Here is a 142,691-nt window from a genome sequence, read left to right on the forward strand (position 1 = left end):
CCTCTCTGTAAAAAATCAATAAAATATATTTTTAAAAAATTATACACACACACACACACACACACACACACACACACACAGTATAGCACAAGTATCAAACAATCAGAATACACACCTAATCAGTAAGACTTGGAACAGTATGCCCTTAAAACTGTATGCTGGCTTAACTTCAGCCTAAAACGCAGATGAAAACTGAACCAGGAGATTTTTCCAGAATACAGTGCATAGGAACCAAGAAATGAAAAGTACAAGAGACACGGAAGATGGATCCAGAAGGTTAAACATCCACATGATAGCACTTCTTCGTGGATAAAACAAGATAGTGGAAGGGAAGGAATGAAGAAGTCAATGTTATCAGACCTCAGAAAGGACAGCAGCCTTCAGGCCCCTATGCCTCACCACCTGCACAGATGGTTTTACTTTCACAAAGTCCTTTACCTGCATACATTACTGTGAAACTGTGATCGTATCATTTAGAGAAAATCCTGAATGCTTTCAGAGAAAAAAACAAACTGAGTAGCTACAAAGAAATGAGATCAAATCCACAACAATGGATGCTATAAGACAGTCCCTTGAAAATTCTGAGGGAAAATTGTCTCGATCCTAGAATTTTATACCAAGCCTCAGTAGCATTCAGCCTCGGGGGCTAGATGAAACACTTTTGCTTTGCACCTCTAAACTGTTTTTCCCAAACCCCGACAACTGCAAACTTTCTGTGTCTAGATATGTAAACTATTTTTGAAAGAATTATTTGAAGATGTGATATGGCAAAATAAAAATGAGTCAAGAAGGAAGAGAAAATAAAACAAATCTAAGTAAACATTGGTGGAAAAAAAAACCAACAACAGTCCCACTAAATGGCCAGGTGACCTCAACATGTGAGGGACGCAGGTGGAAGAGAAAACTGAATGTATGTTAAGGCTCTTATTTTGTTGGGTAGGGTATGGAGTTAAGAGAAAAAGATATAGATATTTGCTAGTGACATGTTTTTTGAAATATACATTCAAATAATATAACAGGAACAACCGTATGAAACAAACAGAATTACTCAGTAAGTTATACGGAGCACTACATTTCCATTACGGCCAGTTAAGTGGGCCCATCAGAAAATGGTCCTTCTCTACTTAGAATCTTTAATGTCAATTTGAAAAGGGGCTATTGGAAATATTTACTCAACAGTTATTTGGGGGCCAAACTCTGTTTTAAGTATAGTTGCTTTCCTCTTCTTCATCTCCCCAGAAGCAGGAGACACAGAAGAGTGTCCCGTAGACAAGATGGGACGTGAAAACACAAAGCACAATATACAAAACTGCTTGTAACCCAGGACACGGCAGAGCAGTGATTTTCAATCGATGTGCTGCAAGAATTTTTAAAACATGCAATACTTGACCAATCAGTCAGGGGCACTGAGCTCTTTTCCCTTAAATTGTCAGAAGAAAAAAAAATGACAACAGCCAACACAATAGCCATCCGGTGTGAATGAATCAAAATTATACTTATTTTTGTCAGATCGGCAAATATATATATATATATATATATATATTTTGGTGTGCCGCAGAATATTGGTAATTAGTTTATGTGCGCCACGAGATGAAAAGGGTTGAAAATCGCTGTAGAGTATTGGTTATTTATCCCTGTGATCACCTGTCTGACTGGGACCTGTGGCTTGCTGCAGTGCTGAGCCAATGACTTAATTTTGCTAAGCTTCAGTTTCAACAACCATAGACTGGGAATAACAATAGTACCTACCTCATTGGGTGGTTGTGAAGATTGAGATATCCAATGTAAAGCACTCAATTTCTTGTTATTTCAAACAATAATAATGTGTCTTGGGAGCGTATAGATAATTTCCAGTTGTGGAGATTACGGAACACTTCCTTGGAGAGATAATATGTGGACTAGGTTGTGAAGAACAAAGAAAACGTTTAATATGTAGAAATGGGAAAAGAGGTCTATTCAGGCTAACAGCGTTAGCAAATGCATGGAGGCAGGAAACTAAATTGCGTCCGGTTATATAATACAGTAAAGGAAATATTAGCAAATAAAGCTTGAACAGTGGTTTGATTTTATATTTTGGCAAAATAAATGAAAAAATTATGAATCCTGATAGAATTTCTTTGATTTCCTCCTTAATTTTGCTACCCCGTCCCACTGAATAGAACTGAATCGCACAGAAGTTACCCGTTTCACATGTGTTGGTAAGCTAGCCCAAAGCTTATACCCATTTGCTTTGCTCTGGCCTGGTCTCCATTCTAGAGGCTGCAAAAAGCCTTGGTTTCCCAGCCTCCCTCATAGCCAGGAGTGGCCGTGCTTCACAGTCTTACTAACGAACTCTAAGAGGAAATCTGTTTTGTTTTTTAAATATATTTTATTGATTTTTTACAGAGAGGAAGGGAGAGGGATAGAGAGTTAGAAACATCGGTGAGAGAGAAACATTGATCAGCTGCCTCCTGCACACCCCCCACTGGGGATGTGCCGGCAACCAAGGCACATGCCCTTGACCGGAATCGAACCTGGGACCCTTTTGCTTTGTAATGAAAAGGACAAATATCTGGGAGCATTTTTCTCTCTCCACTTCATTCCATGTCTGGAGTGGCAGGAGCCATCTGTGACCATGAAGGTATGAAGCCGAGGACCCTAACCTCCAGACCCTTTATGAAGTGAGAAAACGAATTCCTATCCACTGTTAGCACACCACCTGTTCTTGCAGTCCAAGTCATCCCTAGCGCACACAATGGGGGCTATCTGGCTTTGAGTTTGAAAAACTAAAATAGCACCAGCTTTCTTTTATCATTCTCAAGTCAGTGCCCAGTCCCAATGTGAAACCTAACCTGGGGTTTGGCTGAGGTCAGTCTAGAACTGGCGAAGTCTGGCCATGGGCTGTGACAACGACATAGCAGAGACAGATGAGTTTAGTGTTCAGTGCCACTCTTCATCGATACAGGTTTCTGCGTGTTCTGCTGTCAAAGAGAAAAGGCTTTGACATAAATAATGGCCTATAATATCAGAGTAATTGAATGCAACATCCATAAAGAGGAAATAACGGACTGATGTGGAAATCCAGCATGACATAACTGTTACTTTGCTGCCAAATAGAAGGCAATGTAGTCTAAATTTTCTGCTGTGAGAGAAATGGGAATACAATGATTCCAGGAAACGATACAAGGTAAAGATTTAGCCACATGTATTTTCATATCCTGGTGGTCCTCAAAGTCAAATAGTTTGGATTCAATATAGTCTAGGTCCCAATACAACAAATACATTTCCAGTATTGGTTTGGCAAAAAGATAAAACTCTGAAAAGTTGGAAAATATATATGTAAAGGAAATTACTGAGGAATTAACCACCTCATAGTTTTTGGCAATCTTATTTTGGACCCTGGTAAACCACTACCTATCCCTCAAAGAGTACCTAATTCACCAATCTTTTGGTAACATTCATAGGAAAGAATTTTGGCAATGTTCAAAAATAGAAAATAAAAATCGTAATTCACATTTTCTTGAGCGTTGTTCTCTCTCTAAACTTTGCTCTTAACGTAGAATTGGGGGTTTCCTTCCCTTTTTGGCTCACTGTGTCTTATTGAAAAATCTCTAGAGAGAATGGGCTAAAATGCTGAAAAATGAATTCTATACAAATCTCCCCGCTGGCTTATGGGAGAGGTGGCCACCAGTCTCAAGGGTCCTTGCGTGGCCTTGCTATGTGGGCCTCTCTGGGACACACACGCTAACATTTTCTTTCCCTCCTGCTCATTTTTTCTACCAGCACTGCCTATTTTTGCCTGGTGGCTATCCTCTCCGTTGGAAGGTGGGCTATCGGCTCTTTCATGTACACTACCTGCCTGATTTCCCATAATCCAAGCAGATCAAGTCTCAGTCCTATTCCTGTATTTTCAACCTACTTTCCTCTATTTATTTATGTTAATCATCACCCAAGGATATTTTTTCCCCATTGGTTTGTAGAGAGGACGGGAGGGAGAGGAGAGAGAGAAACATCCATGTGAGAGAGCCATGAATTGGTTGCCCCCTCCCCTCAACGTGCCCCTCCTGGGGCTGGGGAAGGTGCGCCCCTCAGCGAGAGGGCCCGCGCTCTAACCACTTAGACACACTGGTCAGGGCCCTATTTTCCCTTTAGAACATCCTTTTAAATAACGAGTTTTCAATTCTTAAAGATATCTATTCAAACTCACAGAAATGTCAATAAAATCGAATCTTATGGGTGTGACTCTTTTCTAAAACCCATCCACCCATTAATTTTTTCTTTTATTTGCAAGGTCGTTGTATTCTCTCTAGATACTAGTAGAACCTTACTGCCAAACAGAAAGTGGTTAATATATGCAATGAGGCAGAGTTAAAGTCCTACCAATATCACGCAGAATCAGAACCTGAGCGTTTTCTAGAAAAGACCTTAAGGACCATGTTGTACAACCACCTCTCTTTTGTGTGCATGTGACCACCAGGGGTTTGGAACTCAATCCTTTTCAAAAGAGGGTTCCGGGGAAAACTTCAATAAAACAAATCAAAAACAACTACAAAAGAAATGGTAATTCGAGCTAATTCGTTTAAAAACTGTGTTTGCGGGCTGAGGCCGCCAGCTCGGGGACGGGCGAGTCTGCCCTCCGCCCCGCACCTCGGTGAACTGTGTGTACATGTGTTTCATCGCCACAAAGGCGGGAGCCAGCTGTTCCCTCGGAAGGTTACACCTTTGGAAGCCCCGCGAATGGCCTGGAAGGACTACACGGTGAAGAGGGAGAGGATTTAACCGCAGGGAACGGGCGAGTTAGACAGGAACCCGCAAAAGGCTGTTGGAAACGGGTCGCAGCAACGGGCGCGTTTTAACCGCATTTCTACTCCGGCCGCACCTCGCTGGGAAGCTTGAAAAAAATCCGAACCCAGACCTCACAGGAGACCCATTAAAGCAGAATCTGGGGCTGGCACAGTATTTTTTAAACCCCCCCCCCCCCAGCTTAGTCTAACGTGCAGGCGAGGTTGAGATCACCATTTTAAAGTAGGAAGCCAGGTGGAAAAGGTGGGTTTGGAGGGGGAGAGAGTGGCGGGGGCGGGGAGGGGGGGGGACACAGATAAACCGAAAGCCCTCGGGCAGGGCGGCTCCCGCAGGGCAGGGACGAGGACGGGGTGAGCGCCAGCGGGGAGGGCTGAAAGGCTGTTTTTTGTGCTAAAACTGCCTGCATTTGGGGGGTCGTAGTAAGATCAGCAGCCATCCAACTCCATTAGGGTGACATTATCCCGCCAGCGGCCTGGCTTCTGCCTCCAATCATATTTTCTTGCACCTTTTCCCACAGTCATAAAAAAAAAAAAAATGACGGAAACGTTTTCTATCCCACGGAAGGCGCATGAGCGGACCGTGGGAGGCGCAAAGGCCTGAGAAGTCACAAGCCGGGGTCACTTCTTCGCGATTCCAGAAGCGCAACTCACGAAAGCAGGAGGAGCGTGTCCCGGCCGCACTGGGGAAGCTCCCGGGAGCGCGGAGAGTTACCTCGAGGCGAACCGCAGCCTTTTAAAACCTGAGGGCCGCGAGGGCGAGGGCGGGGCAACCGCTGACGTTCACGGTGACGTGCCGGCTCCCCCCTCCACAGCCGCTTCCGGTGGCGCGCGGCCGCGCTTCCGCTTTTCCCGCCCGCGCGCCGGCCCCGCCCCGCTCCCCTAACCCCGCCCCCCTCCTCCCCGCCGCCTGCGTCCTGGCGCCCAACTGCCTGGAGAAAGGCCAGGAACTGTCGGAAGTCCCCCTGCAGGTTCCCCTTCCGGTCTGCTATCGACTTCCGCTTTGGGCCGTCAATATGGTTGCTGCGGCTGCCTGGCGGAGCGGACTCTGATCCGTGGCGGAGGCGCAGCTTCTCTGCGGCAGCCGTCCCGCTTCCCCGCCCTCCCCCCCGCCCCTCGCTGCCGTCCCTGGGGCTGGCGGGCTCCTTGCTTCATGGGGGCGGGCCTCCGCGCCCGGCGCTCGGCTTCCTGTTCGGAGGCGCTCCGGCGGTAGGCGGCTGACTCTGCCCGCGCCCACCTCGGCGCGGTGACCGAGCCCCCCGGGAGGCTCCAGGGCCGCTGCGCCTAGCCCGACCCCGTGCCGCCATGCCCCCTGTGCAGCTGGAGAACCACCAGCTGGTCCCGCCCGGAGGCGGCGGCGGAGGCAGCAGCGGCCCCGCGTCAGCGCCGGCGCCTCCTCCCCCTGGAGCCGCCGTGGCGGCGGCGGCGGCGGCCGCGGCGAGCCCCGGCTACCGGCTGAGCACCCTCATCGAATTTCTGCTGCACCGGGCCTACTCGGAGCTCATGGTGCTGACGGACCTGTAAGTGCCGCGGAACCCATGCCTGCCCCGCCGTTCCCCCTTCCCGCCCAAGCGGCGGAGGGGCTAGCACCGCTGTCTTCCCCTAGAGGCTGCTGTGTTCTCTCTGTGCGGGGCCGCCTAGTCTAGCTGAACTCCCGGGGCGGAGCGGAGGTGGAGGAGAGGAGCTTCGCATTTGGGGGTCTTTCTGGAGAAGCGGCGACCGAGACTCGTTAATTATGCATGTTGCTAGGCTTTCGTTGCAAACCTCACCTTGGGGATTTTTGCTCAGGTTGCCAACGGAACTGGATTGATTCCTTGGCTGGGCGCTTTTGAGCCCAGAGCCCAACATTAGGGTCGAGGAATACATAATCGAGCTTTAAAAAAAAAAATCTCAAAAGATGCGAGATCTGTTGTACAGCATCTTGACGGTACATTTTAGATGTGGGTTGTAATTGCTTCTGACTAAGCTTGAACTCGGGAGCTGGAGTGTGGATCAAATAATACCATAATTTGGATCCCAAGTTTTTTTTCTAGAACATTTGGAATCTTAACGCATTTAGTGTAAGTAAAAGGTTTTTGGTAACTGGTCTGCTGTTACAGTTTCTTGGTGTATGAAGGGAATTTACAAATGAAGTTACCCATGATTAGGGTGTAATCCCTTCAGAGTAGGGTCAGAACACTAATGATTTTCAGTGTGCGGAGAAAAGCCACTATAAAATTTGGCGGAGTGTATACTATTTTGCATGTTTTATTCCAGGTTCAGAAAAAGTTTAGAATTACGAGTTTTTATCTTTTTATCTGTTACAAAACAGATCAGTGTTTTCAATGGAAATAATTAGTATATAGGTATTAGGCTATAAAGTGTCATAGTAACTTGTTACTAGAGACTTAAAATATTTGTTTGCAGATGGCTAAAAGAATTTGAAAAGGTTCCTCTTATTCCTGTAAAACATCATTCTCACATATTGTACTTTATTGAATGGGACAGAAAAAAGTCTACCCCTTTCTAATGAGAAACTTAAGATGTCATGATTAGGGATTATTGTAGTATTTATACTACTTTGCACCATTTATTGTTGGATTTCATAAAAATCCAAGCGTATCCATGAGAAAATTTCATATATGTGAAGGTTATGTGTCCTATGTTTAGCTATGGAGAAGTGTTAAAAACTGCTGCTATGAGTGGTTGTGTAATTTGTTTTCCCATAGGGATTTGTAGAAATTCTTTGAATTATTGTGGTGTTCTTGCTATTTTAGGACTTAGTTATGAAGAGAGGAACATCTGTTTATTGCTGTAGAATAAGTATACCGTTGTAGTCCCATACACTTTATATAATTACTAGAGGCCTGATGCACAACATTCGTGCAAGGGGCTGGGCCCTCGCAGCCCCAGAATCCTCTGGAAGGTCGTGCAACTGTCTGGTCTAATTAGCATATTATGCTTTTATTATTATAGATGATTCCCATACTTCTATCTCTAGCATAGACCTCCAGACTCTATATCCAGATGCCTATGTGTAAAGACTTTAACAGGCATTTAAAGTGTACCAAGTCCAGAACCAAACTCCTGCTTCCATTCAATCTCTCCAAACCTTTCCTTTCTCACTAAATAATATCGCGATTCTTCCTATTGTTGCTTCGGCCAAAAATACGGGAATAATTCCTGGCTCCTCTTTTTTCTAGCCCCACAGTACAGTTCAACAGCAAGCCTGTCATCTTTGACTTCAGAATCTGACCACTTTTCAATATTTCCATCCAGTGTTAGTCCTTCGCCCATGTGACTTCAGTAGTCTGCTAACTGGTATCTCTACTGCTGCCTTTTCCCTCTTCAGTTTTTTCCTCCAAAAAATAACCAGGAGGATCCTTTGAAACCTGCTCACCACCCGCTAGTGGTTCCCCACCTCACTTAGAGTAAACGTTTTTATAGTCACCTATTTATAGGGTGACCATAAAATTGATGGTTGAAATCAGGACGCTTTTGAGCATGAAAGATGGTGCTGTTAGTAGTAATGTCAAAGCAGCAGGCATAAACTGGAACTATCTTGGGTAAACCAGGAATGTGGTCACCTTAGCTTTAAGGCCCTATATCAGGGGTGGGGAACCCTTTTTCTGCCCAGGGCCATTTGGATATTTATAACATCATGTGCAGGCCAAACAAAATTATCAACTTAAAACTTAGCCTGCTATATTTGGTCAGATATTTAATTAACTCACCCCTAATGCCTTGGCAGGGCCAGACCAAACGATTTCGTGGGCCTTATACAGCCCTCTGGCCAGGTGTTCCCCACATTCATTCATTAATGTGCTAAATCAATGAATAATCAGGTAATCCCCTACATTGATCTGTGCCTTCCCTGTTACCTCTCTAACTTCACTGGCCACTACGCTCCTCCCTGCTTATTCTGTTTCAGGTACTCTACCTTCTCGATGTTTTGTGATAGTGCGAGGCGCACTCCCCGCTTAGAACCTTTGCTCTTCTCCCAGAAATCTGTGAGGTTTGCTTTCTCACTTCCTTTAGGTCTTTGTTCAGACTTTCTCTGACTGTCATGGGAAGCTCTGCCTCCTCACTCTGTCCTTCTCTGCTCACTGCTTTGTTTTGTTTCCTCCCCGCCCTGGAAGCTCAGTGAGGATGGATTTTGATTGGATTGCTACTTTCCCCAGGGCCTAGGACAATGCCTGACCTATAGGGGATTGCCTGATTATTCATTGATTTAACACACACATTAGTGAGTGAATTTTAGAATGGTCATTGTAGATCATGGAGAACTTGATGGGAAGATTCGTTGTTGCTCTTGATAGATAAACTTTTTTTCTCTCTTGATTTGTGGTTACCAAAATTAGTTTAGGGACTTACCTTGGAAGTTCCTAAATCATGTATTTTTCCTTGTTCCAGGTAGGAACTGTCAGGGTTAATGTATTAATAATGTAAGACCAGTGTTCTTATAAGAGTCTTATTTCTGCCACATTTGATGCTTGCCTGTGAACTGTCGAATGAAAAAGCAGCCTTAGCATTTAAGGTGATTTGGTTTAGGCCCCAGATTTCTGTTTTTTTCTTTGCTTGTCCACTTCCTCCTTCTGCCACACTCCCCCACCTCCACCCCCACCCCCCAATACCCATGCTCCCATCTTAGAGTTTATACTCTGCCTTGACTTTTTAGAGACTTAGCGTCGACTCTTTTTTAAACCTCTTTAAATTAAAATCAGAAAATGCTAGAATTTCAGTCTTGTAAACGTAACCCACATTTAGGTATAAATAAGTTTCTGTGACTTACCATTTCGAAAAGATTAGCATTTTAAGGCTTTTGCCCCAAATGGTGGATTTGTTATCTGTAAAGGAATTTAAAATAGATGAGGAGGAATTTGGAGGGAGGGGGGATGTAGACAGCAAAGCCTGTCCTTTGTCCCTGAAAGGACACCACCTGTGACAGGGGATGATCCTTTGAGGGACAGGTGGGAGAGCTGGAGCAATGATTGCTGTGCTTTCTACCCCAAAGGCCCTACTCGGTTCTGTCTCTCTGACACGGGTGGTTCCTATTCTCTCCTTCCCTTGAGGACAGGGGACTTCCCAAGAGCTTCCACATGTAGCGGAACTCAACAGCTGCTTTTACTTCCGGTCTTCCAATAAAGCCTGACTTTCTGCTTCAGCCTCTGGTCTGCTTGTTCTTCCAGCACCTGCCTGGTTCCCTTTATTGCTGGGATGATATCTTCAGCTTCCCTCCCACTGTCTACCATAGGGATTGTAGGTGACTATAAGCCAGAGCTTATCTTGATAGTTTTCCCTCGTGGTGGGCTTAGTTTGCCTGTACCTGTGGCCTGTGGGTGGGAGAAGAGGATCGAAGGGTCTTGCTGTATATTCTTCAAGAACGATGAAATGTTAGGGGAGGCTTTAGAGTTCAGGCCGTTGAGTCTTGGACCCTGGGGTGATTCAGGAGGCAGATCAGGACCTTTCCAAAAGCACCTGTGGATGCGAGAGTGCTAACGGTCAGGGGAAATGGGGACATGGGTTGCTGGCTGCCAGTCCTGGAGGACTAGCAAAAAAAGAAATGAGAAAGAACCAAAACCTTACTGGAGCTATTGGAAAGTAATATAAATAATTTACATCTACGCACATGCAGCAGCATCATTACTGTGAAACCCTGGCGGACACTGGCTCTTTTGTGTGCTCAGCTGCCAGCTTTGCCCACCATAACAAACCCGGGAGGACCGCTGCTTGGAAGCGAGGTGCCACTGGATATGGGGAGACTGGCACCTAAGTAGACTCTGCATCTGGGACCATTTTAGCCTTAAAATAATGTTTTCTCTGACTCTCTCTGCTGTAGTGTGCTAATGTAAAGCTGCGGCTTCATAAATGCCCGAGGTTCGTGCAATACCTTTTGAAGCATTTTGAACGGAGAAAAATGCTCCTTTGTTAGTTTTTCCCTTGTAGCGTATTGCTGGAAACTTATAAAAGAGTTGGTAGCCACACAAGCCTGTAGTGGCCGTTTATCTAGTTTTTCTGAAACCTAACGTGTTTAATAGAGTCAAAGTAAAAACTATTATCATGTTTTAATGAAGGTGAGCATATATTTAGTCAATTTCTTTTTTTTTCTTCTTAGACTGCCAAGGAAATCTGATGTGGAAAGGTGAGTATGAAAAAACAACTTAAATCTGTGTCTGTGTTGCTATATCTATGAGTATGTGTGTGTATGTATGTGTATGAGAGTGGGAGTGGGGATGGGGATGGGCATAGTGCTGCAGATCGGAAACCTAGGCCCAGAGAGCCGGGGGTGATTTTTTTCACATCATTTCTTTGTAATTTCTTCATCCCTGACAATTCTTGGTGTGAGACCAGCTCTGGATCTTCGGTTTTAAAAACCGTTTTTAAGTCACTGACCAGGTCAAGTCCCTGCGAAGTTGTAAAACTTAATGGAAGAAGCTAAGGAATAGGCTGGCTTTAAAAGTTGGCTGCTTGCTTACCATTTGCTACAATGATGCAATTAGATATCTTTAGAGACTTGACATTTGCCTACTATTGTTGCTGTTTTAGAGTTGAGAGAATTTTGATTCAGTTGCAGTTTGAGGCTTAAGATACAACTAAACACTATTATGTTTCCATAGGCCAAAGGAGCAAGATAAATTAAGGTTTCAAAGAAATCTTGTGATGGAGATATTATGGCTACAGCATAGGCTGTTTGACTATATTTTTGGCACTTCTTCTGCTCCTTAGTTTTAAGTTTTTTAAATACCAAGTCACTGGAGAGGATTTTAGCCTTTATTAATGATTACACTCTCCCCCTACCCTCAACTGACCTTTCGGATAGAATTAGACATAGATCAAAAAGAGGTGAAAGAAAAAATTGAAGCGTGCCTGTGTTCTGGTTTGGCTGGCCAGTTTCAAAGGAAGGACATGAAAATGCAAGTCGGGGTTTGTGCTGTCCACTCTCGGGTGGAAGGGCTCGGGAGAACCCCTCCCTTGAGACGGCGTGGTGTAAGAAACCCACGTTACAGTAGTCACGAAGGCGGGTGTCCTCCTCCTAGGAGAGGAGCTCATTTGGGAAGCCAAATCACTAACATACCAATATGTTTGTTCTGGAAGAGGAGCGGAGACCCCACGTCCTCTGTAAGCCGGTAGAGTGACCGTCAGTCCGGAGGCTCCTGGCACTGAGGTGGCTGCCAGATCATAATGCACATTTAACGTTTCTGCTGTGTGCCACTCTTGCCTGTGAGGCTTGCTTATTTTCTTGTTTAGGATCCTTCACTGGCAGAAGTCCCAACTGTATTTGTCCCCTTGATTCTTCTCCTTATACTTCCAGTAATATTGCTGGCTGATCCTTAAATAGCCTGTCAGGTTATTTATGGGCTATGTGCGTTTTTTTTTTTTGTGTGTGTGTGTGTGTATGTTTTTTGTGTGTTATTTTTACCATTTTTGTTGATTTCAGAGGGAAAGGGAGAATGAGAGAGAGAAACATCAATGATGAGAAAGAATCATGGATCAGCTGCCTCCTGCACACCCCCTCACGGGGATCAAGCCCGCAACCTGGGCCTGTGCCCTGACTGGGAATTGAACCATGATCCCCTGGTTCACAGGTCAACACTCAACCACTGAGCCACACTGTTCGGGCATATGCGTGCTCTCGGGCATAGGAGCTTGACTCTATAGTCTTCAGTCAGGATTATACTTCAGCAAAAAATTTACTTTGGTGCCTTGTATTGCTGTTGGCGAGATGCAGAGATGTGGATTGGGTCTGCAGGTCATTGAACAGCTGCACTAAGATTGATGGGTCAGAATCCAATTGGAGAGAGCTTAGTGTGCTGTTTGGGTCCTGTCTTTGGTCCTGGCCTGTGGAGGATGTTTTTCAGTGTCGTTAGGTAAACCATGAGAGGTCTGATTATCAGTTCTGTAGACGACATGAAGTTGAGAGGTCTAGCTAACACATCGATTGACAACATAAAGCCTTTAATTAAGCTTTAAAGACTTTATAAGGACATGATAAAAACAGTGATGAATAAGTATTGAGAGAAAAAGGATTGTAGTGGGTGTAGAATAAAAATAGATATGGACAGACCTAGCTTTTACTTTTAGTACTCAACTTACTTTCTTTGCTTGGCTAATTGAATATCTAAGTTTATCATTGAAATTCGTTTGGTACAGAGTTGCATGGCTAAATTCTTTTATTATTTAATTTTTTAAGTTGTGCCCTTGCTTTTGTAGGAATAATACAGTTGCGAGCTCTATTTCAATTCTTTTCTCTTACCAAAAGGTTACTAATGCATAACTCATAATTTCAATTATAAAATTGCTAATTCCTAATTTGGTCCCCTGTGTGACCCAGTTAACGTCTATATAGTAACTTTATATCTGTGAGTTTACTATATTTTAGCAAACAACTTTTATTGCAATATAAAATTAATTTTTAAATGTGATTTATTGCTAAAACATTCTTTTGGATTTATGACAGATACTAAAGCATATGCAGGTGGTATATAAAACATAACAATAATTTATATGTATTTAGATAAATATTTTAAGTGGTTCATTTTGTTGTAATGGTTTTAAACAAAGATTGAGTCATACTTAAGCTCAGATTAAATAAACTGTGAAGTTCTATTTTAAATATGCTGATTTATTAAGAATTGTTTTATTTTTGTAGGAAAATAGAAATAGTACAGTTTGCTAGCCGGACACGTCAACTCTTTGTTCGATTACTAGCTTTAGTAAAATGGGCTAATAATGCTGGCAAAGTGGAAAAATGTGCGGTGAGTTAAACTTTTTATTTTATTTTAGATAAAATAACTTTGTGGAATGTTAATTTACAATAGATTCTAATTTTAGTTTTAACTGACATGTGCTGATTTGTTTTGAGAAACATTACTTATGTGAATAATATTTCTGATGATAATGTATAATATATTTCTGTAGAAGCTTAGTATTTGCTTATGGACAGAAAGAAAACTAGGCAATATCTGGAGACATCATTAAGCTAGAAGATATTAATTAAGAGACTTTAACTAAATGGGGGGAATGGTTAACTTACATTTGTATGGTTCCTTAGTTTGCAGAGTACTCCCTTATATTTTGCCTGTTGATTCTTGACAACCATGTGAGTATGACAGTCAGTATTTCTTGTTTTACAAGTGAGGAAACAATAAGTTTCCTAGAAGTTAAGTGGCTTCTTCAAGGTCACAGAGCTGATAACAGCATATATCTGTTTGTTTATTCAGCTACTCATTCTCCAAACATTTACTGAGCACAGGCTATGGGATATGGTGGATGGAGACTTGAATAAGGAGGCATAACCCCCGCCCTCAAGAAGCTCATAGTATTTTGACTCTTGAATAACACTTTTGAATTCAAAGGACTGACATGTAGTGAAGTGACCAGAGATGCTAAAAATCTGTTGTCTCTTGATATGATGGGGGAATAAAAGTTTGTAGACAAAGTCTTTTGTACACTGTAAAACATCATTGAAAGAATAATGCTTTACATTATTATAAGTGTTATAAATAGGTTTATTCCAAGCTTATTTATCAGAAATTTTACAGTTCATTTCATTGTTTTGGAAATTTGGGCACCAAGTGTAAATAAATCTAGTCTGGCTGAAGTGAAGAAGCATGGTATAGTATTTCTGAAAAACCGAAGGTTTCTTTTCAATAGTTAGTTAATTTGGGGTAATCTTTTCTTAAAGATGTTCAAACTTTCAGTGAAAAGTTAGGTATTACTAAAGTATATCAAATCCAAGTGTTCAATTGTTCAAAATAGTGTTAAATCCTAAATTATACCATGGGTATTTAAGTTACCTGTTTGATACTACTGAGGTGTGCTTCAATAACATATCAAACAAAAACCAAAACTCTTGGTTTTGATATCGAGCCATATTGCATTCAACTTTCACTAATTCATAGTATAGTATTCTGTTATTTTTTTGAATTGGCTATTCAAATAAGTCATTCTGATAAAGTCTCATTGAATTTATGTTGTTTCCATTTTGTGGATGTAGATACAGATGTGTTTATGTCAAAGATAAAGTCCATCAGCTGGAGAATTAGAGGATTATTTGTGTTTTGACACTTCTGTTCTCAACCTAATGATTATTTAGTGTCTTTAAAGGTGCTTCAGATTAATAGTTCATGATCTTTAGCCATGCCAGACATATTACATGTATAGCTGAGTGTATAAATACACAGTTTAGCCTGACTAATGTTTTATCTAAGAAAAAGAGAAATATCTCTTATTCTATTAGAGCTATTTAAAAAAAAACAAAAAACAAAACAAAACAGCTTTATTGAAATGTAGTTTACATATCATACCATCCACCCATTTAAAGTGCACATTCAGTTGCTTTTAGTATATTCACAGGAACGTGCAACCATCACCGCGGTCAATTTTAGAACATTTTCATCACTTCAGAACTTAACCTTTTGCCACTCGGATGTTGAGTGTGACTCGACACGGTTAGCATTAGAATAAAGCAAGCGAGTGCAAAGGGTTAAACCATTGCCCTTTTAGCGGTCATCCCCAAGTACCTGCCCCTAGCCCTCAGCAAGCCATAATCTGCTCTTCTATAGATTTGCCTATTCTGAACACTTCATATAATTGAAATCATCACATGTGGTCTTTTGTGACCGTCTCCTTTTACCAAGCATAATGTTTTCAAGGTTCACTCATATTATAGCATGCAGTAGCACTTCATTGTTTTTGGTAGCTGAATTGGATGGGTTTTGTTTATCCACTCATCAGTTAATGGCCATTTAGGTTATTTCCAGTTTGTGGCTATTACGAATAATGCTGCTATAAACATTCATGTGCAGGTTTCTGTGTGGACACATGTTTTCATTTCTCTGGGGTGTATACCTAGGAGTGGAATTACTAGGTCATATAGTAACTCTGTGTTTAATTATTTGAGGAACTGCCCAACTGTTTCCAAAATGCTTGTCCCACTTTACATTGCTGCCAGCACGGGAGGGGGGTTCCACTCTCCCTGCGGACACTTGTTCTTGTGTGACATTTTGATCCCAGCTGTCCTAGTAGGTGGACGGAGCATCTCATTGTGGTGTTTGTTTGCATTTCTATGATGACTAATGGTTTTGAACATCTTTTCATGTGCTTTTGGCTATTTGTGTATTTTTCTTAGAGAAATGTCTGTTTGGTGCTCAGTTAAATTGTAAAGGAAGATTATTAGCCATATTAACAGCTGGTATGTGAGTACTTAAAAGAAAAAAAAACGAACATGCTGATCATTAGGGACCTACATGGAGTCACTAATAAGTTACTCAGAACTCAAGTTTTTAATCTTTATTTATTTGATTTCTAAGTCAAAGGAGTATAGCTGAGGTTAGTATATTTTGAGTTGAGCAAGGTGGTTTAGAGTGTTTCATTAATTACCATGTTTAAGGTAGAGGGACTTGGGCTGGATAAACTGTGGCACCCCATAGGGTTGATGCATGTCTTCCTGGAGGCAGGTCTTTGCTATTCTTTGGCCTTGGCTTTGGCCTGATAAGCATTTTTAGTGTCCTCAGTAAAGGGAGAATTGGGATGACCTAAATCTGAGTAAAAACCAGTTCAGAAGTTGAGAGAAGGCAAGATTAAAAATGGTTCTGAATATGTTAAAATCAGACACATTCCAGTCCTGCATTAAGTTGGGATGGGAAAGCAGATCTTGCTTGTTAGAGATTCATAAAGATTCATGAACAAGATTAAGGCCTTTTCGTTAACTCCAAGCTTGCTGTGTGCTAGCAATGGCTTCTAATAAAGTAGTCTCGGGGGCATTAATAGAAATCCATTTTACTAGTGTGGGGGCGCAAAAAAATGTTCCTCCCATCTTTCTAAGTTCTTCTGATTAGGCGAATAATCAAATTAACATGAGACATTAATAGGAGAAAATGCCCACATTGATTAATCTGCACCTATGGAGGTTACATAAGACTATGAGACTGGAGGACACTCTGGGCAGAGAGGCTTCTATGCTATTTTGGACTAAGGAGAGGGAGGCAGGGGCCTGGTATTTCAGAGAGAGAAAGCAGGCAATTTACAGGTAGCTGAGAAAGAGCAAACGTGGTAAACATTCTTGCTGGGCCACCCAGAAACAATGGGACGCAGAGGGGAGCCCAACAAACAGGCTTTGCTAGATTCCTCTGTGTCTGCCACGTTGAATTCCATTATGATGCTAAGGTGATGCTCCCTTTCTTGAAACAGGCTTTTCTACCTGAATTCCTTTAGACAGGTCAGGAGGAGGGGCAGAGGTTCTGTCCGAGTCTTGTTTCTTAAAAATAACCACCTTACAATATCCCCAAAGTATATTTTGGGATGGCAAAACTTAGGTCCCTTTCACTAGTCACAGAGGTAGCACTTGTACTGCTGGGCTTTGCTGGCCTAATAAAGAGTTAGAAGAAACATTTTTGGTTCCAGAGTCTCTGATTGACTGACGTTCCTTGGGCAAGTGTCTTAACCTCAGCCTCAGTTTTCTTATCTCTAAGCTGATGGTGATTGTCTGGTTTTGTCTGTTTCCTGGACTTAGAAAATCAGGTAATAAAATGAGTGTGGAAATGCTGAGAAAATGTAGGGCATGATGTGGTATAAATGCTGGATACCATATTTTAAGTTGGCCACTGACACACAAGCATTTGCAGGTAGTGGGACAAGGATGGTGAGTCGGGAATTTGGAGATGTGAAGGCTAATTGAAGTGACGTGGAATGGTTAGCTTGAAAATAGGTTGGACTTCCCCAATTTGAAGGGCATGAGAGACTAAGTATTGTTCCAGAATAGAAGTAGAAGGTAGAAGTTTCAAGGAAGTAGATTTCAGCTTTGTGATGAGCTCTGGAGCTCCGATGCCCTTGTGAAATGCACTGAGGAGGGAACTGCTGGGAAGCATTGGGCATGAAGTTGACCTAGATCTCATAATGAGCAATGTTTATTGAGTGTTTTATATGTTCTAGGCACTGTTCCAAAGGTTTCATATGCATTAACTCTTTTTTTGTTGTTGCTAATCCTCACTGGAGGATATTTTTCCGTTGATCTTTAGAGAGTGGAGGGGAAGGGGAGAGACAGAGAGAGAAACATTGATGTGAGAGAGACACATCGATTGGTTGCCATGACCAGGGCTGGGGATGAAATCTGCAACTGAGGTACGTGCCCTTGACTGGAACTGAACCCGGGACCGTTCAGTGTGTGGACGATACTCTATCTACTGAGCCAAACCGGCTAGGGCTGCATTAACTCTTAATCCTCAGAACAGCCTCGTGAGGTTGGAAATCATCTCCATTTCACAGTTGAAAAAACTGAGGTACGGGGGGATTAACTAACTTCCCCCAAGGTTATAGGGTCAGTTAAGTTACAGAGTTAGCATTGAGACCAAGGTAGTCTGGGTCCAGGAGTCCACACGTCAATGCCAACTGTTAAAAATTTTAACTGAAAGTCTTTTTAAAAGAAAGGGGTTGTCATTTATTAGGCCATTGCTAGAAGAAAAAAAAAGAAAAAAAAATACTGTCTGGGGCAGGGAGTCTAAACCACCAGCAACATGGCTAGGTAGGAAAGACAAACTTGTCCGTCCTCCTGGAGTTTTGCCAGTGGTTGCATACAGCCAGTTGGGGGTGGGGAACATGTAAGCCATTCTGAAAGGCTTTCCATTCGCTGTAGACAAGCGGGGGTGGGGGGGTGGGTGTAGCTAGGGCTAATTCCGTGACTCTGTAAAGCTCATGTGTCAACACGAAGAGGGGGCTCTTGGGGTTCAAGGTGCCTGGCTCTTCTCTCTTTTTAGATAATCTCTGAGACAGCCAGCTGGCAGTTAATTTAATAATTCCAACCTACACTAAGGAGTCTGCGCAGTCTTTAGTCGGTTTTGCGCTGCACCTAACTGATTGACCCCCCTTTCTGTCTCTTCCTTCCACCCTCTGGCCTTCTGTAATTTAATTTAGGACACCTCAGCATTTTCTCCTTGTCACCAACCAACTCCAGAAGTCTGTAAGAGTAGTAAAAAGGATTTTATTCTACTTATGTTTTCTAATGTGATAGTGTGTATCTGGAATGTTAAGGATGAAGAAACGAATTAAATTAATAGAAGGTTCTTGTTTTCAAAAAGATACTGGGGGAAATTATTTTTTAATAATTTCTGTTTTTAATCCTCACCTAAGGATATATTTTGTTTTGTTTTTAATTGATTTGAGAGAGAGAGAGGAAGGGAAGAGAGAGATACATGGATGTGGGAGAGAAACGTCAGTCAGCTGCCTCCCACTGCATCCTGCCCAGGGACCGAACGCACCACCTTTTGGTGCCCTGGACGACGCTCTAACCAACTGAGCCACACCAGCCAGGGCTGGACATGTTTTGAAGAAATATTTTGTAATAGCAAATACCTATATTAATTCCCCTTGAAGTTCACTTTGAAACGAATCAATGATATTTGAAGTGAAAAGTTGCTAGTTTCCAAGGAAGCGTAATTAATACATTTACCCTTTGCTTTAAAGATGATTTCGAGCTTTTTAGACCAACAAGCCATCTTGTTTGTGGACACTGCTGATCGCCTGGCCTCATTAGCTAGAGATGCTCTGGTCCATGCCCGCCTACCTAGTTTTGCCATCCCTTATGCCATTGATGTATTGACTACTGGGTCTTACCCACGGCTGCCAACCTGCATTAGGGTAAGTACATTCTCTCCCATTCTTAAAATCTGAAGGCTTTGGCTTTGGATCTACTATTAAGTAGACCACCAAAAACTTTCATACTTTTACAACAAACATTTATTTGTTTTTTTCCTGTATGACTAAAATTGTGTTTTGTGTAAATAAATTGGGGTCAGAATGTGAGTAGCTATGAAAATGGGTGGATCATTTTTTTTCGGTGAGGGAGAACAGATATGCAGGTGTAACTTACATCTATTTCCCATATGAAAATACTGCATGCTGCTTGCTTTGGGGAAGTGTTTTAAACATTTACTGTGCTGGTTTTTGACTGCCTTGGTAGTATTGGATTTTATACTTCTAAGAAGTGGTGGACATCATCTCGTGGCAGTAAGTTGGTTTCATAAATAGAGCACGAAGAAGATCATGTTGCATGACCATCTTAGCTGAGTGACTGGTGGAATCACGTGGCACTCTAATGCATGAGAATAAAGGTCACTATTATTGGATGTGGAAGGCAGGAATGAGTGTTAAGATTCTCTTGGGTAAAGTAAGAAAATACTACGTTAAGAAGACACAGCTAAACATTATGCCCCTTTGTACATTATTTTAAAATCACTTAAATTTTTTTGAAGGACAAAATTATTCCTCCAGACCCAATTACCAAAACTGAGAAACAAGCCACCCTCCACCAGCTGAACCAGATTCTTAGACACCGGCTTGTAACCACCGACCTTCCTCCTCAGTTAGCAAATCTCACAGTTGGTATGTACCTGACGGGTCTTGTTTTAAGAATTGACTTGTTGGAAATGTGTTTTTTTTTTAAAGCTTTTGGGATTTTATTAAAAGAAATGTCATTATGAGGTTTGGCCCTACAATTCTGGTGGTGTTTGAATCTGTGGCTGGTCAGCCCTGTCATTTCTCTTTTATGACCTGGAAATGCAGTGCTGGTATTTGAAGCTGACGAGCGGGTGAGATCACTGTTGTTCCTTGATGCTGGAAGAGTTGCCTTTGGTTGCTTAATGACCCAGAACCTGGCCACTACTTATGCAGGAACCACTGAATTGTTTGAACATTTACGAAAAAACATTCAATCTATTTAAAATTTCTTATAAGCAAGCCTGAAGGTTCTGGGTTAGCAAAGAGCTGCTTACTTTTCTCTCTCTTTTTTAGCAAAGTAGACTTACTCTTCTTCTTTTAAAAGCAAATGGCCGGGTGAAGTTCCGAGTTGAAGGAGAATTTGAAGCCACCTTGACTGTAATGGGAGATGATCCTGATGTTCCATGGCGTCTTCTCAAGCTAGAAATTCTAGTAGAGGATAAGGAAACAGGAGGTAAATCATAAATATGGATTGAAATCAGAAGTATTGATTTAAATGTTGGAGTTTTTTATATCATTGAAACATTTTGGCAGAATAATAAATACGGTTAGCAATTTATCCTGTAATTTGAAGCAGATTTTATGGTAATCATAATTACCTACTGACCTTAAAGATTTCAGTGTTTAAGTATAATGTTTTCTAGTTTCCATAGATAGTTTCAGTTCTTTTTTAAAAAATTGATTATTAGTTAATATATTTTTCCATGATTGGTACTATGACATGATCTGTACGCTTTTCTGATTAACCACTTTGTTTTCTCCTGTGAATGGAAGATGGACGAGCCTTGGTTCATAGCATGCAAATCAACTTTATCCATCAGCTGGTACAATCTAGGCTCTTTGCTGATGAGAAACCTCTTCAGGACATGTACAATTGCCTGCGTATCCTTCTGGAATTTGAGACACATGTTTATAAGGAATTTGTGTCTCCTTCTCACCTCCACATTTCCATCTGCCCCTCATCTTGAACTGTAGCAGCCTAAACTCTCCCCATCCACTTTTTTGGGTAGAAATGGGGCTGGGGAAACTAGTCAATGTGAAGAATAGTAATCTGAAGTAAACCAAGTTGTAAATTTACTGTTGACTTTGCGGGTAAAATAAAAAAACGATGAATTAGAAGTAGTACTATTTGGAGAAAAAATAGTACTCTTTGGTCTACCCATATTCTCTAAACTACGATGAATTAAGGGGCAACTTAATGGTTTGTTTATATTGGATCAAAATTAAATATACATTTTTTCTAAAACTATGCCACAAATTATGCCACTTTTTAGAATAAGTCATTGGCGAAATATAATTCCAGAAATTTCTTTCAGAACCAGTTCTTAGGAATAGAGCTTTTGTTAAATGAAGTTTGCTTGTACTTCATTGGCTGATGTAGTAATATGTATTATATTTGCTTAACGAGATCCATCAGATTCTTTTTGCTTGTCACTTCAGTTAGAAGTGCTACATTCCCAAACTCTGATGTTAATCCGGGAGCGGTGGGGAGACCTTGTGCAGGTGGAAAGGTATCATCCTGGGAAGTGCCTCTCCCTCTCCGTTTGGAAGTAAGTAAAGTTGGCTCTGGTGGGTTCCAGCTATGACTGTAAATACTTTTCGTTTCTCTTTTTCTCTCATACATCTGATGCACAATATACTGATAGCTGTGTGCCTCTAGCAATGTGATTTTGTATAGTAAGGTCCCAGGGTATCATAGAAACTATAGAGGACATCCATAATTGACAGCTTTCTTAGAACGTGGCATGTTTTGAGTATGTAGGCATCTATCTGTATTAAGACTTACTCTTCTTAAAAAGTTAGATGACTCTGGGCTCATACCAGATTGCTAAAAGACTTAGATTATTGGATATTGTTTGAAAAACAAACCTGCTTGCTTATCAGAGTTTTACATTTTGAATTGCTACTTTTAAAATCTTTTGGGGGGAGGGTTTTGGGAAAAATTAGTATCGAGCTGCTTACAGTCCCAGTTTCCTATTCGAACTTTGCTTGATCCCCATTTTCTGGAAAGGAATCAGAGATGAATAGATACCACTTAGAATACAGGTGGTTCTTTTTTGGGATTTTTTTATTTATTTGTATGCATGTGTTTTATTTTTAAATTCTGTGTCTGGGTGTGTGTTTTTGTTTGTGGGGTTTGTGGTTTTTTTTTTTTTTGGATGTAGTAAATCAAATATTGTGTTTGATTACAGAATAGCTGTCTTCCCAATATTAATGTATTCCCTCCACAAACAGTGAGGGACTGCCATGTTCTGGCCTCTGGCTAAGGCACACAGTGGATTGCCTCTATTTCATTCCAAAAGTTAACAGGCGTTGTTGAAAAAATTGTATATTTTTTCTCTTTAGTCAACAGATTCTTGGGAGAAAAACAGGGACGGCATCTGTTCACAAAGTTACAATTAAAATCGATGAGAATGATGGCTCGAAGCCTTTACAGATTTTTCATGATCCTCCTTTGCCAGCTTCTGATTCCAAATTAGTAGAAAGAGCCATGAAGGTAGATATCTCAATATATTTTAATATTGGTTTAAGTAAATGGATATAATGTAACTTATCATTTATACTTAAACTTTTAGTGTAAATTCTTTAAATTACCTAACGGTTCCTAAAACCCTTTATGGAACTTGTTTTAAATGACTGTTACGCTTCTGCATTTGTTATTTTTTAAAATCTAATATAATAATAAAAAGATGTTCTTTCATATTTGATAATTTTGATCAGATCATCATTTTGTTTTTAAGGTCATTTAATCTATGATAACTGATACATATAGTATCTTGATCTATACTCATCAAAATGATACCTGTAGTCTTTAAGCTACCAGTACCACATGTTTATTTTTTTACTTTAAGTTTGTGCTTAATCGTTATGATTCTAAAAGGAAATATCTTGAAGCACAATAATCTACTCAAGCTTTAAAGTAAAAATGTTTAAATTGCACATGTGATTCTGTTGTTCTTGTCTATGCAGATTGATCACTTATCAATAGAAAAACTCCTGATTGACAGTGTTCGTGCACGAGCGCATCAGAAGCTCCAGGAACTGAAGACCATTCTTAGAGGCTACAATGCCAATGAGAACTGTAGGTTCTTTTAAATAGGCATCTTTGTCTTTCTTTTGTTTAAATTAGTATTCACTTTTGTTTTCTGAAGGGTCTATCTTAATGTGCCCTCTTTCCTGCTATATAGGTGTTGTTGTGAAGGCCGGACATTTTTGCATTTTAACTTGTGATCTACCCAGCTTGTCCTAACTTTTCCCTTATTTTCTTTTTATTTAGCTTGGACTTATTTTTGAAATGCATGCATATTGACCCTCCTTAAAACTTTTTTTCCTATTGGAATGGAAGCTATTTTAACATTTTAATATGAATTTTATTTCTTTTAGGTTTTCTTCTAAGGTTAAAGCAGCTTTGCAAATGTTTATAATATAGTTGTAAAATGTGCCTCTTTGAAGCAGAATGTATGCTTTGTCTTTTAAAACCTTTTTTGAATTGTTAATACGTTAACAGGGTTCAAAATAAGAAGTACAGATAGACACACAGTGAAAAATCTTCCAGTTACCTAGTAGATTCAGAGCTTTGGGGGACAGTCAATCATTTAGAAAGGAAGTACTTTTCGTTCTAGAAATCCAGTTCCACAGTATCATTATGGGCATATTTACTGTCCCCGCCCTCGTTGTTGTTGGCTGTGACTACCTTGTGCCCACAGCGAGCAGCCTTTAAGTGGGATGATGTTGAAGTGCCATATAGATAAGAAGTTCTAATCGCGCTGGTAGCAAAAGTACTGCGTTTCAGGATCACAGAGCCCACCTCAACCCGTTATACTTAAAAAGGCAGCTTCTTAGGTCCAGACTAGTCACACTGGAATGAAACTGCTTTGATGAAGTAGAGAGAAACACTGCCTGAAGAAAAGACAGAAAGTCAGGAAAATGAATTTGTGTTTAGAATACATAATTTCCAAGGAAGGTGAAAAAGAGGATCTAAGACAAGCTAAAAGAGGAAGGGTAGCTTAACTTAAAAATGCAAATGTGAGCCTTAAATAAAGGGTGTGGCAGGCATCTGGCAAATGTAGTTGTTTCATCTACTTTGAGGGGGCATGTCCTTTAACCCCATCAAGGTTTAGCATTAGATTTCTCAGGTTTTAAATTTAAATTAACCTTTTGCACTCAAATGTCGAGTGTGACTCAACACAGTTAGCATCGGTAGCAGGAATCGAGAAAAAAGCAAGTGAGTGCAAAGGGTTAAATTTAATTATAAGATGTAGTGTAAATTGCCCCCCCCATTTTAATCCCTCAAGCAATGTTACTAAATACAGACCTAAAATTTATGATTGGAAAGCATAATTAAAACTCTCATTGGACCCTCTTTTTTTTTTTTAATTGCTTTATTGAGATACTAGTGTGGGGGGGTGTCCCTCAGCACCCTCTCCAATCTGGGACCCCTCAGGGGACATCCCTGTTACAATCTGGGACTGTTGGCTCTTAACTGCTCACCTGCCTGATTGCCCCTAACCACTCTGCCTGCCGGCCTGCTCGCCCCCACTGCCCCCCCCTGCCAGCCTGATCGCCCTAACCACCTCTGCCTCGGCCCCCCCCCCACCATGGCTTTGCTTGGAAGGACATCCGGAAGGTCTCTCGGAAGGTCTCCTGGTCTAATTAGCGTATTACCCTTTTATTAGTATAGATAACTCACATATAATTCACTCATTCAGTGTTTTTTTAATATATTCAAAGAGTTGTGCAACCATTACCACAATCTAATTTTAGAACATTTTTATCATCCCCGAAGGAAACCATGTACTCATTAGCAGTCACTTTCCCATTCACCCCTCCCACCAGCTCCCTGGCAACCACTAATCTATTTCTGTCTATAGAATTGCCTTCCAGGACATTTCAGAGTAATATCATATATATGTACCTATGAATGGAATGGCTGGGTCATATAGTGACTCTATATGTTTTACCTTTTGCCATGTTTAACACCTATTTTTTATTCCACTACTAGCACATGAGGATTCCAGTTTTCTCCACATCCTCACCAACACTTGTTATTGTCTATCTTTGTCTCTAGCCATCCTGGTGGGTGTGAGGTGGTATCTCATAGTGGTTTTGATTTGCATTTTCCTAATGATTGTTGAGCATCTTTTCACTTACCTTTTTTGGAGAAATGTCTATTATACTTAGATCAATTATCTTTTTATTATTACTGAGTTATAACAGTTCTTTATGTAAGTTCCTTTCCATGTATCATGGATTTTTCATTCCATGAGTTGTCTTTTCACTTTCTAAATGGTATCGTTTGTAACACAAGTTTTTAATTTGGACATTGTCCAGTTTGGCTATTTTTTCTTTTTGTTGCATGTGCTTTTGGTGTCAAACCTAAAGAACCCATTACTTAACCCAAGGTCATGAAGATGTACTCTTGAGTTTTCTTCTAAGAGTTTTATAGTTTTAGTTCTTACTTTCAGGTAGGGGTCCAACTGAGTTTTTTGTTTGGGGATATGCCGTTGTCCTAGTAACTGGTTAAAAAGATGATTCCCCCCCCCCCCATTTAATTGTCTGGGCACCCTTGTTGAAGTGCCCCTTTTGTTCTTAATGAAAATTTAAAGTATTTTTGCAATCTTAATTCTTTCTAATTTTTCTTATTTCTAGTTTTTCAAAATAGAGAAATTCTAAAATTTCATTTGTTGGGATTGCAGAAAATAGGGGTTTGTGATCTTGTGGTAGGCTCTGGTTTACTTTAATATCATCTGTAAATAAGGCTTAGTAAGTAAAAAAACTCAATATGATTGCCCAGTGGATGTTTAAATTACTTTGAAAAATAGACTGTAAGCATGTGTTTACATAGGAAGTGCTGTTTGAATAAGTTACGAAGATTTTTCTGTAGCAGCATTTTGTAGCGATGTCACTACTGGAGTCAGTAGCCAGAAGACCTGAGTTCAGCTGCGTGTCTTGAACAATCACGCTCTTTGGGCCCCGTTCTCCTCATTTGTAATTAGAGGATGTCCAGGCTCTTCCGGGGTCTCTAGAACTCTAGCGGAAGTGGGGTTTTCAAGCCCTCGGTGTCTGGGGAGTCCTCAGTGCTAGAGAAAGGTGCTTGGGAAACTGAGCTTTAGAGGGGAGGGAGGTGCTGGGGTGTGGGGGTGGAACTCTGTCCTACTTTAATCAGACAGTCCTGGAAGTGAGAACCGCTATAGGAAAGGGCCTGCTGACCCACCGTCTTAGGACATATGCTTTACCTTGTGTTTGTTGTTGTTGTGTTTTGTTTTTTAAATATATGCTTATTGATTTCAGAGAGGAAGGGAGAGGGAGAGAGATAGAAACATCTATGAGGAGAGAGAATCATGGATCGGCTGCCCCCTGCACGCCCCCCACTAGGGATTGAGCCCGCAACCCGGGCATGTGCCCTTGACCGGAATCGAACCTGGGACCCTTCAGTCCGCAGGCCGATGCTCTATCCACTGAGCCACACCGGCCAGGGCTTTACCTTGTTTTTTAAATTCATGTTCATGCATTTATACTCCTCATGCAGTCTTACTGGATCCCTTCTGTAAAGCATGCTTTAGTCAGATCCTTGACTGGGACCAGGGGCTGTTCCTGGGATCCCTTTCTGCAGCCCCCTTGATCCCCTGGCTTTTCCTCCAGCGCCTCCCTGGCATCATCTGAGGGCGTGAGGAGCTCAGAACGTGGAGCACCTCCAGGGCTGGCTAGGAGAAGGCACGGACAGCAGGCCGCGTGTAGCCAGGTGGCTGTGTGTGCTTTCTTACGGGTGGGAGGTGGGGGCGGGCAACGGCTCCGGGAAAGTAGGCAAGGCTTGGGAGAGAAATCGAATAAAAGGCAGTGCGAAGCATGTGTTCCCGTTCGCAGCATCGCGTGGCTTTTGAAAGCCGGGGTGCTCTCCTTGGGCTGTGCTCTGTCAGCACTGGAATTGGGGTGTCGGGTCAGTTCAGAAGCTGTGAAGCACACAGCCGTTCCTAACTGTGCCCACTTGCTTGTCTTCAGTCTTCACCCTTCATGTTACTGTCTGCTGGTGCAGTCCTCGTGTTGTCCTCAGTGAAGAGAGAGGGAGGAACAAGAGGAAATCTGTGTATGTATCGCTGCTGCAGGCAAAAGTCGTGCCTAGTCCTGTCATCTTGCGCAGCCTTTAATTCCCCCTTCTATATTTTATTCGCAGGTTTCTCCATTTTTGGATAACTTAACACCTGCTGCCTTTCAGTGCTTAGGGCCTTAGCTATTTTATTTTATGGACATTGGTGGTCATAAAATATGTTCAGCGATAGACATCAAAGTATTTTCTATCTGTTGGACTGTGCTGTATATTCTTCTTTGGTCCCCTGTCTTTTCAAGAATACTCAGTTTTTTGTTTTGTTTTTTTAAATATATTTTTATTGATTTTTTACAGAGAGGAAGGGAGAGGGATAGAGAGCTAGAAACATCGATGAGAGAGAAACATCGACCAGTTGCCTCCTGCACACCCCCCACCGGGGATGTGCCCGCAACCAAGGCACATGCCCTTGACCGGAATCGAACCTGGGACCTTTCGGTCCGCAGGCCAACACTCTATCCATTGAGCCAAACCGGTTTCGGCAAGAATACTCAGTTTTTATAATCAGATTGAAGTTATCATTGTTATCCCAGTTGTCAGAGCTAGTTTTACCCCATTGCTACGCTTCAAAAATGTTTTTGCTTTAAGGAAAATATCTCTACCCCATTAGGAATTATAACAGTACAGATAAGTTTTAAAGTCAGCAACCCTGCTTCAAATCTGTAAGTACTTTTTATTTTATGAACAGTCATTTCAGCAGAACATGAACTAATTTGTCACACTGTTCTGAATTATAAAATATGGTACAGAAATTCCTGTAGGTGCCTTTTTGTTCTGTTTTTTATCTGTTTTTAGGTGAGAGTTCTGCCGGATCTGCTGTTAAACATTTGCATACAGAGATGTACAGATACACTTGAAAGCAGCTTGTTTTCATCTGACTATGTCTCTTTCCATTTTTTGCTTTGTTAATTTGTTTGATAATTTGTATAGATAGTACCAAGGGTAACTTCCCTCATTTTAATTATTGCAAATTCACAATAAGATGTTTTGGTTTCTCTTTGATTCGTAAAGGTAACGTACATTGTTAAGCACTTTGTTTTTAAATCACCTTTACAAACTTGTCACTTTTTCCTCCTAAGGACCCCTGGCATGGACAGCAAGATGTTAATGTCCTTGTTTAACAAAATAGCACAGAGAAGCCACACCTGAGGGAAGGCTGGGCCTCCATTTCCCTCTCCTCCCTCTCTGCCTTCCTTCTGTGTTAGCCTTAGAGGAATGCGGCCGCCGGAGGGGCATATTCCTCTCCCAGCTCCCCGTCTGATCTGATCAGTGTGCTCTCAGTCTTTGCTCCTTTCCTGCTCTGTCCTGCCAGCTTGTGGGGTGAAGGGGAAGGTTCCTTAGGCCTGCTGGAAATACCGAGAAAGCCGAGAACAAGTACATTGGCAGCTGTGGGAGTTTGTGTATAGAAGTTGCCTATGTTCTTATTTTATCTGTAACTTGAAAATGAGGTACATAAATAATGAAAAACATTTTCCGGTATAATCAGCAATGTTCAGTAATTCTCACGTGTTGTTTGTTTTTCTAAACACATGGGCCCTAATTGCCAGAAAACCTTCCTTTATGAAGAATGGCATTGAGAATATTTATGCCGTAGATGAAACTTCTTTGATTTACCAAACAACTGATTTGCTTCCCACTATGTAAAAAAGAAAATCCTTAAAACTTAACTTATTGGTCATTACTGAGTGAAAGTAAAACTAGGACCCAGCTCACTAATGGGGTTAAATTTTCCCTGGCTATTTTAATGTTTTTTAAGGCCCTTTGGGACTTCTTTGCTATAATATTTGAGTTGGGCATATTTGTTTCACGCCACGTTGAAGATTACATTCTTCCTTTTGAGCTCCTAATTGCCTTCATATATTCCAATTTTGCAAAAATCATGTTTTTCTTCTAACAGTCAGGATTGTTTAATAGTTGACTTGTTTCTAGTCTCTGAGATACACTTTTTTTTTTTTTAGAAATGCTCAGATAGAAATATAATTTTTAATTCTTAACTGTTCAGCTTCCATAGAGACTGCACTTCCAGCTCTCGTTGTTCCCATCTTGGAGCCCTGTGGTAATTCGGAGTGTCTACACATTTTTGTGGATTTGCATTCTGGAATGTTCCAATTGATGCTTTATGGACTTGGTAAGTTGGTAAATGATATAGTCATTCACTGTAAGGAAAAATACTTTTAACAAAAGCAAAATTAAAAATTCCTGCCACTAGATATTGATAAGAGTGGCATGAGCAGTGTAGAGAGGAGTAGATATGGAAAGAATAACTTGCTGACATCTGTTCCTTGGGGCCCATTTTAGCTCCACTTTGGATTTTCTTGTACCGGAAGTTAAACTTCCCAATATGAAGTACATTCATGTTGCTTCTCTTACGTAAAAGTCATAATGTTGATGGCTGATGTGTTTTAGATGTAACGATTTTAACACTAATAGTTGGGAGACATGAAGATGGCCACAAGGGATTCTCATGTCATTCATGGCTATAAACATCTAAGATAACTTGGGGTACAGGATCCTGGAGGAAAAGGTGTTTTTTTGGCTTAAATACAGTAGAAATTAAAGTTTGATTTCTTACATGTTCTGTTACTGAGTTGGTGTTCTAAAATGGTGAACTAGTAGGAACTTAGTGCTTTTGTATTGCTAATGGAACATTGCTCTTGAGTATATTAGCACCTTTGCCATTTGAAATTAACATTAAGCTACATAGATTGCTGAAAATAAAAGTTTTTCTAGTTATGTTGTATGGCTATAAAGAGATTTTTCTACGAGCTGCTCCTGGAGTACTGGCCACATTACTTTGAATCACATCACATGTGTGATGGCTAAATGATAAGTGACACATTTATGAATTACCTTTTAACTATGGTTCCAAACCAACCAGGCAATTGTTGTTTGTTCTTAAAAAACTTTACTTAACTGTTTTCTTGATTATTAATACAGTACATACTCATCAGTAAAAACCTAAACGTGTGAAAATGAGAGAAGAAGTAAAAAATAGTTTCTCTTGGCAATCACTGTTATTTTAGGATATCTATGCTTATCTTACTCATCTCAGGCTACCATAACAAAGAACCAGAGTGGGCAGCTTAAACAACAGAATGTGTTTTCTCACAGTTCTGGAGGTCAAAAGTCTGAAAGCAGGTGGTCAGGACGGTTGAGTTATGGTCAGGGCTCTCTTCCTGGCTTGCAGGCTCCGGCCTTCTCACTTGTCCTCACGTGGCAGGAAGCGGAGAGAGCAAGCCCTCTGGCCTTTCTTATAAGGGCTTCAATCCCACCATGAAGCCCCGACCTTATCTGGGCCTAGTTATTTCCTGAAGGCCCTGCCTCTACCAGCACGGGCAGGTAGGGGAATACAGTTCAGTCCATAGCAGTGTTTTTGTCTTTTTCTGTATTTTTTTTCTTTAGTTGAAATCATTTTATATTTAGCTTTTTGCTCAACATTCTATTATTAGCATTATCTAGTGTCATTAAAAATTCTAAGTGACATTTAGTAATGCTAATCTTCAGCCAGCAGCTCTTGTTTTTGCTAGAGACCATTTGTGTTTAATAAGTATTATAATGGAATTTTATAGTTTTTATAATTTTTAAGGTTCTTCGTCTAGTAATATTAAGAGCTTTCAATACAGATAAATTAAAAATAACAATTGACTAAGAATTTTGGGAATTAAAATATAGGCAAAGAATTCATGTATTTGTTACTTCTTCTTGTTGCAAGTATACATTTGATATTAATTAGTTGTCTTAACTATAACTCTCCCTAAATGTTAAAGAGGGAAAACAGATTAGGTTAATTTATGCCTAATGATGCATTTAGTTTAGGTTTTTTTCTAACTCAAAAGTAACACTTCTTTCTGCCTAAAACAATAATTTCATTTAAGTTTTGGGCTATCTAGATATTTTGTGTCTTGTACAAGCAATTAATTAATTAAAATGCTTTATTTTCTAGATCAGGCCACTTTGGATGACATGGAGAAGTCTGTGAATGATGATATGAAACGGATTGTTCCTTGGGTTCAACAACTTAAGTAAGCTTAATTATTTAGCTCAATACTAAAAATGAAAACTTTTTAAAAAAATGTATTTTTATTGATTTCAGAGAGGAAGGGAGAGGGAAAGAGAGAGAGAAACATCAATGATGAGAGAGAATCATGGATCGGCTGCCTCCTACACGCCCTACACTGAGAATCGAACCCGAGACCGGGGCACGTGCCCTTGTCCGGAATCAAACCCTGGACCCTTCATTCTGCAGGCTGATGCTACCCACTGAGCCAAACTGGCTAGGGCAAAATGGATACATTTTCTCCATCATTGCTTTTTTAAAAAAAATATTTTTAGCTCTGACTGGTTTGGCTCAGTGGATAGAGTGTCGGCCTGTGGACTGAAGGGTCCCGGGTTCGATTCTGGTCAGGGGCATGTACCTTGGTTGTGGGCACATCTCCAGCAGGGAGTGTGCAGGAGGCAGCTGATCAATGTTTCTCTCTCATCGATGTTTCTAACTCTCTATCCCTCTCCCTTCCTCTCTGTAAAAAATCAATAAAATATATTAAAAAATATTTTTATTGATTTCAGAGAAGAAGGGAGAGGGAGAGAGGGATAGAAATACCAATGATGAGAAGATCACATGGGGATTCTCATGTCATTCATAGATCGGTTGCCTTTTGCATGCCCCTCCACTGGGGATCGAGCCTGCAACCCGGGCCTGTGCCCTGACCGGAAATCTAACCGTGACCTCCTGGTTCCTAGGTGGATGCTCAACCACTGAGCCATGCCGGCCGGGCTCCATTATTGCTCTTGGTCGATCCTTAATGTTTATGACGTGAAGCTTGAACACCTTTTAGTACTTAATGGTCGAATCTAAATTCTCCTGGAATAGGTCCAGGATGGCAGTGCTTCGTATTCAATTCCCCTCTAGAGCAAATGTAGGTATGAAGGGCATGACGTTCAGCTTCCGTTCCTTGCCACTTTTTCTCCTGCACAAGTACGCTGCACCAGGAGTTTTATTGTAGCCGGTGTTCTCTGCGATAGTGCCTTGTTGTTCTTATCCCGGAGAATCTTCAGGGTATGCATCTGCCAGCTGACGCTTTCAAAATAATCATTTCTGCTTCTCTGATACTATCCTTCAACTTGTCTCAAAATCCTTTGAATGCTTCATGCGGTGAAACTAAATAAAATTGAAAATGGAGCGAGAGATAATCCTTGAAGGTTTCATTACCACTCTAGTCCACATAGGTATCATTATAGCAACTCTAACAAACTCTCTTAAAATTAATAAATCAACAAAAATTCCAAGAGAGAAATATAAATGTTAGAGATCAAGGCTAAAGCTGGCAAATGGAGAAGGGGTGGATCTACTGCTTTTGTGATCTTCTAGCCTACCTCTTCCGCTTTGGAAGTTTTAGGTGGTAAAAATTCAAACATTTTTATATCAAGTCATTTTTCTCATTAACAGGACATGATTTTAAATGCCAATCCTCTCTAATAAAATGGTAATATGCAAATTAACCATCACTCCGCTACATAAGCCACGCCCACCAGCCAAGCCATGCCCACCAGCCAATCAGGGCGAGTATGCAAATTAACCCCAATCCAAGATGGCTACAGCCACAGAGAGCAAGGTTTCCCAGGTAACAGAGTAAGCCAAGCTTTCCATAGCCGTTTGCAGGCCTAAGCCTCCACTCAAGCTACAAAGTTTCAATTATAGAAGGTAAACAAATTCAAACAAATGGCGGCAGAATGGAGCTTGAGAGAGCAGGCCAGGGTTGCCGGCGGCAACAGGGGAAGCAAAGCTTTCCGCACACCCTGGCCAGGCTCACCCGCTTAAGGCTACAAAGTTTCAATTGTAGAAGGTGAATTAACTGCCACAGAAATGGCTGCCGGAGCCCCAGGCTTGGCTCCGCTCCAGGCTACAAAGTTTCAATTGTAGAAGGAAAATAAATTCCAGATACCAGGGCCTCCCCTTGGGTTGCCAGGGGGCGTGGCCGGCCTGCAAACCACCACAGGCCCCTTGCTCAGGCCGCCCCACACCCCAAGGGAACCCCCACCCTTATCTGTGACACCCTTCAGGGCAAACCAGCTGGCCCCCACCCGTGCACCAGGCCTCTACCCTATCTAATAAGAGTAATATACAGATTGATCATCACTGCAACACACAATATAGCTGCCCCCATGTGGTCAAAGATCCTGCCCCCATGTGGACACAAGATGGCCACCACAAGATGGCCAGCAGGAGAGGGCAGTTGGGAGGCACCCAGCCTGCAAGGGAGGGCAGTTGTGAGGGACCAGGCCTGCAAGGGAGGGCAGTTGAGAGGGACCAGGCTTGCAAGGAGGGCAGTTGGAGGTGATCAACCCTGCAGGAGAGGGCAGTTAGGGGTGATCAGGCTGGCAGAGGAGGGAAGTTGGGGGCAAACAGGCTGGCAGGGGAGCAGTTAAGCATCAACCAGGATGGCAGCAGAGTGGTTAGGGGGTGATCAGGCTGGCAGGCAGAAGCGGTTAGGGGCAATCAGGAAGGCAGGCAGGCAGGCAAGCAGTTGGGAGCCAGCAGTCCTGGATTGTGAGAGGGATGTCCGACTGCCCGTTTAGGCCTGATCCCACCAGGATTGGGCCTAAACGGGCAGTCGGACATCCCTCCAGGAGTCCCAGATTGGAGAGGGTACAGGCTGGGCTGAGGGACAACCCCCTGCCGTGCACGAATTTCGTGCACCGGGCTTCTAGTAGAGAGATAATATTACATGAACCTTTTTTTTTTTTTTTACATGAGCCTTTTGAATGGCTGTTTAGTTTGTATGTGAAAAATGATAGTCATTACTCTAGGTAACAGTTTCTAAAATTTTTGTGGTTTAGCATCATTTTTTGTACATTTTGGCTAAACAAGCAAGGTTTAAATACTTAAATGCCTCATAATTCACATTTTGCATAACTTAAGGTTATCTGGCAGTTCCAGCCTGCAGAAATATAACTAAAACCAGAAAGCTAAACCCCAAAAGCCTTAAACTCACATAATTATAGGAAAGGTCCCCTGGTCCTGGCCAGGTGCCTTGCTTGGAGCATCATCCTGGTCACCAAAAGATTGCAGGTTTGATTCCGGGTCAGGGTACATACCTAGGTTGTGGGTTCGATCCCTGATTGGGGTGCATACGGGAGGCAACTGATCAATGTCTCTTTTCCTCCCTTCCTCTCTCCCTCTCTCTCTCTTCCTTCTTCCCTTCCTCTCACTAAAATCAATAAAAACAGGCTCAGATGACGATTTTTTTTTTAAATCCTCTGGTTGTCAGTTATTATACTGTTTCTCAAATGATCTTTGATGAATAACCAGTTCGTCACTAATTTATCATGGAACATTAATTTTTTTGAAATAACCATTGAAGTATAATTTGCTTATCATAAAATTCACCCTTTTTAAGTGTGCAATTCAGTGACTTGTAGTAAATTTACTGAGGTTTATAACCATAGCCACAATCCAGTTTTAGAACATTTTTTATCACCTCAAAAAGGTGCTCATTTACAGTTAATTCCCATTCCCAGCCTCAGCCTCAGGCAAGTGTGAGCCTGCTTTTCACTTCTGTAGATTGTCCTTTTCTGGACATTTCATACAAATGCAGTCATAAAGTATGTGATCGTTTATGACTGGCTTCTTTCACTTAGCATAATGTTAATCAGAAAATTCTATGATTTTTATGATGTGGATTACCTTTTTTAAATTAAGGTTTTGGCTTGGACAACAGCGTTGCAAACAATCTATAAAACATCTGCCTACAATAAGCACGGAAACATTGCAGCTGTCCAATTACTCAACTCATCCTATTGGAAAACTTTCTAAGAATAAGCTGTTCATTAAACTTACTCGCCTTCCCCAGTACTACATTGTAAGTATGCAAAGGGGTGATTTGGGTGGTCCAGTTCAGTGCTTCTGTCAGTATCTTGAATGATTTATTTTTTAAGTTCATTTGCAAATGTATTTTATTGGAAAACTGACTTTTGTATAGTGATTCTCAACCCAGGAGGGCAGGAACAATGGTAGGGTTGGGAGAGAGGAAAATTCTAAGAAATTTCATAATGTGCAGGCAGGCTTGGGGAATATAAGATATACCCCCATTTCTCACCCTGGGATCTTTCCTATGGTGAGGCCTAATTTCTGCTTGGAATGAGGCATCATCTTTGAATGAGAAGAAAAAAATTGAACGCAACCACTGTGAGGGTTTGGAGATGTTGTTTGTGTCAGATAAATTTATTTGGTTTTAATCAAATATTGACTTGCATAATGCAGCCTTTTAATATGGGTTGGCTGAAGGAGCTTTATTTTCTAATCTTTAATTGATTGAAGGTATACATATTCACTTTATTGGTTACACGTACCTTTTAGTGCATAGTAAGATTCTTATTGTTGTATATGTCATAGTTCACCCCTTTTATAGCTGAGTAGTAGTCCATGGGATAGGTGGGGCACAGTTAGTTTAACCAGTCTCCAGTAGAAAGAATCTGGGTTGTTTCCAGTTTGGGATAATTATCAGTAAAACTGCTATGAGCATTTGCATATAGGTTTTTTTGTGAACTTAAATTTTTGTTTCATTTGTATAAGTAACTAGGAGTGGGATTATTGGGTCATATGGTAAGTGTTTAGCTTTATAAGAAACTGCCAAACTTTTCCAACATGGCCGGACCATTTTGCATTCTTGCCAGCAACACATGGGAGTTCCCATTGCTCCACACTCTTGCCAGCACTGGATATTGTAATTTTTTAAAAATTAGCCATTCTGATATGTAATGGTATCTTACTGTAGTCTTAATTTGCTCTGCCCTCATGACTGATGATGTTTAATATCTTTTCATATGCTTATTTGCCATCCGTAGATCTTCCTTGGTGAAGTGTCCATTTTACTTTTAATTCTTCCATTGCCTCAGGTATATCAGTGTGATGCTTAGGTGTTGGCCAATTTCCGGAAGAGAGTATTTGGGGAGGGGGAGGAGAGGTAGGATGAGAGATAGGAAAGTGTTGGCCAAGAGCTTTGCCTAAGGGCATTTCTTTCTCTCACTAGAGTATTTAGGAGACTTTTCTGAAATTTCAGGTAGCCCTTGAAAATAGTAAGCTGGTACGGTGAGTAAGAACAAGGTCTCTAGAGCCAAACTTCTGGGATCAAAGTGTGAGTCCGTCGCTTCTTAGCTCTGAGACCTTGGCAAGTAACCTAACTCTAGTGCCTCCGTTTCCTTACCAGGAAAATGAAGATAATTCGACTTCACAGTTACTAGGAGGATTAAATATGTTAGCACCTGTCAAGCAGTTAGGACAGTGCATGGCGCATAGCAAGCTCCCTGTCATCTTGTTGGTGATATCGTTATCATTATCCTCACAGTGACTACATTTCTCTGTTGAAAAGACGGGGTTCATTTTTATATGCTTCCAAGTATGAGAGATAGTTGTCCTTTTTTTCTGCCATAATAGTGGAATTCTTAGCATGTTTTCATGGTTAAAGGAGACAGCAGGGCAAATTGAAATAGGTAACGTTGTAGAAAAATCTAGCAGAGATGCTGGACTTAAGCGTAACTTTTTTCCCCCCAATTTATTTTAAGCTAAGGCAGGAATATCAACATCTAATGAAAATAGTCTAAATGTCCCATTTGCTATAGTTTAAGGTTTTCACTATCGTTGTTGTTCTTTAGTCTGCTCAATTTTTTAGAAAATTATATATTTACTGGGTAGGAATGCTTTTTTTGACATCACGATTAATTTGTCTTGTTTAAAGAAAAAATAGATCATTAGATTTATAATTCTAAGCCCTACTTGATATCAGGGGGAACATATCCAACCCCTGTTATTTTTCTGAGTTTCATTTCTTATGTGGGCCTTTTTAGGTTGTAGAGATGTTGGAGGTTCCCAATAAACCCACACAGCTGTCATACAAGTACTACTTCCTGTCCGTGAGCGCTGGGGAGCGCGAGGACGGCCCTGTCATGGCACTGCTGCTGCAGCAGTTCAAGGACAACATCCAGGAATTGATTTTCCGGACAAAAACCGGGAAACAGCCTAGAACCGGTACCAAGCGCAAGGTATGCTCACATGTGCAAATAAGCACAGAATTTGTGTGCATTAACTTCATTGTAGTCTTCACATGTTTTTAATATGGGAAAGAATTAGGTAGTTTTTAAAAGACGAGGCAGCAATAAGATTTAAGTAATAATTGTCTACATTTTCTTGGAAATGCTTCTCTTTTAATTAATGATTAATTATACACCATTTTCCACAAGAGAACTTGTTAAATACATAATATTTACTGCTAAATTTCTCGTGTTTAGGCCAATATTTGCCCAATAAATATTTGCTGAATGAGTAAGATTTTTACTTAACCTTGAGCTTTATCGTAGTTTAACTGCCTTAACTAATTGTATCACATACACTTTTTTTCTGTTTTTTACTTATATTCTAGTTGTCTGATGATACATGTCCACTAGAACCTAAGAAAACCAAACGATCAGGAGAAATGTGTGCCTTCAATAAAATTCTAGCTCACTTTGTCGCTGTGTGTGATACAAACATGCCATTTGTAGGACTTCGGTTGGAGGTAATTTTGTAACAATTTTGGGTACTCTAAATGAAAGTAATTTTTCAAATGCTTTGCTAAAGCTACATGGATTCCATTAGGAGAATCAGAATGATTGTCAATCTTGTTCATCTTGGGAGGGGGGGGGTTGAAATCATACATGTAAAACAACTTAAATTATTTCATCTCTCTCATCTGGAATTGTGTGCCTTCTGCTCTTTGTGGAAGTGGAAAGCAAATTCTTTTCAGTTTTAAAACAAAAAGGCAGCTTTTGAGAATTAACATCTTGTATACCTCTTCGTAGCAGCATTATTGAACTCTGTTAGACATGGCCAGTGGATAAAGGGGAGGCTTATTTTTGAGTTGATGAAGCTATACATATTGCTTACACAGTAACAAAATTGGGTTCCTTTCTGAGAAGCAGGGCAGAAAGAATCTTAAACTGAATTTACTTTTGTCACATGCAAGAGGCATAGACTTCCGCAGAATTCGTGTTTTTCCAGAATACACAGTTGTGATCATCCAGCAAGACCCCCATGAAAGTAAAAGGGGAGGGAACCGACAGAATCTGCTTTTTATAAAGGGCTTTAGACAAGGATCAGCAACCCTTAAATCCTAGATTATTTCGCTCTAGTTGAAGTTGTACTTTTTGTAAGACTCCTTCCCTCTGGGAATTACTGTGAAGGAAGGAAGAGATCTGGAAATGCGGAAGTGGAGTGTTTCCGTTGTACTGATGGTGCCAGTCTCAGGAAGACTCAGAAAACACTTCCGTGCTTTAGAGCAGGGATTGGCAAGCTTCTTTTGGAAAGGGCCAGATAGTAAATAGCTAGGCGTGTGGGTCATATGGTTCACACCACAGCTACTCAGATCTGTTGTGTAGTGTGAACCAGCCATGGTTGATGCTTTAAAAAATGAGCATGGCTCTCGTCAAGTAACACTTACTTATAAAAACAGGCAGTGGGCTGGATTTGGCCACGAGCTGTTCTGCGCTGACCCCTGCTTTTTAGAGCTTGGGGATCTCAAGGTGGGCACCAGCTGTGACACTGAAGAGCACCAGTAGCCCTGAGAAATGCAAGCCCAGGAACGGGCACCTAAAGTAGACCCCCTGTCCGCGGTGTGGCAGCTGCTAGAGCTGAGAGCTTGAGGAGTATTTGCTGGGAGCTGGCCACAGCTCCTAGACTGTACAGGCCGTGGCCTTTCTCGTTGTGCTGTGTGGCTTGAGCGCAGTAGGAAGGGAGGGGGCATGGTGTCCGGGGGCAAAGTAATGAATTGTTTCCTCTTTTCCTGCCTGGTCCCCCCCCCGCCCCCCCCCCCCCGCTAGAAATCACAGAAATGTGTCTTTGTAGTGCCCACATGGACTAACACCTCTAGACACATGTCCTCTCTGTCCCCTTCTCTTCACTCCCATACCTGTTACACACGTGAGACATGTGAGCTCTTGTCAGCTCATTCAAGCTCTTAAAAACCTTGCCTACTTTTCTTCTCTCAACGAAAAAGACACGTTAAAGACAAAAGCAAGCACATTTTCTGCTTAAAGCAATTTGTACTGAGACGTGAATAACGAAATCTAATCTTACCAGGGCTATTTATTTATGTGATCCATAGAATAAAGGCAACATTTTTTGAGCCCTTCACCCTACGATTCCTTTTGAATCTGAACCCCTACTGCCTATTTGGTCAGGGGTTCTTTTTCTAAACCTTTGCCCTTCCCAGGCCAGAAGCCCAGGGTTCATTCAGGTCCTTAGGGCTGCCTTAAACCCTTTCTGGAGCAAGGTCAACATAAAGAGTCTGCCGTAGAAGACGGACCCTCTGCCAAAGGCAAGCATTCCTTTGGGATCAGGTGGCTTTCTGGCACACCTAATAACCTGGAGTGCCACGGAGGGTCTCAGGCAATCTCCCGCATCATCTCTACACCTCACTTTCTGAGCCTTCCCACTGGGAACTCTTTCCTTCACGGGCTCTACAGGAAATGGTTTGTTAAAAATCAAAATATATTCCAGAAAGGTTCTGAACTAAAAAAATAATTGTTTGTGATTAGAAGTGAGATCTGACCATCATTCAAACAGTGTTTCAAACGAATTACATCGGTAAACCAATCTTACTTTACAATTGAATCATTTGGAGCCACCAGAACAGGTTATGGATTGCTTCTGGTTCGCTACAAAAATGAGATCAGTCTCCCAAATTTTGAAGATTTATCACCCTTGGAGGTGTTTTTTAACCAGAAGCTCTGGGTCATCTTTGCGTTTCACTGGACTTTAGTTCCCAGGAAACCCAATGATGCGGACAGCGCTCGTGCCTCATATGCCGCAGCTTTGAGAAAGAGTGGCCCCGGGAAAGAGGCCGCGAGAAGCAGCGGAGGACTTAGAGAAGGCGGTTTCCCCGGTAACGGTGGTGGGCTCACGTCACTGTGCTTTTCTCCTCCTAGTTGTCCAATCTGGAGATTCCCCATCAAGGAGTGCAAATGGAAGGGGATGGCTTCAGCCATGCGATTCGCTTATTGAAGTAAGTCCCTGTCGTGTGTGTCGCTGGGTGCCACCCATCGCAGCCCCACGGCCAGAGCCGCTCCTGTCCTCTCGGGTCAGCGTCAAGCCGAGTCAGAAGCTGTGGGTGTCGCGGATTTCTGCAGAGAATTGCTAAGATCTGGGGGAGGATTCTCTTTCACCCGCTGAGTGGCAATCTCGCGCCGCTGGGTGTTTTAGGTTTTCTTTCCTCTGCTTTGCTTTTCTTCATTCAGCAGATGTTTCCTGAGTGGGACTCTGTTAGGCTTGCATTCTGATGGAGCCCTTCAGGATGCTGGGGTGGGGGGGGGTCACACAGCAGGGGGATCTGGGCTAGTTCGGAAGTCAGGAAAGCGCCAGTTGTGCTCCGACCTCGGGAGAGGTGAGAATTAGAGGAAGGGGAGCGAGGGGGGAAAGGGGTAACTGCTTTTGCGAAGGCTTGGAGGCAAGAGAGCTCAGCATCCTGGCCCGGGAAGAAGTTCAGCCTGGCAGGAGTGGGGGAGAGGTCAGCAGGGCGGGTGCAGGTCCCGTGGGGTTTTGTAAGTGTCCTTAAGGAATTGAGACTTGATCCTACTGGCAATAGGAAGCCATTTTAAACAGAAACTGACATCATTAAATACCGTAAGTGTTTCTGAATGATGGGTGAGTGTGGTGTTTTCTAAGATGAGGGGCACTGGAGATGTGAGTTTGCGGGGCTTTCCTAAGTTTGAGGTGCCTGGACATCCCTTTGGGCAGGTCGGGATGTCTCAAGCTCAGAAGACAGGTCTGGGCAGCACAGGCAGATGAGTCAGGAGCTCCAGCGGCGCAATCGCTAGCGCGAGGTACTTCTGAGTCATCACCAAGGGGATAGTAAGTGAGCTGGGATCGTAAATTAGATCACCAGGAAAGAGTGCACAGAGGGAGTTGGGCAGAGGGCTGGGCTTGCTTCTAAACATAGAGGGCAAGGGCCAAAGGATGCTTAAAAGGAAAGCTAGTGCATTGTTTGTGCTCCATACGGTGACCAGGAGGGACTTGCAGAGGTAGCATGCCATTTAAGAGATATGTATATATATGTATATATATATTAGAGGCCCAGTGCACAAAATTTGTGCACTCGGGGGGGTCCCTCAGCCTGGCCTGCACCCTCTTGCAGTCTGGCAGTTGGACATCCTTAGTGCTGCTGCAGAGGCAGGAGAGGCTCCCGCCACCGCCGCTGCGCTCCCCCGTGGGAGCGCACTGACCACCAGGGGGCAGCTCCTGCGTTGAGCGTCTGCCCCTTGGTGGTCAGTGCTCGTCATAGCGACTGGTTGTTCCACTGTTCAGTTGATTTGCATATTAGCCTTTTATTATATAGGATATATACTTCTATTGATTCTTTTTTAGAGAGAGGAAGGGAGAGAGAGAGAGAGAAAACGATCAGTTGCCTCCCTTGCATACACAGACGGGAGATCAAACCCACAACCTGGGTATGTGCCCTGACTGGGAATGAACTGGAGACCCCTCGGCGCATGGGACGACACTCAACCAACTGAGCAACACCGGCCAGGGCAAGAGATCAGCCTTTTTCGTGCAGAAAACATTTTCTTTTTTGGCATTTGTATTGTTTCTTAGATGTTTAATAATAGAAATCATATAAGCAGTTTTACTGCTTGAATTCCTGTCTGCGAAGACATGGCAGCTCTGGGATCCGAGCCAGCAGGGCTTTCAGTTTTGTTACGTGGGGTCAGTCTGTTGCCGTGGAAGATGGGAAGGGCTAGCAGGCGGCATACACACCACTGGCGTGTCCTGGCGCTCACTCCAGATACAGCGTTGAAGAACGGGAATAGCTTTCCTTCCTGGCTGTCATAACGCCATCTCTACGAAATGTGCTTTTCCGGAGCGGGAGAGCTGGTCTCACCATGGAAATCAATAGGAAAATGCAGTGCTCTTAATTTAATTGCATTCGGTTTTGAATTACTTCGGCTTCAAATGCAGGGTATTTTTTTTCTTTTCACTCTTCTTGGCAACTGCACATGAGTAGGTGATGTTAACTTTTGTGTTCTGTTTTCTTAGTTATGTTTTTATAATTTGCAAGAGTTTTAAAATACCTTATGCTCAGCATTTTTATGAAAGCAATTTCAGTCCCCTTTTGAGAACTCATAATCCTCCTGCCTAAGAAGGTAGTTTACTTTTATTCTCTCTGTTACATTTATAACTTAAAAGCAAGTAAATATTGTCCAAGTTTCTTGGGGTAAGCCAATTATATTTATGTCACAGATTAAGAAAGTGACAGGGAATATGTTTTCAAGGTTGTATTGTTCCTGAGACCATAAATTGGAAGGAGTCTTATTCTTACTTAGTTCTTACTTGAAAATGTGCTGGCTTCTGTGTGTTCATTTTCTAACCAGATGGCTTTCATGAAATACCTATTTTATGTGAAAGGAAGATAAATGTATTGCATTTACATTTTCAAAATCAAGATTTAAAAATCTATCTGAATTGGTTGCTTTTATAACTCTTATGGGTTAGGGTTATGTTTTGAAGGGTAGGGGCAGGCATATGTGTGCCCGGCTGGAGTGGCTCAGTTGGTTGAGCATCATCCTGTGCACCGAAAGGTTGCCAGTTTGATTCTCAGTCCAGGCATATACCTGGGTTGCGGGTTTGATCCCCAGTTGGGCGCCTACAGAAGGCAGCTAATTGATGTTCCTCCCTCCCTCCCTCCCTCCCTCCCTCCCTCCCTCCCTCCCTCCCTTCCTCTCTTTAAGCATGTCGTTGGGTGAGGATTAAAGAAAAGCATATATGCAATGTATGCGATTCCTATAACAACTACCCCAAATAAAATCTTCCTGGTAGTAATAAAAGGTCCCTAGTATGAAAGATTCACATTTGAAAAACTTAAAAAGCTGTACATTTAAGAAGAGTTGTGATGAATTTTTAATTGAGAAAATTTCAGTACTATGTTAATTTTATGCCACCTTATAGATTTCTTCCCCCTACAGTTTATTTTTTTACCATATGCAATTTCTGTCTCTTGTTTGCTCTCTGGAGTTGTTTATTCCAGGGTCAGTGGTTCTCAACCCCAGGGTACTTTGCCCTCTAGATGTTTGGCAATGTTTGGAGGTATTTTTGGTTATCAGAGGGGATAAGGTGCTCCTGGCATCTGGTAGGGAGAGACCAGGGCTGCATTGGACAGCCCTCCACAACAGAGTCCAGCCCAAAATGTCAATATTGCCAACATTGAAAAACCCTGTTCTAGGTGTTAGTCTGAACAAGAGCCTAAACCAGTGATGGGCAACCTTTTGAGCTTGGTGTGTCAAACTTCGCCAAAAAACTGAGCATAACTCGGGTAGTGTGTCACTTTGAGGAAAAAACATTATTTCGCAAATGTTTCATCCTCAGGAGCAGCAAATGTTTCATCCTGGGCATGCGGCCGCCTTAGCGGCCGCGTGTCATCAGAAATGGCTACGCGTGTCAGTGCTGACACGCATGTCATAGGTTCGCCATCACTGGCCTAAACCAAGATTCCGTTTCCAGTTATAGTTGTTGTTGTTTTCCTTAGTTAGTGATAATCATACCAAATCTGAGAATTGATCCACCTTCCCTATGAGTTACAGGATAATGTAGGTAGGGTTAAAGAATATATTATCTCATTATTTCATCCATTACTGAAAACAGCTAAACTGTATTACCTCTCAGTGTATTCTGACAAATAAGAGAGTCATAAAATTGCGAGAAAATGGATAGGTAGGTGTGGTAAGACAACTAAACTAATACATTCCTCTTGTATATGTGATACATGTGAGTGATAATATGTATGCTAAATGAATTAATACATTTAAAGTTCATCCTAGTGCATGTTACTCTACAGAGGAGGCAAAGGGGATGATAATGAACCTGGAATTCTGTCATGGCGGTCAGTGATGAAGATTTGTTTTACTGCAAGGGGGATTAACACCTATGAATACCTGCTGTATCAGCCACCATAAGCACTTTATATGTTTTAAAATCACTGACCATGAGATAGTTATTTATCTCCATTTTGTAGTTGGAAACTGAAATCCAAGGGTTTAAATGCGGCTGAGTCAGAATTCAAATGCAGGTCCCTGATTCCGTTGTCCTGTACTTTCCACTGTATCATCCTGCCTTCCCAAGTGACTTTACAAGCATTTTGTTCCCCTTAGTTTTTCCTTGAGGATGTTCTAAATAGATTTTGTAGAAAGTCAATACCCTTGATTTTTCATTCTCAAGAACTGTGGTCTTTTCAAATAACAAGATTAAGGATGAAAGCAAACATCACTTTGTTAAAATGAGAGTCCTAACCTGTGTTGAAGTGAATGGAAATGGGTTAAATGCTATTAATTGCCTTGAATTGCTATGAGTTGCCTCCTTCCTTTACAGAAGGTGCCTAGTAGGGACTTTGAACTGAAGCTCTAATGGAAATGCCCTCCTGTCGTTGTAGAGATTGTGCTTTTGTCTTTCTGTGATGGGAATTACTTCACGTGCTCTCTCTCCTCACCAGAATCCCTCCCTGTAAGGGTGTAAGTGAGGAAACCCAGAAGGCACTGGACCGCTCTCTCCTCGATTGCACTTTCCGATTGCAAGGTAGAAATAACCGCACGTGGGTGGCAGAGTTAGTGTTCGCAAATTGTCCGCTTAATGGCACTTCTACCAGGGAACAAGGTGAGATGCTTCACACACTTTGTCTTTGTATATTTCTGGGCCTTTTTTCATACTGATTGCTATTAATTTCTCTCTTAACCCTGTAGGACCATCCCGGCATGTTTATCTAACATATGAAAACCTGTTGTCTGAACCCGTTGGTGGTAGGAAAGTGGTGGAAATGTTCCTTAATGACTGGAATAGCATTGCACGATTATATGAGTGTGTGTTGGAATTTGCACGTTCTCTACCAGGTACGTGTGATAATCTTCCTTCTGGGGGGGGGGGGGGGAAGCATCTCCCCTTTTTTAAACAAGTAAAACATGCACTATTGTTTAAAAAAAAAAAGCAAAAATATATCTAATGAGAAATAAGTTTCTCTTTTAACTTAGGCTTCAGTTTCCTTCCCTCAGAGACAACCACTGTTAATTATGTCTCCAGAAATTTTTACACATGGGTATACCCGTGTATTAGAGGCCCGGTACACACGGGTGGGAGGGATCCCTCAGCCCAGCCTGCACCCTCTTCAATCCGGGACACCTCGGGGGATGTCTGACTGCCAGTTTAGGCCCGATCCCGCAGTCAGACAACCCTCTTGCAATCTGGGACCGCTGGCTCTTAACCGCTCGCCTGCCTGCCAACCTGATCGCCCCTAACCGCTCTCCCCTGCTGGCCTGATTGCTCCTAACCGCCTCTGCCTGCCGGCCTGATCGCCCCTAACTGCTTTCTCCTGCCGGCCTGATCACCCCTAACTACTCTGCCTGCCTGATCACCCCTAACCCCTCTGCCTGCCTGCCTGATCACCCCTAACTGCTCTCTCCTGCCGGCCTGATCGCCCCTAACCACTCTCTCCTACCGGCCTGATCACCCCTAACCACTCTCCCCTGCTAGCCTGATCGCCCCTAAACGCCTCTGCCTCAGCCCCCACCACTGTGGCTTTGTCCGGAAGGATGTCCGGAAGACGTCCTGTCTATCCAGTCTAATTAGCATATTACCCTTTTATTAGTATAGATTATAATAATAGTTAATACTTAGAGAGTTTACTATGTGCCATACAATGTAATAAACAGTTTGCTTATATTAACTTGTCATAATCAATCACTGTATGAGGTGGGTAAGTTAGTCTTCATTTTATAATTGAAAAAAACAAGTCACAGAGACTTAAGAAACTTGTTGATGGTCACATCGCTAGTAAATGGCTGAGCTGGAATTGAAGCCTCTGACCACTATGCTATTGCTTCAGTATATCTCCACCCCTGCCCAGGCCCCCTCGTGTAGAAATGGAAATGGAAGGACGCCTACTTTCTATTTATGCTGTTGCTTTCTTTTTTTACTAAATTACACGTTTTAGAGACTTTTTGATCAAGGAATATAATATTGCCAAAATACCCTCCTTTTCAAATATATATTTTTCATTTTGCATGTGTAATCTTAATCTCCTTTTTGTTTCCTTTCTATTTAGACATACCTGCTCATCTAAATATTTTCTCAGAAGTTCGTGTTTATAATTATCGAAAACTTATCTTGTGTTACGGAACCACCAAAGGAAGCTCAGTAAGTGTCTGAATTAATTAAAACTGAAGTTCCTCTCATCGATCTTGTAAAAAGCAAGAATTCAACAATTATGAAAACTGCCTTGAAATAATTGGGGGCTCAAGTAGAAATTAGGGATAAATGGTAAAATTTAAATACTTGGTTGATATAAATATAGTGTACTATAATGTTTAACTCTTTTAAATTGAAAACAAAAATTATACCCTCTTTGATGGGTATATAATCTTGAGTTTTAGACACGATAATGTACTTTTAGTTTTTGCATTTTGTTCTTAACTGATTTCAAATCTGCTTAGCAATGTGATTACTGTGATGAAGTTCACATATGAGCTTGAACATATGGTATGTCTACTTTTGGTCATGTGATAATGAACATTGTTTGATCTTATCTTGCTTTTTAAGGTATTCCCCATAATTCATAGTTTTTGCTGATGGTTTTTTTCCTACCTCACATGTAAAGCCCTAGAAATTTAGTATGAAAATTCAGCCAGCTGCCTTCTTTCTGCACTCTCCACATCAAGTAATATCAGAAATTACTTGCGTGTTTAAAAATCTGTTAACGAAGGCATCTGTGTTGGGGTGGCTTCCTTTCTCTTTATGACTGTGTGCACCTAGAGGGTGACTCTCCTTCAGCTCAGGGAAAAGTGAACATTAGAAACACCATTGGTCATTTTTAAGTAAGTTTTAAATAAAGTTTAATTAAGTGTTTTCTTTATCACCCTCTCTTTCTGTTTTATTTAGAAGTGGGCCATCTAACATGCTCAGCAAATGCACTAGTCCTTAGTGACAGCACGCCGGGAATTTAGAGAGTCCAGTCTTAGGAGTTGCTTTCAGAAAAGATCTCATTTAGATCTTTGAAATTCTGCCTTACTGTTGAAACGTTTTTTCGACTACTTGAATCTTTTACTCTCTCAGTGTCTGAAATGTGTATTCTCTTTGATTTAGATTAGTATCCAATGGAATTCGATACATCAGAAATTCCACATTTCTTTGGGAACTGTTGGTCCAAACTCAGGTTGCAGTAACTGTCACAATACCATTCTCCATCAGCTTCAAGAAATGTTCAACAAAACACCAAATGTGGTTCAGTTGCTACAGGTAATTGAGTTTATTTTCTCTTTAAAAACAAGATTCGGTTAGTATTAGTGACGCGGGTGGGCGTCCGTGTCTTTCATATCTTGCACTTTTCTTGGAGAATTTTCTCTGATTCAAAGTGGACAGAGCGATCCAGTTTGCATTCGCTTCAAGGAAAAGTTTTCTGGGGTGTGTCAGAAGGACATCGTCTCATTTATGTTGGTTCTCCATTGAAAGTTCTGAGGTTTTGGCCTTGTACAGAAGCTGGCTGCGCTCACTGTGCTTGCTCCTCGTAGGTACTGTTCGATACTCAGGCTCCGTTAAACGCCATCAACAAACTCCCCACTGTGCCGATGTTGGGCTTGACCCAGAGAACCAACACTGCCTACCAGTGCTTCTCCATCCTGCCGCAGTCGTCCACCCACATCAGACTGGCCTTCAGGAACATGTACTGCATTGACATCTACTGCCGGAGCCGAGGCGTGGTGGCCATACGGGATGGTGCCTACAGTCTTTTTGATAATAGCAAGCTAGTTGAAGGGTTTTATCCTGCACCAGGACTGAAGGTAACGGACTAAGTGGTACAGCATGAATAAACATAAACGTGATCTCAGACAATTCCTTTGAGGGGGAAATAATGGGGAAAAGCAACAAATTCCTGTCTAAATTTAATAAGCAGCCATGTTAATGCATTATCTCTGCCACTTGACTCGGAAGGAGCTAGAAGTTCTACTAAAGGGTTGTGCCTGTGTACGAGGCGAGAAAATGTCTTTCCCTTTGTTTCCCTACTCTGCTGAGCAAGGTGGAAGATACTGAAGAGAGTCCTGTTTACTGCTCAGAACTTTAAAAGTAGTCTTCATCCTGCTTATTGAGAGGTTTGATATGCCAGTAGAACTAAGGTGCTTTTTTAAAATGTGGGGCCCTGAGCCCTAATCCTTGGAGATTCTGGTGTAACAGCTCAATGGCTTATAATGTAGAGTCAAATAGTTCCGAATGACTTGTTTTTGAAAATTAGTTCCCTGCAACCCTCTCCTGCCATTTGCCCGCTATGTTTTCAACTCTTATATAGTTGATTCTCTTGGTATTTATAGCTTATCTTTAAATAGGTGATTACATTGCTATTTGTTGACTGCTTAGTTGAGGGCATTATCTGATTGTCACGATGAAAGATGAGGATTTAATTCTTTTTTAATGCTTTCCATGTGCTCCTTCCTCGTTCCAGGCTGCTGCTCACAAACACCTCTTCCTTTCCTCCTATTCTTACAATAGGGCTAGATAGCAGTTTGGATTGGGTAATTTTTCGCCTTCATCCTGATTTGCAGAGGTATCTGGTGCTGCCAGTTCCTACGTGTGTTGAGGATCTAGCTGGAAATAGCTTCGCTGCTTGGCTTCCCCCACTGCTTTGCTTCGCATACAGCTCCCTCCCGTTGTTGGTTACCACTCAGCCATCTGCTCTGCAGCCTCCAGGGTTCATTGCTATTTTTTTCTTTTCCCATTCTTTTTTTGTTGTGAGTTATTGCTTTAAAAAATGTTTATAAGCGTTTCATATGCATTATTGGGAGAAGATGAAATGTGTTGTGAATCGTCATCTTTAATTAGAAATTAGACTATGTACTTTTTAATGTTTTTGAGTGATTCTGATAATCGTATGACCTATATTTTTAAAGACTGGGAAGATGAAGAGTATTACAACAAAGAAAAGCTATGCTTGACACAAATTCTGGTAGCCTTTGATGCCATATCTTATAAACAAGGCTGGTCCATTCTTGATGATTCAAGATTAAGTCATTAGATATAAAAGAGAAAAGATGGCTTAGTTTCTTTATTCAGTTTTCCTCTCATATTTTCTAGCTTAAAAAGTGAAAACTCTCACTAAGTAGGAAATTTTCCAACATACAACTTTTGATCCTCTCTCTCCCCCATTTTTGCTTCAGAAATTAATAAGAAAATATTTTGGCCTATTGTTAAGAAGTGCCAGGGTTTAATTCTTTCTTCAACTCTTTGCTTGCACTATACTTTTTAAACCTTGATGTTGATTTTATTGCGGTGGTTAACAGTTTTCCTCAATATCCCTCCTTCAAGATTATCAATATGTTCTTCAGGTTGTCCTAGTGATAGTGATCATATGTTAAATTTCTATTTCAGAGATACACATGGTATGTTTATTTCTGTTAAAATATTAGAAATAATCTAAAATACCATACTAAAGTTAGGTAAAATAATGTAAATTTTACCTGTTTCTATCCATAGACCTTCCTGAACATGTTTGTTGATAGCAATCAGGATGCTCGGAGAAGGTCTGTAAATGAGGACGATAATCCCCCTTCTCCCATAGGAGGAGATATGATGGATTCTCTAATCTCCCAGCTCCAGCCGCCACCTCAGCAACAGGTAATGTGTAGCTGAAATTCCACACGGCATCCCATTTGTTTAATTTAATAGGTTCTACAGGTGTCTGGGCTTCTTTCTTGTAAGATTTTTTATTTATTTTTAGAGAGAGGAAGGCAGAGGGGGGGAGAGAGAGAACATCTGTGTAAGAGGGAAAAGTTGATCAGCCGCCTCCTGCACTTCCCCCACTGGGGATTGAGCCCGAAACCTGGGTATGTGTCCTGACTGGGAATCGAACTGGCAACCTTTCAGTGCACCGGACGAAGCCCAGCTAACTGAACCACACTGGCCAGGGCTGGGCTTCTTTCTTGAAAGAAAAGGAGATGCGTCCCAGATGACCAGGAAGTGCATATGAAAAAATAGTGCTAGAGGTGACAAGGAGGAGGTTTCCAGCGATGGGAAGTGAATAGTACCAGCAGCAGCATTAACCTCAGACTTGTGCGCTCAGTGATGTCAGTGATGACCCGTGTCATCATCACAGAGGATGTCCAAATGGCTAGTAAGCACAGGAAAGGCGTTCAACGTCATTTGGCATCACAGAAATACAAATCAAAAGTGCAGTGAGATAATACTCCATAGCCACAATAGTGGCTTTAAGAAGAAAAATGATAATCCTTGCCAGCATTTGGTATTAGGAGCAACTGAAACTCACTTATTACTGGAGGCCGTGAGAAATGGTACAAGTAGCTTGCCGTGGGGTTTAGCAGCATTCCAGAGGGCTAAAGATGAACATTATGCAACATATGGCTTAACGATTCTCCTCTTAGGTATATATGCAACAGAAATGCATCAGAAAGCCCTAACTGGTTTGGCTCAGTGGATAGAGCATCAGCCTGCGGACTCAAGCGTCCTAGGTTCGATTCCGATCAAGGGCATGTACCTTGGTTGTGGGCACATTCCCAGTAGGGGCTGTGCAGGAGGCAGCTGATCGATGTTTCTCTCTCATCGATGTTTCTAACTCTCTATCCCTCTCCCTTCCTCTCTGTAAAAAATCAAAATATTTTTTTAAAATGCGTCAAAAAAACAAGAACTTTTATAGCAACATTATTTATCCAAAAAATTGTGAAAAACTCAAATATCTAGCAACAGTAGCATGAGTAGATAAATTGGGGTATATTTATACAATGGAATACTTTACAGAAATGAGAAAGCAAATTATTGCTTCATGCAGCAACATGATGAATTTCACTGCCATAGAGTTGAACAAAAGAAGCCAGATGCCATGTATATAATGAGTACATTCAGTATTTATATGAAATGCAAAACCAAACTTGAGTAATAGAAGTCAAAATAGTGCTTACCTTTGGGGAGGTGATAAAGACAGGGTGTATAAGGGAGGCCTTTGGGGAGGTGATAAAGACAAGGTGTATAAGGGAGGCCTTTGGGGAGGTGATAAAGACAGGGTGTATAAGGGAGGCCTTTGGGGGGATGATAAAGACCAGGTGTATAAGGGAGGCCTTTGGGGAGGTGATAAAGACAAGGTGTATAAGGGGGGCCTTTGGGGAGGTGATAAAGACAAGGTGTATAACGGGGGCCTTTGGGGAGGTGATAAAGACAAGGTGTATAAGGGAGGCCTTTGGGGAGGTGATAAAGACAAGGTGTATAACGGGGGCCTTTGGGGAGGTGATAAAGACAAGGTGTATAAGGGAGGCCTTTGGGGAGGTGATAAAGACAAGGTGTATAAGGGAGGCCTTTGGGGAGGTGATAGAGACAAGGTGTATAAGGGAGGCCTTTGGGGAGGTGATAAAGACATGGTGTATAAGGGGGGCCTTTGGGGAGGTGATAAAGACAAGGTGTATAAGGGGGGCCTTTGGGGAGGTGATAAAGACAAGGTGTATAAGGGAGGCCTTTGGGGAGGTGATAAAGACAAGGTGTATAAGGGGGGCTTTTGGGGAGGTGATAAAGACAAGGTGTATAAGGGGGGCCTTTGGGGTTCTGGCAATCTCTTCAGTGTCTTGATCTGTGTGGTAGTGCGCTTGTAAAAATCCATCCAACTGTACATTAAGATTTGTGCACTTTACTATATGTGATTTGTACCTCAATTTTTACAAAAATAGAGCAGAAAGGATTACATTGTTTTCATTACTGGAGATGAAGGTAAAGGTAAGTAAAGGTCAGGTTGAACTACCATATTTCACTGACTCCAAAACTCCACCAAAGGAAAGAAGCGTTATTTTTTCCGTACTGCCAGTTAAACTAGGACCGATGAAAGGAGCGAAAGCCATCTTGAGGAATATAAGCAATGGCATCGCAAGTTCAGGAATGTGGATGTTGATTTTTTAAAAGTCAGGCGGTTTTTTCAAACCTGTGTTATTGATGTATATTTGGTACATTTTCATGAAGTGTGAAATGGTGTTACTGGAGCTATCTATTGGGGGAAGCCATACACTCATGCTATGGTTGGCCATTTGACAAACATTTCAATTTCTTCTTTTCAGCCATTTCCCAAGCAGCCAGGATCATCAGGCGCTTATCCTCTTACTTCACCTCCTACATCTTACCATAGCACAGTTAGTCCCTCTCCCTCTATGATGCACACACAGTCTCCAGGTAAGGCAGTACTTATTTTCTTGTCGTGTCTCCTTTAAAGCGAAAGTACGCACACACAGAAGCACTGCGCGTGTAGCCTCGGACTTCAGAGAGCACTCCCTTTCTAGTCTGTGGCTACGTCTCTGCCACTCATTCATGATGGCAGGGTTGTGAAATCCGTGTTCGTGATTCAAAGCACTTTAAAAGGTCTGAATTAAATGCTGGTGTTATCACCCAGGGCCAGACTCATGGCACAACTCCAAGAAGTGCTAATCTAATCACATGATCTATGTCAGAATTCTGTTGGCAAACTGAAGCCTGTGGGCCAGGTCCTGCCCTCCACCTGTTCTGTGGATAGTTTCGTTGGAATGCAGCCACACCGTTCATGTGGTGTCCGAGGCCGCTTTCCCACCACGGCGACCGGCCCTCACAGAAGGTTGGCCAAGCCCTGGTACGTGTGAATGGGGCCCGCCCCGCAGAGCTAGGCAGCGCACAGCCTGCTTGTCCAAGCAAAATGGGTCTGCTGGCAACTCCACCAAGGAAGCGGTAAAATGGCTTGAGAAGGCCAGAGTTTGACTGTTGACCTAACAGGTCATGGGTATCGCCGAAGCTCTGCCAAATGCTGCATGCTGCTGAGGATTGACCCGGGAGCCAGGGGCCAGCCCTGCTCGGGGGCTTTATCACCCAGCAAGGAAGACAGGTGTCAGATTTCTGGGGGACGTGATCGCCTGCCTGCCCATCAGAGATGCCTGGACCACAGATGAAGACTTGGAAGTTGTAGTCATGTCACTGAAGGTCACTGAAGCCCACGTGGGTGGGTGAGCTTAGCCCGAGAAGGAGCGGCCAAGAGAACAAGAAGGAAAACAGGAGACACAGGGCATGGAACCCAAGGAGAGTGTTTTAAAAATATATATATTTTTATTGATTTCAAATAGGACGGGAGAGAGAAACATCAGTGACGAGATAGAATCATTGATGGGCTATCTCCTGTACGCCCCCTAATGGAGATCGAGCCCGCAATCCGGGCATATGCCCTTGACCAGAATCAAACCCGGGACCCTTCAGTCCGCAGGCCAATGCTCTATCCACTGAGCCAAATCAGCTAGGGCAGGAGAGTGTTTTTCTAGGATAGAGTTGAGACTGGTTTTGCATAGAAGGTAGGAGAAATGATTATTTTGAAATAATGATAACAGCAGACAGGAATATATAGTACTTAGTCTGTGCCAAGCCCCATTCTAAGCACTTTACCCTGTAATCACTTGTCCAGGTCACACAGCTAAATAAGTAAAATAACAAAGGTTAAGCAAGTTGATGATCAACATGTCTATTGAATGTAACGCATTGCACTAGGTATTATAGGACATGGAAATGTGAAATTCTCTTAGACGTAGAGAATTTGAAACTTGATGATATTGAGGATAGTTATGGTAAAGTAGCAAGTATTTTAGTGTTGCATTTATTCATAGTTTTGGTAGCCATAGTCCCCCTTTCATAATTCTAAGTTAAAACTAGTCCTGTGGCTAAATACCATTTTTAAGCTCATGTCTCCCTTTTTTTTCGTATCTCCTATCTAGGCCTTACCCTGGAATTCAAGTCCTGTATTTCCAGCTGTCTATTCAACATTTCCATTTAGCTGTCTAGTCAACATCTGAAACTCACCAACCCACCCCTCCTCCCCACCCCAAATTGCTCCTCCCACAAGCTCCCCTCTCAGTAAATGGCAGCCCCTTCCTTCCTGCTGCTTGGACCAAAGCTGTTAAAGAGTCATGTTGGATTCCTCTTTCTCTCTCACCCACATTCAGCCCGTTACCGAATGCAGCCAGCTCTATCTTTAGAATTTATCCAGAATCTAACCACTTTTCACCATATCAGCCTGTGCCCTCGCCCAGGTCACTAGCCACCTCTCACCTGGATGACTGCACTTACTGGTTGCGCTGGCCTTGGCCCTGCCCTATAGTCTGTTTTTCACACAGCAGCTAGAGGGATCCTTCTGGAACAGAAGTTAGTTCAGACTCCTCAGCTGCAAACTGCACTGGCTTCCCAGTTCCTTCAGGGTAAACCCTAAGTCCTTTGAGTGGCCTACAAGTCCCAGTGTGATTTAGGACCACCCCTGCCTCTCTGACTTCATATCCCTCAACCCCCCTCCCCCACGCTGTTCCAGCACACTGGCCTCTTCCCTGTTATTTCTAACTGTGGCTGCCTTCACATCCTTTGCACTAGATGTTTGCCTGGAATATCTGAAGCCCTGTATAACCTCACGCCTCTTCCTTCACTTCCTTTGTTTCTCGGCTCACGAGGTCTTCTCTGATTGCGTTACATAAAGAACAGCACCCACCTCCACCACTGCTCAGTATCGCCCCTTACCTCTCCCTGTTTTCTCCATAGCTCTTACCACTCCCTACCTGACACATATTTGTAGTCTTTCACATTCTACTGGCATATAAGTTTCATGACAACAGGAATTTTTATATCTTGTTAACTGCTAATCCCCGGTGCGTACCACGCACAATGCTAGGCATGAAATTGACGTTCAGGCCTAGTTGAATGAGTGGATGGGTGAATAAAGAGTACACTGGATTCTTTTTTTTAAATTAGCCAATATAAGAGCTGGAATTTGGGCCTCATGGAATTGATCTCTTTTTTTCAATAACGAAAGTTGTAGTTTTCCTGTGCGCTACTTAGGGAGCTTTACTACTTATTTCTTTAGTCTGTAGAGTCTTAACTTGGGGTCCTTGGACAGGACATAAGATGTGTCCTGCAAGATCATCTATAATTATTCTCGTTTATTAGGAAATCTGCATGCTGCCAGCTCCCCCAGTGGGGCTTTGAGAGCCCCGTCACCAGCGTCATTTGTTCCAACTCCTCCCCCATCCTCGCATGGACTCTCTATAGGACCAGGGGCCAGCTTTGCTAGTCCACATGGTGAGTCCGTACATGGAACCTGCTGTAGCACAAGAGTTTGCCGTGGAAGTAGTTTTTGTTACATAAATTATTTTCTTTTTGCAAAATGAGCACTTGTTTATTGGGGAAATAGCAAAAGAAAATCAATTTTTCCTAGCCACACCATGCAGAGACCGACCAGTTTTGTCTGCATTGGACTCGCTCCCTCTCCCTCGCTCTTCCGGTCACACACCCCTGCTTGCCTACCTGCTCGAGTCTCTTGCTTGCTCTCTACCCATCCATCTTCTTGTCTCCTGCCTCAAACATATCCCCCCACACCCCAAAATTGGGACCCTACCCTTTATGTTATGCTGAGACAACTTTTTTCACTAATTAATTCAAAAGTCCTATTTCAGATTGGTTCAAATCAATAAAGAATAGAAGAAGTAGCCAGTGGAGTGTTTCCTTCTGTTCCACGAGCCACCTAGTTCCTCCTCCCACGGGCATTTAGCTGGTGTCATTCATTTCTTCTTGTTCTCGCAGATGTTTTATGCATAAATAAGCAAATACGGGTTTTACGCACATAGCAGACAGCATATTGCACGTGGTGTTCAGTTCCTTACTTTTTTCACTTAAATATATCATGACTACCATTCCTCAGATTTGACAGCTGTGTAGCACTGGAGATTTTTGCTCTTTACTATTAATATTTGCGGCAACATTTCTGGCAATAAGAACTCTACATTGTCATACCAAATGGCTTCATAGTATTCCCTTACCTGGGCATACCATATTTAACTGCTCTCCTATTATGATATGTTTAGAATGTTTCCATTTTTTCACAAGTAAAAGTGGTGTCGTGTCTGCTCGCATGATTATTTCCTTAGGTAAGTTCCTAGAAGTGGAATTGCTGCCTCAAAGGGTTTGAGAAATTCTAAAGCTTTTAAAGCATATTACCGATTGCTCACCCAGAAGCCTGTACCAATTTCCTCTAGTATCAGACTAGAATGTCTGTTTTCCTGCATCATTGCCAACACAGGGTATTACGATTTTTTAAAACCTTGGTTATTTAGGTAGGTAAAAAATGGTACCTTGTTGCTCAATGTGTGCTGCTTATTTTATGTGTGCCAGTTATATCCTTTTCCTGTGTTCTTATGTTTGTTTGTTTTTATCACTTTGTAAGACGTCTAAGTAAGGACCATTTATTCTCTGGTATTTGGTGGAAGTATTTTTTTCAGTTTGTCATTTGGTTACAAAGTGGTGTAACCCTGCAGGGTGAATTGAAATACCCAATTGTCCAGGAAGTCGCTGATTTCAAAACATTATTCTTTGGTTCATTTCTTAGTCCATGTCACCTTTACTAAATAAAGAAAATGGAAAATTTCCCTCTCCTCAGCCTCCTCTGAGTAGAATGAAAATATAATCTGTCAGGTTTAGTTTAAAAATGTAAAATTTCTTTCCTTAACGGAGCTTTGAGATTTTTTTTGCTTAATATTTTCAAACCTATAGAAGATTGTTCTGTGATATAAATTGTTATGTATTCTACATCTTGAAGTTCGCGTGAAGGTAAATTTTATTCTTTTTCCGTCTTTTTATCTAATTTTTATATCATTAAAAAGTACATGAACTACACAAAATATTCAGATGTGCCGTGTTAATACCATGTAAAGTGTAAGCATTTAAATGTTGTCAAGTACTTTTCAGATATTAAAATGCAGACTTTGAAAACCATGTATTTACTTGTTTCCAGGAGCCCTGGACCCCAGTTCTCCGTACACTATGGTGTCACCAAGTGGACGAGCAGGGAACTGGCCAGGGTCTCCTCAAGTGTCTGGCCCCTCACCAGCAACACGGTTACCTGGGATGTCACCAGCCAACCCATCACTACATTCTCCAGTTCCAGACGCTTCTCATTCCCCTCGAGCTGGAACAAGTGAGTGTAATCAACACGTTTATGTCTGCTTTCAGTATAACCAACGAATGACCTATTTTATTCCATCCTCACATTTGAAGATCATGATCTACTTGTTGAATGGGGTTACTTAATAACTTCAACCTTTGTCCATTTAGTAAATCGGTGGTAATAATAGTTCATTGCCAAAGTCAGACATCATGTAAGAAAGGGAAATGTTTCTTCCAGAAGTTTTTTGAGTTGAGACCCCAGTTATGACTGCTACCCTAGCTACAACACTAGACCTTAAAAAGATCCCTAAAGGCATCTGACAAGATTATGCGATTTAACACAGAAGAAAAGAATTGTACAAAATGCTAGCTAGCTTTTGCTTCTCGACTCTGAGTGGCTTAAAACAGCAGTCCTCTTTGCTCACCGTTCTGCAGTGTGGCAGTTTGGGCTGAGGCCAGCTGGGTAGTTCTCCCAGGCTCTGCTGGGCTCACTCATGCGTCTGTAGTCAGCTCCTGGGTTGGCTGGGCTTAGCTGATTTAAGGTGACCCCAGCGATGTGGCTTCTCTCTGCTCCAGATGGTCTCATACTTGATCATGGCTTGTTTACCTGGTGGCTGGACAGGGAGCTCCAAGAGAGTGAGTGAAAGCCTGGGCTTGCAACCAGCACGGCCTCCCTTCCACTGCATTCTGTTGGCCACAGCAGGTCACAGAGCCAACCCAGAGTCCACGGAGCAACAGACTCCACTTCTTGATGGGGCTGCTGCAAAGTCTCATTGCAGGGACCTGGCCGCAGGAAGAACGGTGGCCATTTTTGCTAACAGGAAGCTCATATATGATTGCTACACTACAAGGAGTAATTAAACAGTACAGATTGCTATAGAATAGCAAAGATCTGTACCAGAAACAAAGCAGAAAGCAATGAGATAATATGTCTTTATAAGTGAAATGACTTTTTCCTTCCCTAAAGGTTCTCAAACGATGCCAACAAACATGCCCCCACCTCGCAAACTACCTCAGCGCTCCTGGGCAGCCTCCATACCCACCATCCTCACTCACAGTGCCTTGAACATTTTGCTGCTGCCCTCCCCGACGCCAGGCCTCGTGCCTGGCCTGGCTGGTAGCTACCTTTGTTCTCCGCTTGAAAGATTCCTCGGATCGGTCATCATGAGAAGACACCTTCAAAGAATTATCCAGCAGGAAACGGTATGGCCACCTAGTGAACTAACTCACAAGTGGGGATTGTCAAAGGCAGAATAGGATCGGAACTAAAGTGACATTCCCTCCCCTCCTTTAACCAGCTTGTTAGAGTTATGCTTTGCACTGTTTTCTTTTCCCTTCTAACATATTCCTTCATTTTACCATTTGCCCTGCTGTGGCTCACATGGATCTGGAGGCAGGTCTGCTCAGTACCATAGGACATGTGTGCCCCGGAGCAGGCTTTGCAGAGAGCAGCCTAGGAGTGGCTCTTGTCCTCGAATGCTTTGCGGGCAGGCTCGCTTTGAACCGGAGTCTCCATTGAAAAAAATGACTTAAGATCACAGGGACGAAATCTATTTTTCAAATACACGAGCCATTGAATGGATTTAAAACCCTGACCGAAAAGGCCTTCTAACCTGTCCTGTGGCGATGCCCTCAGGAGATGGCTCAGAGTTGAGAGCACCTGTTCCCGAGTCCAGCTGCCTGGGTTTGTGGCCAGGCCAAGCCACCTGCTAGCAAGAGCTTGGCTAGTTCTTCCCCTTTCTGGTGATGGTAGGTCATGGTATCTGCCTAACTCAGAACAGTTGTGGGAACTGGAGATATTTCATAAAAAGCTCGTAGCATAATGTCTTGGTATTCAGTACATATTAGTTACTTACAATTATTATTGTTGATGTACATATGATAATGAGGTGGTCGTCAGAATGGTGAATGGTGAAAATATCCACTCAAGGGGTGGCACCACACTATTTTGCAGCCTTTATATTCAGATTTGAAAAAAATAAAGGTTTTAACAAGTTGAATAAATTAGCATTTAAAATGGTAATCATCAGACCTGTGATCTAGGCTCACCTCTGCCACTTAAAAGCCATGTAAGTGTTCAGCTCTTTAAAACTCGTGCTCATTTGTGTAATCAACGTATTAGTCTAGAGCAGAGGTCAGTAAACTATGTGCCTGGAGGCAAGTCCTGCCCACCACCTATTTTTGCAAATAAAGGTTCGTGGGAACACAGCCACGCCCACTCAATACATACCATCTACGTCTGCTTTCAGCTACAGTGGCATCATTGAGTGGTTGTAACAGAGACCATATAGCCTAAAATATTTACCAACCCCTGGGCTAGCAGAGGTCCCAGTCCGGATCTATTTCCCCCCCCCCCCCCCCCCCCCCAATGTGCCAGTTTTATTGTTATTGTGGAAAATTTTAAGCTGGTAAAAAGTAGAGAGAGTTGGATAATGAACCTGTCTTTTCTCATCACCCGCCTTCAGCAGTGAACTCATACCAATATTGTTTCACTTAGGGTCCCCCCCAGATTGTTTGATAGCAAATTCCAGACATCATTTCATCCAAATACAGTTCTTTATTATCAGCTATGGTTGGTGTCCAGATTGCTTTCCCAAGTTATCACTCTTTTTGCAGTTTGAATCAGAACCCAAACTAGTTCTGTTTGTTTGTTTTAATACGGTTTTTTTTTTGTGTTTTTTTTTTCAGAGAGAGAGGAAGGGAGAGGGAGAGAAACATCAATAAGAGAGAGAAAAACATCTATCAGCTGCCTCCTGCACACCCCCTACTGGGGGTTGAGCCCACAACGTGGGCATGGGCCCTGACTGGGAATCAAACCAGCAACTTCTTGGTGCGTGGGATAATGCTCAACCAATTGAACCATACCGGCTGGGCCCCAAACTACTTTTTAAGTCCCTTTCAAACTGTAGGTTCCCCTTCCATTTCTTCTTACATAATTTATTTGCTGGAAGAAACCATATCATTGTCCTGTAGAGTTTCTCAGTCTGGATTTTGCTGATTGCATCATTTTAGAATCATTTAACATGTTCTTTTGACCCCTATAGATCTATAATATGGATCAGTCCTGTGGATCTAAGTGCTGAATTCAGCCTCAAGTTGGTTCTTGTTTTGCAAGAATATTTCCTAGGTGGTGTTAAGCTCTTCCATCGAGACACGTGATGTCTGATTGCCTCTCTGGGGGTTGGGGGGGGGGGTGGTGGTTTAGGTGCTCAGCCTAGATACCTCTGTTTTGGAATAGGTGTCAACTGAGTTGTTTTTCTTTTGAAACAGTAAACAGTTCCCTGGGCAACATTTCACTTTCTCTTTGTCTTACATACTGTCTTTTTTTTTTTTTTTTTTTACATATTGTTTTGCATGCTAATTTGATGCATCCTTGTTTTGCAGCTTCAGCTGATAAATTCCAATGAGCCTGGGGTGATCATGTTTAAGACGGATGCGCTGAAATGCCGAGTAGCCCTGAGTCCCAAAACCAACCAAACACTTCAGCTGAAAGTGACACCTGAGAACGCAGGACAGTGGAAGCCTGACGAACTTCAAGTTTTAGAGAAATTCTTTGAAACAAGAGTAGGTGTTTATGAATGCATCATTTTAGTGTCATCAGCGAAACAGAAGAGTCAAGGTCAAATGAAGAGTAACCTGCTTTATTTATCCCTACAGGTTGCCGGACCGCCATTTAAAGCCAATACATTAATAGCCTTCACCAAGCTATTAGGAGCTCCTACACACATCCTCAGAGACTGTGTGCATATTATGAAACTGGAGCTGGTAAGTTACAGAGAAACACCAACTTTTATAGCCAGCTCTTTGAGGAGGTTGCATTTGGTGGGAGCAGGGTTTATTGGTTTTTACCTGTTTAGGCACTTGTATTTTTCTCTTATATTCTTCTTAATTTCTCACTTAAATTTTATATGTTTTGAATAGGCAACACAGTCCTCCTCTTGCGTCTTTTGAATTTAGAACAAGGTGATTCAGTGGGCAATTTCCCATCCATCCCTGTCCAGCCATGTAGACCTCCTTCCCACAGGCAACCCGAGTTACCAATGGCTTATCTCTTATGAAAGCAAATATATTTAATACACTGTTCCTACTCCTGGATAATGAAATAACCCTCTCATGGTTTCTTCTAATACTGTATGGACTCATTTTTTAAATTACTTATTTAAATTTCGGATCCATTTTCAATATGTCTGTGTGTCATGTGTGAGGTATGGATCTTAAATTCTTCAGATGCCCCTAATTGCCTTAGTACCATTTATCAAAAAGTCTGTCTTCTCTGGGAGATTTTTAATTCCTCTTCCTTTCTATGAAACTGTACAATTATATCAGTGGCATCCAGGTGGCAGCTGATGATAGGTTTCCAACCTTACATTTAACGCTTTTAGAATTGCTTTGGGTCATTCCAAATACCTCACTTCTTTTTTCAGTTATTAACACAGTTTGTCTAGTTTGTTTTAGGGAAGGAATTGGAACCGAGACTGGGAAGTCTAGGTTGGCACCAGTTAAGAAGGGCCTTGAATGCCAGCTGTTGATCCTTGGAGGGGGTGGGGACAACATGTGTCCCTGCCTGTCACTGAACGTTTGTGAGCTAGAATAGAACCACCCTCCAGAACACTTGGCAGTGCTACAAAGAGGGATGGGGCGAGGCGGCCCCTGGACGGGACCATTAGGGGCCGCGGGGAAGTAACAAAGCCCTGGGCCGGCATCAGTGAGACTAGAGAGAAGGGAACAGGTGCCAGAGACCCTGAGGAAGCAGAATCCGTGGGAATTAATGAAGTGAGTGGGGAGGAGAGGAACACACCCCATAAATCCATAGTGGCCTTTTCAATGAGTAACTTGGTGTATGTCTATTTTTTGAAAACATGCAGGTTATCAACTTGGTTTTGTTGAGTATAAAACAAAATTCTGCCTTAACTTTCCAGACTCCTAATGTTCATAGGACTTTAACTTGATTTTTGATTTTTCCCCCAAACAGTTTCCTGACCAGGCAACACAGCTAAAGTGGAACGTTCAGTTTTGCCTGACGATCCCTCCCAGCGCCCCGCCGATCGCACCTCCTGGGACGCCTGCTGTGGTGCTGAAATCCAAAATGCTCTTTTTTGTAAGTACCCCCGGCATGTGTGCGCAGCTTCTGCAGAGCCGCGTGAGGGTGGTGCAGCAGCTTGTGGCTAAGTGCAGAAATGATCCGTCGCTGCCAAGAATAGGTCCAGATTCCTCGTCAGCTTACACTGCGCGTGACCCTGGTTCCTTTAGTGCCGTGGTCGGCAAACTGCGGCTCTTTGGCCCCTGGAGTGTGGCTCTTCCACAAAATACCCCGGCCTGGGCAAGTCTGTTTTGAAGAAGTGGCATTAGAAGAAGTTTAAAAAATGTGGCTCTCAAAAGAAATTTTAGTCGTTGTCCTGTTATTTGGCTCTGTTGACTAATGGGTTTGCCGACCACTGCTTTAGTGATCACGGAAGGTTATTGAACTCGATCGTTGTGGGACAGTTGCATGTTAATCATAACTGTTTGTTCTTGTCATATTTAATTTTCTTGGCTTCACGTATCTTAACCTGACAGTAAATGGTGGTACCTTTGATAAATTGTAGTCAAATGTTTTCCTTACTTACTGTGTTTTCCTTCTCTTTGCGTGTGTTTTGTGTCTGCAGCTTCAACTGACTCAGAAGACATCGGTCCCTCCCCAAGAGCCTGTTAGTATCATAGTCCCCATCATCTATGACATGGCTTCAGGCACCACCCAGCAGGCAGACATTCCCAGGCAGAACTCTTCTGTTGCTGCTCCCATGATGGTCAGCAACATTCTGAAGAGGTTTGCAGAGATGAACCCACCGCGACAAGGTACATGACCAGTAGATGCTCTTTTGTTGCGTGTGTGTTGTAAGAGTTCTTTTGAGAGATTCCCCTTCTCCCCGCTGCTTCCTCCTTCCCCACCTCCGCCCAGTCCCAGTCCTAGAGCTCCCGTGGCTGTGGCCTCTCAGCGTCTGCCTGTCGCTCTCTTCTGTTCTCACTGGTTCTCTGTTTTCGTCCATGTCTCTGCTGCCTGGACTTCATTTCCGCTAGCGATTTACTGTTGGGACTGACCCAGTTGCTAATGCCAGAAGCTTGTATTTATGGCGCACATTGCCACAATGCCCTAGGTTAGGGTGATAGAATTGTCCCTGGATGTGAATTCCTGCCCCGCCATCGATACCCGCCACTCTGTACACCACCAAGTTGAAATGCATGTTGCTTTCTCATATTTAACGGTTCAGTCATGAAGAGAATAATATCATTCAAAGCTCTGTATCTTCTCAATGTTCTGTGAAGAATAAACGCTGATACAAATGGCATCACTGCTTTTTGGGCTCCTTATATAAGTTCAGGCGGGTGCAAGTGAACCTTTTCACCAGGTGCACGATGAAGCTCTCAAGGTGAGCACTGTCAGGGAAACCAGAATGTTCTGGCAAGATAAACAAGGTCTGGTCAATACTGTTGTAGCCTATGCTTAACACACAACTCCTGGCAGTGCGAAATCCTGGGTTACAAAACAAAGCTCAGCAAAGAGGATTTTCCTCCCTTTTGCTTATTTCTAATGTTAAGGGAGTCCGCCATCGTTCCGTTGAGAATAGTATGATAAAGGAATTCTGTTTTTAAATGAGGGAAAGTTGTTCTCTGAAACATTTTTATGTACCGCAGTGTGAAAATTTTACTAGTAATAGGAATCATGGGAGAAATGATGTATTTTTAGCTGCTTGTTTCCCCATATTGTATACAAGGGCAAGTTCTCACTCAAGTATAGTTGATAAGAAATGCACTGGGCAGTAGAGCAGGGTATGCTTCTTTTGCTGTAATACCTCTTCCACTTCTTATGATTTTCTGCTTTCATCCTTTGACTTCTTCCTTCTGTCAGCTGAAGAATAGGTCCTTAAGAATCAAAGTTTAAAGCTAACCATTTTCAAAGTAGTCCAGGAGAACTCTAATAAACACCGTTCTCTCATAAGCAGAGGACTATCATTATGTCTTATGGAATTTAAAATTAAAAGGAAAGCATGTTTTGATCCTATGGCCATCAAGCAAGTTTTTCTACCTGTCAATAATGAAAATGTGTTTTTAGAAAAAGAAAGATGTAGCTTCTTTGAATTAATAAATGGTTGGGATATTTTGAAATTGTTTTCCTTTTATGTCTACCTTAGACAGGTTATACCTTTGCATTTCATTTTCTTTCTGTACCTTCATTTTCCAGTGGTAGGTGAGAAGGGTGCAGTGACTTGCACAGGGTCACTGCGCTCTGCCCTCTGCTGGAAGGCCATTACTCAATTGAGGTCTTCAGTTCTCATTTCAGCCGCTGTAGTGTTAGGCTGTGCTGGTTGATAATATTAACAGCGGGTCTCGGTTTAGTGTAGTGAAATAGTTGTGATATTTACAAGAAGGAAGAGGCAGGGTGTTTGGTTTCTTCGAGCAAAGGGGACGTGAGAGGATGAATCGTTAGCCTCCCCCAAACGTGTCTTGCTTTGGGATTGTTGCTGGGCCACATTCCGCCTTCCTCCCGCCTGCCAAGCCCGTCACTTCCTCCCCTTGGTGGTGGAAGTGCTTTTAAGGAAAACCACTTTATTTTTGTATTAATTGATTTTAATGCTGAACTCAAGAAGTTGATCATTTCCTTCAAATTTGGGAGAAAACTCGAATAGATGTCATAGAACTGTACTGTCCAATTTAACTGTCACTGACTGCATGTGGCTACTTAATTTTAATTTGCTTTAAATTAAATTAAAGTTAATTTAAAATTCCGTTCCTCAGTCACCCTAACTACATTACAGGTGCTGCTTGGTAGCCACAGTGCACGAATAGAATGTTTTCATCCTCACAGAAAGTTCTATTGGACAGTGCTGTCATAGATATTTTACCTGACCTTTTTATAAAAAATACATTTTTATTGATTTGAGAGAGGAAGGGACAGGGAGAGAGAGAGAGAGAGAGAGAGAAACATCAGTGATGAGAGAGAGTCATGGATCAGCTGCCTCCTGCACGCCCCTCACTGGGGATCGAGCCCACAACCTGGGCCTGTGCCCTGACCAGGAATTGAACCGTGACCTCCTGGTTCATAATGCTCAATCCCTGAGCCATTCAGGCCAGGCTGTAGATCTTTTCATTACATTCAAAAGGCACAAGCCAGTTGTCAGTAGCCTTGAAGCCCAACTTCAGAGGTTTATCCGGTGCTCCTTCTCCAGTGTTTCTATAAACTGTAGGCATCTTCTTAAATTCAAACCTAAATGGGGCTGCCCAAAATTTCCTCCTAAGAAAAAACCGAATCCACATGAAATCATTATCTGATACTCAACACCAAAGCTTAATCCCCTGTAACCTGTGCAGTTAAAATTTACTCTTTTATTTTGATCCTTAAAGTTCTTGCTAATTTTAGATTTAACTGCCCCTACCCCACCGGTGTGTTGACATCATCTTTCCTGTATTGCGAATAGCTAATGACCATTTTTCTCTGTTGCAGGTGAATGCACAATATTTGCAGCTGTTCGTGATTTAATGGCTAATCTTACACTGCCCCCTGGTGGGCGTCCATAGACACTATTGTTTTTAAACCAGGAAGGCTGACAAATGAGACAAAACAACAAAAAAAGTCTGAATTCAGCCTTCAGTTAAAAAAGGAAAAGGACTTTTTTTTTACTTTGAGCTAAATATTCTAAACTTGCAAAAATTTTCAGGGTGCACTTCATTTATCAAACCATCCATCTTTTGTGTAGTGAACTTGTAAAGTGTGTTAAATGGGACACGTTGCAAACTAGGTAAATACATCAGTGTCTCGCTTGCCAATCTTAGATTTAATATTCTGTTTTATACTATAAAGTTACGGAAATGCCAAACTTGTTTATTTAATTGTTTTCCTATGTTTTGGGTGTAATAGTCCTTTTTTGGTTTTTGTTTTGTTTTTTTAAGGCAGGTCTGTCGTTTTGAATACTGTAAAACTGTGATAAACTTTATATGAAGCTGTATTTTAATATGACCACTTTGAATCCTTACATGAATATGTTCTGGGAGTTGTTATAAAAAAAAAAAACATCCCAAAGAAGCAATATTTAATAAAACTAGAGGTTTAAAAAAACAAAAAACAGTGACACTCACTTGTGTGTATATATCAGTTCTGCAGACTTCCCAGGGCCTCCCTTCATCTCTAGCCTGGTGGGGCCAGTAACTAATTTCTAATAATATGTGTCTAAAATGTGACCAAAAACATCTACTTCTTTGTTTCAAGTTTATTTTCTTCAAACATTCTGACATTGACTGGTGGTGAACACTTAGCACCTTGGTTGTCTTTCAGTTTAGGATTTTGGCAAAAGCAAGAACCCAGTCTTTGAGAAGAGACAGTGAGTACTTCATGTTAATCAAGGCTCTCAAATACTGCAGTATTCTGGTCTGTTGAGGATGTGGTAACTTTCCTGTTAGGCAAATTTAGTTTACAGGAGACTTCTGCGTACAGCATTAATTAGGAAACAGAATTTGAATGCTCTGCCTTTGCATGAAATTTCTTCGGGGGATCCTTATCTTGCTTAATTTCCCCACCAAAGTTGGGGTTATTCAAACAATCCCTGTTTGATTCATTGTCTACAGAACGGTAACATGTTTTGCTTGGAAGAAACCTGGTCCAGTCCCCTCACTTTGAAGAACCTATGATCACATCTCAGCAGAGTTTCCTTTGGGGGCACTACGTTGTGTCTGCCAATCAGTCAGGGACTTTGATAAGCTTGAAAGAAGGTCGTCGGAAGCAAAGGTCTTCTGGTGACTTGATGCTATTTGGGGAAGTTTTACAAATGACATCATGCTGAGTTATCTTGTCACTGTAATGTTGGTTCTCCATGAAATTGCAGATGCTTTGTCTAATTCCATTTTAGATAATTTAATTGTGCTTCTGTAACTGTCTACTACCGAATTCTAATTTCAAGCATCTCACCGCAGCTGTAGCGTATCTGTTCTCAACTTTGCTTGATTCTGTCTTTCTTTCTGGTCAGCGTTGAGGCCTTCTTTGCCTTTCTTCTGTCTTATTCTGCCTTCATCTCCTGCTTCCTGCCCAACTCTGCCACTATTCAGGAGCAGGTGACTGAACTTTTCCCTTCTTTAGCTTACCTTTTATCCTTCCGTTTCCAGTCCTCGCGGTGGTAATCACATCTGTCTGTCGGTCTGACATGTCTTTATCAAGGACCAGTCCTTTTCTGTTTGGAGCGGAACCCTCTCTCATGTAGAAGCCTCCATGTGTACACAACAAATGTATTTTTATCTACAGGATAATACTGCCTCAAATAATTTTATGACTCAAGTTAACTTTTTAGGTGTGTGCCCTTTTAAGTATGATTGGTTTTGAACTGTTCATTGCATTTTAAACATGATGCATTCAGTGGACACTTTTTTCCTAATTATGCCTCCTCTCTGAATGCATTGTGCAAATCAAAAGGAAAATAGGACTCAGTGAACAAAACTTGTATTTTGATGCTTATTTAAGAGTACATTGGTGAATTTGAATTTTGATATCATACTTGATACTTGGAATTGGAATATACTTTATTAAAGCTTGAAAACACTAGTATTTGAATTTTAGGCTTCATCACAAACCATGTCTTTTGCCTCTTTTGTTACCTAGTTTCAACCAAAGGGATTGGATGCCCATAGAGATTTTTTCTACTAGAGGGTTTGGGTCTTAACTTTAAGATGTTTTCAATGTGGTTTTAGTAATAAATAAAATTTACACAAGTTTCAGAGAACTACCAACTCTCAGTAGTTAATTTTCATGAAGATGTTTGGATAGTAGCATGTATCTGCTGAAATGCCATTTCAGAATGTATAGAGTACTTTCAGAATTAGGAAAAAAGTGAAAACTTCAACAGAACATATCAAGTTATTAATGGGCTGAACCTTATATTTGAAATTAACTCTGAGTGAGTTAAGTATAGGTGTAAACTAAAATATATATGATTGTGAATTTGAATACCACTAATAACTTTCCTTTGTTGCAGTTCACACAGTAACCTGTCCACAGGATACTAATAGTCAGTCATTCTTTGGACTGTGATTAATTTTATAACTTCAAGAAGCATAATTTTATTACTCTAAATTCAGACCCAATTTCATCATAAAAAGTTGTTTCTGTCATGATTTCCCCCCAAAGAAATATCTATTACATTTTGCTTTAATATTTATTACCCAAGTGGGTTTTTTTGGTTGTTGTTTTTTAAGAGAGAGAGGAAGGGAAAAGGAGAAAGAGATAGAAATATTGATGAGAGGGAAACATCAATTGGCTACCTCCTGCTTGCCCGGGTTTGGAGATCGAGCCCCAATCCCGGTCTGGTGTCCTGTCCAGGAATGGGACCGGTGACCTCTTGGTGCATGGGACCACGCTCAGCCACTGAGCCGCACCAGCTGGGCTACCCAAGTGTTCCTGATACGAAATTACTGTACCGAAAATCTTAAGAAAACTTATAGGGACAAAAAGAGAAAATAATGTGTATTTCATTGTTTCTTGGGGAATTTTCTTTTTCATTTGGTTTGATGGGAATGGACAGTGTGTCTTAGGGGAATGATTTGAAATTTACTTAGGATAGCTTTGAGGTTAATAAAAAATGAGCAGAGGCCAACCAGCATTGTGCTACACACCTCCAGGAAGCCATGATCTCACAATTTTCTGTAAATGGCCTCCACTTCCAAGTGGCTGTGATTTGTTAATACCTTGCCCAGGAACATGATTGATTGATGAAAGGGCACATTTGGGTTAATATAAAATAATAGCTAATATTTACTGAGAGCTTACTATTGCCAGAGACCATTTAATCCTCAAAACAACCCAAATGGGGTAGGTATTAATATCTTCCTTTTACAGATGAGTAAACTGAGGCCTAGAGAAATGTAACTTGCTGAGATCAAATTTACGACTGCTTAAGATCAGACAGCTAAGTAGAGGCATTTTGAGTCCAGATCTATTTCTGTGAAATAGGAAGTCAGGGGCAGGCTCTAATGTTTAGACTCTCCCCTCGGAGCCTTTTGACGGTATACAATTTTAACATGCTTTTCAAGCTCAAGAAGTGCACGAAACCTAACTACAACTGAGATCACCTCTTGTCATTCAAAGCTGACAATTCATTTGCCTTCTGACCCTCCTGGCACACTTATTTGGAACTTAGACTCCCTTATGGGAGGAGCACTAGTTATCATATAATCAAGAGTACAAAGTAATCATCTAAGCGCAAAGCTTCAGCGCCAAAGAAGAAACCCTTATCTGGCTCCGAGTGTGCGGCCTTCCAGAATCCACCCTCCAAAACCCAGGTGATGTGTTGTCCACTTTTGCCTCTCCTTGGTGGCCCAAAGGTGTCACCTTGGCACAACGCAAGCAGGTAATAGGTGCATGGTGCTGGCTACCGCAGTCACGTTTCACTAGTTCCCGGATTTGCTACACCCAATCCGTGGGTTTAGGAACCAGGTAAGTAAGCTTAGTCGAGTTGTATAATGCTAGGAACATTGAAGTCAAGAAGTGTGCCTTCAGCGCCTTCTGCACCCCTACAAGAAGACAGGAGGGAGCACGGACATCGGAGAGGAAGGAGAATTCGGGGCTGGCGGTCTCAGTTTGGGGGAACAGAGTTGCAGGTAGAGACGCTGGATAAAGTGTGGGGTCCTTTAAGACGGGTGCGGCCGACTGGTCCTGGGAGCCGGGACGCCCCGCCCACAGGCCTGCGCGCCGTGCTGACGCGCCCAGCACGTGGGGGCGGCCTACGGGCGGGGCCCCGCCTACCGCGCGCCCCGCTTCCGGCTCTGTCTAGGATTCCGCGCCTGCGCACTGCCGCCCGCCCCGCCCCCGTGGCCTCCGCGGCAGGAGCGGGAGATGGTGCTGTCGGAGTTGGCGGTTCGCCTCAACTGCGCCGAGTACAAGAACTGGGTGAAGGCGGGCCACTGCCTGCTGCTGCTGCGCCGCTGCCTGCAGGGCTTCGTGGGCCGGGAGATGCTGGCCTTCCACCGCGGCCTGCTCGCCTGCGCCCCCGGCCTGGGCCCGGGCGCCACCTGCCGCGGCGGCTCCAGGTGCAGCCCGCGCGGCCGCCAGGTGAGCATCCGGCCCGGGGCCTTGACCGCTGAGCTCAGTGTCCCCCCACCCCCACCCCCCGCCTCATCCCCTTGCCCGCCCCGCGGAACACCCCCCCCCCCCCCCCCGTTCCGAGCTCGGTGTCCCGTGCCCTCCCTGGTGCGGGGCTCAGATGCCCAAATGCCTCTCCCTCCCCGCGCCCCCTGTAGTTCCAGCCTCAGTGCCAGGTGTGCGCGGAGTGGAAACGGGAGATCCTGAACCATCACACCAACAGAAACGGAGACGTCCACTGGGGCAACTGCCGGCCGGGCCGCTGGCCCGCGGACGCCTGGGAGGTGGCCAAGGTGAGCACCTGCGGCTATGGGGTGGGAGGGGGTCATCCGGAGCCCGCGGCCCCCTCCACAGCCCCAGAGAAGCGGGGTATGGAGCCTCAGGGCTGGTGTCGGGCGCCTCCGGGCTGTTGGGTTGGACCCAGCCCGCCTTAGGGAAGGAAGGCTTGCTGCTGCCTGTCTGCGTCCTGGGGCAGAGTGGCTGCTCCTGCTTGCCAAGCTGGAGGGGGATCTGCGGGGGGACGCGGGGACAGGATGGGGAAGAGAGCGAGGGGCCCGGGCACAGGCACCGAGGGGGCCGCATGGAGTGCGGTTTTGAGGGGCAGCCGCTCCGATCCTCAGCTTGGTTCTCGTGCCCCGTGAGCCAAGGCGGGAAAAGGCTCCAGCACGAAGGCCTCGGTGCCGTCTGAGGAACGAGGCTCCGGAGCTGGGGTAGGCAGCCAGCTGGAAGGGTTCCAGGAGACTTGTTTTTAGGGCTTGGCAGTTTGCCTTCCTCCCTGGGCCAAGTGGGGAGTTTCTGTTGTTGTTGTTGCCTTTTTGATGTTTGCCAGAAGCCGTGGAGGGGGTGGGGCGGCGCGGGCAGCCTCCTTGCCAGTGAGCAGCGGGCACAGGCTCGGTGCCTGCGAAGCGGAAATCGGTCCCAGCTCAGCCTCTGTTCCCTCACCTCAAAAATGAAGCTGAACTATCTCAGCACCCCCACACTGTTGGCTGTCATGGTCCAGTAAACCCACACACCTGCACCCCCGGCCCTCTTTTTTCTACGCCAACTCCTCCTCTCACCTGGACAAGGAAACACCTTAAAACTCCGTCTTCTACTGTGACTGTCTCTCACCCGCTTGGTCTCTGTTGCTGCTGTTATACCCTTGGAATTCTCTGGAAGCACAGGCCACCTGTTTATGCCACTTGGCGTTGCTGTCACCTGCAGACCTAGTTCATATTCTTTCTAACCCCCTCCTTTTTTCGCCCTTCTCTGAACTTGCCTGCCCAGCTCCAGCCCTGATGGCTGAAGAATCTCACAGGGAAGCTGACTGGTTTCACTTTCCGTTTTTCTTTTCTTTTGTTCATGAGCACCATTTATTGATTTATTTGTTCTCCCCCGCTCCCCACCCCCCCCCCCCCCTTTTTGGCAACCATCAGCTTGTTCTCTATATCTGTGGGTCTGTTTCTATTTTGCTTATTCATTTCTTTTTCTAGATGCCACATACAAGTGAGATCATATGGTATTTGTCTTTCTCTGACTTATTTCACTTAGCATAATGCCCTCCAGGTCCATCCGTGGTGTCACAAATGGCAAGAAGAAAACAGAAACACTAATTCAAAAAGATATATACACTCCTAGGCTCATTCCAGCGTTACTAGTACTAGCCAAGATAGAGAAGCAGCTGAGCTGTCTATCAGTAGATGAATGGATAAAGAAGATGGTGTGTGTGTGTACACAATGGAATCTTATTGACAGTTAAAAAAATGAAATCTTGCCGGGCCAGGGTGGCTCAGTGGTTGAGCATCAACACATGAACCAAGAGGTCACCAGTTTTAGAGAGGAGGGAAGGGAGAGAGAGAGGAACATCAGTATCACAGAGAACATCGATTGGTTGCCTTCTGTACGCGCCCTGACCACGGCTTGAACCCACAACCTTTCATTATATGGGCTGATGCTCCAACCAACTGAGCCACACCGGCCAGGGCTCCAAGCATGCTTGCTTCATCTCTCCGAACTCTCACTACCCTCTTTGTACCTCACAGTAGTTAGGAAATCCCCCTTCTCTCCCTCTCTGCGTCACACTCTCGCCCTCTCCTTTTTATGCCCTCGCCTAAAGCCCTTGGGGGGCTTTCTGATGCCCTTAGAACAAATCCCAGACCCCTTTCCAGAGCCAGGAGGGCCCAGCGCCATCTGGCCCTTGTTTATTTCTCCACCCTCCCCTCCCCCTCCCCCTCCCCCTCCCCCTCCCCCTCCCCCTCCCCCTCCCCCTCCCCCTCCCCCTCCCCCTCCTCCTCCTTCTCCTCCTCCTCCTCCTCCTCCTCCGTGTGGACACGGCAGGCGGCAGCGAGAGGCAATAGGTGTGTTTCACAGAGCTGTGTCTAACGCGTGGAGCACACGGTATGCGGTTTTAAGAAACAGCTTTCCGCCGAGACCGGTGTGGCTCAGTGGATAGAGCGTCGGCCTGCGGACTGAAGGGTTCCAGGTTTGATTCCGGTCAAGGGCATGTACCTTGGTTGCAGGCACATCCCCAGTGGGAGGTGTGCAGGAGGCAGCTGATCGATGTTTCTCTCTCATCGATGTTTCTGACTCTCTATCCCTCTCTCTCTTCCTCTCTGTAAAAAATCTACATATATATATATATATATATATATATATATATATATATAAAAGAAACCGCTTTCCGAGGCAGTAGACCCTCCCTGTTGGCTTCTGTTTCTAGAGAAAGGGAATAATCGCTAGAATAAAACGCCATTGCGCAAGAGACAGGCTCACCGTGGCGAGAAAATGCCAGCCAGAGCGGGCTTGTAGTGGGAGGAAAACCACTTTCAGAGGGTGGCATGTCGGTGGCTGTTGAGATACATAGAAAGACGGGGATGGTACTGGCCGCTGTACCTTTTGATAGGGGCCATTTCTTAATGCCATGAGGCTCAGGTGTCGGGTCCCCCACCATCCGGAACACGTCCCGACCCCCCCCCCCCCCCCCCGCCCCCGGGTGCACTGGCGCCTCGAGCAGCCCTGAAATGTGTTTGTTTTCAAGGGGACTCTGTGTTTTATTTAGGGTCCTCGTTGCACGCCGTTTCTCATGTCATCTTTCCCAGTCCCTTGGCAGGATGCGCTCCTGAGCTGCTTAGCTCGGTGAAGTTGTTGCCTTCAGATGTAAACTTGGCAATGTTTCAGGAAAGAAATGTGCCCCAGCCTTGCTATAGCACCATTTGGGGGGTTTGTGCCAGAAAATGCTGTAAAAGGCAAGATCGTGCTAGAACAGGCATCTAGGGCCGTGGTCGGCAAACCGCGGCTCGCGAGCCACATGCGGCTCTTTGGCCCCTGGAGTGTGGCTCTTCCACAAAACACCACGGCCTGGGCGAGTCTATGTTGAAGAAGTGGCGTTAGAAGAAGTTTAAGTTTAAAAAATGTGGCTCTCAAAAGAAATTGCAATCGTTGTCCTGTTGGTATTTGGCTCTGCTGACTAGTGAGTTTGCCGACCCCTGGGCTAGGGCCTCCAACCCCGGAGTTCCATCTGGAACTCGGCAGGTCCTACTCACCGCACCATCAGCAAGGTGATTGCCAGCGTTTAGGGCCTGTTCATTCGCATTAACTTACTTAATCGTCACAACACACTTCGAGGTACATGAGAACAGTTTTCCCCGTTTGCTGATGAGGTCTCTGAGCGTGAGGACCTTGCCCAAGGTCACACAGCTGCCGAGTGGCAGAGCTGGGATTTGAACCCAGCCCTGGCCCCCACACTCCAAAGCCCACAGCCTTACCTGTAGACTACTATACTGAGCTTTCTCAAGTCCTTTCAGTGTCTGACTATTATTTAACAATTTTAAATCTCCTTTAACAACTCAGCCACTGACACTTCAGTACGGAAACGAAAGACGGTGCTTTCTACCTGTGCTTCCTGCCGACATGCTGTTAAGAAAGTACCGGGAACCAGCTATGTGAAATGTTGGCTAAGTGTCTCTCAGAGCACAGGGACAGATAGAACAGCCCTTCAGTTACTGCCCTTGGCCCCGGCTGAGCTGTCGCCCTGTTTCCCGGCTTGTGCTTTGGACTCACGAGGCTCTAACTTAAAACTTCACCGAGAGAATGGCGGTCAGCGCTTGGGAAGCAGACACGTGACATGGGCCCCAGTAGCTCACGGGCTTGGAGGAAACTCGGGTGCCCCTCGCCTCTCCCTCCCACAGGCCTTCATGCCCCGCGGACTGGCGGACAAAGCAGGACCCGAGGAATGTGACGCAGTGGCTCTGTTAAACCTCATCAACGCCTGCGATCACTTCCTGGTTGATCGAAAGAAAGTCACAGAGGTAAGAGCTGTCCGATTTCAGTCCCTACAGTGGGAGTCAGTCCCGTATGTCCTGTGGAGCCAGCTGAGAAACACCCAGTGATGCTGAAGCAGCGCGCAGGCGCAGCACACAGCCCCTCCCCAAGCACCGATGTGCAAAGAAACCTAGACTTGGCTCCCGAGCTGGCACTGCTCAGCGGGCTAGTGGGGCTCACGTGCCGTCACCTTCTGTGATGTCCAAGATCTCCTGCGCAAGCGCGGTCAGGAGACTGGCCTTCTGTTCTTCCTCGTGAACGCTTCCTGCCAGCCCGCTGTTGTGCCTTTCGCCGCTAAACTAGGTGAGCCTCACCTTTCTCTTCTGGGCTCTCCCATAAACAGATGCAAAGTTATTTTCAGTGTTAAAAACTGTGTGTGCAGAGCAGTGCATCATTCTGTTCATGGTATGGCAGCTTTTGAGTCCTGCCCTTCTAAACGTCATTGGCAAGCCCGGCCGGCGTGGCTCAGTGGTTGAGTGTTGACCTATTAACCAGGAGATCAGGGTTTGATTCCCGGTCAGGGCACAGGCCCAGGTTGCGGGCTCCATCCCGTATGTGGGGCGTGCAGGAGGCAGCCGATCCATGATTCTCATCATGGATGTTTCTCTCTCTCTCCCTCTCCCTTCCTCTCTGAAATCAGTAAAAGTGTTTTTTAAGAACTTTTAAAAATTTAATTGGTAAGACCAAGTTACATAGAACTGGAGAAAACAGGAACACTAGGGAGTAAAGGTCAAAATAGATCACTGTGTCAGATTTCCTTGGAGATTTAGACAGATTTCTCTCTCTCACCAGAGAACAGCTCTACGCAGTTATTACTCTGAGGGGCGTTGAGAGAGTGCATGTGAGCGGAGTGTTTATAACGTAGGAAAATGCATGGATATTCTGCGAGGTTGCCAGCGGCTGAAAGGACTGAGAAGCCTCTGACATCAGCAGAGACAAAACGATCGCAGTGCGGAATTGACCCCTGTGCTCCCTCCTAACAAAGATGTGGACGGCTTTCCATGCATTAACGAACACAGTCAACAGCACCGTCTGTCTTAAAACACACGCTGAAGTTGCTCTGTCATCATGGTTTCCGCAACGAAAAGCTCCCCTGGCCCAGCTTCCTGAGGTTCCAGCGGTAGTTACAGGGTTTTTGCATTTTCTGCTGTAGCCTTGGGTGCGCGCAGAGCCGCCAGCCAATACTCTTGCTCTTCGGCGGGTTGTTTCCAGTTAAGGGATGTGGGGTTTGTACGAGACAGCCCAGCCAGTCACGAGCTTTCAAGGACTGAGGCTAGTTGTCAGCTTGTGTGTATTTCTTTCCCTGATGAATTGATTATTCAAGGGGCAGGGGACTGAACATAACAAAAAGCCTTTCTGCAGCTTTTCTTTTTTTATAAAAAAACTAGAGGTCCAGTGCACAAAATCTATGCAAGAGTAGGCTTTCCCCCGGCTGCCGGCACCTGGGACCCAGGCTTCCCTCCAGCCGCCGGCAGGCACCCAGGACCTGGGCTTCCCTCGCAGCCCCAGCTTCATCCGGAAGGTTGTCCGGAAGGACACCCAGTCTAATTAGCATATTACGCTTTTTTAATAAAAAAATATGTTTTGTTCTTTTTATTGATTTCAGAGAGAGGAAGGGAGAGGGAGAGAGAGAACCATGGATCGGCTGCCTCCTGCATGCCACACACTGGGGATCGAACCCACAACCCAGGCATGTGCCCTGACTGGGAATGGAACCGTGACCTCCTGATTCGTAGGTCGATGCTCAACCACTGAGCCACGCCGGCTGGGCTGCAGCTGTCTTTGAAACTACCAAAAATGTCAGTTTACCCCACTGTTTGACTTTGAAGGCTTTTACCTTTTTCTGTCTTTCTGTAGGTGATTAAGTGTCGTAACGATATCATGCACTCTTCAGAGATGAAGGTATCTTCTATGTGGCTTCGAGATTTCCAGATGAAGATCCAACATTTTCTGAATGAATTCCGTAATATCCCAGAGATTGTGGAGGCGTACTCCAGAATAGAAGAGGTGAAAATTAGGTTAAACGCTTCTGGCATAAAGAACTAAGGGGAGCCCTAGCCAGTTTGGCTCAGTGGATGGAGCGTCGGCCTGTGGACTGAAAGGTCCCGGGTTTGATTCCAGTCAAGGGCACGTGCCCGGGTTGTGGGCTCGGTCCCCAGTGTGGGGCGTACAGGAGGCAGCCGATCCATGATTCTCTCTCATCATTGATGTTTCCATCTCTCTCTCCCTCTCCCTTCCTCTCTGAAACCAATAAAATATATTTTTTTAAAAAAGAACTAAGGGGGAAAAGTAGCCACAGTCACTCATTTAGAATTTAAAGTTTATTAGGTTTAAATGAAATCTTAGCATGTAAACAGGGAAAAACATGTTAATATGAAATCTAGAATTGTACTGGGCTAAGAAGCTTTTCTGTGGTCACAGGATGTTATTAAAATGGGTCCCGTCAGTGATAATTCATTATGATTGAATTCTTCAAGTCATCCAGCGAAATATCTTTTTCATTCAATCAGTTCACCTATCTGTTTGGTATTCCAACAGCTGCTGACATCGGACTGGGCCGTCCTCATCCCCGAGGAAGATCATCGAGATGGGTGTGACTATGAAACAGGCATTTACCTGAGTGAGAGCCAAGTCCATGAAATCGAAATGGAATTTCTAAAGGAAAAACTTCAAGAGATTTATCTTCAAGCGAAAGAACAAGAGGTGTTGCCAGAAGAGGTAAAAAAAATAAAAAGTACTATATCCTCTGTGCGAGTAAACAGACAGAGACGCCAGGGAGGAAGAGTAGCTAATTTTAGCATATTACCAGCCACATTTCTGATTTATAAGACAAATCCCTTCCAGAAATGAATGCCCTTTTGGCGCAGATGGGTATTACCTTTATACAGTTCTTTTCACTTGGGCAGACACATTTCAGTGCCTGATGCGTGCCATAGAGTGGAACCACACGGTGAGGCTGCCACAGGACTCTGAACAGCGGTGCCAGAGAGTCTCTGGGGGTGGGGGTGGGGGTGGGGGTGGGAAAAAGGCTTTGCTGAGAAGGTGCTGTGGAGCTGGGACTAGCAGAATCAGCTCAGAGTTTGACAAATTGGCAAGAGAAGCAGGGCGTTCTTGGCGGAAGGAACAGCACCTGTCAAAGCATGAAAGCAGCTTGGGCCCAGCCGGTGTGGCTCAGTTGTTGAGCGTCGACCTATGAACCAGGAAGTCACAGTTCAATTGCCAGTCAGGGCATGTGCCCACGTTGTGGGCTTGATCCCCAGTAGGGGGCACGCAGGTGGCAGCCGATCCATCATTCTCTCTCATCATGGATGTTTCTCTCTCTCTCTCTCTCTCTCTCTCTCTCTCTCTCTCTCTCTCTCTCTCTCTTCTCCCTCTCTCCCCCTTCCTCTTTCTGAAATCAATATTTTTCAAAAAGACAGACTAGCTTGGGCCTGGACAGTGACAAGGTGAGCATGGGAGGAGGCATGATGAGATGTGAGGTGGCCAGGTAGGTTGAAGCCATATTTTGAAAGATTTTCTGTGCTTCACCCAGGGCTTGGACCTTATTCCCAGAAAGTGGTAGGGAGCCGACAGGTTTGTGTGTTTTTTAAGTCCTCACCTGAGGATACGCTTATTGGTTTTAGGGAGACAGTGAGTGGTGCCCTCCCTGGCACACCATAGTTACTTAAATGATGACTAAGACTGTCAGATCTTCTGTTTTCTGAGTCCCTGGGCTTCATCTTGCTTTGTTTTAAAATGCGTGGAGCCAGCCCCACTTCTCTTCCTGCTGCTGCTGCCAGAAGCAGGGTTGAGCAAGAGGAGGCAGCCAGGCGCTCAGGATCTCAGCCCTGGCGGCGTCCGGGGTCCCCACTTCCCTCTTGAGGGAGCTGCAGTTCTTTCCTGTTTGTGTAACAACGAGCAAAACGCACCAGCAGCAGCACACTCAAGCCAGGAGTCTGTGCGCCGCCGCGAGCTGCCAGGGAACCTGGCCATCACCTGATCGCAGCCCGCGCGTTCCACGCGAGGCAGCAGCCGGAGGAGCAGGCTCTGGCGGGTGGGAGGCTGCCGGCCGCGCCTGAGGGCTGGCCGGGGGTGCCCGCGCTCCGGGCCTGTGCCTCATGCCTCACTGCATCTTGTGTCACCGAAGGGCTGGCGGCCGTACATTCCAAACCCTCATTATCTCTGTTCGCCAGGAACAAATTGGGGTTAATGGGCTTGTTCTCTGGGTCCCCAGTCTCTAGATAGGGTTGATAAGTTCTCATTTCGCATGCTTTTGTTCAGTAGACCATGGCATTTCTCTTGCTGTTGCCATTGATCAAAATGTAAATTCAGATGGATTGGCATGTTATCTCTAAGAAGTTGAAGGTTGGCTTTCCATGATGTGTGGAACTTGACCTCGTTGTGGAAGTTCAGTCCCAGATATGGTTCTCCAAAGGCAGATGATTCATTCGATAGACCAGCTCTCAGTGGCTCTAAGATGCCATGTTGTAAGACACAACGTTGATTCCGTTACTTCTAAGACAGAAAAAAAAATGCTGCCAATTTATTGTAAGACACGCAGTGGTAAGATGCAGTCTCATTTGAGATGTTAAAATAGGAAGAAACAACACGTGCATCCAGGAATGAAGAAATCCGGTGATTATATTATGAGCACAGGCCTTTTCCTGTGAGTATTTCATAAGACCTGCTTCTGGTATTCGGTAAAACCGGGGGGGTCGGGGTAGAAAGCCACATTGAGGAAGAATGGCTCATGGTGGTAATTTAGTGTGACGGTTCCCAGAATGCCTCATGGAGCTCATGACAGAGAGAGCTCATCATGTCAATTCTTTTCTGTTCGATGATGAGCTGTAATGATATACCCTGAGTGGCCAGATTATGATGATCTCTGAACGCATAATAATCTGGCCACTCAGTGTGTGTGTGTGTGTGTGTGTGTGTGTGTGTGTGTGTGTGTGTTAGAGGCCCGGTGCATGCATTCGTGCATGGGTGGGGTCCGGCCAGCCTGGCCAGGGGGAGGAGACATGGGCGGTTGGCCGCCTGCCTTCTGGTTGAACTCCTGGTCGAGGGGACCATTTGCATATTAGCCTTTTATTCTATAGGATAGACACGGAGTGGCCAGATGATTATGCGTTCAGAGATCATCATCATCTGGCCACTCCATGTAGAACGTTATCAAAGGGGCTCCCCTGGAATACACTGTGCGTGTGTAACTGCGCTCGCAAGTTGCGCTCTGCTTCAGAGCCGCGGGGAGCAGCAGCCAGCCAGCTCCCCGGGGACATGTGTGGCGTGTGGCCACCAAAGGCCGTCTGCCGCAGAGCTCGGCTGCCACCAAGCGCCCTTCGCACAGCCCTGCTGGCCCCCCATGCCCTGTTTGCACCTGGCGGTTTGAAATTCAGCGGGTCATCTTCATTGTACGTGTTGACGGTTTCCAGATTTGTTCTTTAAGGCCCAGGTGCCCTTCAGGGGCTGCGGGCTTGTTTCCAGCCGTGTCACACACAGCTCCGGCTGAAGGGCCTCCCCGGCCCTCCCTGCTCCCTGCTCATCGGAGCGACAAGCCACGGCCCGTCCTCCCGTCCCCTCCGTCCCCGGCAGACATCAGCCCGCGCCTCTGGCTCTTTCATTCGCTCACATCAGTCACCTGAGTGCTTGCTGAGTGCCCCCCCGCCCCCAGACCTGCATCGGAATCAATCATGTGCACCCTAAACTTTAAGGGCCACCTTCCTGCTAGGGGTAGGGCACTCCACCACTTTCCTTCATTAGATTTAGATCTCCCTGACTACGCTCTTAAATGGGGCTGGAGTGCCCCATTTAAAAAACTTCATCAGCCCTAGCCGGTGGGGATCAGTGGATAGAGCGTCGGCCTGTTGACCAGAGGGTCCCGGGTTCGATTCCGATCAAGACCACGTACCTCGGTTGCAGGCTCCTCCCCAGCCCGGGCCCTGGTCAGGGCTCGTGCAGGAGGCAACCAATCGGTGTGTCTCTCTCACATCGATGTTTCTCTCTGTCTCTCCCTCTCTTCCACGCTCCCTAAAAATCAATGGGAAAATATCCTCCGGTGAGGAGGAACAGCAACAAAAGTCCATCATACCCCAAGATACACGTCACTCTCACCTTCATCATAAGCACAGGGACCAGCGAGGGTGTCCTGAATGAGCAGCAGCCTGGAAGTGTACCAAGGGCTCATTCAGGACACCCTCGCTGGTTAAGTGTCTGGAAGTCCGTTGCCGGTGGGAGTTTAAATTGCTACAACCTCAATAGATGGAAGTTTGGGCACAATCTATGAATGAAACAGAAAACCCCATCAAAATTAAAACTGCCTTTCACTTTTAAAAACATCCTGCAATAGACTTGTTGCTTATGCAGAATGGCACATATACAGCATTATTGGTTTTAACAGAAATAAAACGTTAAAATGTGAAACTTCCAAAACTGAAATATTATTCAGCCATTAAAAAAAGAACGAGGGCACTCTTTCTAATCTGAGGTCGGAAAGATCCGTGGAAGAACAGTGTCTAGTCCGCTACCATTTATATTTTTTTAAGTGTGTACAATGTGTACACGTGCCCACGTGGAAAAGCTTCACTGGGGAGGAGCGAGGTGACAGCACAGAGGTTTGGGAGAGGACCTGTCGCTTACCTTGTACCCTTGTGCTCGTCTTGAAGTTTGTACCTGCACATGTATTCCTATTAAATATACGTGCACAGATACATGCACACATACAGGGTGTCCCAAAAACTGTATACACGCACTGTGAGTAATTATAAAGGCAGTGCTTATTAAAATACATTTCACTTTCAAAAGTGAGCTGCTCAAGTGTGTATACATTTTGGGGACCCATGTATGTCTTTATATGTATGGATGTATATGTTTAATAGTAACACATGTATAGGTATAAACTTCAAAATGAAAGGGCTTCATTTTATTTTTATATATACATGTATATCATGTCTGTGTATAAATGTGTGTATGTGTGAATGTCCCCAACTTACAATGGCTTTGCTTACGGTTTTTCGGCTTTACAATGGTGCAGCACAGGTGGCGTGTTTCAATAGAAACCATACTTTGAATTTTGATCTTTTCCTGGGCCAGGTGCGTGCGGTCTCCTCTCTCGTGCTGGGCAGCTGCAGGCAGATGATCTTGCGCAGCTGCAGGCGGATGTAGGTGTTCTGAGCACATTCAAGGTGGGCTAGGCCCCAGTGGCTCGAGAGCCACATGCGGCTCACCAGCCGCGGTTTGCCGCTCTGTTGACTAATGCTTTTGCCGACCACTGGGATAGGGGCTTAATCACAAGGAACAACAACAGCCTGTAGTTATTGGAATTGAGAGTCTAGTCCAGTGGTCGGCAAACGCATTAGTCAACAGAGCGGCAAACCGCGGCTCGAGAGCCACATGTGGCTTGCAAGCCGCAGTTTGCCGACCACTGGGGTGGATTAAATGCATTTTGGACTTACATTTTCCATTTACAACGGGCTTAGCAGGATGTGACCTCATTGTAAGTTGAGGATTATCTTTGTGTGTTGTGTATATGGCCCTTGCATACAGATGCAACAAGTTTTTAAAAAGTTTGAGGAGGCCTGGCCAGCATGGCTCAGTGGTTGAGCGTCGACCTGTGAACCAGGAGGTCACGGTTGGATTCTTGGCAGGGCACAGGCCCCGGGTTGTGGGCTTGATCCCCAGTGTGGGGAGTGATCAATGATTCCCTCTCATCATTGATGTTTCTGTCTCTCTTTCCCTCTCTCTTCCTCTCTGAAATCAATAAAAAAATATATATTTTTAAAAAGTTTGAGGAGGCAAGCAAACACTCCGTTGTGTGGCCCAGAACCAGCGAGCATGAGTTTGGTTTTGTTTGAGTAGAGGATGCTTTGTTTTATTTATTTTAAAAATATATATTTTGCCGAAACCGGTTTGGCTCAGTGGATAGAGCGCCGGCCTGCGGACTGAAGGGTCCCGGGTTCGATTCCGGTCAAGGCATGTACCTTGGTTGCAGGCACATCCCCAGTAGGGGGTGTGCAAGAGGCAGCTGATCGATGTTTCTCTCTCATCGATGTTTCTGGCTCTCTATCCCTCTCTCTTCCTCTCTGTAAAAAATCAATAAAATATATTAAAAAATAAAAATAAAAATATATATTTTATTGTGTCTGCAACCAAGGTACATGCCCTTGACTGGAATTGAACCTGGGACCCTTCAGTCCACAGGCCGACGTTCTATCCACTGAGCAACACCGGTCAGGGCGAGGATGCTTTGCTTTAAAGGGTTGGTTGGGTTTGTCTGTGGGCAGGCGGCTGTAGGCACGGTTTCTGTCTCTCAGTGGACACGTGAGCAGGAGCCCGACTTGGAGCTGGGAGTTTTCCCTCGGATTCTCGGACTGCACATTGTGTGGGTTCTTTCCGCAGATCCTAACTCGGCTGGGAGCGGTGAGAGACTTTCTGAGAAACAATGCGGATCTTAGGAAGGGTCTCTCAGAGGATCTGCAGAAGCTGGACAGCCTGTGTCCACAGCATCAGAAACTGCATTCAAAGGAGCCTGGGGTCCAGGCAGCCGCAGGGGAGGCGTGAGCGGAGCTTAGGATCGGCTGGTAAGTGAGACTAGAACAGCCTCGCCCCTCGGATGTCCGCTCTCTGTGTCGGGTCAGTGGCCACATTCTCACCCAGGACTGCCCTGTCCTGCTGGAGAGAGGGCCCGGGCTTGGTGCTCGCGCCAGCTTTGTGGAGCCGCGTGCGCCTGAAGGGGCTGGTCGGGTCTTAAGTGAGCCAGCCTCGGACCATAACCGGAAAGCCGGGCAGCCCTCTGTGGTGCCCACGGTGCCCCGCTCTCAGCTGTGGCTTTCAGAGCAACTTGTTACTTTCCACAAGAAGATCTCATTAAAATAAATAACCGGTATTTTAGTTTCTTCCCCCTCAAATACAATTAAATATCTTCTTTGATTTTAGGTTGCCCTTGGGCCAAAGGCGGCACGACTTCGCCCTCAGCGTCCTTTTCTGTGCGAAAGGGGAGACTTCGCAGAGCACTCTGCCCCCCAAAGGGATGCTGTCTGCCCCTGAGCCCCTTTCTGCCTTTGGGACTAGTGCCCTAGCCCAGGGGTCGGCAAACTCGTTAGTCAACAGAGCCAAATACCAACAGGACAACGATTGACATTTCTTTGGAGAGCCACATTTTTTTAACTTAAACTTCTTCTAACGCCACTTCTTCAACATAGACTCACCCAGGCCGTGGTATTTTGTGGAAGAGCCACACTCAAGGGGCCAAAGAGCCGCATGTGGCTCGCGGGCCGCAGTTTGCCGACCACGGCTCTGTACTCATAAGCGGGGTGTTGTGCGAGCTACACTGCCCGAAAGATGTTAGATACTCTTAAGCCAAAACTGTCATCCGGGGGTTTTGGGAGGTTTTGCTTTTGTTTTGTTTGTTTTGTTTTGTTACTATGTAAAAGCTGATGTTCTTTTCTGGTCCTACACTCTGGCTGCTGAGCGCAGGCAAGGCTGGGTGAGGCCAGCCTGTGTGAAGGCTCATGCAGAGCCCTCTGCCCCTTTGCAGACCCTTTCCCCCCCCCCCCCCCCACCTCCCCGCCTCCTTCCTGAAAGTCTCACTCATGAGGAGGCCCAAGGCGCGAGCTGGGTGTCAGAGTTGAGACAGAAATCCTTCCTTTCTGGAAGAAGGCAAGAAAAAAATGTCCCGAAAGGCCATTTTCTAGCCATTTCCAATTAGTTACGGAACTGGGAGCCTGAGGCAGTAGGACAAGAAGGTGGGTCCATGCTGGTCAGGGCGGGGCTGGAGAACAGTAACTTGACTGACCCGGGGGGGTGGGCGGGGGGCAGGGAGGTCACAGGTCAGCGCCACAAACGAATGTTGGGAAAAGGTCCCCAGTTGCTGGCACTTAGGAAAGTAAACTGCCTTAGCAGTCACAGCTCTTTCCGCTCACTTAGACCCCACGTGCTGAGCACCGGCCTGGCCCTCCTGTGTTCATATGTAGATGTACATGTCAGTTACACTGTCATCTAAGCCTCGCCCCTCTAGGGAATTTAAGAATTACAACTTTCTTACGGAAATTCACTTTCTTTTCAACAGATTCACAGATTCATTCATACCTCCTCTATTCCTCTTACCCAAGATGTCTGCCACCCTGACTGTGTCCTGTGTGTTTCCTGAACTGTGGCGCCGCTGTCCCATTCCAGCTGTGGTGCTTAGCTGGCCATGTTGCCTCTGAACCTTCAGGGACAGAATTGCCACGGTCCCCGCTGCCCAGGGCCTAGCCGCCTGGAGGAGTGGCCCAAGTGAAGCTGAGCTCTTGCTTCCTCGGCTGCCCATCAAGGATGTGATCTGGCCCTGGCCGGTGTGGCTCAGTGGATAGAGCGTCAGCCTGCAGACCAACGGGTCCCGGATTCGATTCTGGTCAAGGGCATGTACCTTGATTGCAGGCTCCTCCCCGGCCCGGGCCCTGGTCAGGACTCGAGCAGAAGGCAACCAATCAATGTGTCTCTCTCACCTCGACATTGCTCTCTGTCTCTCCCTTTCCCTTCCACTCTCCCTAAAACAAAAATCAATGGAAAAATAACCTTGGGTGAGGATTAACAAACAAATTTTTTTTAAAAAAAGGAAAAAATGTAAAAATGGATGTGATCTGTAGAGAAGGGGCAAGGATGGGGGCGGGTGTTCAATGTAAATATTTTTACATTAAAAGACACTTAATGTAATTTTATAAAACCTAGACATATGCAGATGTGCCTGTAACTTCCTGCTTGAATCTTTCTTGTTACTCTTTTTTTTTTGGGCGGGGGGGGCGTATTTTGTTTTGTTTTGTTTTGTTTTTGTTCCGAAACCTGGGAACGAACCATGCTCTTTGGTCTTTAATCTTACATTTTCTCTCTCCCTTCATTTTATGGAATTCCTTGAGATGACTTCAGTAGTGAAGAAACAAAAATTTTCATTCATCTTAAACTCCCCCCAAACTAAGAAACCCTGCAGTGTTTTCTAGCTTCTAGATATAAGATACAAAACTTGGCATCAAATGAAATCTTGATTCACTAACCTCATTTTCAACTTTAGGGACTTTGGGGTTATGGACACTTTATTTTCATACCTCTCACATCCAGTTAGCTTTTCCTTATCTATTCAACAAACATTTATCAATGTCAACCACGTGCCAGGCATGGAATAAATGCAGATGTGAGGATTTCAAAGGCACACACGATGGCCTCTGAGCTTTCATCTTACTGGATTTAATGTCCGCTCTGGTAAATTTCGACACTGTTCAGAAAACTAGACTGGCAGCATTGGATTACATCGAAATTGAAACAAAGGAAGACATTCCCAGAGAAGGCTTAAAGCAAATGTGACGGATACAGGGACATGAGCTGTGGGCCCCCTGCAAACCTGTGCGTGTGGGAACAGTATGCACCGAAGGGTAGTCCCAGAATTGGCAGCCAGCCATGGGGGGCGGGGGGGGGACCAGTTTAAGTGACAGCACAGCCATGCTGCAGAGTATTATGCAATTGGTAAAAAGGAGAGAAGGAGCAAGTGCTGCCGTGCAGTCCTATGGAATACTCTCTGAGACATATTAACAGAAAAGCGGAATGTTAGCAATGCGTAGCATGCTGTAGAACTATTTGTATTTTAAAATAACAGGTCTGGAAAGTTGGGTATTTTTCCCCAGTTTTTTGGCTGTTACCTCTGCGAAAGGAATTGGGGTCAAGAGGGGTGGTTCGAAGAAACTGGGCTTTTCTACTTTGTACACTCCCATGTGGAGTTTTTACAACAAACACACACCCGTGTCCTTTGTAATTTTTTTTGTTTAAAATTTTATATTTCAGAATAAAGAGACATAAACAATATGAATCCAAACAGAGTCATGTGTCACATTTCCTTCAATCTGTCGCAGCCTCCGTGTTGTAGGGGTCAGCTCCACCTCGGGGTATTCCTTAGCTGTCAAGGTCAGAAGCAGCCCGGAAGTGGCTGCGCCCTCCCCTCCCCCAAGGCTTTGTTTGATGTCGCAATGCCTTGTTTTCATCCAGCAATACCATGCTCTCAGCCTCTCCCTGGGACACGATACGGTGGTTCATGGTCTTGAAAGAATTAGAGGAACGTGGTTCAGTGGTTGAGCATCAACCTATGAACCAGGAGGTCACAGTTTGATTCCCGGTCAGGGCACATGCCAGGGTTGGGGGCTCTATCCCCAGTGGGGGGCGTGCAGGAGGCAGCCGATCCATGATTCTCTCTCATCATTGACGTTTCTATCTCTTTCTCCCTCTCTGAAATCAATAAAAAATATATATATAAAAAAAAGAATTAGAGGAGAAAAATGGTTTTAGCATTATACACTGAGTGGCCAGATGATGATAATCTCTGAACGCGTAATAATCTGGCCACTCAGTGTATATCCTATAAAATAAAAGGCTAATATGCAAATTGTCCCCTTGACTAGGAGTTCAACCAGCACGCAGGCCGGCCAACCGCCCATGTCCCCTCCCCCTGGCCAGGCTGGCCGGACCCCACCCATGCACGAATTCATGCACCGGACCTCTAATATACACAGGCACATGCACACACACACACACAGAGTGGCCAGATTACTATGCGTTCAGAGATCATAATAATCTGGCCACTCAGTGTAGGTGGGGAGATATGGCAGTTCTTTGGATTTTAGCCTGCACTTTGCCAGGAAGCTCAGAGGACCTCAGGAAGAACTCGGGACTTCTTAAACTCGGTGTAAAACACAAAATCGGGGAAATAACAAGCATGTGTCAGTAACAGAAACTTCGGGAAAAATAACTGCCAATTCGGAAAACGTTATTGGCCTCATAAAGTCCTGGTAGGGATCTGTAGACAGTTTCAGTTAAATTGCCAAGGCCAGGAAGGATTATGTTTGAGAGTTTGGGGACATTATGAAATTATTTTACCCCAATGATTTGAAAGGTTCGTTTTTATTAAAGTATTAATCATTTGTATGACTTTCAGCATGAATATCTCAGGCGACAAAGGGTTAGAGCTCTCAGTTGGGTGCGCATACTACCAATTGGATCCTGTGAGTGGAGGCTGCATTGGAGTAGAGGCGTCATCTTTTGGGTGTTTTTCTAATGGGTTTGCCCACTAGATTATAAATGTAGAGTGAGGAATTTCTCAGTAGGCAGTACCCCCTTTGCTCTTACCAGGTTAATTAGAAACCTACCTGCTCTGAAATGTGTTCAATAGACAGTGGCCTTTTATTGAAATCTAATACTCAACTTACAAAGTACATTCTGTAAGACAAATCTAAAAATATTAATTTCTCCTCATATCATAGCGAGGGGGAAGATCCTTCCAAGTTTTAATAAAAATCTTGATACAAGGTTATGATTCATTTCAGGACTGTAAGAACAGCTTTTTATTACTGCATGGGAATTTTTATTTCAGAGCCGTGTGTGGGGGAGCCAGCCGAGGGTGGCCCCCCGTGATGGCCACCTCCTGGTATTCCCACCCTTGTATGGTCCTCTCACGGCGTACCACGTGGCCAATAGAACCCAGGTGAGGCGATCGTACATCACCTCCCACATTAAGCTCTGGGAAACCAGATAGCTTCTTTCTTGGGGTTCCTCTCTCTTAGAACACCTGCTGTGGGGGCAGCCCGGTGGCCCCCCGGGCACGGAACTGAACCCTCCCGCAAATGGTGAGTTTGGAAGTGGGGTTCTCTAGCCCCAGGCAAGTCTCCAGAGACTGCAGTCCCAGTGGACAGCTAAGAGACCCTGAGCCAGTTCGAGCACCCGGCTAAGCCACTCCCATTCCTGACCCTCAGAAATTGGGAGATAGTAAATATTTAATTTTTATTTTAAATAACATTTTTATTGATTTCAGAGAGGAAGGGAGAGGGAGAGAGAGATAGAAACATCAATGATGGCAGAGAACCATGGATCAGCTGCCTCCTGCACGCCTCACACCAGGGATCAAGCCCACAACCCAGGCCTGTGCCCTGAGCGGGAATCGAACTGTGACCTCCTGGTTCATAGGTCGATGCTCAACCACTGAGCCACGCCACTGGGCCATTGGTTGATTTTTGAATGTGCCCTGAGTATGGAACTGGAAACCTTGGTGCATCGAGTCGACACTCTAACCCAGTGGTCGGCAAACTGCGGCTCGCGAGCCACATGCAGCTCTTTGGCCCCTTGAGTGTGGCTCTTCCACAAAATACCACAGCCTGGGCGAGTCTATGTTGAAGAAGTGGCATTACAAGAAGTTTAAGTTTAAAAAATTTGGCTCTCAAAAGAAATTTCAATCGTTGTCCTGTTGATATTTGGCTCTGCTGACTAATGAGTTTGCCGACCACTGCTCTAACCAACTGAGCTACTAGGCCCAGACTCAGATAGTTGTTTCCAATTGCTTTGCATTTGAAATACTGAATAGAAGCAGGGTTTCAGCAATCTTTTTTTTTTTTCTTTATTGATTTCAGAGAGGAAGGGAGAGGAAGAGAGAGATAGAAACATCAATGATGAGAGAGAATCATTGACCGGCTGCCTCCTGCACATCCCCTACTGGGGATTGAGCCTGCAACCCAGGCATGTGCCCTTGGCTGGAATCGAACCCGGGACCTTTCAGTCCGCAGGCTGATGCTCTATCCACTGAGCCAAACCAGCTAGGGCGGTTTCAGCAATCTTAAACACATCCATTGGGGTTCCCCAGTAGACCACTCTGGAACTTTCTGCATCCTGCAGATAGGGAGAGATTTGGGGTCAAATCCTAAAGGGTAGCCTCTGCTGTGGCCTCACCCCCACAGCCCCACCGCTCTCTTCCCCTTCTCCCCTGCTCCCTGGTTTAAGAGAAATCCCTAACACCCATGCGATCCCTAGGGGCATAATCGGGGCTAATACTGTTAACCACACACCCTCACCGCCAGCATAGCTAGTGTTCAACACAGGGTGATAGGTTAACCAGTTTTACAAACTGCATTCCCCCCATTTTTAGGCATGAGGAGAAGAGGAAAGGATTATGATTTTGTCACTTTTATTTTCTAGTTTAGGTATCTAGACTCCAGGGTTGATAACAGTGGACCTCAGAGTTGTTTATCCTGTTTCCACGGAAGATTCTAGAATTTCTCTGCCACCAAGAGATTCTAGATTCTCTTAGGAAGTACTCCTTAAAAGTCTAAACTGGATTTCACTGAGTTCGTTTAAACTCACTTCCAAGTATTTCCATCAGTAGAACTAGTCCCAGACTTTTTTGGTGTGAAGAGATTTGTGGCTCTACCAAGTTTTTAAAAAGCCGTGTGTGCTAAGCATCCTTATTTGGCCCCTGGACACCCCAAACAAGTAACAAAAACATATTCCCAAGAGAGCTTTAAGAAAATAAAAGAAGCAATGAGTTAGCCCTGGCTGGTGTGGCTCAGTGGATAGAGCCACGGCCTGTGGACTGAAGGGTTCGATTCCCGGTCAGGGCACAGGCCTGAGTTTCGGGCTCAATCCCCAGGGTGGGGCGTGCAGGAGGCAGCCGATCCATGATTCTCATCATTGATATCCATGTCTCTCTCTCATCATTGATGTTTTTTATCTCTCCCTCTCTGAAATCAATAAAAATGTTTTTTTTAAAAGAAAGAAGCAATGAGTTAGATACATAATTTGAAATGCCTTTCATTCAGTCTTTCTTCCCCATACAAAACTAACCCTCGAGTTGCAGGTCCCATGAAAACAACCCATCTACCCCCTCACCTTCTACAAAACACTTTACGTCCAGATCAAGGAAGAGGCGACACTCGGTGTCAGTTCTGTGCTACTTTTATTAACCAAACTGCGGGTTTCAATGAGATTTGCACTGTTTTAGAGTCAAAACCGAACTTTTCCTCCATCTTTAGGAAGAATAACAGTTCAGCGCTTGCCAGCTGCAAAGATTCGACGAATCTCACTCCGGGGCCTGCAGGTTGGGGCTGGCGGCCACCTAGTCGAAGCTGACATAAATGCAGCACTCGGTGGCCGTGGTGGTGGCGGCCTTGGTGCGGGTGCGGGTGTCGGTGTCCGCAGCCGCCTTAACGCCGCCGCCGTAGCGGTGGATGAGCAGGCGGCTGCCCTGCACGCTCTGCGCCATCACGTTGGCGCCATGACACGCCATGAGCAGCCGGTTGCGGGGCTGCACGCGGTGGGCGAAGCGCATGAAGGCCAGTGAGTAGAAGATGAGCGCCGTGGTCATGCGGCCGCTGATGATCTCTGGGGTCGCCTTCATGTCCCGAAAGGCGGCCAGCGGCAGGCCCCAGTTGGCCAGGGGACCCCAAAAGTGTGTGCTGGTCACATAGTCGCGGAACTCCTTGGTCTTCACGTGGTCCAACGCCTTCCGCCACAGCGCCGCCATCGCCGGTCACCGAGCAGTGGCAGCGCCAACGGACGCCCAGCCAGCTTACAATGACGTGGCCATGGAGACCGCTGCCACGGCCTCGCGCCTCAGCCGGGCTTGCCGTAAAGTGCAACACACAGCACAAGCCGTTGTCGTGTGTGCGCCTTTGGGGCGGGGTCATGGCCTCGCTTTCGCGCCTCCAGCGACTGCCGTAAAGCGAGGCAGACAGCACGTGCCGCTGTTGTGCGTGCGCCTTTGGGGCGGGATCATGGCCTCGCTTTCGCGCCTCCAGCGACTGCCGTAAAGCAAGGCAGACAGCACGTGCCGCTGTTGTGTGTGCGCCTTTGGGGGCGGATCGTGGCCTCACTTTCCCGCCTCCAGCGACTGCCGTAAAGCGAGGCAGACAGCACGTGCCGCTGTACAGGCGTTAGTGCCGGGCAGGAGCGCAGCTTCGCCCTGGTGCCTTAATGCGGCTGCGCCTTAATGCGGCTGCCGTAAAGCACGTCGGGCAGCACGTGCTGCTGCTGTGTGTGCCTGTGGGAACCCGAGCGGGGCCCTGTGGTGCCTGCCTTCGCGTGGCCACCTGAGGTGTGCAGAATGCGCATGTGTGCGCGTCTGTGTGCGCCCCTCTGGCAAAGGTGGAACCAGAGCCCCGTCGCTGGCACCCACCGTGCTGTGGCCGCCCTAAAACTCCAGGCCCCACTTAGCCCCGGAGGGTGACCGTTGGGCTGCCCGTGTCCCCTTAGCTGGACAGACGGAAGCTGGGCTTGTTCGGTTTGTGGACAGCGCTGATGGAAGCTGATTCGAAATTCTTCACCCAGGTAAACGCTGCAGTCCTCACCCAGTTTGCCGGAGCGTTACTTGCAGACATAGTTACAGGTCACCCCGAAATATTCCAGCTCTGGCTCCTAACAAGGACATTCTCCTAAACGAGGAACTTCACCACAACACAATAATCCCGTCCGATACTTAACATTTAGTAGAGTACTTTCTCTACTGTGCAGCGCACATTTAACTTTCAGTTTTATGGCTGTGCTTAAAGTTTATCTATTTTTAGTGTTTTTATTGATTTCAGAGAGGAAGGGAGAGAGAGAGAGAATCATGGGGGGCTGTCTCCTGTACGCTCCCCACTGGGAATGGAGCCCGCAACCAGGCACGTGCCCTTGACTGGAATGGAACCGTGTCAATCAAGATTCACATTTAGTTATTAGAGTAATCTTTTAGATTAATCTCCTTAATCTAGAATAGTTCTACAGTGTTCTTTGTCTTTAGTAACACTGGCATTTTATTTTATTGATTTGAGAGACAGACAGACAGACAGACAAGCATCAATTTGTTGTTCCATTTATTTATGTGTTCATTGGTTGATTCTTGTTTGACCGGGGATCAAACCACAACCTTGGCGTATCAGGATGACACTAACTAACTTGAGCTATCCAGCCAGGGCCCATTGATGAAAATTCTTAATGACAAAACTGATTATTTTCCCAGGGTTTTCTGCCGTTTCCAATAAAAATAATACTGGTTGAAAAATTATTAAGTATACACTGAAATACTAATACTTTAAGTAGTGATTTATAAATAAGCCCATTGTACCTTTAAAAGTTATTACATTCATTCTGTTCATTTATATCCCAAACATTTCACATAAATATATAGTATAGCCATTGCTCGAAAGGAAAGCAGCATACTTTTTAGATAACCCTTCTAAAAGGCTAAGCTTCCAAACATGGAACAGTGATCACAGGCAAAAGGGTAATCTCATCAATGTGTAAAGAGTCCCTAGTAATTCCACTTCTTGGGATTTATCTTACTTGCACATATATTGTAGGCTGTATCAGTTAGCTATTGCTGCATAACAAATGATCCCAAATTCTAGAACCTTAAAACCATAGCTGTTTATTATTTCTTACTAGTTGGTTGGTTGGGTGGTTCTGCTGAGTTGAGTCAGATTCAGCCAATTCTGGCTAAGTTCACTCGTGTATCTGTGGTCAGTTGGTGGTTGGTTAGGGGCGGTTTGTCCAGGATGGACTCAGCTGGGCCACTCGGCTCCCATCTCCTAGCCCCGTGGTCGGCAAACTGCGGCTCGCGAGCCACATGCGGCTCTTTGGCCCCTGGAGTGTGGCTCTTCCACAAAATACCACGGCCTGGGCAGGTCTATGTTGAAGAAGTGGCGTTAGAAGAAGTTTAAGTTAAAAAAATGTGGCTCTCAAAAGAAATGTCAATCATTGTGCTGTTGGTATTTGGCTCTGTTGACTAATGAGTTTGCCGACCACTGGGCTAGAACAACAGCCCTTTTTTTAACTCACAAATGTGCAGTTTGGGCTGGACTCCTGGTTCCTAGGTCCATGCTCATCTGCTCCAGGGACTGCCAGCTGTGGCAGCTCAGCTGGAGGCTGGAAGAGTCATTTTCGGGATGGCTCACTGCATGGCTGCCCTGTTGATACTGGTTGTTGGCTAGGAGCTCAGCTGGGACTTGGGGGGCAGGTCTCAGTTCCTCTCCACAAGCTGCTTGTGCTCCCTCCCTAAGCTCCAAGAACAAGACAAACGAGAATCACAAAGAAGCACCCGGTCGGCGTGGCTCAGTGGTTGAGCGTCAACCTGTGAACCCGGAGGTCATGGTTCCATCCAGGTCAGGGCACAGGCCCGGGTTGCAGCCTCCATCCCCAGTGTGGGGTGTGCAGGAGGCAGCCGATCCCTGATTCTCTCTCATCATGGATGTTTCTCTCTCTCTTGCCCAGCCAGCGTGGTTCAATGGTTGAGCATCGATCTATGAACCACGGTTAGGGTTAGGGTGAGGGCTGGAGGTCACAGTTCAATTCCCAGTCAGGACACATGCCTGGGTTGCAGGCTTGATCCCCAGTGGGGGGTATGCATCTCATCATTGAGGTTTCTCTCCCTCTCCCTTCCTCTCTGAAATCAATAAAAATATATTTTAAAAATTCTATACATATAAAAGCCTAATGGGCAAATTGTTCGACTGGGAGTATGACCGCTTGCTATGACATGCGTTGACCACCAGGGGGCAGCGTGGAAATGGTGGGTGTCGGTGAGCAGCACTGGCAGTGGGCAGCAGTGGAGGAGCTGCTGGCCCCAATGGGCCCCGATGAGAGCGGAACCGCAGTGGGATGGTGCAGCAGGTGAGTGGGCGGTGCCAGGCCAAGGTGGGTGCAAGCAGGGGCCCGATTGCACCGCCAATTACCCTGCAGATGGCAATAAGCGGCGACAGTGGGGGTCGGGGTCACTGCCTGGCTCCCAGGCACTGAGGAAGCTGGGCAGGGGCCCCAACCCCAATTGATCACCCCACAGACAGTGACCAGCAGGGGTGTCGGGGGGGCCGAGCCCCAATCGATTGCCCCATAGGCGGGATGGTGGAGCAGTTGAGGGGGCGCCGCCAGGCCACGGCGGGGTACCAGTTGGGGCTGCAGGGCTGGAGGCGCGAGCTGGGACCCGATCCCCGCAGGCCACCCCAAAGGACCCCACCCGTGCACGAATTCGTGCACCAGGCCTCTAGTAATAAATAAAATAAGTGATTTGTGGGGAGATACTTTGAGACTCTGTAAATGCTCATTTCCTCATCTAATATTTAACCTACTACATTTAGCATCCATTCATGATTCTTGCCTGTACCTTGTCTTAATCTAATAATAATTTATTTATTTGGTTTTTACTCTATTATTAATATTTTTTCATCCTCACCCGAGGATATTTTTTTATTGGTTTTTAGAGAGAATGGAAGGGAGGGAGGGAGGGAGAAGGGGAGAAGAGAGAAAAGTTGATGTGAGAGACAGACTGACTGACTGCTTCCTGCATGAGCCTTGACAGGGGCCAGGCATCAAAAGTGCAACTCAGGTACATGCCCTTGACTGGGAATGGAACCCTCGATCCTTCAGTGTCCGGGCTGACACTCTAACCCAGGCGTCCTCAAACTACGGCCCGCGGGCCACATGCGGCCCGCCGAGGACATTTACCCGGCCCGCCGGGTGTTTTTGCCGTTTTGTTTTTTTACTTCAAAGTAAGATATGTGCAGTGTGCATAGGAATTTGTTCATAGTTTTTTTTAAACTATAGTCCGGCCCTCCAACGGTCTGAGGGACAGGGAACTGGCCCCCTGTTTAAAAAGTGTGAGGACCCCTGCTCTAACCACTGAGAAACAGCAGCCAGGGCATTATTTTTTATTTATTTTTATTTTTAAAAAATTTTCTTCTCTTTTTTTTAAAAAATATATTTTATTGATTTTTTACAGAGAGGAAGAGAGAGGGATAGTTAGAAACATCGATGAGAGAGAAACATCGATCAGCTGCCTCTTGCACACCCCCTACCGGGGATGTGCCCGCAACCAAGGTACATGCCCTTGACTGGAATCGAACCTGGGACCCTTGAGTCCACAGGCCGACGTTCTATTTACTGAGCCAAACCGGTTTCGGCCAGGGCATTATTTTTTAATTTATTTTTCAATTATGTTACATTCAATATTATTTTATATTAATTTCAGGTATACAGCATAATAGACAATCATATACTTTACAAAGTGTTCCCTCCAATATTTCAGTAACCCCCTGGCAGTGTACGTAGTTATTACAATATTATTGACTATATTCCCTAGCCAACATTTTACTTTTTAAATTATTTTCTGTCTTGTGGTGTGAAAGTCAGACATGTGTTTTATTAAAGTTGCCCTGGTATGCTGGCCAACATTTACAAAGCATAAGACGTCCTGAATTATGGCTGTGAAAACCGAACATTTAGGATTTAGGTATTTTATGAATTTTTTGCCACATCCTATGCTGATTTCCTTGGAATATTTGCTCTTAAATTCTACCAAAGGGAATAAATAGCATAGTGTCTCAAGAGAAGCTGGATGAATAAAACAATAGGCAGATATATTGACTCTGCTATTTTCAGTTACTGCTGAAAGTAATTTTAGAGCCATCTGTGGTTCTGATCCTAATCTTCTGCCTTCTTACACTGTTTTCTCCCCTCATGTGAATAGAATGGCCGAAGGCTGGATAGTTATCCAGTTTCTTCCAGTAGCTACCAGAATGTCAGTGAAATGTGTTGTACCTCATTTTCTCTAGCAATCAGGTGGCAGGAAGGGATCGGTTGGGTCCATTCCCCAGTGACCTGTTGCTCCCTCCCAATCTTTTGTTTCTGACTCGCTTTATTGCAATACTTATTTTATTGCAGTGCTCTGGAACTAACTCACAATATTTCCAAGGTATATACACACACAGGTACACATTACTATTTATTTTTATTTTTTTTAAAGTTTTTATTGATTTCAGAGAGAGGAAGGGAGAAAGATAAGAAACATCAATTGGCTGCCTCTTGCACACCCCACACTGGGGATTGAGCCCACATGATTTCTTAAATGACAGCCAGGCTAGATATAAAATTCTTGGCTTGCATTTTCTTTTCTTGAAAATGCTGTTTCAGTCTTGCAATACTTTGTGTATTATTCTTGAGGTCTGATTCCAGGTAAATTTCTTCTTATATCAGTAACTAGAGGCCTGGTGCACGAATTCGTGCATGGGTGGGGTCCCTCGGCCTAGCCGGCAATTGGGGCCGATTTGGGCCATCTTGCCCAGTCCCAATCAGGGCTGATGGGGGCCGGCTGGCCGGGGAGGGGCCATGGGAGGGCTCCAGGGCATATACAGCCTGTGTTGCCCAGTCCCGATTGGCCGGACCCCAGCAGCAAGCTAACCTCCTGGTCGGAGCGTCTGCCCTCTGGTGGTCAGTGCATGTCATAGCGACCAATCAGTAGGACACTTAGCATATTAGGCTTTTATATATATATAGATTTGACCTTTTGCCTGGAAGCCCTTAAAATCTTTCTTTTGTCTCTAAAGTATAAAATTGTATTAAGATGTGTCTCAGAGTTGATAGACTTAGGTCAATTTTCCCAGGTATGTATGTAGATTTTTCTTATTTATGGAGTTTTCTTGGATTAGAATTTTGAAAAATTAGCTCTCTTTCATTGTCGTTTTTCTTGTATATTTTCCATTTCAACTATTTTTTTTCTGACCCTTTTTTCTTATTTACCTGGTTTTCCATTTTTATGCTGTATCCTTTATTAGATTTTCATTTTAATCTATTCTCCTTTGGGTTCCTTGTAATTTATTCATTTGAGATGGTTGTCTTTTACTTTGACTTCAATTTCTTGCCCGAGTTCAATCAACTCTCTTGCATTTATTTCTGTCTGTCCTTTTCCATTCTTAGTTTTTACATTTCTGATTTTAGGATTTTTTTTATTGAAAAACATGTGTTTAAGTGTATTTAATTTAGTTTGGATTTTTCCTGGTTGGCCTTTATGGGGAGAATTTTTGTGAGCTGATTTTTTCTGTTTTGTCTTAAAGTCGTTTTGCATTGAAGTAATTACTTTTTTCTACTCCCAGGCATGTTGTGGACAGAGGTCCTAGCTGGATAGCACCTTCTTCTTCCTCTCAAAGAACAAACAGGGTTTTGCCATACAAGGTGGGAGTGGGGTGAAGACAGGCCGGGACTCCCCTGGGGCACTCCGCCTGTGCTGTGGGAAAGGACCAGCTTTAAATTTTTAATTTCAAATCCATTGTGGACCAGTACTCGTGTAAAATACAATGAAAATGACATTTGTAGTGATAAAAAATACAAGCCTAATTGTTTTATAGTTAACAGACAAAATTGCATTTTTAAAATGATTTTTTATTGCCCTAGCTGTTTGGCTCAGTAGATAGAGCGTCAGCCTGCAGACTGAAAGGTCCCGCATTTGATTCCGGTCAAGGGCACATGCCCAGGTTGCAGGCTTGATCCCCAGTGGGGTGTGTGCAGGAGGCAGCCAATCCATGATTCTCTCTCATCGTGGATGTTTCTTCCTCTCTGAAATCAATAAAAATATATTTTAAAAAATAAATAAAAGGATTTTTTATTGATTTTGAGAGAGAGGAAGGAAGGGAGAGAGAAACATCAATGTGAGCAAAACATTTTTCGGCTGCCTCCCGTACGCTCCCTACCGAGGATCAAGCCCGAAACCTGGGCATGTGCCCTGACTGGAAATCAAACCAGCAACCTTTCAGTTCACGGGACAGTGCCCAACCAACTGAGCCACACCGGCCAAGGCAAAATTGCATTTTAAATCAATATAATCAGAAAAAAAAGAAAAATTTATAAAAACTGTGCATTCATTGAAAGTGAATATATATAGGTAATTAATCACTATTTATATTCATAACTTTATCATTACAGTTATAACTAAATAAAAAGTTACAAGTCAAAGCAGTTCTCCCACATTAACTACCTACATGCACACTTTGAACAAAACCCATGAATATTAATATTTTAAAGTTTTGTTTATTTTTAAAAATATTTTTTATTGATTCAGAGAGGAAGGGAGAGGGAGAGAGATAGAAACATCAATGATGAGAGAGAATCATGGGTCGATTGCTTCCATGCCCCACACTGGGGATCGAGCCTGCAACCCGGGCGTGTGCCTGGACCGGGAATCGAGCCATGACCTCTGGTTCACAGGTCGAGGCTCAACCACTGAGCCACGCTGGCCGGGCAATATTTAAAAATTTTAAATGTGACAAATAAGCTTGGTTGCTTGCTAGCCTATCTAATTGAAGTTGGATTGTTGACAGTGCTGAGCTGTTTCTTTCTTTGGTCTTAACATTTATAGTAGAGAAACTAGTCTCACAGAGCTGTTGACAGGAAAGGAAGAAGATATTTTAAAGTAATTCAGAAAGTTCAGGATATTCATTTTTAATTCTCATCCAAAATAAAAGCAAGTGATGATTTATTCCCAAAATGTCTTCAAATCTTCATCCAGCTCTAACAATTTATGATGTAAAAGTTAAATATAAATTCTGAATGTGATATACTTGTGGGTAACATTTGGCAAACTAACCTTAGACTATCTTCCATTACTGCATGGTGTGTGGTGCATGACTAGGACAGCCTGCTCTCTGTGACTCACCATACAAGCTTTCCAGTATCCAAACTGGTCTGTACCTCGTTCACTGAGATGAGTCTGTTGATCATGTGTTTGGATATCATAACGTCAAATCGCTATAAAAATTTCTCAACACTTATCGCATCGCAAACTGCTAACAGCCCAGACCTGCACCAGTCTATGGCCCCCTGGCCCACTGGCAAGTTACCAGAGACTCCTTGGATCTTCCAGAGTAGCCGACGGTAGAAGGAATATTGCTAGAGATAAAAAATCTCACAAAAACCACCCAAGACCTTGTTATCTTTTAAGGTGGCAAGAACATCTACCCTGATTCCTTCCTCATTCTCTCATGTGTTATGCTTACATGTTCTAAATGATACCACTTTTTCTTTCCTTCCTTGTCCCACCCATCTTTCTCTCCATCACATAAAGGTATCACATAGAGGTGGTTTACTTGATATTTAGTCCATAAACATCAAGTGGTGCCAGAGGCAAACAAGTGCTCAGAAAAAAATGAGGATGTGTTAAAAGGACATAGGAGCCAAAGAAAGGGGCTCCCACTGGCCAAATCTGGGACAAAATAAATGATTATAATCCAGTAATGGATTATAACACAGAGACTAAAACAAATATCCACGAGTTCAGGTAATCTATATATATAAAAGGCTAATATGCAAAGCGTCCCCTCGGGAGTTCAACCGGGAGACTGGGAGTTCGATCGCTTGCTATGACGTGTGCTGACTACCAGGGGGCGACGCGGAACAAAGGGGAAGGAAGGCCCTGGCCAGCAACCCGAAGGCCCTGATTGGCCCTGATTGCCGGCCAGGCCTAGGAACACTACCCATGCACAAATTTCGTGCACTGGGCCTCTAGTAAATAGAATTGATAAATTAGTGGGAGAGAAGGGAAAGCTCTTTACAGAATTCCAATTAGTAAGTATACTAGGAATAATGGATTGAGAAAATCATTATTTGGCAAACACCACAGTAATAATTATTTCAGACAAGAATCAGTGGATGCTAAAATGAATGGGTAAAAGTAGGATGAAAAATGGGATATAAACATAGTCTTAAATTGTCTAAGTATAGCCCAGCCAGTGTAGCTCAGTGGTTGAGCATCAACATAAGAACCAGGAGGTCATGGTTTGATTCCTGGTTGGGCCTGGATTGCAGGCTCAATCCCCAGTATGGGGTGTGCAGGAGGCAGCTGATCAATGGTTCTCTCTCATCATTGATGTTTCTATCTCTCCCTCTCCCTTCCTCTCTGAAATCAATAAAAAATATATATATTTTAAAAAGACATAGCAAAAGAAAATAAAAATCGATTCAATATTATTCCTAATAGAATTAGGCTATAAGCAGTATCTACCACATGTAAAATCTCAAATGTTTTATACACCCAGAATATTCTACCAATAAGATATGAAGTGATTGGGTTTTTCTCTTTCAATGCCAGTGGATAGTCAGCCATGAGTCAGCCATGAGGCTTTCCTGCTTTTCACACACTGTGATTTATGTTCCTGAACAAATGAGACTTAATTTAAGAGCAAATCATCAGCAACAGGTATAATAATCTTGGCAGAACATTTATTTTAATTAATTGCTTTCTGTCTAACACAGATAGAAGGGTGCTGATGCCATTTACCCTATAAGGATTAGTGCTGTCATGTAATTAATTTTTTTTCTTCCCCTAGAACTTAAAAGTCATCAGTTTTAAATCACAAAGGCATTGGTTTACTTCATTGTTAATCATAACAATCTAACTTTTATGCACTGTTTATAGAAGAAACTTGTGGAAGAAAAATGAATTTTAATCACTGCAGCATTACAGATTTCCTGCTTCCCAAACATAGGCCCTTAGGGGTCCCATGGGGGTCAGTATTTGGGGCTAGGCAGCTGAACAACCCTCACCCCATAAACTTGGCAGTGGGTAGTGGTGGAGAATAATTGAGTGATTTTAGAACAGTGTAGTTTTTTTTCCCTGTGGAATTGACTATCAGCTTCATTATTATTTACTAGTGGCCTGGTGCACGAAATTCGTGCACATTAAAAAGGGATTAGAGGAAATATTTTAATATTGCTATTTGCCCTTTCTCTATGATAGAAGTGTCAGAGATGAAAGAAAATTAGTAAAATGTATATGAAAGTCTTCCTCCTGTCAGAGTCTGGGGCGTGCCGTGGGACCCAGAGTCAAGTCCCTGCCCACCCGTGGCACCTCAAAATCACACCAGACCCAGACCTCCCCACCCACATTGGGTGAGATCGAGACCCAGCTGGCCCCACCCTTGTCAAGCCCCGCCAGGCCAGGGGGGCGCAGCCTCAGGCCCCCCGTCAAGCCCTGCCGGGTGTGGGGGGGGGGGGCGCAGCCTCAGGTCCTCCAGTGCACACCAGGCAGGGGGCACAGCCTCAGGTCCCCTGCCCCGGCCCAGCACCACACAGCCTCAGGTCCCTGCCGATTGCTCATTAAGGCACGTTATGGGAATTCTGCCTCCACTGTGGGTGCAGCCATCTTGTGTTACAGAAACCCCTGCCTCCGCTGCCATCTTTGTGATGGTCGATTTGCATATTTCCTCTTTATTAGGGTAGTTTAATGGGAGGCAAAAAGAAAATATTTCCTTCACGCTATGGATGCTTAACACTGCAGCTGTCAAAGGTATCTTGCAATAAGTGGTAGAAAACACAACCAAATAGACTCCGTTTTCTCAAATCTGCCGACCCTCAATGTTACTTAGAAATGATTTGATGATCTTTCCAAAGAGGCAGCAACAGCTGATACTAAACCCACGTAGGGTACCCAGGGGCACGGCAGTATAACTCTCATACTAGAATAATTCAGCTACATCATCGTGAAATTTTAAATTCTATGTAAGTCATTTAAGAAAATTATAACCTTTAAACCTCTGCTTTGGATAGTCCTTCATATTCTAACCAAATAGTTGCTTATTCATCTTTGAAAATGCTATACTATAGGGAAATTTAAGCCTTTCCTTCCTAAAGTCTAGTGTGAATTGATCATATATTCTGTATAAATGCAATAACAGGAGTGGTGATCAAAGTGTCTACCTTCTATTTGGTACAACCTCAGGAGGCAGTGAGAATAAACAAATATTAAAAAGAAGCATGAAACTGTGTAACAAAATGGCCAATTCCGATGAAATAAAATCCTGTTTAGTTAGGGTTTTACCATATAAAATAGAGTTAGTATTGAAATGACACAGATTTGGAATCATTAACTTTATTTGTCACTCTTCACAGACATTGGTCCACTTCCACATCAAAAGTAGGAACATCTACACTTAGTCTTCGATAACAACGTTGTACCACAAACCATAGTAACTTACATAGAGAAAAGTTACTGAAATAAAGAGATTTTTATATTCATGACCCTAGACATCCCCCAAATATTTGTCCTATCTGTATAATTATGAGGCTTTATAACTCCACAAAGCTATTTCTTCTTAATTTAGTATTTTAATATCCACACTAGACCATCGGATCACCAAACTTTCAAGAGGTTGAAAAACAGATACAGTTCAAAATCTAAGTGACTATAATACGCACATGCATAGTTTAGAGCTGCTCTAAAGTTTAAAATCTTCTCTTGTTTCAGAGATATTTACATCAAATTAAGACATTTGTAATAGCTCACAGTACATAACAACCCAAATACCATTTTCACCTATCCTATAAGGAAGTTAAGCATTCATAATCTAATAAATTCAGTGCATTTTGTCAACATAAATAACACAAGCTATTCTAAATGTTTTACATTTATTTCAGTGCATTATTTTCAAATACTAAATGGAATGAAATTATAATTACTGGTTATATCATAATTGAGCATATTACGGAATCTGTTACACAAACAATTCACATCAATACTATAATTCATTCTAAAACAACTTTACAGGCACACACAAAATAGAGAACAAAATTTGCTTTTAAAAAAATTTAAAGTATACTGTCTACTTTACACTAAAAGATTTATTTTCACAAAACAGCCAATTTCCAAACCCCTTTTCTAAGTTTGACTTAAGGAAAGTTCAATCCATTCGAATCTTCTGGTTTGTCATCCTATAAATGATGCTATCATATCCAGGATCCATGTTCCAAATATTGTAAGAGGTGATAATCACAGCCAAGGCCAAGCCGATCATTATCCAAAGTACCATGTTGAAAATCACTGAATACTCAAAATTATACTTATAAGCAAGATTATAGGGACTTGATGGGTTCTTCTACAATGAAGAAAGAAAATCAAGAGGGAAGAATTTTAAGAGAGGAAATTACCCCAATGCAGCAGCTCTGATTCATCTCTCTAACAAGCATTTATTCCTAAGTGGCGTAAGAGCTTATTCGAGGAGGGACCAAGGAGGGAGCTTTCAAGGAGAGGATCGCACACACTGCTGATTAAGTATGAACGGGTTCAACTGCCACAGGTGACTTAAGATTTAGTGGGGTTTTAAAGTTAATGTCACAGTTTGAAAGCAGGATCTAAAAACGTGCTTACCTCTTGTTTTGCCTCAAGGATAGTCCTTGTCTTCCTCACAAGGGATGTGTCGAATGATCTGACAGTCACCAGCTCTACCACTGCATTCCCACCATAGAGACCATACATGTCATCTGCAAACTGCGGAGTCAGTGACATTACATAAATCTTAACTACATGCACCTACAAGAACAACATACCTACCTATTGGCTCATGAAATACAAGCTTAGAACAGGCAAGTCTTAAGCGTTTCAACATACATTCAAATGTTCCAAATAACTTTAAGGGCCTGGATTTTTGGCATATAAGTTGGGAGAAGGGAAGTAGGGAAGGGAAATGAAAGAATCTTCCTAAATGGTCTCTGGTTAATCACAAACATCTACCAAGACTTAACTGTGAAACCTCATTAAAGAGTTACAGGCGAGTCATTTCAAGAGCAAGAGAAATGAGCATTTATTACCTATCTACTAAATGTCTGCTACTGGCTTGGTGCTCCCCTTTGATTATTTCATAGTGTTTATTGGGGACAGAGTTTCAGTTGGGGAAGATGAAAAGTTCTAGTAATGGATGGCAGTGGTGGTTGCACGGCAATTTGAATGTACTAAATGTGACAGCACTCTGTGCTTAAAAATGATTAAAGTGGGAAGTTTTATGTTACGTATATTTTAGCACGATGAGAAGAAAAAGGTATTGGGCTGGAGTTACCCATCATTTCCTACGCTGCCTCTGCCAGCATTCCAGACGTCCCAGTATACATATACATCTTTGCTGTACTCTATCCTTGGCCACTAAAATTAGAAGTTCTCCAAAGAGCGTAAGAGTTCAAGCAACATTAAGTATTTCACTAAGCAGACTTTTCCATTAAGAGGCTAAAAGTGAGGTGGTCATACTGTAACCTCTCATACCCCACTGATAATTTACCTTTTGTAGAGCATCAACAAGGATCTTAGAAGCATCTCTGAATTGTTCAGAATCTTCTCCATAATGTTTCCCAATTTCATCCAAACCTGCCAGCTCCAGTGAATATAAATCAGGAGAATGGTCCTTGGCTAGATGCTTATGTCGAGACAACTGAGGAGAACAAACAAACAAAATGAAGTGGATGAAGTCATGTCAAACACAGCCAATTAAAGTTTTATGCCCATCTAAACTAGGCTGAACAGAACCAGCCCATGTGCCACAATATACAAATAGTCTAAAATGGCGGCAAATGGAGCTGGTTTAAATGGGAGTTTCCAATAAATCCAACATAAATCTCATTTTTAAGAGCAGTTCCAGGACTACATGAATATTTAATAAAAGCTCTTTTTAAATTTTCTTTTAAAAACTTCAGATATGAAAGAACAGATGGTTGGACCAGTCTGATCCCAGAACATGAGCCATCAATGCTCAGAGCAGACACTTCCCACACGCCCTCCTGGACCCCTGGTCGGCCCCCGGACTGGGCTTCCAGCTCCCGGAACCAGCCCTGCTGGAAAAGTTTGAGCAACGACTTCAGTAGACAGCAAACAGGTATATTTTTCTGTTTCAATCACAGGAAGATTTTTGTGGGGGAAAAAATTCACCAAAAATACCCTTTAGGCAGATTTATTCCCTTCCTGACTTGGTGGACAGCTTTGTTAGTCCAAACTGTTATTTCTATTTTAAATACAGGATTTAAGTCTTAATGTCTCACAAGAAATCAATAGCCAAGTCAGGGCTGCAGCTAGGGTGGCCCACTCAAGTCCTATATTCTTGGAGGATATACTTACGACCTCCTAAGAGTAGAAATCCAAGATAATTTGACTAACATGAGATGAGTTCAAAATTCCCACCACCACCAATTCCTCAACTTTCATGGCATCATGAATCCAGGGCGTACTTGATCAAACTTTTCTATTGGTTTCATTAGCATGCAAAGATTCTCTAGAAGTGTCTTCTGGCACCAAAATAAATGGAACTGAAAAATCAGAGCAGCCTACTCACCAAACTTGAAATATCATGTAGAACTTGCAGTTCAGAAAGAAAGAGCAGATCGACCTGCAGAGCCGAAAGAAATGCACAGTGCCTTAAATATGCATCGCGGAACTGAGCTTGCCATTTATCAAGTAAGGCGCAGGGTATTACAAATGCTAAGCACATCAGCAAGCTTATGCAACAGTTGTCCTCCATTTGGTAGGTTCATTTCAATGGAAAATACATGTAAGACATCATTTCCCACCAGAAAGGGGATGGCCATTCCTCGCACAGTGACCACCACTCAGTAGCTGTGTCTCTTTATTTTTTTTATGTTTTTATTGACTTTTTAGAGAGAGAGGGAGGGGGGTAAGGGATGGAGGAAGAGAGAGAAACAGACATTGATCGGTTGCCTCCTGCACACCCCCTGCTAGGGAATCTAACCCACAACCTGGTCATGTGTCCTGACTGGGAATTGAACCGGTGACCTTTTGGTACGGAATGACACTTAACCAACTGAGCCATCCCAGCCAGGGCTCAATAGCCATATTTCTGATAAAGCTATGATAAAGCATCTAAACTCTACAGTTTGTCCTCAGGGTGTCAGAATGTTCTGGCACACTGCAGCAAGGTCTTGCCAGTGGCCCCGTTTGCTCACATCCCTTGAGCATGTTCTACATTGGAGAGTAACAGACGGTGGTCCTGGTCAACCATAGGAGGAGGGGAGGGTGCCAGAAAGGTGGTGTGCCACGTGGTTAAGAGGGTGCATGAGCAGGTGGTGAAACTGACAGACAGGAGCCATAAGGGAGGGTGGCTCCCTCCACTTCACTGTCAAGAATAAACTAGAGCCCCAGCCAGTTTGGCTAGGTGGATAGCATGTCAGCCTGAGGACTGAAGGGTCCCAGGTTCTATTCCGGTCAAGGCTTAATCCCTGGCCCCAGGTGGGGCGTGTGCAGGAGGCAACCAATCAATGCATCTCTCTCACATTGATGTTTCTGTCTCTCCCTCTCCCTTCCACTCTCTAAAATTCACTAGAAAAATATCCTCAGGTGAGGATTAGCAAAAAAAAAAAAAAAAAGAAAGAAAGAGAAAGAAAGAAAGAAAGAAAGAAAGAAAGAAAGAAAGAAAGAAAGAAAGACGAAACAAAGAAGAATGAACTAGAAAAATGAGGTAACACATCAGAAGTGGCAGTGAATGAGGGCGCCCACAGTGCCAGAGGGGCCCAGCTCCATCAGCCGCCAAGTAAATCCCGTGATTTCTGGTTTGTCCAGATTCATTGGTGACAACCCTCATGCGAGAATGTAATACTACTTACCACTACAGTTCAACTCACCAAAGGAGGTGACTCATGCAGTCCACGAGAAAACTACACTAGAGGAAAGAAGAATCTACTCCAGCCATAAATTTGCAAAAGTCAGCAGCGTAAGAAATGGGAAAGTGTAGAGGGCCCCCTGGGAAGGCACATGGGCATTTCTTTAATTATTGTCAGCTGAATCCAAAGTGACAGGCAGAGCCGCGTCTTGGATACACATTGACCAAAAAGGCGGATGTGTTGTCAGCACTGACTCTTACCTTTGCCCAGGTGTCGGGGAGCGGGCTTTGATATGTAAATCCAGTCTAGCACCGGGAATGAGGGAATGAATAGGACCTGGGCCCACCCAAGCTCCTTTGATCCTAAGTTCTGGTGAAACCCCCTGGTATTTGGAATATAAATAAACACGCTGCATCGGCTCTGGGTCCCTGTCCCTCCATCAGAGAGGACGGTGGTCCCACCCGGCTCCCAGCTTTTTCCTTATATTTTGTGTCTTGTTTCTTTTATTTCTCAATCCCCAGCTCCTCTACTCAGGAACTGGACCCGCTCTCTTTCCGCACTGGACGAGGAAAAGAGAAACACCTACAGGAAAGAGTAACGAGATTAACTTGTGCGTCAGTAACTATACTTACTTCATTGTTCCTGCTCAGGGAATTGAGGGGAAGCGAGTTGAGGACAGAGTTTTCTTGAAACAGGCGACTGCGGAGCTGTCGTAACGTTACTGAAAGATCTTCAAAAGCTGAGTTTGCCTTCCCCACCATGTACACTCTCTGCAAGAAGAATCCAAAAGTTTCAGCTGTGTCCTACAGATGAAGTCCAATGTACAGAGGTCTGACGGCATTGTTCATAAAACTGGTTTTAAGTTTTCATCAACTAATGAAAGCTAATTTCTTAAAGCATCTTAAATAAAAAGTGTATCACTTACTTCCTCGCTGGGAGCCAGCTGCAAAACTACTGGAGTTTCTTCAGAAAATAAGGAGTGAATGGAATTTGCAACACTGTCAAGGTTAAAAGGAACCGCCTGAAATTTAAGAGGAAGACCTTAATTATATCTCAACCAAAGTGGGAAGAAAAATCATGCAGATGGTATTAAAAAAGGAGCCTCAAAAAAATAAAATAAAAAAGGCATCAGCAATTTCTAGGGAAATTCAAAAGACCCAAATCACATCCAAACACAGAGTCCTTTTGAGGGCACAGAGGTCAGACAGCCGCCTAGTGGGCCAATGAGCCTGTCCCCCAATGTGCCCAAACAGGAAATAACCTGCAAACACCACGGACGCAATGCTGTCTTGCATAAACCTTCATTTCCTGGTGGTCATGTGTGTATTTAAATAGCAATATATTTCGTCTCCATATTAACTAAACATTCGACAAAGAATGTATATTCTACAATAAAGTATTAACTTTCACTCAGGAGGTCAGAATACACCTGAAATCCGTATGATGCCATTAACCAATGTCACCCCAATACATTTAATAAAAAAACACACAGGTCAGAAGATTTTGAATTGAATTGAAAGAAACAGACCTCATTTTTCATTTCAAAATTTTAAAAATGTTTAACTTGGGGTTTGTCTTCAGATACACTGAAGACTCTTAGACAAAGCATAAAGTATGTCACAGAATTTCATAGGGCTTTTATCGTAGGACCACATGATATTAAACTGAAATAACCACTTGTGGTAAAATCTTTTTTTAATTTTTATTTTATTGATTTTTTACAGAGAGGAATTGAGAGGGATAGAGAGTTAGAAACATCGATGAGAGAGAAACATCGATCAGCTGCCTCCTGCATACCTCCCACTGGGGATGTGCCCGCAACCAAGGTACATGCCCTTGACCGGAATCGAACCTGGGACCTTTCAGTCCACAGGCCGACGCTCTATCCACTGAGCCAAACCGGTTTTGGCTCCTTGAACTTTTTTTATTGAAGTGTAACATACATGCAATACAGTGCACAAATCTTGGGATAACAGCTCAAGGAATGTTTACAAATGGATACACTCATATAATCCCCCCAGATTAAGACTGAACATTATCAGCACCCTAGAGCCTCCCCCATCAGTCACTCCACCCCCAAGAATAACCGAAAGTCTTACTTCTATCCTCACAGATCTCTTTTTGCCCTACATTAGTTTTAACAATAAATTGCGATAATTTTCCCCTCAAAATAATTATTTTATTCTCAATATTATGGTACTAAAAAAAGCAGTATAGCCCAGCTGGTGTGGCTCAGTGGTTGAGCATTGACCTATGAACCAGGAGGTCACGGTTCAATTCCCGATCAGGGCACATGCCCAGGTTGCAAGCTCGATCGTGGGGCGTGGAGGAGGCAGCCGATCCATGATTCTCTCTCATCATTGATGTTTCTCTCTCCCTCTCTGAAATCAATAAAAATATATACTTTTAAAAAAACAAGAAGAAGCAGTATAGTAGTAGTGGTTTTGCTTTAATGGAGATTTCTTACAGTAATTCCTTTTACTATTAAAAGGTTCACGTTTATAAGCAGCAAAGTAATGCTAACATGGTACAGGCAGAAATTATTGGGATTATATATACCTTACTGATCAAATCCCACCACTCATGAGACTGTGAAACAAAATCATTTTTTCCTCTTAGTCAAGATGCATATTAACTCTTCCCAAAATTCTCTTAAAGTGAGCTAATGAGCAAATGCAGGGAGGAGAACGTTCAAGCTTGCAGGAGCATCCTGAGCCAGCCACAGAGCTCTGCGTTTGCAGCCAGCCAGCTCACTGCCGCGGACTCCGGAGGGAACACGAGGACATGGACCTAGTGAAACGGCACTCGTGGCAGGAGAGCTGAAGACTGAAGGTGACACGTCCCCAGCAATCAAGCTGGAGAAGCTAGGAACGTCACAGGGACCGCTCGTGTTTGGCTGACTTCTCGGTGCTGGCAGCGGCAGGAGGGTCTCACAACAGCTGTCAGCCGCCGGCTTGAAAGCTTGTGAAGGAGTGAGCGAGCCTCCAGTCGCCTTCCAGAAAAATGAGGTGAAACTCAAGGGAAAGTGACAAGATAACGCCCGAGACAGTGTCAGCGGGAGACACCGCGACTGCTTTCCGTTTTCCGAGCCTCTGACTATTCCGAGTGGGGCCATTTGTCTGCCTTTTATCTGAGACAGTACTCCCATGCACGGAACAGACAAGCCTCAATAAATTCACAGCCCACGTCACTGCTTGTACCAGAAGCTGTTTTACTTATCAATCAGTGCATCCAAAAAAAGACACGTGTGCTTAGAACACAGTGCATGATGACAGCTGACAAGACGAAATTAAAGACGCACCCTGTGGGCTTTCCAAATACTCACATTCTCCAGAGGGTAGGAGATGACGCTGCCTGGGGGCAGCGCGAGCCGGTCCACTCCCTTCACCATCACCATCACCGTGGCCTGAGGACGATGGAATAGGTTTCCCACGGCAAGGCCCGGCCAAGAAAGGTCCTGAAGGTGGAGAAGCGTGAGACGGTGCTGAGTTACCTACTCGGGAAAGCATGCCGGAGCCTCTGTGAAAACAGCTAAGGGGTTCTGGGCGGACGCCGGCAAGGAAACGTCACGGAGAGCAGGTGTTTCAGTTCAGGGAGCTGCAATCTCCTAAGCCAGGGGTCGGCAAACCCATTAGTCCACAGAGCCAAATATCAACAGGACAACGATTGAAATTTCTTTTGAGAGCCAAATTTTTTAAACTTAAACTTCTTCTAACACCACTTCTTCAACATAGACTCGCCCAGGCCGTGGTATTTTGTGGAAGAGCCACAATCAAGGGGCCAAAGAGCCGCCTGTGGCTCGCGAGCCGCAGTTTGCCGACCACGGTTCTAAGCAAGGACGTGGATTTCTACCTTCATTTGCTTAAAAACCTGTAGATTTCAGCAAGAACGTCTAATAGGAAGTCACCTCAAGTCTCTGATGGAAAATAGCAGGCAAGTAAACGAAACATAGGTACTTTGCGAATTCCCGAGTCCAAAGTGTCCTTGCCGTCTTCCGACCATGGCATTTCCTCCCCCTCACTGCTTCTACTCCAGCCCTTTTCTCCGGCACGAAAGCATTCTCATTAGCCCTGGCCGGGTGGCTCAGTTCGTTGGAGCATCATCCCATGCACCAGGTTTGTGGGTTCAATTCCCGGTCATGACACACAACCAGGTTTCGGGTTCAATCCCTGGTCGGGGAGTGTACAGGAGGCAATTGATCGATGTTTCTCTCTCACATAGATGTTTCTCTCTCTCTCTCCCCCCAACCCCTCCTCTCACTCTAAAATCAACAGAAAACATCTCAAAAAAATTTTTGTCATTAGACTAAGCTCTTTATAAATAAAACAAAATTCCTGCTGAAAGTAACTCATATTAGTTCACTAATAATTATTTCTAAAGGTTACCTTAATTGCCATTTGTAGTCAAATTTAAGTCTGTAAAGAACTAAGTACAAATCTCATCCTTAAATGTAACCGCCAGTCCCGCTCGTGCTAGGAGCTCAGGAGCCCCTCCCACCGGCCCCGCGAGCGGGTTTCGGGGCACCCAGGACCTCGGAGGACAGTTCCTGAGTGACTGATGATATCTGGAGACCACATCAAAGCACCGAACTTCTAAAACGGGAGGCGATGACAGGAAGACCGAGCAAACGGAACCCCTTTTCCGCTAGTGCACAGCCGTCTGTTCCTCACCCTCACGGGGGCCAGGCCCCTCTGCTACATCGCATGATCGGCCAGTTCCTGTGTGTTACAGCTTAATGGTTGGAAACTGTGATCCTAGGCCCGTGGTCGGCAAACTGCGGCTCTCGAGCCACATGTAGCTTTTTGGCCCCTGGAGTGTGGCTCTTCCACAAAATACCACGTGCGGGCGCGCACGTACAGTGCAATTGAAACTTCGTGGCCCGTGCGCAAAAGTCGGTTTTTGGCTCTCAAAAGAAATGTCAATCGTTGTCCTGTTGATATTTGGCTCTGCTGACTAATGAGTTTGCCGACCACTGTCCCAGGCTACTCCTTAACTACTGACAACACCGTTTTCCTAAACTCAGGCACGATGATACACACTTTTTCATTTGTAACAAATTATAAGAGACTGAGTGTTTGTGTCTCCCACCCCAAATTCATATGCTGCGCTCCTAGCCCTAAGGGGATGGTATCGGGAGGTGGGGCCTTCAGGAGGTGCTTGGGTCATGAGGGTGGAGCTCTCACGAAAGGGGTCAGTGCCCTTACAAAGGACCTGGGGCGCTCTCACTCCTCCCACCATGTGGGGACACAGCAAGCAGCCCAGTCTGCGCCCTGGAAGGCGGCCCTCACTAGGACTGACCACACCGCACCCTGAGCTCACACAGTCTCAGAAAGGCGGGAAATGGCTGCTGCTTAGAAGCCACCCACCTCAGTGCTTTGTAACAGCAGCCGGAGCTGAAACACAAATCTGTCACGTGTACTGAAAACAATAAAAGTATACGTCCTGCCCTGACCGGTGTGGCTCAGTGGATAGAGCGTCGGCCTGCGGACTGAGGGGTCCCAGGTTCGATTCCGGTCAAGGGCATGTACCTTGGTTTCGGGCACATCCCCAGTGGGGAGTGTGCAGGAGGCAGCTGATCGATGTTTCTAACTCTCTCTCCCTCTCCCTTCCTCTCTGTAAAAAAATCAATAAAATATATTTTTTAAAAAGTATACGTCCTATTACATGGACAATGATTTGTAAGGATTTGGTTTCATAAGCCAAGCTTGTACTTATCCCAAATCTCCCCAACTACAAATGAGCTTTTTTACTTTTGCAACCTGTACCAAATATACCTATGTTAGCTTGTTGCTTTCTAGGGCTATTTGCAGAAATCAACAAAAATGCTTTCAGAAACAGCTCTAATTTTTTAAAAAAATTTTTATTGATTGATTTGAAAGAGAGAGAACATCGATTTGTTGTTCCACTTATTTATGCACTCATTGGTTGATTCCTGTATGTGCCCTGACCGGGGATGGAACCATATGGGGATGAGCTACCCACGAGGGCCCAAATATATATTTTTAAATACACATACTTCTTTCACAGAGAAGCCCATGGATAATGCAGCCACATCTGGGATTCGCTCTCCTGGTATAGGCCAGTTCCCATCGCGGAAAACAACAGACCCCGGAGATCTTAATATACTAAACTCGTTCCCCACAACACCTGGAAGGGAACAGATTAGTAAGTGAATGATGAGCATCATAAGTCTTTTGCATCCATGTTGAAAATTATGAAGTATGTTTCCCCATTCCCAGTGACTTAGCATACTAAATCATGATGGGACAAAACGCTGAATCCTAAATAAACATCAATGAATTCTTTTTCAAGGTATCACTCTAAGAATTTAAGTGCAAGCATTCTGCTGTAACAAAGATACAACTACGAAACCAGATCCCCCTAATGATCTAGAGGACATCCTACAAATGGCCCTTAATCAGGGGCACGTGGCAATTTGTCAAGTATTAGAAATCAGTGGCACGTCTCCAGAATTTAAGAAACAAAAAACAAAACTCTAGCACAGACTAACAAGAATGAAATCTTAAAAACTCTAAATTATTTCTACCATCGATCCTCTCTTCAAAATGCAAATTCATAAAATTTCCTAGCATTTCACCCTAAAACGTTAGTAGGTTAGTATCTTAGGAAAGATCAGATCTTTCCTTTCATCCCCCAGGCAAACCTAGTGAAATGAGGCCTGTCAAGTGGGGGTACATGTTACCAGTCAGGATACAAAACACCAGACCACAGAAACAAAATCCAGGAAATAGTATTTCCAATGGACATATGAAGGTGAGAAAAGGTATTCTGTAATAATAAAGTCAGCTAGTCTAGGGATATGAGGAGAAGCCCGGCCGGTGTGGCCCAGTAGTTGGCGTTGACCATGTTTGGTGTTGCAGTGCTGACAGTGAATAAAAGGCCTCCGATGGTGCTGATAAAATGAGATGCAATTCAGTGCAGCCACCAGAGCAGAAATTTCCAAACTGTTCCAGCCCGAGGTGGACCAAAACAAATGAGCAGAATGGAAGGGCCGTCTGTAATGGATACACATCTTGGTTCACTAAAGGAGTAGTTTTGCAAACTCTAAGGAAAACGGGGCAGCAAGAGACGCTTAGTTTCAAAGCACCACACACATTTAAAAAACCATATTTGGATCCGGAGATAGCCTTGTTTTGAGATGTGGCCCTACTCAACCCAGCAATGTTCTACTCAATTCCTTTGCTGTGACTTTATTATTTTTTAAATATGTTTTCATTGATTTTATTTTTGGCATTCTGTTTTCTCCTTTTTTTTATTGTTTAAAGTTTTACATATGTCTCCTTTTTCCCCAATTGACACCCCCCCCCCAGCCATTCCCACCCCGGGCAAGCCCCCACCGCCCCAGTGTCTGTGTCCATTGGTTATGCTAATATGCATGCATACAAGTTCATTGATTTTTTAAAGAGAGGGAGAGACAGAAACATCAATGATGAGACAGAATTATTGATTGGCTGCCTCCTGCATGCCCCACACTGGGGATCGAGCCCACAACCGAGGCATGTGCCCTGACCGGGCATCGAACCGCAATCTCCTGGTTCATAGGTCGAAGCTCAGCCACTGAGCCACACCGGCTGGGCCTTTGCCTTGACTTTATAGTTCGATGCTCCTTCCTGTCCGTACAGCAGTCGCGCAGGAGCCCAGCGCTTTAGAAAACATCAGTCATGGACTCCAGACTTTGTAGGTTTCAATCCTTCCAGTACAAAATACAAAATTTGAAAGTAGCCCCCCTAGACACATATTTACAAAGCATACACTTGTGGTATAATAGGTTACATATTCATAATATATGCCCAAAAGTTACAGTCCTTTAAAAGGAGAGACCTGTATAGTAATTTTCCCAATGTAATCATCCGAAAATATCAGGCAAACCCAAAGCGCGGGAATTCTACAGAACACCTGACCACTGATTGCTATTCCAAAAACTAAGTGCGCACTGCCCTTGGGAGGCCTGAGCCCCCTCCCTGCCCCCACTCTCCTAGTCCCCCTCTCTCCCCTAAGGCTGAACACTCCCCAACACACTGATGGCTCCCAGGGTTTGATTTCAGCCTGGATTTCTCTTGAGCCTCAGACCTGCACCCCCAACAGTCTGCTGCGCATGTCCCTCTCAGCCCCGTGGGTCTTTCAAACCCAACAGAACTCCCCAGCTTTCCATCTGCTCCCCCGTGTTCCCTGCCCCCAAGGATGCCCCCGCCTGCCATCCAGCTGCTCGAATGGGTCGCCTTGAAATCCTTCCTCAGCACCACAGCTCACCTGTCCACTTTTTTTCTGATTATCCCACAAGTCCTTTCCCACCCATGTCCAGTGCGCACGCTCCGGGCTCTCGCCAGGCCTGGGGAACTGGCCACCTTATGACCTGCCTTCCTGTCACCTCAAAATACAGATCTGTTCATTCATCCTTCCGTTTAACCACCTCCACTCACTGCCCAGAGCTTGGAGACCAATGCAAGGGCACCTCACTAACATTACTTCTGGGGTCTCTCAACTGAACCCCTAAACACTCAGACCTGTACTGTCAGAAATGCCACACGTGTCCTGTGAGCCTCCCAGTCTGAGCTGGAGGCCGAGTCCCACCCTCTGGGAGCTCCCCCACACTATGCTGTGGTCTGGGCGTGGGAGATGGAATCAATCCGGGAAAAAGGGAACGGGTCCTCCTTTCTACCTCTGGGGCATCAGTGACCAAATCAACCCCTCCACAGGACAGCCTTCAGACCCATGTGTTTTTGACCTTGCGCCTTTCCTCTCCCGGCTGAATGTGAATTTTCCCAAATACTCCTTGTGACGTGGTATTCATAATGCTAATTCCCCTCCTCTAGTCTCTCTCTGACTTGGTAACCATTTTAAAGAACCTATGTTTTCTTCACTAATAGAGAAGTCTGATCTCTTAAAGATGTCTTCCATTAGATCACATTTAGTCATTGTGGAAAAAACTAATTGAACCTCAGCTGACAAGACCAAGCAATGCAAATGCTGACAGGATGGGATTCTTGGTCTGCAGGAACTAGCCTATTCTAGTTAGGAAAGCATGTTCAAACCATCGGCCAAACCAAAAATAAACAAAACCCCCTAAACATCCTTGAATCAAAATAATATCACTCATAACACTAAACGTGGAATTAGCATATGTTCAGATAAATCATGGTATGAAAGGGAAGATTTTTAAAGTTCAAAAATGAAATTTAAAAAATAGTCCTGGCCAGTTTGGCTCAGTGAATAGAGTGTTGGCCTCCAAATGGTCCCGGGTTTGATTCAGGTCAAGGGCATGTACCTGGGTTGCAGGATCCTCCCCAGCCCGGGCCCTGGTTGGGGGGCTCGTGCAGGAGGCAGCCAATGAATGTGTTTCTCTCACATCGATGTTTTGCTCTGTCTCTCCCTCTCTCTTCCACTCTCTCTAAAAATGAATGGAAAAATATCCTCAGGTGAGGATTTAAAAAAAAAACAAACAAAAAGAAATTAAAATAAAAAGTTGCCCCCAAGTAACTTACTAGATAGATCAGAATGACTTTCCAGAGAGAGACACAAAACAGCCCTACAATTTAGGGGCAGGAAAAGAAGTAGAACTGGCATCAACACAACACCGTGCAAGCAGAGGCACGGGCCTCCTATAGATTTTAACCTATGGGTTTTAAAGCCATACACTGGGGGCCGGAACCCAATTCCTCCCAACTGTTTTCCACGCGGCCTCTCGTTGGCCCGCCTGCGCCCGGTCCCAGCCCCCGTGATTCCCACCGCCTGGGCCACAGCGCCTGGAATGGAAAGGCCCACGCTCTGGCGAGAGCTGATCTGGGTTCAAGTCCAGCCTTGCTGCTGGCTACCTGCGTGGCGTTGGGTAATGTGCTTAGGCGTGATCACTGTCCTGCGCAAGGGCTGCTGTGAAATTCAATGAATTGCGTGATACACAAGAGGCCAAATCCTAGCTGCCCCTTGCTGAATGGCAGGGAACCCAGGCTCCTCTCAGAAAGCTACCATGATTTGACATGTGACCCGAAGAACGTGACTCACATCTTAGTTCCCAAATCCTTAAAATCGCTAACTGGGACCGGCCACGGAGAGGGACTTGGAGTTCGCCTTTAGAAACAACCAGGCAAAGACAAGGACTCCACCTCCAACTTTTGTCTCCCGCAACGATCACCGAGGCCAACGGCTAGGGATGAAGACACCAGGAAAACGGAAGAAACGCAGCCGCTGATGGCAGCTAAGTCCCTGCCCTTCTTCGCGGACGGCTGCGGTTCCACTCAATTGAGAAATGCCTCCCCGGCGTCCGGAGCCGGAAGAGGCCGGGAGGACGCGAGGCCAGACGGGCGGACGCGCCTTCCGCAAGGAGGAAGGTGCGGCCGCTCAGACGCCCCCCACCCGGCCCCGCCCCGCCCCTCCCCGGCCGCGGCGCCCCTCGCCCGCACTGCGGCACCCGCCCCCCCGGGGCACCCGCCTGGCCGCCCCCGACCCGGCGGCCCCGACCCCGCGGACCGCGCCCCGCCCGCCTCGGGTCCTCACCCGCCACCAACAAGGGCAGAAGCGCGACGAGCACAGCCATGGCTCCGGCGGCCGCGGCGGCGCAGGGGACAAGGAACGGGCAGGAGGACGCGAGCGACCACGGCTGCACCGCGGGTGACGAGCTCCGGCTCTGCCCGAGTGCCTGGGCCCGCCCCGTCGTCGCCGCCGCTCACCGGTGCCGCGCTCTCCACCAATCGCCGGAGACGCCGCGGCTTGCGGGGGAGGCGTGGCCGGCGCGCGTCGGGCCGATGGGCGGGTCTAACTGACGGATGGGCGGGTCTAACGTGATGGACGGGCGGCCCTTCTAATGGGAGACAGCAATCGCACAGCCGGGCCGGCCCGCCCCCTGGCCCGTGACAACTGGTCACGAGTTAGAGGGTCGCCCGGGCGAGCCCAGGTGTGGGAGCAGACGGGGCCTCCCTCCCGCGTGCGGACCCCGTGGCCACTCCCGGGTGGCCGTTTCCAACCGGCTGTCCGTCCTTCCCGGTCGCGTGGCTCTGCCCTGCCACGGGGGTAGCCGCGGAAGCTGCGTGGCTGGTTTGGTTTCGCTCTATTGCCCAATGCTGAGTTCCGGCTGGGAGGAAGCTGGGAGCCCCTGGGAGCCCTGTCCTCCACGTAGGGCACAACGAATAATTTTTAGGATGAATATTTCACGGGACGTACTTATGCTAAAAAAAGAAATTGGTTGTCTGAAATCCAAATACACCTGGGCGGCCTGTGTGTGGATTTGCTAATGAGGTAACCCTACCTCCTAAGATTGTCTGACTTCCTGATCGACCAGGAGTGACATGACAGAAACATCAATGACTTTCTTCATCCATTCACTCCGCGTTCCGTGAGGGCTACACACATTAATTAGACCAGGATCCGCCCTCCCCACAGCTCAGAATTCTTGGCCCGTGATATGAGGAAAGAAGTAACACAATGTAACAGCTGGAGTTAGAAGATGATTGCCCAGCTGATGACCTTGAAAGATGGATGCGTTCCCATAGGCAAGGATAGGTGATGGGGGGGGGGGGGGGGAGGGATTTCTACCAGGTAGGAAACTAAGTTGTGGGGAAGGCAGCACACGATGCAGTCGCTTCTGTTCACATCCACTGAAATTTCACTCTGGCCACCAGAACCGGTTCTAGACCAAGGGCCTGGAAAGAGCTTGTGTAAATGAACCTTACTTAGGGGCATAGTCAGCTAAAAGTGGAGCAGAGCGCCTGCGCGCTCATCCAACCTAAAGGGACAGGGAAAGGAGTGGATTGTTCTGTTCTTGAAAGAGTTCCAGAACATTCTTCCGTCTTTTAATTTGAAGATGACCAAAAATATTGTAAATAGACTGGAATAAAATAAATCCTTCCTCTTCCCCCTCCCCCAAGAAAACGTCAAAATCTCACCATCTCTCATGCTCTATTATGTCTTGAGAAATGACATCCCTTGCTTAGCTAAGGGTGAATCTCGTACCCTTTCAACCTAAGGCCCCTTTTCCTCTGAGGTCTTAAAGGGGCAATGCTGCTTCTTAGCGTAGAAGCCAGTAAGATAACCGCTGTAGGAAGCCTTCTGGTTTCATACACTGAGATTGAAACCTGCGGCGCGGGGAGGGGCGGGGGGCGTACTCAAGGTCCCATTCTGAACCATCGGTAGTTCTCCTTTATGAATGCAGCCCTTTGGATTCAATCTTGAGCGCTTCATAAGGAACTGGTGATTCGGTTAACTTTCCCTTGAAGCATTTAGGAGTGGATTGTGAGTGGCAGGGTACTAGTTGAAGGTATGACAGGTAATGTTTGCCTAAAGGAAGCCTCCTTCCTCATCACACCTCTCCTCCCAGGCCATTGCCCTGAGGGGAGGACTCTCAGAAGAATCAGAAAACGAAAACGGAAGGAGAGGTACACATATAATATTTGAAAGACTATGTACATAATTCAGTTTGCTTTCCTAACTCTTTCCCTCTGCCCCCCCCCCCCCCCCATTAATTCCAGCAGTAAATTCTGAGTGATCCCAGATAGAGCATGGTGAGGTGGCCTGGTCCCTGCAAATCAGCCATCGGGGAGCCCTGCAGAGGTCAAGGTCATATCATGCCCCAAGACCATGCAGCCCCCACTCAATTAAAAATTAAGAATTCCTTTTCAAAAGATAGCATATACAATTCTGCAGAATGAAAAAGTGATGGGGTGGGGCGGGAGTAACTTCACAGGGGAGAAACTTGACAAGCGACCTCAGCGAGGTGATCAAGGTCCACATCAACAATCACACACCATGTTGATGCTACATACCCAGATATGATGTGATGAAAATGGCGCTTCAGCCCGGCCGGCGCGGCTCAGTGGTTGAACGTGGACCTATGAACCAGGTGGTCCTGGGTTCGATTTCTGGTCAGAGCACATGCTGCAGTTGCGGGCTCCATCCCCAGTGTCGGGCGTGCAGGAGGCAGCTAATCCATGATTCTCTCTCATCACTGATGTTTCTCTCTCTCCCTCTCCCTTCCTCTCTGACATCAATAGAAATATTTTTTTTAAAAAAAGGACTCGGCTATAAAAAAATAAAATAAACTGGCCTTTGTCAGTTCACAGCATTATCAAACTTTAATTGACGAAACCTGTTTAAACAGACATTTAATGTCTTGCCTTTACATGAAATGCTGTGGTACCCATCCATTTCACAGAATGTTTGCATATACACTGAGTGGCCAGATTATTATGTGTTCAGAGATCATCATAATCTGGCCACTCAGTGTATATTTTTAATTACTGCATAATATGTCATTGTGTAGATGCACCCTAATTTATTCATCTAATCCCCTATTTTTGTATTTTGTGTGTTGGCAGAACCTAGATCTGCACCCAGGTCTGGTTAAGGCCAAAGCCCACATCATTCCCAATACTCCTAGAATTTTCCTCAAGATTGAAACTGGGAGTCGAAGTGCCAGGAGCTCATCATTGTGGCTGTTGTTCTCAAGACCTCAATTGACTTGTCCCCTCTCTGGGTCAGCTCGAAAGGGTTCCCCACCCTTGTCACGGGTGTGGTTTCCTGACCAAACATAAGAAATGCTGCTGTTACAACCTAATTTTCCAACCTGGGAAGGTGGCAAGATCCGATTGCCAGAATATGAAGTTAAATCTAACCTCATGCACCACGCAGTATATTGAACACCCTAATTAATAATTCAGAGCACCGAGCGCGCGTGGAAAGGTGCTGTGTCTGCACTGCCTGCTGGTGGGAAAATTTGCTACCTTCACTGCGCTACACTCACCTTTCACCCACCAAGCCAAGAAGTGGCGGCCGTATATTAATAACAATTAATATTAATTAATACAATAATAATTTTCCAATGATAATGCCACTGAATAAACTTCTTTACGTTTCCTCTTCCGAGACAATGGAGATTTTGACGTGGATTTTTGCCTTCATTATAGTGTTTTATAGTCTATGTTCCTAAGAACTAGGTCAGACTTTGCATTATGGCTGTAATTTATTTTGGAGTGCCTGATATTTACATTCCTCGGCGAGCAGTATATACAGTATATAATGCCATATTAACACTGGAGCTTTACGTTAGAGGAGTTATTTTTTTAATTGAAATAACAACTCAGCCCCATTCTATACATAGTCCAATGTAACTTAATTGTTTCTAAATGAACTCATCTGTGATTTCCCTCCTGCAGGATCAGTCTTTCCCACCCCACACACCTCCTCCCCGGCGCCCAGCCAGCCAAAGGTCGGTTCCATCGTTTCTGATCCTCCAGAATATTTTGTCATTCTTTACCTTATACAGCAGGGCGCCTCCTAAGTTAGGATTTGAATTTGTTTCTAGGCAAGAGGAGCTGCATGTTAAAATCTGTTATTTGTAATTGGAAAGGATTTCAAACAGCTGTTACCGGAGAGGGGCCTGGGCCTGGAGCAGGTCTGCCTCAGGCCGGCGGTGGTGTGTGGCTTCTTCTTTTTTTTTTTTAATATATTTTATTGATTTTTTACAGAGAAGAAGAGAGAGGGATAGAGAGTTAGAAACATCGATGAGAGAGAAACATCGATCATCTGCCTCTTGCACACCCCCCACCGGGGATGTGCCCGCAACCAAGGCACATGCCCCCGACCGGAATCGAACCTGGGACCCTTGAGTCCGCAGGCCGACGCTCTATCCACTGAGCCAAACCGGTTTCGGCATGGCTTCTTGACTTCATGCAGGAAAGATTTCACCAGCGAGTCTGGTGATTGTGAGAGTGTGTTTGTCACAGGGAAAAGACGCCTTGGGACAGGTTCAGGGGGCTAGCTCGGACCAGCTGCCACTGCCCATTGCTCCCCCAGATGCAAGTCTTTTGGGGTCCCTTAGAGGTTAGGAGGTGCATGGCTGTGGGGATGAAGTCGGGGAAGGGAAAGGTCCTTCATCTTGAGCAGTGGTCGGCAAACTCATTAGTCAGCAGAGCCAAATATCAACAGTCCAACGATTGAAATTTCTTTTGAGAGCCACATTTTTTAAACTTAAACTTCTTCTAACGCCACTTCTTCAACATAGACTCGCCCAGGCCGTGGTATTTTGTGGAAGAGCCACACTCAAGGGGCCAAAGAGCTGCAGTTTGCCGACCACGGGTCTAGAGGGTTTTAAAGGCTGGGAGTTTAGGGGAGGTCTTAGGGAAGGGTCTCAATAGACTATTCTTCAGCTTTTCCAGGTGTGTCCTTTTTTAAAATATATTTTTATTGATTTCAGAGAGGTAGGGAGAGAGAGAGATATAGAGACATCAATGATGAGAGAGAAGCACTGATGGGCTGCCTCCTGCATGCCCCCTACTGGGGATAAAGTCCACAACCTGGGCATATGCCCCGACTGGGAATCAAACCATGACCTCCCGGTTCATAGGTCGATGCTCAACCACTGAGCCACACTGGCCAGGCAGGTGTGTCCTTTTGAAACCAGGCAACCAATGGGTCTGGTTTCAAATCCTGAAAATGAAGGACCCAGCATGCGCCCTGGAGCAGGCCCATACCTTTCCCTACCCCCCACTTCATCCCCACAGCCATGCATCTCCTAACCTCTAAGGGACCCCCCAAGACTTGAATCTGGGGGAGTAATGGACAGCAGCAGCTGGTCCAGGGCTAACCCCCTTGAGCCAATTAAGCAGAGGCAGGGTTAAACCATATATGAGTGTTTATTCCAATCCTGCCGGCAGCATGGGAGAGCAGCAGCTCATCCACAAAAATCTGCTCTGCGCCCCTCCCCCCCATAAACCAGTTGCTTACCTGGTATATGGGGTACAAGGATGAAGATTACGTGGGGAAGTGGGTGAAAGGAATAAGAATGGGTATGCAAAAATAAAAATGGGTATTACAGGCATGGGGAAGTAGGCAAAAGGAATAAAAAGGGGTATAGTCGTTAGGCAATGCTGCCTGGGGGGGGGGGGTTGCAAAGGGTGCAACAAGGTTGTTAATGTTTCCTTGATAATAGGCAGTTCCAAGGTTAACTCCCAGGTCCCCAGGCATACAATTCCCAGCTAGATCAGAATATGCTTTCTTTATTTTTATTTTTTTAAAAAAATATATATATTTTTAAATTGACTTTTTACAGAGAGGAAGGGAGAGGGATAGAGAGTTAGAAACATCGATGAGAGAGAAACATTGATCAGCTGCCTCTTGCACACTCCCCACTGGGGATGTACCCACAACCAAGGTACATGCCCTTGACTGGAATCGAACCTGGGAACCTTCAGTCCGCAGGCCGACGCTCTATCCACTGAGCCACACCGGCCAGGGCATGCTTTCTTTATTTTTAAAAATTTTTTATTTTATTTTGTTTTTTCATGGGGAGGAGGGAGAGGAGAGAGAGATGGGGAGAAAAGGAAGGGGAAGGGGAGAGGAAGAAGAGGAAGCAGAGGGAGAGGAGGGAGAAGGAGGGAGAGGAAGGGAAGGAGAGAGACCAAGCCCAGAACATGCCTTCTTTAACCAGAACAAAACAATCACGGTTAACAGAGCATGACTTATCCTATCTAATAAAAGAGTAATATGCAAATTTACTGTCACTCCAACACACAAGATGGCCGCCCCCTTGTGGTCAAAGATGGCTGCCCCCATGTGGACACAAGATGGCCACCACAAGATGGCCGGCAGGGGAGGGCAGTTGTGGGCGATCAGGCCAGCAGGGGAGGGCAGTTGGGATGGACCTGGCCTGCAGGGAAGGTCAGTTGGGGTGACCAGGCCTGCAAGGGAGGGCAGTTGGGGGCAACCAGGCCAGCAGGGGAGGGCAGTTGGGGGGGGACCAGGCCTGCAGGGGAGGGCAGTTAGGGGCAACCAGGCTAGCAAGGGAGGGCAGTTAGGGGTTACCTGGCCAGCAGGGGAGGGCAGTTGGGGGCAACCAGGCCTGCAGGGGTGGACAGTTAGGGGTGACTAGGCTGGCAGGAGAGGGCAGTTAGGGATGATCATGCCAGCAGGGGAGGGCAGTTAGGGGCAATCGGGCCGGCAGGGGAGCAGTTAGGTGTCGATCAGGCTGGCAGGGGAGTGGTTAGGGGGTGATCAGGCTGGCAGGCAGAAGTGTTTAGGGGCAATCAGGCAGACAGGCAGGCAGGCAGGCAGGTGAGCAGTTGGGAGTCAGCAGTCCTGGATTATGAGAGGTATGTCCGACTGCCCATTTAGGTCTGATCCCCGGCAGTTGGACATCCCTCAAGGGGTCCCAGATGGAGAGGGTACAGGCTGGGCTGAGGGACACACACACACACACACACACACACACACACACCGTGCATGAATTTCGTGCACCGGGCCTCTAGTCCTATATAATAAAAGCGTAATATGCTAAGTATCCGACCAATTGGTCAACCGCTCGACCAGTTGCTATGATGCACCCTGACCACCAGGAGGAAGACGCTCCGATTGGTAGGTTAGCTTGCTGCTGGGGTCCAGCCGATCGGGACTGGGTGAGAGGGCCGGACTCGCCCTGGAGCCCTCCCGCGGTCCCTCCCTGGCCAGCCAGCTCCCATTGGCCCTGATCAGGATTGGGCAATATGGACCCGGTTGGCTTTATCACCAGCCAGGCAGAGGGACCCTACCTATGTACAAATTCATGCACCGGGCCTCTAGTATTTCTTATAATGGTAGCTGGTCCCCACTATTCTATTTCTGCCCATAATATCCCTCTCTGATGGGTTGAAAGTGTCCTGGTGGGTGTCTGCTGGCCAGAGAGGAGACATGGGAACCCTTGGGTAAATGAGCCAATAAGGGAAAAGCTTAGCTCAATACCTTGGTGTTGACTGTTAAGAAAGGTGAATTCTGGCCAAGGCCGGGCTGGGCCTGCAAACCCCCAGGTGTGTTGTGGAAACAAGGGCTGTTTCAAGGCAAAGTAGAGCCACACACTCGGGCTCCAAGTCGTGGCACCTTATTCCAGGGCTCTCAGGAGGAAGGGGGCAGGAGCTGGACTAGGGGTGAATTCGGGCTGCCGGACTGAGCAAGGCCACTGGTATTCATCAGCAAAACTTGGGGGCAGCCATGGCAGCAAAAAGAGGGTGCCTGTTGGGGGACTGCTCAGATTACCTACTTCTTTCTTTCCCTTGAAAGCAGGACTGGGATGGAATTGGGCTGTGTCCTGGACAATTTCCCTGGAGAGGGGCCCCAAGAAAGAATCTGGGCTTTTTGTTAACCTGGGTATGTGGACCCTCAAGCAGTTCATTTGAATATGAGACTTGAAGGGGAGCAGAATCTGCCACCCCCAAATACACCTCTTTGGCATAGGATTCTTTTAGGCTGGTTGTTTTTAAGAGACAGCAGGCACAGGGGAAGCTCTGAAAACTGAGCAGAAGTTACCCTTTGGCAAGAGACCTTTACCTCAGGGAACTCTCCATGGGAAGGCGTCTCCCTCTCTGTCCCAGGAAGAGGAGGTGACTCAAGTCTCTGGAGACTCTTATCAATGGAGAAGGCACAGCTTTAAATCGGCATCACAGCCTTCCCTTGTTTACTGGGCCTTCCTGGTAGCTTCCGGAACCGGAACCGCCTCCCCGTCCCCAACATCTTCTTTTGTCTTTACCTGCAGATGGTATTTAAGGTGGTGGCGTCAGCCATTTGGGGAAGTCACTTGGTTTTCCTGGGTGTCTCCCATGTACACAGGAGGTATACAAGTTATTACACTTCTTTTGTTTTGTCCTGTTATTATCTCTTTTATTACCGTGTGTGTGTGTGTGTGTGTGTGTGTGTGTGTGTGTGTGTCTCAGCCAAGAACCTAGAAAGGTAGAGAGAAAATTATTTTTCCTTCCCTACAGAACAAGTGATATTAAGGTATCATTGTTAATTATTTTGGGGGCGATATTGGTATTGTGGTTATGTTTACAAGGATTCCTTCTCTTTTAAAGATACATAGTGAAGTATTTGTGGGTAAAAGAATATGATGGCTGGTATTTCCTTAAAAAAATCAATAGGGAGAAGGTGGGGGAAGAAAAAAGTGGGTAGGGTATAGAGGAACTGAGATGGGCCATGAATTCATACTAGTTACACTGGGTGATGGGTACATGGGGGTTCATTATACTACTCTCGGTTTGTGTAAGTTTGAAAACATTGTTTTAAAAAAATTTAAAAACAAAACAGCCCAGTCGGCATGGCTCAGTGGTTGAGCTTTGTCCCTTGAACCAGGAGGTCACAGTTCAATTCCCAGTCAGGGCACATGTCCGGGTTGCGGGCTCGATTCCCAGTAGGGGTCTTAAAGGAGCCAGCCAATCGATGATTCTCTCTCATCATTGATGTTTCTTTCTATCTCTCTCCCCCTCTCCCTTTTTCTCTGAAATCAATAAAAACATGTTTAAAACAAAATAAAACAAGCCACGTGTGCTTATTTAACCCCAAACTGGTAAAATTTGTTCTACCAGGATGTACAGGGTAGGGCAAAAGTAGGCTTACAGTTGTTAGTATGGAAAAGAACACAATAGTCCTATATAATAAAAACCTAATATGCTAAGTGTCTGACCATTCTTTTGACTGTTCAACCAGTCACTATGACGTGCACTGACCACCAGGGGGCAGACGCTCCAAACAGTTTAGCTTGCTGCTAGGGTCCGGCTGATAGGGACTGGGCGAGACAGGTCAGACATGCCCTGGAGCCCTCTTGTGGTCCCTTCCCGGCCCCGATTGTGCACCATTGGGGTCCCTCGGCCTGGCCTGTGCCCTCTTGCAATCCGGCACCCCTTGGGGGATGTCAGAGAACCGGTTTTGGCCCGATCCCTGCAGGCCAGGCCGAGGGACCCTACCAGTGCACAAATCCGTGCACCGGGCCTCTAGTTAGTTAATCCATAAGAATACAGTGTGTTTTTCAAACTCACACTGTAACCCTCCTCTGCCCCTCCCTGCATATGCTATTTGTTCCTGGGCTCCTTTGGTCTCTTGTGCTTGTGTCAACTCCCTAAGTGAAGCAAGAGCTCATCTTCACAGCTGCCTCAGCTTGAGTTTCTTGTGGGCACACGGAGGCAGCAGAGGATAGTGGTTGGAAGGCAGAGCACTGGGTACCTTGCCTGGAGCTCACACCTGGGCACAGCCACTTAGTCACTGGGCAAGTCGCTCAGCTTCTCTCTGCCTCAGTTTCCTCCTCTGTGCTACAGCAATAAAGCAAATAATATACCCTAAATGCTGTTCAAGGATTAGACAAGATGACATAATATAGCACCTGATGTATAAAAAGGCTCAAAAATGCTTATTAATAGTAGGCACTCAAAGAGTATTTATTGAATATGAATGCCTGGATAAGTAAATGTGTGTGAGGGATGGTATTATTACAAAATCTACAATTTTGTAATTTGTCTTATTTTAAAAATGTATCCAATAGTTTCTAATGTCCTTAGTTTTCTAAGAAAATGTTGAAATTAGTTAAAATTCACCACATTTTCAGTGATTTAACTTAGGTTTAATTTGGGGTCTCCTTTGCAATAATAATGGACATCTACAAGAATTCATTCTGAAAATTTATTATTTAGCATTTTTTTTTTTTTTTGGTATTTTATAGTCTCAAACTTCAAAGATTTCTTTGTGAGAGATGTGAAGTTTATACTTTTGGCTGATTTATTTCTGAGGAGATTAGATGCTCCTTAAACATAAAATGGGGATATATTTTCCTCCCATGCTTTGTTAGTTAAAAAATTAATTGAGACTCAACCTTGTGTTCTTATCACTTTCTTTTTAGACTCAACTTTAAAGCTTTCAGACAGAAGTCTGTTCTTAAGTATATATATATATATATATATATATATATATATATATATATATATATACACACACACACTAGTGGCCCAGTGCATGAAATTCATGCACATTAAAAGGGAATTAGTCAAGTCCCTGCCCACCTGCATGAGCCTCACTGCACACGCAGCCTCCTGCTGATAGGTTGTTACGGCGTGAGGGTGTCACGACTATTTGCATATTAGCCTTTAATTACATAGGATATATATATATATATATATATATATATATATATATATATATATATTAGAGGCCCGATGCACAAATTTGTGCACCAGTGGGGTCCCTTGGCCAAGCCTGCGGGATCGGGCCGAAACTGGCTCTCCAACATCCCCTGAGGGGTCCTGAATTGCAATAGGCACAGGCCAGGCCGAGGGACCCCACTGGTGCATTATTGGGGCTGGGGAGAGACGCGGGAGGTTGGCCAGCCGGGGAGGGACTGCGGAAGGGTTCCAGGGTGTGTCCAGTCCATCTCACCCAGTCCCGATTGGCCGGACCCCAGCAGCAAGCTAACCTACTGGTCAGAGAGTCTGCCCCCTGGTGGTCAGTGCACATCATAGCGAGTGGTTGAGCAGCCTTAGCATATCATTAGCATATTACACTTTGATTGGTTGAATGGCCGACTGGTCGACCGGACACAGCATATTAAGCTTTTATTATATAGGACACACATATATAATTGATTTCAGAGAGGAACGGGGGGCGGGGGAGAGAGAGAGAGAGAAACATCAATGATGAGAGAGAACCATGGATCGGCTGCCTCCTGCACGCCCCCTACTGGGGATTGAGCCCACAACCCAGGCATGTGTCCTGACTGGGAACCAAACTGGGTTCATAGGTTGATGCTCAAACATTGAGCCATACCGGACGAGCTGAAGTTGTTTTTGACCAGAAATTTTGGCCACACGTGAGCTCTGGAGCTGCAGAGAGCTGGGCAATTCCTCTCACTCCCACTACGGAAACCACTGCTGTATCTCATCTTCTCAGCCGCTTGAGGTTGCAGAAAGAGCCCGCGTTGCCATTTGGAGTTGCTCTGTCAATGCTTCTGTAACTTCAAGGGGTGTTCATGGCCCCCGACATTACACTTAACTTTTCAGTCTTCTCACTTACATCTGCAGACCCCACCCAGGCTGAGGAAGCCAATTGATTCTTTTTTTTTCACTTTGCAACATTTTATTTTAGCCATTAAAAAACAATTATTAGGGTTATATTGCTTAATTACGTTACATAAATTTCAGGGGTACAACTTTGTAATACTACATCTGCACACTCCACTGTGTGCAAGCCCCTTCTCCTTTGGGCAATTGAGTCTTTATTTCTTTGACTCTTAAAGGTATTCACATATCTTCCTGCCTAGGTCTAAAGACCTTTGAACTTTACAGGAATTCTGCATTTAAAAAAAATATATTTTATTGATTTTTGACAGAGGAAGGGAGAGGGATAGAGAGTTAGAAACATCGATGAGAGAGAAACATCGATCAGCTGCCTCCTGCACACCCCCCACTGGGGATGTGCCCGCAACCAAGGTACATTCCCTTGACCAGAATTGAACCTGGGACCCTTCAGTCCTCACCAGTTAGGACAGGAATTCTGCATTTTTTTATGTCTCAGGGCAACTGGATACTTCCCTATATTAAAATGGTTTTGTCTTGCCCTAGCCGGTGTGGCTCAGTGGATAGAGCGTCAGCCTGCGGACTGAAGGGTGGGTTCCAGGTTTGATTCCTTGTCAAGGGCACATGCCCAGGTTGCGGGCTCGATCCCCAGTAGGGGACGTGCTGGAGGCAGCCGATCAATGATTCTCATCATTGATGTTTCTCTCTCTCTCCCTCTCCCTTTCTCTCTGAAATCAATAAAGAAATATATATTAAAAAAAAAAAACTTTTAAAATGGTTTTGTCTGATTTGTGATCAGAGTACCTAAGGTCCATTCTACTGGTGTTAAATACCATTGGATTTCATGGGAAATGTTTTTAGAAAGGTGAGCGAATAAGTCTGTGGTCCATTAGAGTAGATTTAGTGTTGCATCGTAAACAAGGAAGAAAACAGGAAGAGAAGGAGGAAGGGATGGGGGGAGAGTGTGGCAGACACGTGGTTTATGCCTGACAGGCTCTCACCACCCAGGAATGGAAGCAGGACACCAGGGCAGCTTGGAGAAGGGAGAGATGCCCCGTCTCCTTACAGCTACGTGGGTGGGCAGGCCTCTCCCCCCCCCCCCCCGCCCCCATTCATCTCTGATTGTAGGCTTCTGATTGATGGGTTTCTCTTCCCTGCCAGGAGATGTGGGCTTTGCTAGCTGGTCGTTGGCAGGCTTCCCCTGTAGGCCCAATAGAGACAGCCCTCACCTGGCCACGGAGAATCTGGCCCCCGGGTGGCTGCCTGGCCGGCTGCAGGACGCTGTGGCGGCAGGATGTGGCTGCTTTCTTAGGGTGACGGATGGATGCTGCTGCTGAAATGCTCCTCTTGCACCTCAGATGTCCTTCCTTCTCCCGGAAGTGCAGCCCTTAAGGAGCTCCTTACGTGGGGTCAGTTGCTGGTAAAACGGCTCAGTGTTTGTTTTCTGAAAATGTCATGTTTTTACCCTTTTCCTTGAAATGCAGTTTATCTTGGCATAAAATTCTAAGTTGATGGTTGTTTTCTCTCAGCACTTTAAAGACAGCATTTGGTGCCAACACAATTCAATGGGAGGGGGGTGGGGGTGGGCGGGGGAGAACAGTCTTTTCAACAAACAGTGCCGGACAACTGTATACCAACTCGCAAAAGAATGCAGCTGGACTCCTCCCTTCTACCCCATACAAAAATTCATCAAAACTAAGTTCTTTTGGTTCAAAGAATACCATCAATGAAGTGAAAAGACAACACATGGAATGAGATAGAACATTTGAGAAGCATACCTGATAAGGGTCTAGTATCGAGCACATATAAACCACTCTGACAACTCAATAATAAAAAGACAGCCCAATTAAAAATGGGCAAAGGATTTGGATAGACATTTCTCCAAAGAACACATGCAAATGGCCGATAATCCCATGTGCAACATCATTAGCCGTCAGGGAAAGGCAAGTCCAAGCCACATGCGATATTACTTTACACCCACTAGAATGGCTACGATAAAAAAGACAGATAATAATACATGTTGACAAGGATATGGAGAAATTGGAACCCTTATACAGTGCTGGTGGGAATGTAAAATGGTGCACCTGCTCTGGAAAACAGTTGGGCAGTTCCTCAAAATGTTAAACACAGAGTTCCCATCTGACCCAGCAATTCCACTCCTAGGTATACACCCAAGAGAAATGAAAACATGTCCACCAGAGAAACTTGCACATGAATGTTTATAGCAACATTATTCATAACTAGAGGCCCGATGCATGAAGATTCGTGCAAGAACGGGCCTTCCTTCCCCTGGCTGCGGGCACCGTCTTTTTGCTCTGGCCCAGAGTCACCTTTCCACCTTCCCACGCTGCCCAGAGGCCTGGAGTGGCTGGGGCGGTGCAGTACGCCTGGGTCATCGTCATGGCGACAACGCAAGCATCCCACCCCACTTGGCGCCTGCATATGCAAATTAACCTGCCATCTTTGTTGGGTTAATTTGCATACCCACTCCTGATTGGCTGGTGGGCATCACAAAGGTATGGTCAATTTGCATCTTACTCTTTTATTAGTGTAGATACTCACAAGATAGAAACAACCCAAATGCACCAACTGATAAAAAGAGAAGTAAAATGTCGTCTATCCACACAAGGCATCTCATTTGGCCATAAAAAGGAATGAAGTTCGGACACATGCTACAATGTGGATGAACCTAGAAAACATTATGCCAAGTAAAAGAAGCCAGGCACGAAGAACCACGTATTGTATGATTCCATTTACATGCCATGTCCAGAGCGGGCAGATCTATAGAATTAGGAAGTAGGTTAGTGCTTGCCAGGGGGAGACGGGCAGTCTTTTGGGGTGATGAAAATGTTCCAGAATTAGACAGTGATGTTGCAGAACTTTGTGAATACATGAAAAACCACTTAATTGCACACTTTAAAGGAGTGAATTGCATGATATGTGAATTATTATGATTTTTTAGAAAAAGAGCATTTAGCTGTCTTCTGGGTTCTACAGTTGCTGTTGGAAACTATGTTGACATCCTAATTGTCATTCTTTTCTGGGTAATTGCCCTCCCCGCCCCCCAGGCTGCTTTAGAATCTGTTTTTTTCTTTGGTTTCTACAGTTTCACTGTGATGTGTCTCAATGTGGGTTGCTTTTTATCCTGTTTGAACTTGTTGGACTCTGGATCTGAAGATTCATGCATTTCAATAATTTTGGAAAATTGTCAACCATTATCTCTTCAAATATTGCCTTTCTTCCATTTTGTTCCTTCTCAGATGCCAATCAAACACTTATTAGACTGTGTCGTTCTAGCCTCCATATCTGTGAGCCCCTCTTTTCTATTTTTCATCTCTCTGTCTTTGCTGCATTCCGGATCATGTCTTGGAACTTTATGTTAATATATGCAGCCGCTTTCTCCATTTTTCCGCCTACATGCCTAATAGCTCATCAACATCCAACACTAAACTCCTACCTCCCCCCACATGCTCCTCCCCCAGCCTTCCCATCTCAGCCCAAAGCCTGTTGCGATCTTCACGGTTGCCCTTCACATGCACATTCAATCTACCAGCAAATTCTCCAGCCTCTACCCTTATATCTTGAAGGTAGGAGAGAAAATGTATCCATCTGTTCCAGAAGGAAGGAGATCAGCCAAAATGCGAGACTGAGACCCACTTCCTTAGCAACAGAGTAAGCTGGAAACGCAGCCTGTGCTTTTGACTAGACGTGGCTCTCTGGGTCCTGAACACCAGCCTTTGATTCGCTCAGGACATTCTTCCAGGAGCTTCGATCCCCTGCACAGACCAAATTACAGAGCAGAAAGCTGTTTCCTAAGCAGAGACTGGCGGGCTTCACGCGAGGCCTCTGTCTGAAGAACTGAGGCCAATCACCCAGCATTAGGCACCCTCAGGCCCCCATCCCCCTTCACCCCAGAACTTCTGCTTGAGTCTGGTCTCTGGCCTCCATCCTCACCGCTGTGCCTGGGTTTGAGCCTCATGGTCCCTTTCCGGACTCATGCGGCGGCCCTCTACCCGGTCCACCTCTAATCTTCCCTCCCACTCAGGTATTCTCCTAAAATGTCTCCCCTCACACCCCTTCTCTGCTACAAATCCTCCTTTGCTTCCCCAGTTTTCATCATCAAATCAACACGCTTCAGCTTGGCATTCGCACGCCGCACCCGCTACGCTCCAGCCCCTCTGACTGGCTCCACAACCACTACACCTGGGGTCCCCGGAGGTGTGGCTTCTTCTGCCTGGAAGCCCTTCTGCCTGCTGTCTGCTTGGTAGCCACGTACTTGCCCTTTAAGAGCTAGCTCAGCCCCGGCCCGCATGGCTTGACCTATGAACCAGGAGCTCACGGTTCAATTCAAGGGTTGTGGGCTTGATCTCCAGTGCGGGGCGTGCAGGAGGCAGCTGATCCATGATTCTCTCTCCTCATTGATGTTTCTCTCTCTCCCTCTCCCTTCCTCTCTGAAATCAATAAAAAATATATTTAAAAAATAAAAGGGCTAGACTCTCAATTCCAATAATTACAGGCTGTTGTTGTTCCTTGTGATTAAGCCCCTATCCCAGTGGTCAGCAAACTCATTAGTCATCAGAGCGGCAAACCGCGGCTCGCGAGCCACAGTTTGCCGACCACTGGGCTAGGTCAATGTCATCTCCTCCGGACTCCTCCAGACAGCGCTCCCTCCCCCGCAGACTTGAACACAGTGCTTGCACCCACCTCCCCTGCGGCACCTAGAGCACGTTGACCCTGACTGTTCAGATTCTAATCCCCGGAGCCTAGCTCAATGCTGGGCTCATGCAAGGTGCTCAGAAAGGTGTGCTGAGTGAATGGGGGCCTGGAGGAAACAGTGACCTTTGACCCTGTGGTGGACTGCTGTTTGGTGATGCGGAACGAACCTCGCCCCTAATGAGCCAGGCTCTTGTGGAGTCCCTCCCACAGGGCCTCTGCGCTGGACAGCGCACCGGTCACTGCATCCCACCGCTCAGGCAGAACTGGGCACGTGGCCTTGCCTGACTGCACCGTGCAGGCCAGCGTGCTGCCCCCGGCTCTCCTACCCTTCAGGGTCTGCCCCTGAGCGATGGCTGCTGGGATATGAAAATCTGACCATCCAGCCCTGGCCGGTGTGGCTCAGTGGACAGAGCGTGGGCCTGTGGACTGAAGGGTCCCGGGTTCGATTCTGGTCAGGGGCACATGCCGGGGTTGCAGGCTTGACCCCCACTAGGGGGCGTGCAGGAGGCAGCCGATCCATGATTCTCTCATCATTGGTGTGTTGTTGTTTTTTCTCTCTCCCTTCCTCTCTGAAATCAATAAAAAAATATTTTTAAAAAATGAAAAGAAAAAGAAAACGCGGCCATCTAGGTGCGACTCAGGACAAGCGTGCAGGGCCACCCTCGCTCCAGAGCCTCATGGGGTGGCTGAGGCTGGGCCTGGGCCTGCATCGCGGCGGCTGAGCGTGTCTTCCCTCCCCTGCCTCCCTCTCCTCCTCTCCCAGGGGCCTTCGTAAACATCCCTCCTGCTCCCCTCCCCTCCCCTCGGGGCCCCCCAGGACCCCCCCCCCCCCCCCCCACACACACACACACTGCAGTGAGCGACTCTGCCCGCCTGGCTCCCCCTGGCTGGAGCTGTGGCTGCGATGCGGCTGACCGGCTGACCGGCTGACCGGCTGGCCCTCAGGGCTGTCTGGGGAGCCGGCCCGGCAGTGGGTCTCAGCAGGGGGTCGCCCTGAGCCTGCAGCGGAAATGGCAGCGAGTTGCTCAAGGGATCGCTGCAGGCCTTGCGCCCGCGCCCCCCGAGTGCGGGGCCAGCTCCTCCCTCTGAACCGCGTGGCGCCCGCTGCCTGCCCCCCTGCGCCAGCGCCGTGGGGGGGGGGGGCGATCGCGGGGTGGCCCGGGGCCCCCACAGCCACAGCCCAAGGGGAGGGGCGGGGAGGCTGGTCCCCCAGCACCAAGCCTCTGCAGGACACATTTCTCATTTTGGGGGGCCCCCGGGGGGCAGTGGCGAGCAGTGAGGACGGGGGAGCTGGAAGCAGGGCGCACCGGTTCCCCTTTGCACTCATTCCTTTTCCTTTTCTTTCTAAGTTCTCACCCCACGTACTTTCCTTTGGTTTTTAGAGAGAGTGGAGGGAGGGGGATAGACAGAGAAACATTGATGATGTGAGAGAGACACATGGATGGGCTGCCTCCCACACACCCCCGGACCAGGGCCAGGGATGGAGCCCGCAACCGAGGTACGTGCCCTTGACCGGAATTGAGCCCGGGCCTGGGCCCTGACCGGGAATGGAACCGTGACCTCCTGGTTCAGAGGTCGAGGCTCACCCACTGAGCCACCCAGGCCGGGCCAGCTGGGGGTGGGAGGAGGTGCCCTGCTTGCTGTCCTTGGGCCAGAGACCCCCAGAGCCGCCTGGCCCCCTCCTGGCCGGAGCCTCAGGCCTGAGGTGCAGTCTCGCCTTGGGGGTGTCTGTAACATGCAGCGGCCCTGACCCAGGCCTCTCCTTTAAAACAAAATACAGTGAACCCACGTGGTCCTCGGGGCCACTGCATTGCTAGCCTGGGGCTCAGGTGTGGCGGGGAAGGGGGCGTGGCTTCTGCCTCTGGTTGGGAGCGTTTGTTAGGCCAAGTCTACAGCCAGGAAGGCCCGAGCCGGTTTGGTCCGGGAATAGGAGGTGAGCTGCATGCCAAGGTCAGTGAAATGGAAAACACATGATTTTTATTGTAACTGTCAGTGCTTTGCAGGCTCTAGTTTGTCCCAGAAAATACAGGCTATTGCCCTGCCGGCGGCGAGAGTGTTGGCCCGCGCCCCGAAGGGCCTCAGGTTCAATTCCTGGTCAAGCGCACGTACCTGGGTTGCGGGTTCCCTCCCAGGCCCCATTGATGTGTCTCTCACACATTGATGTTTCTCTCTCTCTCCCCGCTCCCTCCCTCCCGTCCTCTCTCTCTCTCTCTAAAAAAAAAAAGAAAAAATACAGGCTATCGATTTTCCCCTGCATATATACAAATCCACTTATAATCTTACTACTGAAGAAAACTGAAAACTTGGAAAAAAGAAAGAAAGGAAGGAAGGAAGGAAGGAAGAAGAAAGAAGAAAGGGAATTGGCTCCCAGGGAAAAGATAGGGGGGAGCAGAGCATGGGAGGAGCCCACGCCCCGGGCCGAGGCAGGGCGGGCTGGGAGAGTTAACGCAGGAGAGACTGGCAAGGAAACATCAATTGAAACCATCTGCTTCTAGAAGAGGGCCAGGTGCCACCCTGACAGATGGGCACGGAGGCGAGCCTGGCCCGGGGCCAGCTGCGGCTCGGCCTCATGGCAGGGAGCACAGCCTCTCCGCAGCGTGTGTGGCCGCCACCCGAGCCTGGTCCCGGCGGAGCCCCAGGGCCGGTCCCTCCGCTCTTTCTGCTTGCAGGGCGGCATCCGCCCCGCCTCGGGCTGTGAGTGCGGGTTGCCCTATGGGGACGGGAGGAGGGTGCTGGGGGCTCCCCTCCTGTGTGCTGTTCATAAAGCGGTCCACTTGACAAGCACCCTTGCCCAGCTGGCGTGGCTCACCTATGAACCAGGAGGTCACAGTTCAATTCCTGGTCAAGGCACGAGCCTAGGTTGGGGTGTGCAGGGGGCAGCCGATCAACGATTTTCTCTCATGGCGAATGTATCTCTCTCTCCCTCTCCCTTCCTCTCTGAAATCAATAAAAATGTTTTTGTTTGGGGACGGCAGACGCCCAAGAGCGAGCAAGCTGCAACGCACGAGCCCTCTCCAGCCCCGTGTCATCCTTACTAGGGACCAAAGCAAGTCACGTGGCTGAGCCGGCGTCCACAGTGAGGCGATCAACCCACCCACTGTGGACGGCACTGCAAGTCACATGGCCCAGGGGTGAGACGGCGGCCGTCTGTGTGAGCTACCGCAGGGGAGGCTGGGGAGAATAACTTTCTTGGAAAGGAAAGGCAAAAACAATCCATGTCAGCCATGCATGCATCCATTTTGACAGGAGAAAAGGTTTTCACCCGGAGACCCAAACGAATGTCAACCCACACGAATGTCAACCCACTTCCTAGCCCAAAGGTCATGGGAAATTTTTGACTAAGCACTAATGGGCAATTTTATCAACCTAATAAAAGAGTAACTGCTCATTGACTGTGCCTTCATGATGCCCACCAGCCAATCAGGAGTGAGTATGCAAATTAACCCAACAAAGATGGCAGGTTAATTTGCATACATAGGCACCAAGCAACCGGGGGTGGGATGCTTGCATCGTCACCATGGCGATGACACAGGCATTCCGCACCACCCCAGCTGCTCTGGGCCTCTGGGCAGCGTGGGAAGGCAGAAAGGTGGCTCCGGCCAGAGCGAAGGTGGTGCCGGCAGCCAGGGGAGGGAAGGCCCATTCTTGCACAAATCTTTATGCATCGGGCCTCTAGTATATTCATAAAATTGATTCAGAGAGGAAGGGAGAGGGAGAAAGAGATAGAGACATCAATGATGAGAGAGAAACATGGATCGGCTGCCCCCTGCCCCTCTCCCTCTATTGGGGATCCAGCCCACAACCCGGGCATGTGCCCTTGATCTGGAATTGAACCTGGGACCCTTCAGACCTCAGGCTGACGCTCTATAGAGTCTATTCCCCGATCCAAACCGCTCGGGCGTGCCCCTGAGCTCTGACTTGGTTGTTAGGCAGCTCTGTGGCTGCAGCAGCTGACTGACACAGCCACGAGGCGGGGCCTGAATTTGCCCTCCGTGCTTCTGGGGAGGGAAACCCACTTTCACACGCTCCCAGCCAGGGCTGCCCACTGAGAGTATTTACGGAAGAATCGGTGCAAACCTGGCTCCAATTGCAGCTGCCCCAACCGCAGAATCCTGGGAGACTTCACTGACCCAGAGCGCTCGTAAATTAAGCCGGATTGGAGCCATGGACGGTTTTAGAATACGATCGCCCATAAAACCTTAAGAGTTCCCTTAGAAGAATGTTCAAGAATCACGTGTGGACAAAAGCTCCGTCTGTGTAGCCGGAGGCAGCTCATGTTTGTTTTAGAAACTTCCCCGTTTCCTGGCGCGCAGTTGGCCCGCACACCGGCCCTACCAGCACTGGTGTCTGCGGGAATGCCCTGGGCCCGCACCGAGACTCCCACCTCCCCGCGGAAGGTAGTTCTCACAGCAGGCTCGTAATTCTTAAATGCTTAAAATATTATGGATGTTGTCTCTCCTGATGAATAGAACATTTTTTTCATCTCGCTGCTAACAAAGTTAGATTCTCTCGAGTGATTGAAAAGCACTCTGCCAGCCTAAAGTTCTATAAAAACTCTAAGTAATAGCGACAATAAAACCTTATTAGCCATTTCGGGCTCTGAATCAAGAGTTTCAATCCTTGGCATCTAATTAAACGCTTTACATTCCGCGGGAACGCGGAGCATTATACCTCTCCGAGTGCTTGCCTTCCTGCCTGGGATTAGCAAGGCGGGCAGGATGCGGTGCGGGGTGCGAGTGGCCATAAAGAGATGTCTTCGGTGCTGCGGGCTGGGGTTGGCTGATGGTGCTGACTGCTGGGGGGGCGGGGGCAGGAGGAAAACCATTGTTTTTGAAAAACCTACAGGCATCTCAGGCGCTTTGGGGATGTTACCTCGTTATAGTCTTACACCCGCATTGTGAGACAGGAACAGCGTTACCCCTGAATGATGGGGAAGCGAGAGGTGAGGGCCAGCGAGAACCTTTGAGTTCAGGCTTCAAACTCATCAACCCTAGAAGCAAAAGTGCTCAGCGCCAGAACCCCAGATTCTCATATTTCTTCTTCCTCTTCTTCTTTTAAAAAATATGTATTTGTTTGCTGGCCGGCATGGCTCAGTGGTTGAGCATTGGCCTATGAACCAGGAGGTCAAGGTTTGATTCCGCATCAGGGCCTATGTCCAGGTTGTGGGCTCGATCCCCAGTGTGGGGCGTGCAGGAGGCAGCTGGTCCATGTTTGTCTCTCATCACTGATGTTTCTCTCCCTCCCTCTCCCTCCCTCTCCCTTCCTCTCTGAAATCAATACAAATATTAAAGAAAAGAAAAGAAAAACACACCCACTGTCCCATGGGATACAGCCATCCCCTAAGACAGACACTGTCGCCTGGACTGCGGGAGAGGCGGGGTCCTTGTATCCGAGCACAGGCTGGCAGCCTGGCGGCTCTGGGGCGTGCCCTTCGCCCTCTCATTGTTTCCTGCAAGCGCCCCCCCCCCCCCCCCCTTTACCAAGTACGTGTCCAGGGCAAGGGCTCAGTGATGGCGCAGCTCGCAGAAGAGGTCAGGAAGGCGGCCACCCGCTGCCCCGGGCTTTCTGCGCCGTGTCCTGAGCGGATGGTGTCGGCCTGCCGGGCAGAAGGCCTGCAGAACCTTCGGGGAAAGAGGTGGACAGTGTCCAGTGTCAGCTTGGAGCATGGAGGATTGGATCCCCGGAAGCTCAACTCTATTTTTTTTTAATATGTTTTTATTGCCCCGGCCAGTTTGGCTTAGTGGATAGAGAGTTGGCCTGCGGACCAGAGGGTCCTGAGTTCGATTCTGGTCAGGCCTTGGTCAGGGCACATGCAGGAGGCAACCAATCGGTGTGTTTCTCTCACATCACTATTTCTCTGTTTTTCCCCTCTCTCTAAAAAAATAAAATCAATGGAAATATATCCTCTGGTGAGGATTAAAAAATAAATCAATACATCTACTTTTAAAAAATAATTTCAGAGAGGAAGGGAGAGGGAGAGAGAGAGAAACATCAGTGATGAGAGGGAATCATGGATCGGCTGCCTCCTGCACACCCCACACTGGGGATCAAGCCCGCAACGCAGGCATGTGCCCTGACCGGGAATCGAACCCTGACCTCCTGGTTCATAGGTCACCGCTCAACCACTGAGCCACACCGGCCGGGCTCAACTCTAGCTTGATCGTTGTCTTTCTTAGGCTAGTCAGTCCTATTTCTTATGGTTACTATAGTAACAGCCTTCACGAGGCCCTGGTAAAGCTAGAGGGCCCCATATCTCCCTCAGACAGACAGGCACGGGGCTGGTGTCAGATAGCGCTCTGTGCAGAGCCCCGACGGGGCGGCGCGAAGAAATGCACTCGAATAGCAGCCGGTAATGAAAGCGCCAAGCACAGCAGCGCAGGAGCCGGCAATTACTGAGCTAAGACTTTACTTTTAAGTCCCGAGACTTCCGAGTCAGAAAATTCTCCTAATAACAGTTAATAAGAACATAATCCTTAGCGGTGAGAAGCGGGGCAAGTTGTCTAGAAGGCACTGCGGGCTTCAGCTGAGCTCACAAACAGAAGTGCAGGTTTGTGACGACTTGAACCACGAAGAACGGAACAATAGTGAGTGCACTGAGGCTTGGCAAAGCGGGGAAGGCAGCGGCAGGAAACGCGGAAAAACCCACTCTACCTGATTAGCTCTTAATGAGGTTTTGGCTGAATGGAGGGCCCACTCTTCTACCTCCATCTTGTGGTCAAACACAGAACTGGAGCCCACTCTGCGTCCCCCTCCCCCCACCTTTTTCTGTTTTGTTTTTTTTTTCTGTTTTTTTTTCTTTCAATTTTATAAATTTATTTGAAAACCAGCAGTTAGTTCTCATCCATATTAACTGTTTCTATGTATGTATGTATGTATGTATGTATTTTAATCCTTGCCCGAGGATATTTTCTCATTGACTTTTTAGGGAGAGTGGAAGAGAGAGGGAGAGACAGAGAGAAACATTGATGTGAGAGAGACACATGGATTGGTTGCCTCCTGCATGAGCCTGACCAGGGCCCAGGCCGGGGAGGAGCCCACAACCGAGGTATGTGTCCTTGACCGGAATCAAACCCGGGACCATTTGGTCTGCAGGCCAACGCTCTATCCACTGAGCCAAAACGGCTAGGGCTGTTTGCATTTTTTAAAATATATTTGTATTGATTTCAGAGAGGAAGGGAGAGAGAGAGATAGAAACATCAATGATAAGAGAGAACCATTGATCGGCTGCCTCCTGCACGCCCCCCACTGGGGATCGAGTCCACAACCCAGGCATGTGCCCTGACCGGAAATCGAACCGTGACCTCCTGGTTCATAAATCGACGCTCAACCCCTGAGCCAGGCCGGCCGGGCCACGTTAACTGTGTGTAGATTGTTGAAAGCGGTGCCGGGTCTGTAGGTGACCAACGTGTCGAGCGTGTTGAGTGACTCTTCATCCTCATCTGACGCTTTCTGGACAACCCCCCGGGCGTGGTCTGGGTCATCCCTGTCCCTTTGGCCCAGACGGCTGTGCGCGGCCTCAGTGCTCACACCCGGAGTCCCGTCTCCGGGGGGCAGATTTCCAGGTCTCTCCGAGCGCCCGAGCACTCACTTCCTGGAACCCGCTCCACGGGCGCGCTTGCCAATGTCGATGGGCTGCCCTCTGGTCACCACTGTGAGTGTCCCCCCAACGTCCCGCGTGGTTCAGGGTTCGGGCTCTGGAGGAGGCCGCACACAAATGAAAGAGACTAGACTAGAAAATATAAATTTGGGAATTGGGTGCCAGGCGGGAGCCCAGCTCAAGAGGAAGGACTCCGCTTTGCTCTGGCCTGGCTGTCCCTTTTATTCAGATTGTGGGATCCACCCATAGCCCTTAGGCAGGCAATTCCAGTAATAGCCAATCAGCAAGGGTTTACATAAGACTAACAGGTGGAAGTTGCTTCAGCTATCTTTGTCTCCACTAGACAGTGGGTGGGTGGCTCTGACCTTTCAGAGCTTCAAGGTTGATCAGCCTTCCGGGTTCCTTGTCCACACCTCCCTGCTGGTGAGGGCAATGGGCGGCTTCCGACACACCACCTCCTTGATGGTGGAGCCACCCCCGAGCACCCGGGCCGAGGAGATGTGTGTGCAGGGCTCTGGGGTCCAGACAGCAGTGCTGATGATATGCACATGCCTGGGGTCATGGGTGAAAACGGAGGATAATCAAGGCATTGTAGGCCTGAAACTAGCACCTTTCTGAGGTCCCTCTTTTTAAAAAAAATTCTTATTTTAAATATACACTGAGTGGCCAGATTATTATGATCTCTGAGCGCGTAATAACCTGGCCACTCAGTGTGTGTGTGTGTGTGTGTGTGTGTGTGTGTGTGTGTGTATCTTAGAGGCCCGGTGCATGAATTCGTGCATGGGTGGGGTCCGGCCAGCCTGGCCAGGGGGAGGGGACATGGCAGTTGGCCAGCCTGCCTGCTGGTCGAACTCCTGGTCGAGGGGACAATTTGCATATTAGCCTTTTATTCTATAGGATATACACTGAGTGGCCAGATGATTATGCATTCAGAGATCATCATCATCTGGACACTCCGTGTATATTTTTATTGATTTCAGAGAGGAAGGGAGAGAGAGAAACATCCATGGTGAGAGAGAATCATGGATCGGCGGCCTCCTGCACGCCCCCCACTGGGGATCAAGCCCACCACCCGGGCACGTGCCCTGACCGGGAATCGAACCGTGACCTCCTGGTTCATAGGTCGACGCTCAACCACTGAGCCACGCCGGCCGGGCTGAGGTCCTTCTTTAAGGAAAAGTACATAAGATTACAGGTCCAACGTTTGGCACAATGCAAAAATCACAAGAAATTCTGAATTTTGAAGAGTTGATAGCTACCTAAACCTCACAAAATGCAGACAAGGCAACATAATATATTTTTAAACTGCCTAACACCCCTCTATGGTACTTTTTATCTTACAACTTTTGGCTGCATACTCAATATTGATTTTTGGTTTGATCAATAATTCCAAAAAAATATATAAAGTTAATCTGAAATTAGGGCCTACAAGAGCAATTCAAATGCCTTCTTAAATTGCCGCTACACGGTATTGGGCTACGTAATTATGTAATCGAATTACTCTTATGGGATAAAAATTGACTCATTGATAAATACGTTTCTTCAGGGCATTTTGCTGTGTCAGGGGCAATTTTCCCTTCCGTTTCGTCTGGAGCTGCCAGACTTCATCAGAGCAAGAGGCGCAGACACTGAGCTCCGGCCACTTCCCCGAGGGGCCGGGCACGTGATTGCACAGACAGGCCTGCTCGCTGCGTGTGCTGCTGCCAGAGGCTTGTGCCCTACAAACCAGCAACTCTGATCAATTCCACTTCCCGCAGCCCGGCCGGCGCGGCCCAGTGCTTGAGCATTGACCTAGGAGCCAGGAGGTCAGGGTTCAATTCAGGTCAGGGCACAGGCCCGGGTTGTGGGCATGATCCCCAGTGTGGGGCGTGCAGGAGGCAGCCGATCCATGATTCTCTCTCCTCATGGATGTTTCTCTCTCTCTCCCCT

The 142,691-nt window shown here is 45.4% G+C and overlaps 4 protein-coding genes across 9 annotated transcripts; 2 read left to right on the forward strand and 2 right to left on the reverse strand.

The window, feature by feature from the left end:
• Positions 1–5,774: 5,774 nt before the first annotated feature.
• Positions 5,775–68,048, forward strand: MED14 (mediator complex subunit 14). Of its 2 annotated transcripts, XM_079765725.1 has the most exons (31): positions 5,775–6,298; positions 10,873–10,899; positions 13,408–13,513; positions 19,218–19,391; positions 20,006–20,135; positions 20,575–20,703; positions 21,024–21,131; positions 21,667–21,799; positions 22,596–22,746; positions 23,220–23,331; positions 29,354–29,479; positions 31,295–31,373; positions 35,051–35,210; positions 37,195–37,389; positions 37,767–37,901; positions 40,309–40,385; positions 44,859–45,019; positions 45,106–45,252; positions 46,461–46,552; positions 47,498–47,650; positions 47,923–48,192; positions 49,877–50,017; positions 52,453–52,564; positions 55,334–55,465; positions 57,174–57,356; positions 58,293–58,528; positions 60,710–60,889; positions 60,983–61,090; positions 62,298–62,423; positions 62,971–63,160; positions 65,805–68,048. In XM_079765725.1, the coding sequence occupies exons 1-31, from the start codon at positions 6,084–6,086 to the stop codon at positions 65,876–65,878; spliced, it is 4,362 nt and encodes a 1,453-aa protein (XP_079621851.1). In that variant the 5' UTR covers positions 5,775–6,083; the 3' UTR covers positions 65,879–68,048. The 2 variants fall into 2 exon arrangements, with proteins under 2 accessions (XP_079621851.1, XP_079621852.1); XM_079765726.1 differs by lacking the exon at positions 55,334–55,465 and having other exon boundaries at positions 65,805–68,046.
• A 2,059-nt stretch (positions 68,049–70,107) lies between these two features.
• On the forward strand, positions 70,108–86,503 carry LOC307096180 (uncharacterized protein CXorf38). 5 transcript variants are annotated; one of them, XR_013813247.1, is made up of 8 exons: positions 70,112–70,391; positions 70,580–70,714; positions 74,588–74,707; positions 76,578–76,727; positions 77,259–77,438; positions 83,094–83,275; positions 83,631–84,439; positions 84,771–86,503. XR_013813247.1 is itself a non-coding variant. In XM_079765727.1 (7 exons), the coding sequence occupies exons 1-6, from the start codon at positions 70,176–70,178 to the stop codon at positions 83,253–83,255; spliced, it is 963 nt and encodes a 320-aa protein (XP_079621853.1). In that variant the 5' UTR covers positions 70,112–70,175; the 3' UTR covers positions 83,256–83,275; positions 84,763–86,503. The 5 variants fall into 5 exon arrangements, 4 of the variants coding, with proteins under 4 accessions (XP_079621855.1, XP_079621856.1, XP_079621853.1 ...); XM_079765727.1 differs by lacking the exon at positions 83,631–84,439 and having other exon boundaries at positions 84,763–86,503; XM_079765728.1 differs by lacking the exon at positions 83,631–84,439.
• Positions 86,504–90,591: 4,088 nt separating this feature from the next.
• Positions 90,592–90,999, reverse strand: MPC1L (mitochondrial pyruvate carrier 1 like; the record flags this gene model as incomplete). Its single annotated transcript, XM_079764656.1, has 1 exon — positions 90,592–90,999. The coding sequence occupies one exon, from the start codon at positions 90,997–90,999 to the stop codon at positions 90,592–90,594; it is 408 nt and encodes a 135-aa protein (XP_079620782.1).
• Positions 91,000–102,119: 11,120 nt separating this feature from the next.
• ATP6AP2 (ATPase H+ transporting accessory protein 2) lies at positions 102,120–117,319 on the reverse strand. Its single transcript, XM_079764418.1, has 9 exons — positions 117,156–117,319; positions 112,660–112,790; positions 109,969–110,100; positions 107,569–107,664; positions 107,276–107,413; positions 105,362–105,415; positions 104,318–104,467; positions 103,417–103,536; positions 102,120–103,144 (listed from the first exon to the last, which is right to left on the reverse strand). The coding sequence occupies exons 1-9, from the start codon at positions 117,193–117,195 to the stop codon at positions 102,950–102,952; spliced, it is 1,056 nt and encodes a 351-aa protein (XP_079620544.1). The 5' UTR covers positions 117,196–117,319; the 3' UTR covers positions 102,120–102,949.
• Positions 117,320–142,691: the final 25,372 nt, after the last annotated feature.

The sequence above is a fragment of the Cnephaeus nilssonii genome, assembly GCF_951640355.1.
Source record: "Cnephaeus nilssonii genome assembly, chromosome: X".
Taxonomy (NCBI): Eukaryota; Metazoa; Chordata; class Mammalia; order Chiroptera; family Vespertilionidae; genus Cnephaeus; species Cnephaeus nilssonii.

Excerpts from the sequence above, each read along its gene's own strand:
- MED14 (XM_079765725.1), top strand. The coding sequence starts at position 6,084 with ATGCCCCCTGTGCAGCTGGAGAACCACCAGCTGGTCCCGCCCGGAGGC. Across the intron at positions 10,900-13,407 it reads AGGAAATCTGATGTGGAAAG|GAAAATAGAAATAGTACAGT; the intron begins GTGAGTATGAAA and ends TTATTTTTGTAG. Across the intron at positions 50,018-52,452 it reads AGCCGCCACCTCAGCAACAG|CCATTTCCCAAGCAGCCAGG; the intron begins GTAATGTGTAGC and ends TCTTCTTTTCAG.
- ATP6AP2 (XM_079764418.1), bottom strand. The coding sequence starts at position 117,195 with ATGGCTGTGCTCGTCGCGCTTCTGCCCTTGTTGGTGGCGG. Across the intron at positions 110,101-112,659 it reads TGGGCTTCTCTGTGAAAGAA|GACCTTTCTTGGCCGGGCCT; the intron begins GTATGTGTATTT and ends CTCCACCTTCAG. Across the intron at positions 104,468-105,361 it reads TACATGATATTTCAAGTTTG|TTGTCTCGACATAAGCATCT; the intron begins GTGAGTAGGCTG and ends TGTTCTCCTCAG.
- LOC307096180 (XM_079765727.1), top strand. The coding sequence starts at position 70,176 with ATGGTGCTGTCGGAGTTGGCGGTTCGCCTCAACTGCGCCGAGTACAAG. Across the intron at positions 70,715-74,587 it reads ACGCCTGGGAGGTGGCCAAG|GCCTTCATGCCCCGCGGACT; the intron begins GTGAGCACCTGC and ends TCCCTCCCACAG. Across the intron at positions 77,439-83,093 it reads AAGAGGTGTTGCCAGAAGAG|ATCCTAACTCGGCTGGGAGC; the intron begins GTAAAAAAAATA and ends TTCTTTCCGCAG.